This window comes from Sardina pilchardus, chromosome 11 (genome assembly GCF_963854185.1).
Source record: "Sardina pilchardus chromosome 11, fSarPil1.1, whole genome shotgun sequence".
Lineage (NCBI taxonomy): Eukaryota > Metazoa > Chordata > Actinopteri > Clupeiformes > Clupeidae > Sardina > Sardina pilchardus.
The window spans coordinates 25260411-25375410 of record NC_085004.1 but is presented as its reverse complement, the minus strand read 5'-3'; the positions used below and the strand labels follow the sequence as shown (position 1 = coordinate 25375410).

The 115000-nt window shown below is 46.1% G+C and overlaps 4 protein-coding genes across 8 annotated transcripts in view; 2 read left to right on the top strand and 2 right to left on the bottom strand.

Annotated features, from left to right (window-relative positions):
• lrrc28 (leucine rich repeat containing 28) overlaps nucleotides 1-7685 on the bottom strand; it is an 18181-nt gene extending 10496 nt beyond the window's left edge. Inside the window, exons 1-6 of one of the 2 annotated variants that reach the window (XM_062548881.1) lie at nucleotides 7442-7685; nucleotides 6260-6489; nucleotides 5806-5846; nucleotides 5330-5367; nucleotides 5039-5176; nucleotides 688-894 (exon numbers count right to left, since the gene is read on the bottom strand). In XM_062548881.1, coding sequence (XP_062404865.1) covers nucleotides 688-894; nucleotides 5039-5176; nucleotides 5330-5367; nucleotides 5806-5846; nucleotides 6260-6427 — 592 coding nt within the window. In that variant the 5' untranslated portion in view covers nucleotides 6428-6489; nucleotides 7442-7685. Of the gene's footprint in view, nucleotides 1-687; nucleotides 895-5038; nucleotides 5177-5329; nucleotides 5368-5805; nucleotides 5847-6259; nucleotides 6490-7095; nucleotides 7247-7441 lie in introns of those variants that run through there. The other variant, XM_062548882.1, reaches the window with a different exon arrangement.
• Nucleotides 7686-11052: 3367 nt separating this feature from the next.
• tent4b (terminal nucleotidyltransferase 4B) lies at nucleotides 11053-32703 on the top strand. The gene is made up of 12 exons (XM_062549874.1): nucleotides 11053-12032; nucleotides 23744-23867; nucleotides 26301-26347; nucleotides 27794-27914; nucleotides 28218-28325; nucleotides 28972-29100; nucleotides 29859-30072; nucleotides 30450-30576; nucleotides 30792-30895; nucleotides 31036-31223; nucleotides 31466-31621; nucleotides 31934-32703. The coding sequence occupies exons 1-12, from the start codon at nucleotides 11458-11460 to the stop codon at nucleotides 32087-32089; spliced, it is 2049 nt and encodes a 682-aa protein (XP_062405858.1). The 5' UTR covers nucleotides 11053-11457; the 3' UTR covers nucleotides 32090-32703.
• A 3569-nt stretch (nucleotides 32704-36272) lies between these two features.
• Nucleotides 36273-87032, top strand: adcy7 (adenylate cyclase 7). Of its 4 annotated transcripts, none has more exons than XM_062549870.1 (27): nucleotides 36273-36418; nucleotides 61009-61819; nucleotides 64611-64808; nucleotides 65646-65810; nucleotides 66559-66708; nucleotides 70158-70318; nucleotides 72752-72863; nucleotides 73126-73253; nucleotides 74074-74232; nucleotides 75007-75139; nucleotides 75614-75799; nucleotides 76898-76941; nucleotides 77355-77414; nucleotides 78639-78719; nucleotides 78988-79057; nucleotides 79617-79714; nucleotides 80017-80101; nucleotides 80485-80622; nucleotides 81013-81117; nucleotides 81310-81491; nucleotides 81714-81825; nucleotides 82000-82158; nucleotides 83308-83454; nucleotides 83619-83726; nucleotides 84102-84210; nucleotides 85144-85268; nucleotides 85507-87032. In XM_062549870.1, exons 2-27 carry the CDS (start codon nucleotides 61655-61657, stop codon nucleotides 85651-85653), a joined length of 3327 nt encoding a protein of 1108 aa, XP_062405854.1. In that variant the 5' UTR covers nucleotides 36273-36418; nucleotides 61009-61654; the 3' UTR covers nucleotides 85654-87032. The 4 variants fall into 4 exon arrangements, with proteins under 4 accessions (XP_062405854.1, XP_062405857.1, XP_062405855.1 ...); XM_062549871.1 differs by lacking the exon at nucleotides 36273-36418 and adding an exon at nucleotides 43803-43943; XM_062549872.1 differs by lacking the exon at nucleotides 36273-36418 and adding an exon at nucleotides 45672-45742.
• A 105-nt stretch (nucleotides 87033-87137) lies between these two features.
• On the bottom strand, nucleotides 87138-99863 carry brd7 (bromodomain containing 7). The gene is made up of 17 exons (XM_062549590.1): nucleotides 99735-99863; nucleotides 98827-99026; nucleotides 98595-98724; nucleotides 98436-98493; nucleotides 98100-98244; nucleotides 97204-97314; nucleotides 96832-97018; nucleotides 95963-96084; nucleotides 95066-95141; nucleotides 94807-94914; nucleotides 93752-93887; nucleotides 93004-93115; nucleotides 92740-92793; nucleotides 91889-91988; nucleotides 91422-91565; nucleotides 88329-88469; nucleotides 87138-87317 (listed from the first exon to the last, which is right to left on the bottom strand). The coding sequence occupies exons 1-17, from the start codon at nucleotides 99781-99783 to the stop codon at nucleotides 87247-87249; spliced, it is 1944 nt and encodes a 647-aa protein (XP_062405574.1). The 5' UTR covers nucleotides 99784-99863; the 3' UTR covers nucleotides 87138-87246.
• Between the last annotated feature and the right edge of the window lie 15137 nt (nucleotides 99864-115000).

The window sequence follows — 115000 nt, the reverse complement described above, 5'->3', positions numbered from 1 at the left end:
CCAAGAACTTGCGAAAGACTAGCGAAAGGCGCATGTACAGCACAGTTGAGATGTACAGTCACGAGACATAAGCAGCCCTTAGCAAACAGTTCCAAACAACTTCTCTGCAGGATAAATAGCCTTCTAGGAATCTTATTCAGCCATTCAAACATTATTGGAGTAAGTGTTGCTTTTATCAGGCCAAACTTTCGATTGTAAAGAGTGGTCAATCAATCTTGAAAATAAATGACTGTAGTACTGTTTTACCTAGGAGACCATGGTTATTATGATAGTTTCACTTTTCCTTTGATACAGTATAGACCAGCGCAGAATGCAGTCACAAACAGGTTTCAGGAAAGCAAGGTTTAATGGAATCTGTGTTCTATATCTATACACGGTCTCATATGCATGCAGGTTCCTTCAAAAGCACCACTGACAACATCGATGTGCTGTTTGAAGCTGCGCTGCTTGCTGTTAAAGGGAATGACCGATGCCACTCTCATTGGTTGAAAGGATGTTACGCCCAAAACACACCCCGAATGTGCGCTGGTCGCACCCTTAACTGCCATTTCAGCTTTTCGCCACTGACCACGCGTTTCTGATCGCCAAGATAAGAAAGAGCCCAGAGACATGGTTGACCCGACGACCGTAGAGCAGCCGACACAAGTCCCAGCATGCATCGGCGGCCGGCGGTGGGCGCGTACTCACCGAGGGGCAGCGAGGCCAGGCAGTTGGCGGCCATGGAGAGCTCGTTGAGGCTGTGCAGCTGGCACAGCTGGCGCGGGAAGCAGCGCAGGTTGTTGCGGTCGGCCGTCAGGCACTGCAGGGACAGGCACTGGTGGAGCCGCTCAGGCAGAGAGCTCAGCAGGTTCATGGACAAGTCCAGGGTCTCCAGCTCACGCAGCTCCCCGATCTCTGTGGGCATGCCATGGCAACAGCATGTCAGAAACATACACATACTGTACATACATACATACAAGCATGCATACACATACACAAACTTATGCAAATATGAAACATATAACATATATACCTATGTGTAAGCATATGTACACGCAGTACACACACTGACTCACACAAGTAACACACCAGGAATTATGTATATTAGGTGACTCAACACTGCCTTGGATATCCCTTCTCTGGCACTACTGTTCTCTCTGAAATCATGCTGTTGTTAAAATAAACTTCTGCCCCATAGAATAACAGTGCTCAGATGGCCGGGGCACCGCTAGTGTTCTGCCTGAGCAGTTGTGCTACTGTGGACAACAGCAACTGACATGTCTGAGAACAAACAGATATCATCACTTTGACACACAGTGTTTATGCAGCGGGACAGGGTGAGGTGCGTGCCCCCGTTCCACTGCTGAGCCGCGACGACGCACTCTCTCTGTGTGTGTGTGTGTGTGTGTGTGTGTGTGTGTGTGTGTGTGTGTGTGTGTGTGTGTGTGTGTGTGTGTGTGGTTTCCCCGGAGACAGGCCTGTGTGTCTACACAGAGTCCAGCTGATCCCCTGTTCATTACCGCTGCTAATGACAAGTGACATTAGCGGGCAGAACGAGAGAGTGGGCAGAACAGGACTGGGAGGAGGGGGTGGGGCTGCAAATGGGGAAGCCAGTCATTTACAGCTAGTGAAGCTCTTCAGCTTCTGGCCATGCCCTGAGCCACTGGAACAGCACTCTCTCTCTCTAGGCCAGTCAGTCTACCTGTCTGTCTGTCTACCTGTCTGTCTGTCTACCTGTCTGCCTTCATACCTGTCTGTCTGTCTGTCCGTCTGTCTGTCAAGGTCTTTACACTTTAACCAGAAGCTACACCCGTAGAGGGATGCACCACACAGGTAAGGGGGGGGGGGGGGGTGAGCCTGAGAGAGGACTGACAGCATGTGGTCTCAGGTGAAATGTGGGTGAAGGGACAGGCCTCAGCTTGGACGTCGGCCCTTTTTATGTTACAGGGCCTTGTCAGTCTCCAGGAGTCCAGTTCGGTGGCCACAGCTTATCGCCCCCTGTTGACCACAAGAGGGACCTGACGATAGAGGCAACGCGACCCAATAGCCCACACTATGATGTCTAATCTCATTTCTGCTCTGACTAAAACCAAATTTCATTGATGAGGACAAGGTCTTAGCGGCTTCATTTGTGCTGTCAAAATGAATACAATCTTGTGACTGGAAAGGGAGCTGCTACCCTTCGGCGAAGCAGGGCAGGACTGCTCGTCTCATAAACCCATATGGTTAATCAATTAGTGAACAATCAAAGTGGTTTTCCGACCACTGGAATGTCTGCACTGTTTCAGGGCCCTTTCAATCTATTGTATAATTGCGCTCAGGCAACCGACCACACCACTGTTGCATGCAATATCCAAGCCGCAGACACAGTTCAATGACACACTAGGAATTAATGACAAAGAAAAGGTTGTGTGGGGCAGAATATAGGTCAGTGGCGGAATAGCAAAAGCACACTGACTGAGCGAATGCTAAAAGAACACAGAAAATGTCCAAAGGGGAGACGCCGACGACGACGGAGGGGATTTCCAGACAAAACTGACAGATCATAAGCTTGTGCCGTAAACTTTAACAGGGTGTTAAAAGCACAGTTCTCATTCATGACAGAAGGCACAGGGGCACAGCCTCAATATTGCTGTCTGTCAAATAGATGTAATTGTTTCAAAACAAAAGGCTCATTACACAACAGGCGGAAAGACGCATTCCTAACATCTTGAAAATGAGAACAGCAGACGTGTAGACTTTTGTGTTTCTGTGCTAACGTGCTGGCGTTTGGCTCCCTTCGTTCATACAGCCTGACTATTCGCCTTCAGATTCACAACTGGTCTTCTGCATGACATGGCTTCACTCATCATCATCATGAATAGCATGCTAGAACAAAAGCCTCAATAAACTCAATAGATGACATACCTCATGATCAACGAGAAAATCACTGAATCAGACCGAGATGACAACTTGAATGAGATCAGTAATCAGAAGAGAGCCATGGAAGAGTGCTGTTCCCCAACTTACATGTCAGTACTTGCACCTGACTCAAGCACTAGAGCTACAGGGACCAAACATTGCAATATGACAGTTTTTGGCCTTGCGTCAGAAGACACCTCAACTGTGATGAAAAGTATTACAACTGTGATTTTTTTTAAAAAACTCTCTTAAAACCTGAAAGTGCTGTGTGTGGAGGAATAGTACAGTGACAAAAATGCAGGGAAGACTCTTTTTTTTCGTCCAAACTCTGCCTTCATTCTTTACACAAACTGTGATGCAACTGCTGCTAAAATACAGAAATGTGCATGGCCTTCCTCACAGACATTTCATGCTCCACTTCACGTGGTGGTGCTATAACAGTGCCATCTGAAATACAAGGACTCAGGAGTTGCAGAGAGAGAGAGAGAGAGCAGGAATAAGAAAGAGAAAGGTTTTTTTTTTAGGAATGTAATGTAAGTATCTTGTGCAAAAGGGCTTGTGTCATGAATCAAGGCTCACCGTCTTAAAAAGAGAGAGTGAGGGGGGAAAGAAAAATCCCCTTTGCTCCAAAAACAGTGGACTTCTTTTTGGGCGTCTGGCCTGACATACCAGACTTCATTTGTTATTGCATATTTTTACTCACCGTTACTAAATTAGGAAACCAGAAAGCAAGGCATTCCTCTGCCAAGAACAAGTGAGCGAGTGGTAATGGTGGCAACAGCAGGGTACTGGGGTGGAGGGGGGGGGGGGTGGAGTGCGGTTTGTGGAGGGGACGGTGCCAGCCCCAATCACACACACACAATACAGAATGGGAAGCAACCCTTTAGACAGGCCTCTGCACCCCCTCTGTGACCACTCCAATCCACAAACAAACACCATAGAGACACGGCTGGGGTTAATACGAGGCAACTGCCTTCCCAGAGCCCCAGGGCATCAGCACGAGGGGGTGGGGGTGGGGGGGTGGATGGGCACTGGTGACCACGACTCAGCACTGTCCAGTGTCCACATGTACATGTCTGACTTATGGCCACAGACATGCTTTGCAGAAAACCAGACCAAGAGCCAGCAGTTTCCATCAGACGGGTCACCACAGGTGGCAGTGGTGGTGATGGAAGCAGGAGGTGATACAAGAGGTCAGGGCCCGGTGTCTCCATAGCGATGGATCTATGCACTTACGTACGTACATGCTCGTAGGGTGAAGGTGCCTACACTGCTTTTAAGAAGTTCTTCTTGCCTATGACACACATCTCCTACGACTCCCAAGTCTCCCATGTTGACGCTGACACTATGACGACACGCGACGAGTATGATCTCGTAACGTGGCCAATCTTCCAACCAAGACGCAGCAAGAATTTATGGTTCTCTGATCGCCTAGTCGGAAATGGTCAATCATAAAATGACCACAGTAGAACACAAACACATTGTGCAATCTGCACAGGCCATTGGGGTGTCACAGAAGAAGAAATTTGAAGTGAGGAAATGTATTAAGAGTGTAGACTTATGACAGATTTCGATGCACCACAGGTCGTGAAGGTTCTTTATTCTGCCCTCACTTTTTTTATTTAAGAAAAATAGACTTGGACAAACAGAATAGCAAATTCATTACATTCAAATATAATAAAGAATTGGAACATGAGTGTGATAAAGACATGCTTAATTGTAAGTGTTTTCACAAAGTTCTTGGGGAAAACAACGGTTTCTGAAAATCATAAGACGATCGTAAGAGGGACTTAGAAGACTACTTAGGCTTAAAATGCTTTCTCTAAACTGGGCCCAGACGGACCACCAGCATTATTAAGACTCAGCCTCCCGTCATCGTGTGGAAGTGTAGTGGAAGTAGAGGAAACAAGTCCCTCTTGGTATGGTTCAAACTATACACAGAGGATGTGAGTAAGAGACAGGCAGAGAGTCTCCTGCAAAGTTGTACAGGAGATGACTCTAAGAGCATACTGCTGCCTTAACAAGCAAAGCTATAAGAGCAATACTAGAAGATGGATTTATTGCAAAAAGAAACGAATCATGCCAGTGCATTTCTGTACAATTCTTTGGGCAAGCGACTATGTTGAATGACTATGGGATAAAAATGAAGGTTGCATACCCTGAGGAAGGAACTTCAACTGGTTGTTGGCCAATCGCAAGTGGCGTAAAGACCTCAGCCGACCAATCTCAGGACAGATAACCTGCAGGGCATTGTCACTCAGATCCAGGGACTGTAGCTTGGCTAAATTGCCAATAGCTGCGGAGGAAAATTCCAAGGCATCATTTGAGAAACTGAAGAGCAGTAATTATCTCCAAAAATGATGTAGGCCTAATTTAGCACTTTCAAAGCAGGTCACATCTTACTGTCAATGTGCGCACATCAAAACATTGAGTGGTTGAGTATGCTTACCTTCAGGAATGATGGCAATATTGTTTGAGTGCAAATACCTGTAAAAAGACATCCAACATCACTAATACATACACCTCTTACTAAATCTACTCCAACATCAAATAACATCACATACACTGGGCCTTCAAGTAAAGCCGTTATGTTCACCCATCTATTTTCACACCTGGCCCACACCTGAAAAACTTTAAACCTTGCATGTTAATATTTTTGCTCTTTCACTGCCATCTACTGGACATTTGGTAAACGTGCAGTCAGGAAAACATGATGGTGCTAATACAACCTACTCCATTCATTCACTCTGATTATTGAGATGATTACAGACTACCTTTACATTTCTGAATATGCAGAATGAGCCATAGAATAAATGATGTTTCAAATAAGTTTAAGCAACCATAGATGTCTGTATATTCTATGGTGAGGACAAATATAACTGCATTCACACATGACTATCTATATGAAGTTGTGCAATTACTTACAGTTCGATCAAATTTGGAAGCTTTTGTGCAAGATTGTCAGGCTGTAAAAAGACAAAGAGTACAGATGACATCTACTTTTTGCAAAATATACTGACATCACTGAGAAATACACACTATACAGTGTATTTCACATAATACACTGACATGAGGAGAAATATAAAAATAGGGTTATAAAAAAATAGTGAGCTGTTTATGATTGACACATTTGCATGTGATATAGACCTAATCAATCTCCTGTTATAGGCCTATACACATAATGATGGCACCAATGAGGAAATCAGTTATCTTAACAGCTGCCAACATACAATATCTTCAATGACGAGATGGCATTTCAGAAAACGTCGATGATAAGTGCAACCACCAAAACATGCATTCAGGTAACTGACATTTTTCTTTTCAAGTTTGCTCTGGTTTCCTTTCACAAGAAGGACGGCGGTGTGGGTTTGATCCTTACCAAACTTGTAAGGGAATTCCTCTTCATGTAAAGTCTTTCCAAAAACTGCAGTCCCTCATCTTTCAAAAGTTCCACAGGAAAGTTGTTCAGATTCCTGTAATTGAGAAACAAATTCTTGTGGCGTTCCTGCTTTGCCATAAATATTGTCTCATGGAGTTCTGAGGCCATGGTAGAATGAGGGCCCCTATCCTCCGGGCTTGCTCCTTCTCTCAGTTAATCCATTGTAGCTCCTTGGAAAAAGAAGAGACTGATCTTATCAATTTGTTAAAATCATATCATTCATCATAAAATCATCATTAAATCATCATATGATCTATTACATTGTATACAATTGTGTATCTCGCGAAATTTCCAATAACTGCGCGATAAAATTAAGTTCTATGAATTTCCGTCTTCGAACATAAAAATGCCCAGAAACACCTACAGGCAAGTTAGTTTACAATGCACACAGAGGGCCTGGGAGAACGACTCAGCCAAAGCCATTTAGATATCGATGGCTTTGGACTCAGCCAAACTGCTGTAACGTTAGCTAACATTTGATTAGATAGTTTATGTTGGATGGTTGGACGGGAACTTGCATGTGTAAATAGCTAGTTCTATATCATATCGTATCTGTAGTTGCAAGACACCACAAGAAAATAACATTAGAAATAGGCGTGCCTCAAAATATGGTCAGAAAACCATAACTGCCTAATGTCAACATCGACACTTGCTAACACTAGATAGCTAACGTAGCTAACTTATCAAGTACATATCATAACCTAGTAGCAGCTACAGTACTACTTCATCCATCGATATCTAACATTGCAGCTCAAATTCGGACATTAAATACTCACCATTGCACCTAACGTTAGCCAAGAAACTACACGCAGTAAACAAGTTATAACGGAGAGGCGAAACATGGTGAAATATGTGATTAGGTAGGTAGTCACTCGTCTATGTTATGTAGCCAGGTAATCAGTAACAGCGGTGTCATTACCTGCTAACAAGCTAGCTGAACAATAATGAAAATGGCGTTGGATGGCTAGTCGGCTAATTACATAACTAGCGCTAGCTAGTGTTAGCTTCCTAGTTTGCTAACTTGCAAGTCGTAGCCATGCACGCTCTCAAATCATTCTTAACCACCCAACACATCATACATCAATACAATTACAGTTTATCATATCGAGGAGCATAACTCACGTTTCCCATGCCAATTCATGCAGCTTGCCATTATTGCAAGTTGAGTTCAGAGGTAACGTTGACGTTGAACCTGGTTGAATCGTTCCACAATATTACATGGAAAGGACGTGGTGGAATAAAATCAAATAAAAGTCGCTAAAGGCTGAAAGTAGTTTTTTTCTGTCAAGCATTCACCAGTGTTTTATAATGTTGAATTATTTCTGTTCTCTAATTAGCCCTCACAAATGCATTTGCCGGTTACAGTATCATAACTGGAATAAATTACATTACGATGCATAGACATGTTGACAATATTAATACTTCCTGTTTCAATGCCCCTTGTTGTGGCGTGATTCTGTGCTGCAGGCCTATCTGCATTAAAGGGACCCTTGTTTTCATCAAATGGAGACCAAATACTTGAAGTGAATCACAGTTACTTGAATTCAGTGGCATACTGTATAAAATATGGAACATTTCACATTCATTGTTGCAAATGGAAATCAGGGGAAAATCAGGGAAAATCAGGGAAAACGTGATAGATAATCATGTGACACAATGAAAGTATGCAAAACATACCATTTCCCACCAAAGTTTATTTATTTATGTATTTATTTTTTAAAAGACAGCACCTGAAAAATAAACCATTTAGTATTGATATCCAAGTCCCAGCTATTTCCATACAGGGGGCGCTGTTAACTTTCAGCCTATTCAATTTCACTATCAGGAACCTCAAGACAACTGCAACACTTAATATAAGACTGGCAGGTGGCTTGGGTATGTGGAAACTTAAAACTCTTTAATAACTGAATGTGAGGAGTAATGATAAAAAGAAGGCCTCATATTTTTATTATTATTATTATTATTATTATTATTATTATTATTATCATTATTATTATATTGTATTTTGTTTGTCTCAAAGATGGTGAAAAGGTGCTGAATGTGCTGAATGTGCTAAATTTGAATAGTTCTTATCTGTAGAGTCTGCAGACCTTGTCACATATATTCTGAAGTCAACCAGAACTTGTCTTGATGTAAATAGTTATGCATGTGTCGCCATTTGTTTACATCAAAATAGTTTGTAAAATATGTCAGTTCTTTTTTGTTATTATTTTGAGATAAAATATGCCAGGTTATTTTTATGAGAAAAAGTTTTGCTAGTAATTAATCACAGTTTAATTATGAATGTGTTGCCAGATGTGGCTTCGGTTGGGTACAGCCATAATGGATGGAGCAACCCCAAGAAGATGACTGGCTAATTCATTATGTAGTCATGTAATTTGAGAACAAATAGCAAGTTTCCAAGTTCCAATGGGTGAATAATTTGCCGTTTATTGCCTTTATTCCATTTCAGAATGTGGATAGCATTTTCATGTTGAGAGTGAATGGACTCTAAAAAATAGAGAGACAGTGTGGCTGACAATAACAATAAAACAAACTATTGTGATTTTAATCATCAGTCATTCTGATTTTGTGTTTATTTATTTTTTTGCCTTTTGTTATTGTATACATTAGACATTATAATAATTCATTGTTATCTATTTATGACCAGAGCCTGTGATACTGCCTAAATTAACATTCATGGGCAATTGGGCATACAAGATTGTATTATTACTGAACTATTGTAACCTTTACCTATCATTCTACTTGTCACCCTGGACTGTTTGTTGATCAAACACATGACAGTTGTGTCAACAACCTGAGATTTTCTGTCGTCACTTATTGTCAACCTGCATATGACTATGACAGCTTTGCAGTTGATTTGACTGCTTGTGTTGATAAACATCCAATGTTTTGCCTGATTCAACATACATGGGAAGCATGTATTTTCCTAACCAGTATAAGCTATTTTATTGTGAGTTTGGTAAGAATTGTGAGTTTGGCAAGCTCTGTGAATCACTTGGGGACAATGACAGTGGATCCTCTGCAGTTTAAAGACCTCTTTTCAAAATGGCCATTTGGAGCAAAGGGACACAGCACTGAGTTCTTCCATGCAGAATCTGTCCACAATGCCATAAGCACATGTTTTTCTACTGCATGGCCTTTTCAGATCTCTTCATCATCTAAAACATCGCCTTGTGAAAACATGGAGACTGTGCTGTTGTTTGCAGCTCCTTTTCAACAAGATGGGCCGAAGTATATTTATATATGCATAGTGATAATCTGTCTTGTTTAAAGCAGCAACAACGCTGCATACAGGACTCCAGTGTGAACTTAGTTCTTTTCAAGTAAAATGCAAGTGGATTGAAAATGACAGTTATTCGATGCTAACTAACTATACTGGCTGGAGTGGCATCAGTCATTGTTGTTTTACCATTCGTCTCACTCATTATTCATGTGGCTCACTTGGTGTGAATATAGGCCTAATACCAACATAACCATATCAGAGGTAGGCAAATTGGCAAGCTCCAAATTTGCACAAACATATTGTTTTGCATGCATATGAACAATTTGAATAGAAGGAGGGGGACGCCGATGCAGCTTAGATGTCTTCATACTAGTGAAAAACATTATTGACTAATGTTTCGATAGTCACATCTTCATCATGTCTTTGGAGGGAGGAATGTTTGGGTGGGCTAGGGATCATACCTTATCTGACACAAGACTCCACACAACTTACAGGTCATGGTCATCTCCAAACTGGACTGCTGTAGGCCTAATTCACTATTAGCTGGCCTGCCTGCTTGTGAGATTGTTACAACTGATTCAGAATGCTGCAGCACGCCGGGTCTTCAGTCAGTTGAAGAAGATACATGTAACTCCTCTAATTACTCTCGGCTCCATATAGTGGCCAGAATAAGATGTACAGTAGCCTATGTCTCACCTGTTTATTTTCATTAGGTTGATCATTGATATTGCATTGACATTATTGTTTATTATTGCTATTTCCTTTTACAGTCTGACCAACATTTTCAAACTGTTCACTGTTAATTTTAACTAGGCTATTGTATTATGTTTATGTGTAAGTCGCTTTGGACAAAAAAATCCCATAACACATCAGTCAACCATTGGTCTGGGTAGTAGGCATGAAGTAGCCTACATGGTTTAGTGACAAACCTGGGTAAAATAACTCAGAGTAGGCCTAAGTGATAAACCTTTAACAACAACAGCCCTATTGTGTTTTTGCATTGTTTTTTAGGAGAATGAAGCCATATACAGTTCTTCTATATTTGGAGCTTACCCTTTTTTTTTGTAGTAAATTTACAGGTTTGTCATAAAACCACTAGGCTACTCCACTGGTCAACATCTTTGAGGCTACATCAAGTTCACAAAACCTACACTAGGGCATGCTCTCTTCTAGGTAAACTTAACTTCGCAATCAGACCTCCCGCAGTCCAACCTTAGTTGTCAAATTTCAAATGGGGATACAGATTGATCAACTAACTACACCCACTACCCTAAACAGCTATATCTGTAGGCCTAGCCTATTTTTCGTTTTGTTTACATCTTTCAACGTATGTGCTGTTGACAGGAACTTTAGTCACTAAACTCCCTGCAAATGTTTTAAAATCACAATCATTCATCAATCCGTAATTGTTACGTAACAGAGGAACTGTTGTGCTCTTGCGTAACAACGCAACAACTTTCTTCGTGCAGTTTAAAATCCCCTTTCACTCCAGGCGAGTCTGCGCAGTGTCATCATCATGTAGTCCGCCATTGAGAGGACTCGCGATCAGTGAAAGGGTCAGAGTTGCTTCGACTGTCGATGGTTGCACGTTTCTCTCTGTCTATCTGCCCGTTTTCATTTTTTGAACTCTGATCATAGTTTTAATCATCTTCAAATCATCCATTGTGTGGAGGGAATACCAACTTTTCTCTGCTGTGAATGATTTTCCACTCTCAATTTAATGGAACCGGCTGTTAGTATTATAGGGATATATTTGTTGCGAGCAGGCTATCAGGCAAAGTAAGCTAGCTAGCTAGCTAGCCCTCAGCACAGAGCTTGTGAGGTAGCTAGCTGACTGACTGTGGTTGGCTAACTGGCTAACCGAGCACGAACTGAGCCTTGCTCGGGGGGCAGTGTGCCTGCAGTACAATTTATGGATCCTAGAATTGCCTGGTTTCAGCCAGAACAGCGCGGACCTGCTAATAGCTTGTGGATGCAGATTTGGGAGACAACGCAAGGTTTGGGAAATCTGTACTTCAATAACAACTATAGCACAGGAGCTAGCACGTCAAGCCTTAACGTTAGTCCTAAATTGAACAGTAACGGGGCTACGAGTAACGTGATCACGACCGAAAACGGGACTCCCAATACCACAATCGGCCCAGGCGTTAGTGGCAGCAGCGAGTCCAGGAATCAGGGGATGTCTACTTTAAGGGTCGATAGCGATATCGTGGAACAACGGGACTTCATTCCTTTGGAAACCAACAACAACCAAAACAACCGAGCTGTCGTGAGGGGTGGCGGACCAGGGGTGCTGCCCAGTGGGGTTGGGGTTTGGAGAGGGGATGTTGCGGGGCACCGTAACAAGAGGAAAAGAGATAACAAAGCAAGCACGTTTGGGTTCAATAGTAGTCTCTTGCTGAATGGATCTGGAGGAGACGATACTGATGGCTGTGTTTATACGGGTACGCCTTGGAAAACCAGGAACTACTCCGAGGGAATTATTGGGTGAGTTGTCGTGAGCTATCAAGCTAGCTCACATGCAGCCAACATAACAGCTAGCGCAGTTAATGTATCACGTTAGCTTAGCCTTCAAGCTAAGTATTCCTGAGAAGTGCATCAGGTAACTGGCACACACATTAGATTTCGATACTATTTGAGCATTAGCCCAAATACCACCAGTACATTAATCGACACATTTGGTGATCGTACATATGTCAGTGAAATGTCAATGAGCTGCTTAACACATTAACCTACCGTTATCTGCCAGTGAGCCTCAACCACCAGATGACGGGGCGACGGGGTATCCAGCTTTCGTAAACTACTCTACCTAACTTCAGGAGCTTCCCAATGATCTGTGTAGAACTAGCAAGGAGTAGAGCAGATTAATTCATTTATTTTTTGTCGTGACAGAGTTAAAGTTGATGGTGAAAACACTCCGCACACACATTTTGTGTAATGAAAGTAATTTGGATAGCTGCAATTCTGTGCAACATTAGAACAGTTTTCACAGATGTCAGCTGTTGCTCTGATGTTAAAACGAACTCATCACTTGCTGTGAAATATATCGTCATACGATTTTTAAAACGGTAACTAATACTCCTCTGTAGTATCATCCCTTCGTAGAGTTTGGGTACAGTCATGATTCTTAGTGAACGTTTTTTGGCTTGTATGTTGGAAATGTTAACGAATGGTCAGTGACTTCAACGTAGCTCACGAGCCAAGTACTGATTCGTTTTTTAACCATATTTGGCATGACATTGTAAAGACATAGGAATAGGAAATGTCTCTGGAGTGATTTGGGACCCGATAACACTGATTTCTTTCTTTATATAATAAGATAATCGAACTGTCAGAGTAGCAAAAAGGACGAGATGACATTTTAACTATTATAACGATAAATACTAATTTTCCCTTTCATCTTACGTAGCTTATGGTTTCTCTTACACCTTTATGAAGTTCTGGATGCCTTTGTAATTAAAACGTTTGTGGTGATGTCATCAAGCACAAATTAATAGTTGACAGTCTTATCAGTTAGGCACGCTGCTTCCCTGCCCTTTCAAACATGCTGTTCATACCCGTTAGCCTAAGTTGTGTACTGAGAAGTCTTGTTCATGTGGGTGGGGTGTTGGTTAAGTGAAGTTTGCTTGTAAGGGTTTAGATACTTTTTTGCTTGCTATTTGCAGTGGCTTGCACTGCCCTGAGCAAAGTCTTAAGGCTAGGGGCTGATCCTCATTTATAGAAAGATTCAAGCCCAGTGTTTATATAAGTGCATTCCTTTGTGATTACTGTTAATGCCTCCAACCCTGTGCTCCACAGCCCAGATCACCTTCACAACTAGGCTGTTGTCACTTTTGATGAATTAAGTTGGCCTAGCTGCATTTTAAACATGTGTGCTGTAACTGTGCAAATTTACATATAGATTTCTTCTGAGAACGAATTGGCATTCAGATGGCACATACAGTAGGCTACACCCCGCAGGTTTTTAAATCTTGAGCTGTTAGCCTACTATTCATCAGCTTCTCTTTTTTTTCTCCGTTTCCTTTATCAGAGCGCTTGAAATCAGGGGCTAATTTGCATTCTAATGCTCCCTTACTTGTCACACAAGGCTGTTTCTTCTTGTTGGCTCACATGTCATATCGAACACAGTCACCAAAGCATGATGTGCTAGGCAGACTGTAAAATTGGAAAATGTGATGAAAATGTCAAGGGTTGGCCGCCGTTCGCTGGCAGTGTATGTTCCTCTTTGTGTTTTTCTGAGTAGTTGTGTGTGTGTGTATGCGCGTGCGTGTGTGCTTGGTGCGCGCACATATCCATGTGTGTTCATCTTACTCTGCGACCAGCCCCCCTTGACGCTCGTGTGGGAGAAAGAAAGGCTGTTTACATGCTGCACACGCTGACAATGTCCCAGCCCTGTTCTCCCTCAAAACAAACCCAGCCTCGCTTTTCAGCCCGAGAAACCCGATCAGTGGCTTTGTGATGTCACGGGCCGTAGTAGCCAATCGGCTGCTGGGGGAGTGAGGGAGTTCTGCTTCAGCTGGCTTGCTCGTGCTTCTTCCACACTGTTGTGAAAGATGAGGGATTTCCTCTGTAGGATGGGGGGAAGGCTTGAGTTGGTTTTGTGGTGGTTCTACTCATTAAAGCACATGGCTGCCTCATGACTGTACTGAGACACAGTTTTTTTTTTTCAGTGCTTCACTCAGTACAAGGGCTTTTATAATGGAATCCCTAGTTTTAGTAGACTCACACTCTGGACCTTAAATTCCGTTGTCAGAATTGTTGACCGTTCTTGAACAAGTGTTCGTTTAGATTGTTCATTAGTAAGCCCCATATAACTAAGAGGTTTAATGTTAAGTCATGACCTATGAGCAGGGACATTGAGTTCAGTCTTCAGTTCCTGCTAAAGATTCCCCTTAGATTGGTTTTATCGGCAGCAGATCAGCAAGGCTGAATGAGTTTCTCTGAGTAGTCAGCTTCTGACTGTAGGTGAAGTTCATGGATCGATACTGTAGTGTCCATTGGCACAGAGATTTTCTGCGTGTGTGTGTCTCTGCCTGTGTTTTTGGCACACCTAGCCCAGTTGACTGGCAACAGTCCAGCAAGTGTGAGTGTATGAGATGTTAGGTGAGAGAGGCTGTAGAGGGAGGAAGCACATGGTAGTGAAACATAGGCCCCTCCTAGCGGCACGTGGTAGAAGGAAACCCACTGACACTTCAAACTCCTTGTTTGTGCACGTACATGGAGTTTTGCCATCCGTCTAACTTTTGCCTATCCTCCTCTTGTTCCCCCACCCCTGTCTTTTACATTAGGTCTCCTGATGTTGGTTGTTCTTTAGTCCCATCTTTCTTAATGGTGTGTGTGTGTGTGGTGTGTGTGGTGTGTGTGTGGTGTGTGTGGTGTGTGTGGTGTGTGTGGTGTGTGTGTGGTGTGTGTGTGTGTGTGTGTGGTGTGTGTGTGGTGTGTGTGTGTGTGTGTGTGGTGTGTGTGTGGTGTGTGTGTGTGTGTGTGGTGTGTGTGTGTGTGTGTGTGGTGTGTGTGGTGTGTGTGGTGTGTGTGGTGTGTGTGGTGTGTGTGGTGTGTGTGTGGTGTGTGTGGTGTGTGTGTGGTGTGTGTGTGTGTCTTTGTCTCTACATGTGTGAGAATGAATTGCCCTTTAGCATCAGTGTGACAGTCCTCTCCGCCCAGTCGGGTCCTGTCATTGTCCAGCATACTTTGCTCTGGTGGTGAGAAGGCTCTGCATGAGGACAGCCTGCCAGCATCCTTTATGCAGGAACATGAGCTGGGCGACACTAGCACTTAGAGCCAGTAACACACTCCGCACCAGGCTTTGGACACAGTGAACACTGGATAGGAACATGGAGAAGATTGAACTTCAGGTTACCCCCAAAGCATTCCTGTGGGATTTGTGTGTGTCTGTATGTTTCTGTGTGTGATGGAAGGAGGAGGACTAGACAGAGTCAAGTCAAGTGCGTGTTTATTTAGCCTCCCTCTACTGTATAATGAAGTCAGTCACTATTATCAGGTTATCTCAAACGGAGAACAGAACATAGAGAGCCTGCACATGTTCATTTGGTTAATGTTTGAACAGGTGTAAAGTGGCTGATAGATGCAAGTTTATTGCCAGCCGCTTAAAAGGCCCATCTATTATGATGAGGTAATGAGGCCTGGACAGAGATAATATCCTTTGAGAGACACACTACAGGCCAAAGTGTGTTTTATGTGTTTTCACATTCTTCCACTTATTGGTAATGTAGATGATCACCAAGAGGACTTGGGCCCAGTTTTCAAGTTCACGGCTGACATTTCCATACTTGACTTATGACCTGTTTGTAAATAGACTAGTATGAACAAACATTTTGAAAACGCTGTACAGCAAATCATTTAAGTGAGTTATTGGTGATTGAAATTCTCTGCTGTCGTAGACAAGCATTCTCCAGAACCATATTAGGTTATCCTTGTAGTGGTTATAACCGTGATTGACACACCCTGCCGTCTTCCTTTTCCTCAGAATGCGCTGTGCTGATGCATGTGTGTTCTGGGGCTTTAAAAAATAGAAAAAAAGAAAGGGAAAAAAACATGTCTTTTTCAGCCTGTGGAATGCTGGGAGCTTTTTTATTGCTGTGCTAAACACAAGGTTCAGACCTCAGCCTCAGGGAGCAGAGGAGGACCATGTGTGTGTGTGTGTGTGTGTATATGTGTGTTGGCAGATGTTTATGTCAAAGCTTTGGGTTAAGCGTCAAAAAACACTCGCTGGCTGACTGTGTGAGGAGGGCTGTGCGAGCGGTCCATTCACTGAGGACTGCCTCCACACGGAGATGGGGTGCACTGACGCGGAAGTAGCTCTCCTCGCCTCCCCCCGGACTCCCCCCCGCTCATGTGACTTTATGTTACCAGCACGCCATCCCTTCCTGTGCCTATTCCACTCAGATCTGCGCCTGCCCTGCCTTAGGTGGGTTTGTGGTTGCCACCGCCGCCACGTTCTAGTAAACAAACAAATAAAATAACAACAACAACCTGCCCTGCTGAATCTGGCCTGTTACTGACCATACATCATTTGTGAAGTGGTACCTTTTCCAGATTTGTTTTGTTTTTGTGTTTGTACGTGCCTGTGTGTGTCTGAGCTTGTTTGTGCGTTTGTGTGCCTGTGTGTGTCTGTGCTTGTTTGTGTGTGTGTCTACCTATGACGTGCATGTGTTTGTGTTGTCATGTATGTTGTGTCTGAGTGGATTGGCCGTGATGTCTGACTGCGGATTGGTGTGCCACATTTAAGCTCCTGACTGAAACTTGGGCACTGGGTTATTTTGGTCCCTGATCCTGCTGCAGTATTTATAGGCAGGTGGCGAGCATCCCGACTGGCCGAGATTGGGGATGGTGGGGTAGAGTGGGTTACATACAGGACTGCATAGTCCACTTTCCTAGAAGCACGCATCAACACAAACCCCTCCCTCTCCTGCCATTAGATAGTAATGAACCTAGAACTCTCTCTCTCTCTCTCACACACACACACACACACACACACACACACACACACACACACACACACACACACACACACACACACACACACACACACACACACACACACACACACACACACACACACACACATACAGACACCTTTGCCCACTTGAGCATATCTGCAGGCTTGATAAGCACAGCTCTGCCATTGGAAAACACCATCCTCCTGCTGACCTAGCAGATGGCTCTTGCGTGTTTGTTTTGTTTTCCTCTTTTTTTTTCTCCTCCTCCTCCTCCTCATCCTCCTCTTTTGGTATGGACAGATTTTTTTTTCTCTTGTTCTCTCCAACACCACACCCAGTCCTTCAAAACCACAGCGCTGTCCTGGTGTTTATTTAGCAGCTCCATGGGCTTCGCACCAGCAAAGTGTGTGTGTGTGTGTGTGTGTGTGTGTGTGTGTGTGTGTGTGTCTCTCTCTGTGTGTGTCTGTGTGTCTGTGTGTGTGTGTGTGTGTCTGTGTGTGTGTGTGTGTGTACGTACGCGTGCGTTTGTGTGTTTTGTTTTGTGAAAGCTGCCTGCTGCACGGCTCCAACCCGTTTTGTTCTCAGCCCCACACACACACACACACACACACAGAGGCTCCTCTCTGTGTGAGGATTGGCTACAGGCGTCCAGGCAGCCCGTGCTGTTCCGTGCAGCATTACATAATCTCCATATGAAGAAGGCGCAGGCGGATTATGTGATAAGGGAAGCCAGGGATCTGTATGTTCCTGTGCCTGAAGCCACGAGAGAGAGTGTGATAGTGGAAGAGAGAGGGAGAGAGGGAGGGAGCGAGAGAGAGAGCAAAACGAGAAGGAGAAAAAGGGAAAACAAGAGAGGCACAGGCGAGTGTGTGAAATGGTGAGGGAGGGATTTTGAGGCAGAGAGCAGGAATTTGTGTGTGTGTGTGTGTGTGTGTGTGCGCGTGTGTGCGCGTGCGTGTGTGTGCGTGCGTGTCTGGTCTCCATCCCCCTACCCACCCTGTGTGTGTGTGTGTCTGGTCTCCATCCCCCTGCCTACCGTGTGTGTGTGTGTGTGTGTGTGTGTGAGTGTGTGTGTGTCTGGGCTGGTGAGCGGGCCACTGGCCGGGCAGCGCAGCGCTGTGCTGGCGAGGCGAGTCGTGTCGTTTCCGGCGCGTGTTGTGTTAACCCAGAAACGAAACTGAGCCACTGTTGCACTGGGTCACGGGAGGCACCCAGCCCACTGCCAGAGCTGTGAATGGAAACCTATCCTCCTCTACCTACCGTCTCATCATTACCAACACAGACCTAGGGGCCTAATAAGGGTCTGTGTATGTGTGTATATAGGTGTGTGTAGGTGTGTGTGAATATTTTGCTTGTGCTTGCCTCCGTTTACGTTAGCGTTGTGTGTTTTTATTTGTCTCAGTCTTCTTGGCGTGGGTGTGTGGTGCGTGTGTTTGTCTGTTTAGCTGTTTGCGTGTGAGTACTACTGGAGCATTGAAATGAAGAAGTCGTTTGTTTTCCACCAGGGGATTCACTGACAGCTTTTATATTGCACCTTATCAGTGTTGCTTTGTGAGCACCTTGAGTGGTCTGTCTGTCTGTCTGTGTCTCTCTCTCTCTTCCCCCCCCCCCCCATGTTTCTCCCTGTGTCTCAGAAGAAATGAAACTCTCTCTCTCTTTCTCTCCTCTCCTCTCCTCTCTTTCTCTCTCTCTCTCTCTCTCCTCCCCCTCCTCCATCTCTCTGCCTGTGTCTCAGAAGAAATGAAACTGACAGTGCGCTGCGTTTCTCTGGAATGCTGCCTGCCTGAACTTTGAGCACCAGCCTGCTGACAGGCTGTCCTTTGTGCTTTGGGTTTAATGTGTACGGTGTGACTCATGAGAGCATGCACTAGGTGTTTGTGTGTGTGTGTGTGTGTGTGTGCGCACGTGAGTGTGTGTGTATGTATGTGTGTGTGTGTGTGAAAGAGAGAGAGAGAGATCCCAAGAGATCTCATCTCATCTCCAACACTTGTTAGGCTTGACCCCTGGTGTAATGTTACCCCTCACACAGACATTTTAGTGTGAGCCTCATGCAATTACAGTTCACCGGCAGTGGCCTTAATTGGCCGAAATGGTGCTTGTAGCAGCTTAAGCCAATAACTATGTTTTCCTTTCTTCGTGGCCCACTGAGGAATTAGTAGACTGTATTGATCAGAGTCGGGCTATAATTGGGAATGAAATTTGGTTATCTGAAAGCCTGTATTGCTGCCTGTATTGTGTTGAGTTGTGATCGCACTGTAGGCTGAGGAGCTAGCCCGCGTCCGTATACTATGTCTGTAATTGAGAGAGCGAGGCGAGATGCCAGGGCTCTAGTCCCTCAGGTTGTTTACATGTTGATGGTTTCTATCACACCCTCATTCTGTGCTCATACACACAAACACCTGTAAGAAGCTAGCTATCTTGTGTCACCTCCACATAGGCGTGTAGTCTTATTCAGTGAAGTCTGGGAGGCATGGTATGGCATGGTGTAACAGTGCAGTACAGGAGTCTTGGGAAAGGTAATAGGCTGCTTGAGAAAGGTGATTCAGTGGATGCGCCTTGTTAATAATTAATATGACGGGGTTGCTGTGTCTTATTGAGAAATGTGAGGTCACGGCAAATTTGCGCCCAGTTCTGAATGCTGATAAAGAAATGAGGATCTGTGTCTGATATATCGGTGGTAGAGGAAGAGTTACATTATCAGCCCACCACCACTGTGTAAGTGGGCTTGTAGAGGGACTGTAGAGATTGCACACCGTGTGCAAAGACTTCCATTGACTGCCCTGCAAGATTCTCAATAATTCATATTTTTCGATCAATGTATGAAGCTGATTATTTTTTTACCATGTGCTTATTTACTTGTGCAGTGAGATGACCGGAAAAGAAGATTGCCATGATTTGTTTGTGTGTATGTGTGTGTGTGTGTGTGTGTGAGAAAGGGTTAAGGTGTGCACCTGCCGCAGTCCTTGCTGTGTCTGTTGACTTTGCTGGGTGTGTTCGTGTTGCAGCCTTTTGTTGCAGTGGTGGCTGGGCGTGACGGAATACTGTCAACTTGCCACTGCAGAGCCTGCACTTGTGTGTGCGGGCGTGTGTGTGTGTGTGTGTGTGTGTGTGTGTGTGTGTGTGTGTGTGTGTGAGAGCGTGCACGCAATTGTGCACGTGTTTATGAGACACAGGAGCAGGCTGTTCTCTCTGCAGACTGCCATGTCTAGACCACCAACACAGAACACAGAACACAGAACGTGCACACGTGTCTTGACTCCCTTTCATTACAGATGCAGTTCTGCTGCACCGCTCCACTCCCAAAACTGCGTCTCCCTGGAATCCACGATCTGGGTCTAGAAAAGAGGAGACGAGAGACGAGGAGGAGGACAAGCGCCTCTCCCAACCCCCCGCACGCCTCTGCTGTGCAGTGCAGTCCCGTCCCAAACAAATAGCCTACATATCCATTACACGGCTATATTGTGTCTTGCGTCCGTCCGACCGCAGGCACCTGCCTGCCCGCCTGCCCGCCTGCAGTGTGCCACAGATGACCGTGGCTTACACGCAGAGCCCTTTGTTGGCCCTCTGTTGCCGTTGTAGCTCGGTCCTCTGATAATTGCCCATAAGTCTTCTCCTCTGACACACACAGGAGCCCCCCCCCCCCCCCCCCCCCCCCCTCCGTGCTGCAGCCCTCCTCCTGTGCACAGCCGCACCACGCATCATGGAACGCCAGGCTTATGCTTATGAATAGGGTTAGGGTATTCAGCCCACGGCCTTATCCAAAGCAGCCTACATCCATAACAATGACCGTAGTTGTAAGAATAACATGAATGCGAGTGTCAATTTTATAGTGAAGTGGCTTATTAGAATGATCGGCAAATAAAAGAAGGCAAATAGGCTTGTAGTAAGAGTTTGTTCTCTTCCCTTCCTGGCAGTGTAGCTGTAGTAGTAGGGTGGGTCGTGTGTGTTGTGGAATTCAGGTGAGCGGAGTTGAGAAGCTCATTAATCTTGGCGTTCTGCTCAGGGCAGGTGAGCCACTAGAAAGTGTGTGTGTGTGTGTGTGGGGGGGGGGGGGGGGGTTGTGTGTGACGCGCCCTGCGGGGCAGCCTGGGATCGATGCAGAAATGCATGAAATGTGCTCGCAGACACTCCTGTTACACCCAGCCAACTGTCTTGCTACCTCTCTGTGAAGGGAGCCAGGGAGTCGGGGTGGAAATAGCATTGGCTGGTTGCGCGTGTGTGTGTGTGTGTGTGTGTGTGTAGGAGCGCTCACGATTGGGATTTAAACACACTCTGCTGGTGTGCTGTGGCATGGTGATTGGGGGAATGGAGACGGTGGTAGAATGTACGGAGAAAGGTGCATTGAGCGGAGGACATGTTGGCAGGTAAATGAAGTCTGAATTGTTTTGTTGCTCTTGGGTCTGGGTTCATATTTGTAGTGGCACCTGTGTTGGTCTGTGCACATGTTTGGTGTTTGAGGGTCAGGGATAGGAGTGGGTGTGTGTGTCCGTCCAAGGTCCCAGTGACCAGGCAGGCAGGGCAAGGTGACCTGCCCCCCCCCCCCTCCCCTAGTGTGTCCAGCCTGGCTGCCTCATAGCAGAGGGCAGGCCTCCAGAGTACACACTGGGCACGTGCAGTAGCAGCAGTAGCAGCAGTAGCAGCCCTGCCTCTCACTCAGCACACAGTAGCCCCCTCTCCTCTCCCCTCTCTCTTATGCTCTCTCTCTCTCTCTCTCTCTCTCTCTTTCTCTCTCTTTCTCTCTCTCTCTCTCTCTCTCTCTCTCCCTCTCTTTCTCTCTCTCTCTCTCGCCTTCCCCTCTCTCTGTCTCTCTCTCTGTCCCTGTCTGCTCGTAGGTTGTTGGAGAATGCAGTGGCCTCAGTCTGTAACACGAGAGGGAGTTTCTGCTCTCCTGATATAGGCCCTAGTGTCAGAGATCGGCGGCGGTGGCGGTAGCGTTCCACGCGTCATTCTCTGGGTTTTTAAAAAAACACTCCTGTGAGTTCTGTCAGTCCAAGTCTGTCTCCGAGAGGTTGCAATGAAGCCACGTGTTTGGTCGATGACTGATAAGCATGTGGTTTAGGGCTGCTAGGTGTGCGCGTGTGTGTGTGTGTGTGTGTCTGCGCGTGTGTGTGTAAGGATTTCTATTAGCAGAAAGAGCTCATTTGACGTTAGATGCAGTGTATATATAGTACAGTACGAATTGAGTTGGTGTGAAGGCTTCAGTCCTGGTCGTAATTTTAGTACAGAAGTGGAATATGTGTGTGTGTGTGTGTGTCCGCGTCCGTGTGAATCATCCGGGGGAAGCCAAGTTGGCATGGCCACGCGGTCACCGAGGCCAGGCCTGGCACCAACCAGCCCGGGGGGTCTCGCCCAGCTTCAGCAGGCCCTAGTTGGCATCACTGCTCTGGGAAGAGGGTGAGGAAAACCAGGCCTGTGCCACATGGAGCGCAGCCCCATCCCAGCTGATCCTCCCCCCCCCCCCCCCCCCTCGCAGTGGCCTAGTGCCCCTTACGTACGAGGGGAAACAGCCATCACGTCTCCTCATTAGGTTATGGCATGTCTCCCTTACTTTTTTTTTCCATTGAGGGTGCAGGTATGCTCTGTGAAGGTTAAGTCTGGAAGTATGTAAATGCAGAAGGTCAAACCTTTAAGAGGGCACACTGAGCCCTCTGGCAGTTCTGAGGTTGATCAAAAACTCTCTCCTAAATACCACTGAAATGTCAACGAGGCTTACCGAAACGCAGCTCTTAATCCTATAACTGCTCGATTGTCGTTGGCATCCGCATAACTGCGAGAATTAGTTATTAAGTTATTGGGAGTTGTTAATGCTGCTACTTTAGCCGCGTGTGCTACTCTGGCTAGTGTGCAACTTTTAAAGGGTAAAGATTTGTGATTTATGATTAGCTCGAAGGACGCGCATGTCTAGACGCAGGTTGACCTTTTCCCTTTTCGCTGCCGTGCAGGAAACAAAGATTGTAATTGTTTTGCCAAGTCAAGAGAAGTGGCAGCTGGGTAGCAGCTATGAGAGCCATGCACTTTGCTTTGGCTCGAGGTGACGCGTGATCTGGGCACTGGGCACTCTTAGTCACTCATTGCAGTGCGCTGACGTCTCCGTGAAGATGAATGTTCTTCATCTTGTACGGTTACTAGTGCCGTTCAGACCTCCCCTTGCTACTCCATGCCTACCGGGCTGTCTGCTAGCTCTGTGGGCTGAGACTTGAACTTGAAGTGTCTCTCCTTCCTCTCTAAGAATTTAAATGCGCTCTTCCACATGATGTCGGTAGTTTTATGAACTTAAAAACTTCACGTGGTGCTGATGCATCTCCTGACTCACTTGATATCGGTACTTTTATGAACTAATAACTTCACATGGTTTTGATGTGTGTCCTACTAACTCTACATGTTTGATATGTCCTGAGATGAATGGTCCGATGAAGGGTTGTTCAACATATCTCTTTTCCTTCTCTCCCTCTCAATTCAATTCAATTAAATTCAATTCAATTCAATTCAATTCAAAGGGAGCTTTATTGGCATGACTTGTTGAAGCAGTGTTGGCAAAGCCGACATACAACAATACAAACAGACACAATATCTGCTTGGGAACAATACATAAAAATGAAGAAAGAAAAGAAACGAATAAAAGGAAACTTATTTAATACTACTTATTTAATGGTCTTTTCCTCTTTCTTTCCCCTCTCTCTCCCCCTCTCTCCCTCTCTCTCTCTCTCTCTCTCTCTCTCCCCCTCCCTCTCTCTGCAGGCTGCATGAGGAGATCCAGGACTTCTATGAGTACATGTCCCCACGGCCGGAGGAGGAGCGCATGAGGCTGGAGGTGGTGGATCGCATCAAGCGGGTCATCCAAGACCTGTGGCCGGCTGCTGACGTAAGACGCTTAGCAACGCCCACACACACACACACACACACACACCAACACACACACCCACTCTGCTTTCTCACCTCTCTTCACCTCACGCTGTGGCACGAGCACTTGTGTGCGTAATCTCCGTAATGCCCGGGACGGCATTAAAGCCATTCATAAATACGAGCTTGGCACTGCCAGCCCTGGGCACTAAACGCTGTCCTCAAGTGCCCCCCCTTTTCCTGGGAACGTTCGAGCCTTCGCCTTCGCCATCCCCAGCAGCACCGTCCCCAACACCACGCTAGGGGATGTGGCGCTGCTTTATCCTTCTACTCCCCAGCTGTTAACGCCGAGCAGATGGGACTGTGTGCTCACTGCAGCAGGAGAGAGAGAGAGAGAAAGAGAGAGAGAGAGAGAGAGAGAGGGCTCCTGTGTGCTCAGGCTGGCGTGAGGTGTGGGCGTGCGGTCACGGTGGCTGTTATCTGGGCAGGGCAGGGTTATATTTGGGTCTCTCCAGTCCAGTCCCAGCCGGCCCCTCCGGCCCCTCCAGGCCCTGCGGGACCCAGGTGGCCTTCTTCTCGCTGACTCGGAGGCTGCTGATAGCGTGGCTGCTTGCCCGGGGGCCTCTCGTGCTGCTGCTGTCCTTTTCTGCTGTTCACACAGTGCCCTCACCTGTCTCGCTCTCTCTCTCCTTCTCTCCTACCTGCTCCTGTTCTGTCGCTCACGCATGCTTGTTGTCTGTCTGTCTGTCTGTCTGTCTGATTCTCTTGCCCCAGTCTGCCTCTTTTTGGCTATCACCCGCCTGTCTTACTTTCTGTCTCGCCCCTGGAAATCCAGAGAGCCCTTTGGGTAATGGTCTCACCTCTGCATGATAGCCTAGTTTGTCATTGTCGTCGTCACAATGGAAGTCTGTCAGCCCTGCTACCGTTGCATCTTCTCTCTCTCTTTTCCCCCCCTCCCTCTCTCTTTCTTTCTCTCTCTCTGTCTCTCTCTCTCTCTCTCTCCCCCTCTCTCTCTTTCTCCCCCCCCTCTCTCTCTCTCTCTCCCCCCCTCTCTATCTCTCTATCTCTTTCTCTCTCTCTCTCTCTCTCTCTCTCTCTCTGCCCACCACCACCACTACTCTCTTCCTCGTCCCCTGAACGTCCCCGTCCCCTCATGTGTCCTCCATGACCCTGCTGCAGTGTCCAGCTCTTACCGGTGCAGCTAGCGCGCTGCTCCTCCAAGGCCTCCCATTCACGGGCGGGTCACATGCCCGCTGGCTCTAAGCCGATTTGGGGCTTTAACGGAGCGACTGGATGCACCTGGAGGTGGACGGGGCAGTGGAACTGGAGTGTAAATTGAGCAGTGGGGTTAAGGCTATTTTTGAGCCTTTGGGCTCAACTAGGTGTGTGTGTGTGTGTGTGTGTGTGTGTATGGGTGATGTTTAAGCCCATGGGGGGCTGGGCTGGGGTGGCTGTGTTTCTGTCGCAGAAAGAGAAAGGAAGAGATAATACAGGGAAAGTGAAGTGCTCTGTGGGGTGCCTGCTTAGCCCTATACACACACACACACACACACACACACACACACACAGACACACACGTACACAAACACCACAGCCCAGTTTAACACCTTCATTCAGGACCCTGTTCTAGGAACTAGCATCAACTTGCATCCCCTAACACACACACACACACACATACACACACACACACACACATACACACACACACACACCGACTCCGAGCTTTAACCTGATTGGACGTTCCTTCATCTAGGTGTCCATCATCAAGCTGACGGACTCGTACACCGAAGTCACACCCCTTCAGCCCAGTTTAACACCTTAACTCCTATTCATTCACGACCCTGTTCTAGGAACTAGCATCAACTTGCATCCCCTATATCTCTCTCACACACACACACACACACGCACACGCACACGCACACGCACACGCACACGCACACGCACACACGCACACACAGACACACCCTCCTGTGTTTTTAGCTTCTCTTCATTGCTGCTTGATGGCAACCTGTTGAGAGAATCTCTCACGTCTCGGCGGCACACAACAGACGCGAGTGAGTGAGTGAATGAGAGAGTGAATGAATGAGAGAGAGAGTGGTGAAGCTCTTTAAAGATGAAGCATCTGATCCAGGAATCCACCTGAGCTGGAAAGGCAGCGTGCTAAGACGAGCCCCAAAACCCCGGCAACAGCATCCCCCATGCCGTGGGAAAACGTCCGCGCTAAGCCACACAGTTTTTCGCCCCAAAGCCAGATCGGTTGGAATTCTGCACGCCGCGTAATCTTTCTCAATCATCTCTCCCCTATGTAGCGCAGCGTACTGTGATTTATCACCCTGCATTAAGGCCAGGCCCGCACCCTAGTTTGTTGTGTTGGCATACTGCTTTTGTTGTCTTAAACCTAGTCTGTATTCTGACAGTCTGTCAAAATTGTTTATTTTGATTTCTTCTCTGACAGGTTCAAGTGTTTGGCAGCTTCAGCACAGGACTGTATTTACCCACCAGGTGAGATTATGTTTATGTAATATTTATATAATCAACAGTGTGATAACGTTATATAAAGTGTGTTGTGTGTGTGTGTGTATATCTCCTAGGTTATCTCTATGTGATGTACAGGCAGTTCAGTGTTTTGTGTTGTGTGTGTGTGCTGGTCTGGCTCGGCTCTTGAGGTGAAATCATGGGAGAGCTGCTTAATCTGGAGCAGTTTGTGTGAGAGGCTGCGTGCGACCAGATGAAGTGGTTATGCCGCGAGATGATTGGCCTTTGTGTGTGGGATTAGGTCTCCAGTAATTTTAGCGGAGTTTATCCTCTGATCCTGAGTGATGTATTATTTTCTATGTGTGTGTGTGTGTTGAAGGAGGAGGTGGGGGGGGGGGGGGGGTCTCTTTTCCTTTTCCCTGCCCCCACTCTCCTCTCCTGGTTTAAATAGCAGCGTTTTACTCGTCTCACGTCACAGCAGTTGCCCAACAGACGCGTCACCTGGATTAGTGCACTGACACCGTGCTCTCTGGGATGTGGGCTGGATTACTGCCGTGTGTGTGTGTGTGTGTGTGTGTGTGTGTGTGTGTGTGTGTGTGTGTGTGTGTGTGTGTGTGTGTGTGTGTGTGTGTGTGTGTGTGTGTGTGTGTGTGTGTGTGTGTGTGTGTGTGTGTGTGTGTGTGTGTGTGTGTGTGTGTGTGTATGGTTGTAGGTAGCTCTTTACACTTCGGCTGCCGTGTGTGTGTGTGAGTGAGTGTGGGCGCGCTGAGCCGTGAATGTGTGAAGACTCATTATATTTGAGAGTGCGCCTTGAGCATATTGAGCCGATAACAGCCAAAACATTTTGTACTCAGCTCAGCAGCCTGGTGTTTTCATTGGCTGCTGTTCTAACAAAGCAGCTTTATATTAAAGAATAAGACATGTCTTCACCTGAATGCACAAGAACATTTGCATTCATGGAGACCCTGCGTTGTGCATGTTGACCCTGGTGCATAAGGTTTGGGGGGTGGGGGGAGAGTCCACCCTAAAGGCATTTATAGGAACGATGTGTGAACATGTCTTTAGGCACGTGATATGGGCTATATGGGACTTATATGTAGTGTGTGTGTGTATGAGAGAGAGAGAGAGAGAGAGAGAGTGTGGAGTGTGTGTGAGAGAGTGTGTGTGAAAGAGAGAGAGTGTGTGTGTGTGCAAGTGTGTATGAAAGAGAGAGAAAGAGAGAGAGAGAGTGAGTGTGTGTGTGAGAGTGAGAGAGAGAGAGAGAGTGTGTGTGTGTGTGTGTGTATGTATGAGAGAGAGAGAGAGAGAGAGAGAGTGTGTGTATGAGAGAGAATATGTATGAAAGAGAGAGAGAGATTTGTGGAGGGGGGGGGGGGGAGGTACAGAGGTGTGGGTGTTGTGGGTGTTGGAGTGGCGCAGGTGGCTGGGCTAGCATGCTGATCTGTGCTGTGCTGTGCTGTTCTGTGGCCTCAGTGACATTGATCTGGTGGTGTTTGGGAACTGGGACACACTCCCCCTGTGGACGCTGGAGGAGGCCCTGCGCAGGAAGAACGTGGCCGACGAGAACTCCGTCAAAGTGCTGGATAAGGCCACGGTATGTATGCCCCTGTGTGTGTGTGTGTGTGTGTGTGTGTGTGTGTGTGTGTGTGTGTGTGTGTGTGCTTGCCATTGTGGTGTATGTATATGTGTGCAATGCATTTTAGTATGGAGTGTGTTAATTGCTCATGTGAGAAGCATTCACTGTGTGTCTGAGTGTGTGAGTGAGAGAAAAAGAGAGACAACAATAACACAATATGAGACAACATGAATGCCAGCTGAGTCACAGCTAGACTGCTGGTCAAAGTTCCTGTCCGACTCCCGAGCTTTAACCTGATTGGACGTTCCTTCCTTCATCTAGGTGCCCATCATCAAGCTGACGGACTCGTACACCGAGGTCAAAGTGGACATCAGCTTTAACGTGCAAAACGGCGTCAAGGCCGCCTGCCTCATCAGAGACTTCAAGAAGGTGAGCAAGCGAGCGCACGTGTCCGGTCGCCGGTGCACAGTCCGGCATGACTGCAGTGCTCCCTGCTGGCCACTATCAGAGCTGTGGAACACTGTTCTAGCATTGGGGAACAGGAACCATAAGAGGGAACTCTTTCAAAGTTTAGAACACGGAGCAAATACACAAATGCACAAAAATCGACCTCTTACTGGTCTTGTGACCTAACTGGCAAAGCCACGTGGAAATGACATCACTATCATGTGTGTGATTCCCTAGGAGCACACACACACACACACACACACACAGACACACATATTAGATGTTTATTTAATTGTCTTTGTAAGACATGTTGACCTAATGATTGAGTGGGAATGCATGACCGAGGAATGCCCAGTATCCACCACACCCAGACTTGTCATCATTCCTGCGTGCCTTTCACTGTCACTGAACTGACACACCTCAGCAACCAGTAAACAAAGTGACGACAAACAACACTAACAAGACCAATAGCATCAACAACAACAAATATTTCCTTTTCCACACCGAAAAACGTCTCTCTCAGCACAACGTGATGCCCCACCTCGTCCACTAGAGGGAGCTGAAAGGAGACATGATAGTGCAGCGCTGATGTGTGTCTGTGTATGTATTTGTGTGTGTGTGTGTGCAGAAGTATCCGGTGCTTCCCAAGTTGGTTCTGGTGCTGAAGCAGTTCCTGCTGCAGCGGGACTTGAACGAGGTGTTCACCGGCGGCATCGGCTCCTACAGCCTCTTCCTCATGGCCGTGAGCTTCCTGCAGGTAGGCCTCACCTTTTGTACTTCACCTGCCTTAAGTGCAAGACTAAAGACTCTGCACTACCATGTTTTATATCCTATCCTATATATGGGCCAGAGGATCAAGGTGAGGTCAGGGGAGCAGTGGGATCAGTGGTTCTCAACCTTTTTTGATCAAAGGTCACCTATTACACTGAGTGTATTTTTCTCATGTGTTTTGTATAAAATGTGTCAGCTAAGTGAATAACTAAGAAGACAAAACATGCAGGGAAATCAACCCACATAACAGTTCTGCATAAACGAGGAATCACTGTATATTGTCCGAACGTAAAGAGTTTTACTGTGAACACACGGGGCATGAAGAGAGGACTTGTTTGTGACCATGAAAGGGAAGCGAGTGTCCCAGCATGATCTTTTTAGGATGAGGAATTCCAGGCACAAAAAAAAATGTCAGCCCTGTGACCTTTAATAAATCGGTTTTGGAGCAATCACAAGCTAATGTCTGCTTTGCACTTGCAATTAGGAGATTAAATCATTTTATCAAGCGCAGATGTCTCTGACTCTGTGTTTACGTTTGAATTTGAATGTTTGATCTAACTGCAGGGGTATGTGATCAGGTCTCAGATAAACTTGCGAACAGAAAATACAGCAGATAACCTTTTATATAGCAGTTTTTCATTTTTATAATTGCTATATTTTAGTATTGATGGAAATGATATGAGCAAAGCAATTAGTTTGAGACGGTTTTGAAAGTTGTTAACTGGGGGTCATTTCTTGCTGCAGATGCACTACAGGGAGGACGTGTCCAGCCCCAACACCAACATCGGCGTCCTGCTCATCGAGTTCTTCGAGCTCTACGGCCGGCATTTCAACTACCTGAAGACGGGCATCCGGATAAAGGACGGCGGCAGCTACGTGGCCAAAGACGACGTGCAGAAGAGCATGCTGGACGGCTACCGGCCCTCCATGCTCTACATCGAGGACCCCCTGCAGCCAGGTGAGAACAGCCAGGAGAGAAGGGATGAGCTCACTCTGGTGATTGATTGGTACTTGGTTAAAATAACAACATGTGACTATCCAAAATCGCTTATGTTACTTTTAAGTCTAAACCACCTCCACGGTTATACAGCTGAGTTACAGGTGTGAATTGGCTTGTAAGAAAAACAGATATACTAATGCTATCAACTATGTTTTTTTCTATTGAGAGATAAGAGTGATGTTTATTGTAGCCAATTTCACACAGCCCAAGTTCTTAATATTTCATCTACAGTATATCTGTAGGGGTTGACAGAAAGATGAACTTTGCTGGAAATTGTATGCTGGCTCTATCTAGTCTCTTCTCTAAGTCGTCTGACCCTCTTTTGTCCGACGCAGGTAACGACGTGGGCCGTAGTTCGTACGGAGCCATGCAGGTCAAGCAGGCGTTCGACTACGCTTACGTGGTGCTCAGCCACGCCGTCTCGCCCATCGCCAAGTATTACCCCAACAACGAGACCGAGAGGTGAGACCCCTAAACCTGTCTACTATCTACAGGTATATCCCTACGCGGAGCAGACCTAAACTCACAGCCAAATTCCAGCCTGCTCAGGCCTTTTTTTGGCCAGAACCTGTTTTTTTCTAATTTGTGTGCCTTTATCAAATGCAAAAGAGATAACTGCAGTAGAGGAAATCAAGAGTTTTTCATGTCGTAAAAGTCCTGATCTATCTCTTTGACAGCATACTGGGGAGAATAATCCGGGTGACCCAGGAAGTGGCTGAATACAGGGACTGGATAAGCAAGCAGTGGGGGGCCCAGTCTCAGAACGAATCCGTCATCAACGGTAAACCTCCAGCTCTGTGGATTTAAATAGGCAGAGCACAAGAAAGTCTTTGTATTAAACTGAACTGACTAATGTTACATGGTGTGATGGAGTATTTGGATCACAAAAAAAACCCTTCTTTTTGCCCTGGGCCATGACAGGAAATGATGTCACTCTGGAGCCCCAGCAGCTAGATGAGTGCAACAACAACGTGTCGGAGGAGCCAGCGGTGCCGCCCTCCATGTCCCGCAGCAAGAGCTCCTCCAACTCCTCCACCCCTCCCTCGTCCCCCTCCTCATCGCCCTCCACCTCGCCATCCTCCTCCACGGCCTCCAGCTCAAGTGATGGGGTGAGTTGAAACACACACACACACACACACACACACACACACACACACACACACACACACACACACACACACACACACACACACTATATTCAAAGATAGCACACATACACACACACACACACACACACACAGGGACACGCTCACATCTGTACACACATACATGTTGACTCATCAAGGAAGCAACATGAAATTTGATTGGCTGGGAGACGTGTTTTTGAGGGCTGTGATTGGCTGTTTTTCAGGACTCCGACGTGTCGCCCTGCAAGACGGTGAAGCAGCAGCAGCAGCCTGCGCGCGGCACCAGCACCCACCGGGAGAGCACGGAGAGAGCGCCGGCCAACCACCGGGCACAGAACCACTCCACTGCCAACCCCAGCGCCAACAGCAAACGCAACAAGGTAGGGCACCCGCAACAGTCTGCCAATGCGGCAGCTGCATTTCAGGAATATACTTCAGACTTCATTTTATCAAGACGAATTAAGACATTGCAAATGCAAACTTGTGGTGTGTGTGCCCCACCGTGAAGTCTACACTGATGTTGATTTCGTATATTCATTTCGTACTTTTTCTCTGAATACAGCTCTGCAGATCCGTCACGCACTATGCAAGCTCACAACAATTTGATGGTGTGTGTGTGTGTGCCAAATATTGATTGAACTGTGACAGCTGATCATGGTGTGTTGTCTTGTGTTTTGTTTGTGATTGTGCAGTCTAAACAGCACCACCAGAACAAGGGCCAGTCCCAAGGCCAGCAGAACTCCTCGTCCAGCAACAAGAGCCACCAAAGCAGCAAGCCACATCACCAGGGCAACAGCAAGAAGAGGAAACCACAGAGGGACGCTGCACATGAGGACCTGTGCAGATAGAGGGCGCTGTTTCCCACGCTCTCACTTGCTCTCTTCTTTCCTACAACCTCTCGCCTCGCAGACTGAGCAACTCCGTGCAGTTCCTCTGCCCTCCTCCTGTCTTGGGAGGGGCTGGGAAGGGAGTGTGTGTGGAGGGGATGGGGGAGGCGTCTCTCTAGTGCTACGGTCACTTTCCTTTTTCTTCCTCCCTCTTTGCCGAGGGAAGTGCGACTTTTTATAGCAGAGAAAAAAAAATATTAAAAAGAGGTAGAGTTCATGGGCGTGAACAGAAATCATGCAGGAGAGTCTCTTGTGTCCCTCACTGGCTTCTGTAGCACAGCTGTTGCCCTGACGAGGAGCTGGCCCCTCTCACTTTTCCTTGTATGGCTCCCCTCAGTGGACAAACAGAGCGCCGGCCGGAGGGTTTACCGGGACCCACAGGAGCAATAACTGGAGCTCTGAAGTCTCTGCCTGACTGAGAACCTTTTAGAAAAAAAAGGAAAAAAAGCAAATAAAAGATTTAAATAAGTTAAAAAAAGAATAAATGACAAAAAAAGTTTTAAAACTGCTAAAATGTTGAACATATACATGCAAGACTTTTTTTCTTAAAAAGAAAGACTGAGGAAAAGATGCAATCAATTAGATGGAAAACCTTAATTATGCATGAACATAGTTTTTTTGTCCTTTTTTGAAGAGTGGATACCTTTTTGTCATGTAAAAAAACAGGTTATACAAAGATTTGTACTTATGAAAATAGCAAAAATCTTGGAAAAAAAAATCTAAAAAAGTAACAAAAAGACAAGTTTCGTACGAATTTCTACTTGATTATATGGATGCAAACACACTGTTTAGATGTCCACACTTACTCTGTGACTTGACAAGCGAAAGCTTTGGATAAATTGCCAACTTGTTCATCATCAGCATGTTTCACCTCACCTGTTGGTAGTGTGTGTGTGTGTGTGTGTGTGTGTGTGCGTGTGTGTGCGTGTGAGCGGTTGACAAGTTTGTGTGTTCATGTGAAAGCAGGCAGTGGATATTCTGGCCAGGCCTGCATTCACATCGTCACTACTCTTCATAACTCACATGGTGAGAGCAGTATCTGTATAGTAACAGTTAAGGAAACAACAACGGTTCTTTTATGTGTTTTTAAGGGTTATGAAAGCTAGATCATTTCTCGTTTCAGAATACTCACCAGAACTGTTTGCAATGTGTGTGATTGGGTGCGTGCGTGCGTGCGTGTGTGTGTGTACGTCACGAGAGCGAGAGCGGTCATAGGAGTTGCTTGGTTATTTTTTTCCTCAGCAATTTACCATTTACATAAAGTGTTTGTAAATGTACTGGTATTTATTTAGTTGGAAATGAGAATGATTGATTGTTCGCAACTCTAAATGAACGTTTGAGTCCATGTGGCCCCTATGTGTTGTGTAGTTTGACAGGAAGTTGGATTGTTGGGGGATTTCTGGCAGTCAGGTGAAGTCGAAAGTGAGGCTGTGTCCAGGAAAGTCATGTGGGCGCTTTAAATGTTATTGGACAAGAATAGTTGGCGCTTGTGCACTGATCGGAAGTCTGTGCCGGCTGTGGAGCCTGTCTGATCCATAAGGTGACACACTCTCTTTCTGAGCAACTGCCCACCTTTGTGTTCATGTTTGGCCCCATTACTTCCCTGAGCGCAGTTGAAAAGAACTCCTCATGGACTCAAAGCTTACTATTTTTTTTTTCTTTTCAGTGACCAAGTTACGTTAAAAAAAAGAATGATAAACATGCGAATGAGACCATTTCTATGTTTTTAAAAAAATGGAAAGTGAGTTGTACACAACTTGTGGCTGGTCTACTTAAAAAGGGAGCTGTGTTTTTGGTTGATGCCATTTTTTTCTCTCTTTTTTTTATTATTTCATACAGACAAAAAAAAGAAATTGTCCTCTTCAAAGTGTAATGCCATTCATCAGTTGACCAGTAGGTGGTGGTGTAAGTGTAAAAGAGAAACTGAGAGGAAAAAGTTGATAGATATGACACTCATGATGCTCAACTTTGTGTTGACACGCAGGGTTTTTTTTTTCTGTTTGTCTTGACCATTTGCTAAATGATTCCTGCTTAAGCCTTACGCACATGTATACACCTTACACCGTCTGTTATGGTAGCTCAGAGAACAATCAATGGTATGCTGTGAGCAAAACCAAACTTGATAATCCTGTGATTACCAAAAAAGAAAAAAAAAAAAGTATTTCTCTAGTTTGGTCCCAAAGGAGTTTCACAACAGGTTGTCCCATCCCATCCTACCCCATCCCATCCCACTGCATCCCTGCCTCAGAAGGGTATCATGAGCACTTGGCCCATGCCACCAAGAGACTGTAGTTATCTCTGTGAGAACATAGTTAATCCGAACTGTATCTGTGACAAACTACTTAAATCCATGCAATAAAAATAACCACAGCACAATTATCAAACAGGTGATACATTTACTATCCTATGTATAATATTCAGGATTTTATGACAAAGGGTTGGCTTTTTTTATTCCATAGGCTACAGTGAAAAAAAAAACACATGTTATATACTCTTATCTACTACTAAGGTTTATACTTCATGTCAGTTAGCCTGTGGTTGCCTCTTAACATTATTTCAAGCATATATATTGAGTATGCTTCAAAAATCCCAAAGTTTAAGAGAGAATGGACCGCTCCATAGAAATGCCTCACACTTGACTTTGATGCCATTTTCTTTCTTAGAGGCACACATGACATAGGTAGCATTTTGCTGGCTAGCCTTCCAGCAGCTTTAGGCCGACTAGAGTGACTTTTCTAAACTACAAATGGTGTTTTACCATTTTCTCCTTTTGACAAGGATGCGTAGTTTAAAGCAGGTCTTTGTTACTATAAAGCTTCTGTCTCATTCCTGAGCATCTTCCCAACATGTTCATCACTTAAGTAGAGCCTACACTGGATCTCTGTGATGCTAGCTTTCTCAAGTCGACATACACATGTATGAGGAAAATCATCAGCAGGAGTTTCACAGTTCTGGCTCAATCAGCTGGTTAAGGCCTTTTGATAATTTGTGGTAAAGACCTGAGACTAGACCCCAACTGATTTCCATCAATTTCAATCAATTTTGCAGCCTTCAAGTACAAACCTAGTGATCCTAATCAATCTCACCCTTTTTTGCAGCTTTCATCTCATTTTACAGTGCAAAAATCTTTTTTCTTTTTTTTCCCCCCAAACCTCTTTTATCAGAGGTTGAGTCGTGACGAACCTTGCAGTGCACACTTGGTTTCTTTCAGTGCTAAGTCAAGCTACAGTGCTGTATATTCCCTTATTTGTCCCTGGATCTGAATGTAATGTGTTTGATCTGTTCTTCACGTAGGGACTTTTAATAGTATTATTGCTGCTAATAGATTTTGCCCTTGAACCAGAGTATAAAAAAGTGGTGCCTATGGGCACAATGAACATGATGAAATTGTGGTACAGTTAATGTGAATGTTAATGTCAAAATTACTTCTGTTGGTCACTGAACTGTATTGGCCCAAGGAAAATGCATTCTGTTGAAGATGACGTGAATACTTTTAGGTGTCTCTCAGTTTTGGCACAAGTCTGAATCCAAATTTATGGAATACTTTCCATTTATATTTTGACCCAGTCTAATTTACAATTCAAAGTATATTTATTAAATATTTGGGAACAGCTTAAATGCTCCTCTACTGCTACACTTTTTTTTGTTTTAGCCTATTTTTATTTTCAGACTTAATATTCCTGTTCAGATGTATCATTGTTCCTGTCGTATTTTTGAGGATACAGATATCTTTTGCATATACTATTTTTTGTGAGAATTTAAAACTAAAAAAAAGAGAAAAAAACTTCAGAAAAAAAAATAAAATAAAACATTTGATTTAAGTGTCCAGCCCTTTGGAATTGAGGGCTACAATCAGAAGGAAGGTGTATATTATACAACAATAAAATGCACTTTAATATCAAATGACTCATTGTCAAGTTTTTGCCTCCTTTATCTTTGAGAAATTATTTGGAATAGCATCTACCCATGTCATACATTTCCCGTGCTGTATGAATTGAACAGTATATAGCCCTCTGTTAAGATTGAGATCCTGTAATGATGTCAACTCCGTTGCACGAGGTGCGAAAAGAAGACTGAGGCGTGTCTGATTGGAACACATGAAGCAGCGGGTTGCACTCTGCCGTTTCCGCATTCAGGAGGAAATCAAAGCGGGGCCAGAACATGTTGCGAGTGGGACTGAAGAGGCAAACAGATCACTAGTGTAAGATAAACCAGGCTAACAGAGTTCCTAGAAGATCAACATTCGTTTAGCGGAATTTAACGCCAGCTTCTGTGCCCGGACTCTGCTGGGTAAGTTTGTATCCCTGTGAGGATGGGTAGGCTACTTTTAACATGCGTTGCCCCCAAAATCCAGGCTACCTGTTGAACAGATAGAGCGGTGAAATGTTGGTTGGTTAGACGAAATAGACAGTGGTAGGCTAGTTTCAGCGAAGAAACGATAACCACCTGAGCGGATCTGCTGTTTATTTTGATATTGTAACAAGTCCACACAAATGGTCACGTATGTGTTAAGATAGCTTGGACCACAACCGTTATTAATGTCGATATTAAGTTTACCACTAGCCTATATTTTTGTTTAAAAACAGAGATGCTATATTCTAATTTGAATTTCGTCAGAAATACCAACAGCCTACCTGTCCTGTCGCATGGGCAATTGCCTTGAACAAAACAGGCTATTTCTAACCCTCGGTTTATTCTACCAAAACGCGAAGAAGGTTGAGCCCACATTCTTTTTTCTTTCTTTATTCATTGTTTCCGATATTAGACTTGCTTCCGATTTTGTTAGCATATCAACTTTGTTAAAATAAGGATGAGTTTTGGGCTCGTATTTTTTTTGCAGAAAAAAATAGGGTAGCTACATCAAAAGGCTATCCGAGCAATGGAGACTTATAGATTAGTCTTCAGTTGCGTGCAACAAGCTCACCAAATGCCTTCTGAAATGCAGCAGGACATTTGCATCAGCATGGATGGATGGCTTCCCTCTATTTTCCCCCCAGACCATCAGTACAGACACTCTTGTGTGTGTGTAGTGTATTTCCTCAGTTTGCTTGCCTAATGGAATGGCTTTGCTGTGATGAATGCACTCGTATTAGGATGTGAATGAGTGTTATGAATCGCATTAGCCTACTCTATTGCGCTATAACGTGGGTGGGTGGGAGGGATAGAAACTTTTGCAACTAATTTTGTATCCAAATGATGGCCCTCTTATAGCGCAGGTAGGCCAGCCTACAGGTGAACTATTTGGTAAGTCGATAACAGCCTACTTTAATACTTATAGGGCCGAGATTCTAGATGAGACCTTCATTGCAAATTTCCTTTAGTGAAGTAGGACTATGACTATCTTCTAGTCTAGGAGAGGTACAGGTGCATTGCACCAGGTAATTGAAGAGACCACACTCCTTAGGTCATCTTAGTATGATGCTGCACAGTCATGCCACCTAGGCCGTCAGTATTGTAGAGTATTAGAGTATTGTATTGTAAAACAGACAACTCTGGAATTGGTGTTTTTCAAATCTCACGGTAACCTTGTCATTGGTCAATGTCAATTGGTCAATGTCAATGACAGTTGTCAATGTCATTGGTCCACACTTATTGCCCAGCATTTGTCTGGACGCCCTTTTGTCTTGTGTGGAAGGACAGCCTCGACCCTCTTCCCATGTGGCGACACCAGCAGCACAGCACAATGCTTTTACAATGCAAAACACAGCTGACACAATGTTCACATGTTCATCTTTACAAAGAGCATGTTTTGGCATGTGACATGATGATCTGTGATTGCACATTATGCTCTGAGCTGGTGGTTGGACTCTTGCAGTTATGGGAAGATTGCTGTCGTTATTATGTGTCATAATTGTGGAGGCAATCTTATTGATTTTACAGTTTGGTGAATCTAGACAGAGGTTCACTGTTTAGTTTGGCAGTTGCTGTGGAATTGCCAAAGACTCTGTTTGTACCCCTGAATGTCTGTTGTGTGTCTTTTCGTGTAGAACCAGAAAATGAGGCTAATGTGATACAAATTGGTTTGTGGTCACTCCCCGTGCCTACAATGGTGCGATGCACATCTCTGATTTGTTCCAAAAGTGACAACCTAATACACAGAGAGCCCTAATACACACCGTGTTGAGAACACTGACTGGAATAAGGTGGAAAAACCAACGACATTTTTAACAGTTGACTCAGCCTTGCTGAGGGAAAAGGAAGACACGTCCCAGTGTCTGCAACCGAAGTAAAAAATCTTTCCAAGTTAAGCCAGATGGATCACATAACAAAGGAGATCGCTGACTCGACTTGACATCTTAAAATCTGTGCCGCTGGTGCCACGGTTTACGGAGACCCCGGTCGGAACAGGCCATTTCGTCCAGAGCAAACCAGGGTGTGGGGATTCCCCTCTCTCTCTCTCTCCAGGCCAGACCAGATGATACATACATTACATACATTTTTCCAGCATCCTGCTTGGAGCCCTACCACCTCCGCAGCACCCTCCAGCTTTTCTGTCCGATAGATAGACCCTTATCTCCGGAGCCTGAGCTCAAATCCCCGCCCCTGCAGCTGCTTTGGTCCCCGGGAGTTCACACAGTCCTGGACCTCTCCTGCCCTTATCATGCTTGTAGGAAAGGCGGGTCTCGGCCATGTTTAAACTGCCCGTCTGGTCCAGATATGCTCGCGCAGATAGCTGAGGGAATGGGGTGCGATGTGGAGAGGTGGTGTGTGTGTGTGTGTGTGTGTGTGTGGGGTGGGGGGGGGGGGGGGGTTCTGTTTTTCAAACCTTGCGTCTCCTTTGGCCCCGTGTTAAAGACTTCCTTCCTCCCACTCCAGCGAGAGTGGAGTCCTGGATCGTTCACTGGTCTTCCCTAAAGAGGAATGTTGCTTACTTCTAGACAGTTTTCAGTTTTTGAACGCCTCCCCTGCTCAACCATAGCTTCTTGTTGATACTTATACTTGTTGATGACTGGTGTAACACACTGGTAACTAAGGTGTATGTAGTCTTAACAGGTGCTTAATGTCAAGCTTTTTGAATATGGCAAAAATCATAATCAGTCATTTTGGTCAATATTGAGATTGAAATGATTTAACACGATTACCCGTGCAGTGTTTCCATTCGTTTTTTTTTCCCCTCCCTCAGCGGCTGTGCAGTTGTGTGTGGCTGGACATGAGCCTGCGAGGTTGGACTCTCTGTGTTTTGATTAATGTGCAGTGGATTTTTGAGTCCAGTGAAGGGTGCTGCTGGATTAAGTGCCCTTACTTTCTAATCCTCTGACAATGCAGAGAAGCATGTGACACGACGCATCATGTGCTGTGTCCTGACTGTCGAGGCTCCCCACACACTGGCATCGGCTCTCTTCTGGTTTCCTTTCTCTTTTCTTTCGGTGACCTCTCTCTCTCTCTCTCTCTCTCTCACACACAGACACAGACACAGACACAGACACAGACACAGACACAGACACAGACACAGACACAGACACAGACACAGACACAGACACAGACACAGACACAGACACACACACACACACACACACACACACACACACACACATTCTCTTTCTTGTTTTTGCTCTCTCTGACTGACTGTCTCTCTTTCTGCCCGTCTCTGAGGTCCATGCGTAGGCTAACTGGGGGTTTAAAAACACAGATCTTGACAGATCTCATTTATTCAGAGTGCACGGAGTCCACAGCCTAATGTTTCAAAGAGACATTAGGGCCTAAATAACTGAAATGATCATGCTTCATATGCTTCAGTCAATTCACACTATCAAATGTCCAGTAAAAGGCAGCCTGATTTTATTCAAAGGCAGGTCTGTGCCCTTATGCCCTATGTATGAATCATGGATGGCTAGACATCATACAGTGTTGTTAGGTACTTTTGAGAAGTACAACGGTGAAGGGTCCTTTTGCTATTGATGGGCAAGGCACAGTTGGCACGTTTGATCAGTCTTTTGTCTTGCGTTGCTTATGCAATCTGTTTTGAATGTATCTCATGGCAAGCCCTTATCGCTGGACTTAACTAATAGAGGACAGGGCTCGGAGCTCTCAGGGTGGAGCTGAGGTCACCTTTTTTGGGTGAAGTCTTCGCCAAACCCTCCCGGATTTCCTCCCTCATTGTTTTGTGGTGGATGTGGGGAGTCTCCGACAAAAAGAAAAGGAATTGGGGGGGTAACTGTCAGTCAGATGCTCATCATGGGTGACAATGCACATGCTGATACACAATGGCAGACAATGTTGGCAGACGCACAGCTCAGGAGACCCTCTGAGACCGCTGCACATTGAATGAGTTAATGAGTCATATTCAAAATTAAGAGACCGCTGCAACTCATTCGATTGTCACTCAGCAACCGTATGGATGACATCAGAAAAAAACGTGCTGTGGTCTGTACATACTGTCCACTCCTCTTCATCAGGACTTCACACTGTGGCGATGGAGTAGTTCAGTGGTTGACATTCACACTATTCATTTGTTTCAGCCTGTGTATAGGTCAAACAGGCAGGAATGGAGCTCGCTCACAAAAAGTATAATCCAAAAAACCGAGAGTTCACATTAAAAAAGTGATTTATTGGCCCACCATGCTTATAAGAAAGACCTAAAGTGCAAATGTAGCGCAAACGTTTCGGGTGACCCCGGATGTCGCTTTTTGTGAGCGAGCTCCATTCCTGTTTTTTGATATAGTATTTGCTAGGAGCCTACGCACCTATAAGGACAACAGACACTTTTACAGGCACAGATCCTCTCTTTGAAAATTACTGAGCCTGTGTATAGGTAGCACAGCATAGGTGTTTAGCTTCTGTACGACGTTCTAAACCAGCGTTTCAGTTTGTTATGTTCACCCTTGTTCCTACTGCACTTGGTAGTGCTGCACTTAGTCCTGCTGCACTGTTTGCTTGTCATGATTTTAGCCTGCACCACAACAGCCATAGAATGCGCTAGAAACAGAGCGGAAGTTGCCACAGTATTTTTATATCTGGGTAGTCAAGTCCCACATCATCAAGGCTCACTTTCGTGTCTGTCTTACAGCACATTCTCTTTCCATTTGTGATGGTGGTTTTAAATGTGACTAAATGTGATTAATATAGCACCTGAGCTGGTGTAATTTGGTGATATTTGGTGGTAGTTTATTTAAAGACTAAGAAGGAACATGTGGTGCTAGCGTCAACTGCTAAACGCTCCTATGCACTGTCCCAAGCACGTGGTAGTATTTCACTGTGATATACTGACACAGTTCAAATAAAACAGGACACAAATTTATTTCCTCAGCTCTGCTCTGTTCTCGGTGCAGCGAACAGCTTGCTGGCTTGGAGCACTTGCACTCTAACAAATGCACAGCTCAGATGGCTAATTTCACTCTGTTTATTTAATGTCCCGCTCCACCGGTGCTGATGACAGCCTCAGTCTCTCAGCAGCATGAGAGAGACACAGACGAGCCCTTCACTGTGTGTGTGTGTGTGTGTGTGTGTGTGTGTGTGTGTGTGTGTGTGTGTGTGTGTGTGTGTGTGTGTGTGTGTGTGTGTGTGTGTGTGTGTGTGTGTGTGTGTGTGTGTGTGTGTGTGTGTGTGTGTGTGTGTGTGTGGACAGTGGAGAAGGCTTCGGCCGTTTCTCCGGGGCTGCTGATATATTAGCGGCTGCTGAGAGCTGTGATCTCTGCCTGTCTATTGGCCAGATGTCTGTCCACTTCTATGGGCTTTTTGTCTCGTCTTGGACTGCCGGACCAGAAGGTCTGCATGTGAAGTGATGAGACTGAGCTCAAGAGGGGGGATGTGAAGGTCAGGTGTGTGGACAAAATGACCCCTGAGAAATGCTTTTAAAGAGCCTAATGTTTTAGCTGTCAGTACAGCAACTGTCAGCTATCTGCTGCTACACATAGTTAGGAGATCTTAAGTAAACATTTTGAGCAACAGGTGGTCTGGAAAAGAATCTGTTCACAAGGGCATCAAAAGGTTCCAAATGTTGTCTTCTGTCTGTGGGTGTAATATTACAAACGATTTTGTATACGCCTGCATTGTCCCTTCAGTAGTCCTCTTTGCAGTGTAGGATATACAAAATCTGTATGAATATAAGCCTGTGTATAAAAACACTTGAGGTTTGTTTCCAGAAGAGGCTTTGGCAGTGAGTGAGTATGTGGAGGCTGTTCTCTCCTCTCCTCTCCTCTCTTCTCCTCATGTGATGAAGTGAGGAAGGCTGGACTGCAGTTTTCTGTGTTCGAGTGAGAGAGTTGTTATGTAAGGCGGCTTACATGCCTTTACATATTTTAAATGGAGGATTTGTCTTTTGACCCTTATGACTTTATTTTTTTTTTTTTTTCAAATTGTCCTGAGAGCTGAAGTCTAATCAGAGGAATGGTAGCTTTCGGGGAGTGTCCAAGTCACGGACGATAGAACACGGGTTGAACTTGTTTAGAGGACAAATTTCATGGACGTTTGTCTAAAGATTAACACAGGCTTTTGCATATATTGAAATAACATGTGTATCATTAACATCAAACTCCTTTCATTCTTGTTTTATAGAGAGATGTTTGTGTGTGTGTGGGGGGGGGGGGGGGGGGGGGTGCCATGAGGGAATAGAGAAGCATTAGCATATCTGTGAAAGCTCTCACTGGGGGCATAGGTGACAACCTGAACCTGTGTAGTAGAATAAACTCTTGTATACTTTACATTATTGCGTCATGTTTCTGTAGGCATGTCATTTGTTTTGTTCTGCCACATTATCTCATGTGTGCCAGAGGAATTTACTACACTTGTGTGGCGTTTCCAAAGGGGGTGATGACCTTCTACAGCAGTGCATAGCTGTTGCAGTCACACATTCCCATGGGAATGCTGCAAATAGTAAAGGTCTCCGGGAACTGTACTGTGTTGCGTCTTCTAAACACTAGATACAAGATTAAACGAGGGACGAGGAAAATAACAGGACATTTTACCATTCCCCATTACGTCGTTATTCCTTCAGCCAGCTTCATTTGATTATTTCCGTCCATTTTGGCAAAACGGCGAATCTCTCTCTGAATCTCTCACATGCCGATGAATGGTCTTCATTCCATGCATGTGGCACCATTGTTCTTCTGCAGTGGCTTTCAGGTGTGAGCTTGGAGTAGATTGGTGCATTGGTGATGTGCCGATCTGGTGCTCCACAGTACTCAGACCCTCGGCTGCAGAAGAGGCTCTTCACTTTATTGTGCGATTAATTGTTCTATTTCCAAGGTGCCATCCCCCTCCCACGGTCTTTTGTGGAAACCAATTGCCAGAATGTACCATTGCACGACGAGGCGAAAATCGCTTCTCTCCAGTCCGGTTGCACACATTCCACAACACACACACACACACACACACACACACGCACACAAAACTGGCACTCTCACACACACATTGTGCACTGAGAAATGGTATGTGCACTCGATGTGAATCTGATTTACGAATTTGTTTGTGTTCTGTTTGTCTGTGGAAGCCATAGAATGTATGAGTGTATGGTTCTACCATATGACTTTGTGTGTGTGTGTATGCGTGTTTTGTGCGAATCGGAGTAAGTATTCTTTGTCTCACTTTTTATGGCAGTTTTTTTTGTGTGTTTTGCAGTGCGAGGGCGTTGTGTAATGTCTGACAGCGCCCCAACTGGATAAGTGGTGTTGAGGATGTGAAGTGAACCTTGCTTTTTTTGTTTCCTTCCGAACCTTGCTGCTTTCGCTAGTCTACACTCCATGGCTTCCCCAACAAGGAGTGCTGTATGCGTTTGCTCGAACAAGGGATGCAGACACTTTTAGAGCTGTGTATGCAACGTCTTTCCTTCCAAATGGACATTAAGAGGCGAGTCTATTAGGAATCGGCAGTCATGATGGTGAGTATTGTCATGTGATTTCGCTCTGTTATCTTAATAACACTACTTAGAGTCTGTCTATTCAGGGCCCCCTTTATGGCATTGTGTTCTAGTGCATCTCGGGCTCTTGGATGATGTGAATGTGCAGTAGCTCTGTAGCGCATAAGAGGCTCTTGGTCATATAGTGCAAGACGGGCACATCTTCATGTTTATTTCAGTCATGCCCCATTTCTGCTAATGGAACCATATTTTATGGTGATGGGCGTTTTATTGGGTTAAGGTTTTAGTGGTTGGTGAAACACTAAGGTGGATAATGGAGGGGAGAGTGGAGGAAACGTTATCCTGACTCTCCGGTGTCTTGGGATCGCTGGCTCCACTGGGTTCTGCTGTAGGCAGTGCTACTGATGTTGCAGGGAATTTGGAGGATTACATGCGTCGGGTGAAGTGTGTGTGTGCGTGTGTGTGTGTGTGTGTGTGTGTGTTTGTGTGTGTGTGTGTGTGTCTCTCTGTGTGTGTGTGTGTGTGTGTGTGTGTGTGCGTGCGCACGCCTCTCCAGCTGGGCTGTGTCCTTGGTGCCTTGTAGAGCCATAGAGCTTTCTTTTGAACACAAGTCTTCAGTACCTCCATTGCTGCTGTAGTATTTGGTTTAAAATGGATTCAATCCACCCTTTTGTTATTGATGATGATGGGAATAGAATGGAAACATAACTGTGTGATCCATGGTTTTGTGCTTTGGTGCTCTGATGGTCGTCTAATTTGACAGTACAGCACAAAATTGAAATTATGTGGTGTAGTGGTAAACGACACAAGGCTTGGAATGTTTTTTTTTGTGGTTCCCATTCACCGGTCATTTTGCTCTGGGTAAGACGGGGCAGACCTTTCTGTGCAAACCAATGCTTTTGTCTGTTTTATTTTAGAATGTGGCTTGCAGTGACAGACAATATAATATGCAATGTCCAGTCAAAAGGAGAATGAATTATTTTTCCTTCTCCACAGTCAGTCATTGTGAAAATCAGAAAAAAAAAAGTTTTTTTTTTTACTCTTAAGAGTTGCCCTAGCAGTGTTGCTAAGGAAATGAGTCACAGTTGTCAAGGAAATGGACTGGTTTGTGGTTAGCTTGAGTAGATCTGTCACAGTCCAAGGTTGACTTTGATGCAAAGATACACAGACTGTGGTGGTAATGTTTGTCTCGAGTGAAAAACAGTCATCATCTCATAAACGTCTTTTTGATTTTTATGTGAGTTTGAAATGAATGGCCTCGTTGCACAACTCACAAGGCACACTTTCAGATGGAACAGTCTCTTAAAGAAACTAGCATCAAACGCACAATGTATATCATGGACTCTCTTAAAAGCGTATCCAAAGATTTACTCTTGTTGCAGTGCTCATTTGATGTGACTTTTCCCTCTTCCCTCTTCCCATTGTTTGAAAGAAAGAAAGAGCAAGGTGTGTATTATTAGCACACATTTTAAGACACACACCACTCTGTGTGTTTGTGTAATCTGTTCCCTTCTGGTAAGGCGGGTACACTGCTAGGCTCCGGCATCTCTGGCTCAACTCCAGACGTAGACAAGCTCAAGTCTAGACTTGCTCGGCTGAGTGATGCAAGCGCTTGTGGCGTTAGGCTTGTCCGAACCCTTTCATTGCGGGGCGTGAGGTGTTCAGTTAGAAAAAAGGTGTGTTTGCTGACGTGGGCTGATGTCATGTGCGGGCCGAGAGCACAGTTCTCCTGCCGTTGTTGTTGTCGGAGGAGGAGGCTGCGGCGCGAGGTTCCTCGGCGCACAGGATGTTGTAAATGTTGGGATTTTGGGAGCTACGAGGTGAGTCGGAACACTTGTTGGCATCCACAGGCTTCCGGCTGGCTGAGACTGTGCTGTGCCGACGCACAGGGACGTGCTTATGAGTGTGCGCCCCTCTGGTAATGTGTACATAAGGGAGCAAGACGGGGAGAGAGGGTGTGTGTGTGTGTGTGTGGGGTGGGGGGTGGGGGGGAGGAGTTGGTTCGGGTCAGGGAGTCCGGCGTATACTGTACCTCAAGACTCATGGCTTGTCTGTCTAATCTCATAAACACAGCTTGGAGCGTCAGGTGTCTACGTGATGCGGTGTGCTACCATGTGTCTCCTCAGTTCCTAGAGGAACTGAAACTGCATGCTGAACAGAGGGAAAGCAAGAGAGAGAGCAAGAAAGGATTATGGGGGGAGAAATTGACAAGTATCCTCCATAGGCAGATGATAGTCCTCTATGCACTCTCCTTCTCTCTCTGTTTTTCTCTCTCTCTCTCTCTCTCTCCCTCTCCCTCTCTCTCCCTCTCTCTCTCTCTCTCTCTGAAGCTCTCTCTTGTGCTGATGTCCTCACCTGCACAGTTGCTGTGTGTGGGAGAGAGAGTGTCCCTCTCAGTCCAGTGGAGCCCCGGACACAGAGGGGCTCTTTGTGATGGGGAACTGTGATGGATGGAGCAGCACAGCTCCATTTTGGCTAATGATCAACGGCAGCCCAGCGTCGGAGCTCAGGACCTGGGGTCCGCTGTTTGTGTACAGCAGGGGGATGTGTCTGTGAAAAGAGCCATTTATCTTGTTGGGAACTAAATAAATTGTGCTTCCTCTTTCTAGACCAAAAGACACAAAGTCCGTTTCTGTTTGACATGGCTTTTAAGATATGTTTTATGTTGATCCTGCCTGCGTGTCTTTGTAGTTGTGTAGCACCTGTGTTGAGCAAGGAAGTGGTGCCTTGGAGATTACTGTGGTCTGGGAGCCAACTTGAAAAGGAGATCCAGGTACCACTAATGGATCTCCCTATCCGTTAGCCATTCCTCCTGACCTCTCCCCTCTTTTTCACTCTTTCACTGGTTCCTTTTCTCTTTCTTTTTCTCTTCTCTGTCTTTCTGTAACAGAGACTACTCACAGGCTGTGACGGTAATGGAAATAGACTGACATTAGATTCAATGGCAGTAAGACGGTCTGACCCACACTCATTGGTCTGAGCTTTAGTTTTTTTTTTTTTTTTTTTTAAAGACCCTGTTGCATAATGCCTTTTGTAGAGGATACAGTAGGTATCTCTCTCTTTCTTTCTCTCTCACTCTCTCTTTGCCTATCTGTACTGTTATCTTTCTCATAGGGTACTCTTACTCCTTCTGAAATCTTACGTTTCTTTCCAGTAGAAAATGTACTCAATAAATAACAATAAGGTGCAAATCAGTCTTATAATCGGGTGTACTTGTTAAGGGATATGCTTACAGTATATCTCTCACTAATTGACATGTCTAACCAGCATGTCTGCCCAGCCTCTCTCAAGGGCACCCACCCCCCCCCCCCCCCCCCTTCCTCCCCCCATCTTACCCCAGGGGGCAACCAGGACAAGGGGGCTGTTCTGACTACTGGCTCCTTTGCCGTGACACAAAAGACACTCAGGAGTGGTGCCGCCGGCTCCCTCCAGACATTCCTGGCCGGGCGGTGGTGAGACTTGAGCCATTTTGGTTGCATTCCATGGCGCGCTGCAGCGGATGCTGGGGCGGCAAGCTCGGGAGAGCGGTGTAACCTTAGCCCCTGCGCAGATTTTCAGGGGGCTAAAGCCAGACAAGGGGCGCTTTCACAGAGCAGGGCAGGAGAGCTAGTGAACGGAAAGACAGACAGACCCAAGACCCAAGTGGAGCTCCGCTCTGCTCTCTCTGCAGCGTTTTTCGAGCGAGAGAGAGAGAGAGCTCGCAAAACAACAAGGACCAGCTAATTAGGCTCCGAAAGGAGGAAGGGATCAATACCTGTAATGCGGGGTGATGAGATTGAGATTGAAAGAGGCGGTCATTAGCTGAGAGAAGACCCATGCAGATCCAATGTGGAAATAATGGGTGAGTCACCTTAAAATTGACCATCTTGATAATAAGCCCTTAATGGCACAAGGTGCACCGTTGTCTGGCTGGGTGCTGTTATGCCATCAGGGCTTCCAGCCTCTCACTCTGCGCACTCCCTGTGGAGACATTTTGTGTAATGTGATCCCCCCCCATCCCCCCTCCAACCCCCCAACCCCCCCCCCCAACACATGGGGCAGTGCATGCGTCATCCTCTGTCTGGATCACTCTGTAATAAGCCACAACTATAATTGGGGGGGATGTGGAGGGCAAGGGAGGAGGAGGGGGGGGGCTAAACATTCTGCTCGGCTCAAATCATTTGGTCTCGACCTTGCGTGGGTGTAATTTTCGCTGCAATGGGCTGCCAGTAAAGAGGCTACGGCTGTTGTCATTTATTACATTTTTCAGCAGACTACACACCTCTTCAAAGTCATTGTCGGATTGTTACGGTGTGTAGACGAAGCGGAGCATTTACATGCAATGGTGGAGACTCCTCATATGCTGCCAGTAGCGGTCAGTAGCGGTCAGTAGCTGCAACTCATGGGGTGCCTCTAATTTGGTCTTTTATATATCCTCCCTTCCTTCCTCGATCCTCGTCCTCACTGATCTAGCTAAAGAATGATGGGGCGGCAACAATGGGATAGTCTATCCAGTGTTAATTATAGATCAGTGGGAACGAGCCTGGAGGACCGAGCATCGAGGATCGAGGAGGGATGTTGAGAGGCACTCATGGTGTCCAGGCTGGAGGAGGCCCTGGTGCGGCTCCACGCGTTCGCTAAGGTCATGTCTCCCAGGCCCTGCTTGGACCTCGCCGGGGGGTGCTGATGGAGCTGGTGGTGCTGGTGGTTGGGGGTGGAGGAGGATGAGGAGGGTGTAGTCTGTGGCCCCTGGGTGCCTGGGCAGCAGACCAAGCAGCTGCCGGTTCTGATGACTTACTCTGATGACGTTCTCTCTCTCTCTCTCTCTCTCTCTCTCTCTCTCTCTCTCCTCTGGTATGGTCTGTCACCATTCCCCCGGTCTCGACCCGGTCGTTTGTCACAGGGACAATGCCACCCCTGGGGAGGCCTGACAGGACCAGAGCTTCACATGCACAAGCACACGAGCTGGTGACTGACAGACAGCCGTGTGTGTGTGTGTGTGTGTGTGTGTGTGTGTGTGTGTTTGTGTCCATGTGCTTGCGCATACTTTTGTGTGTGTGTGTGTGTGTGTGTGTGTGTGTCTGTTTCAGGGAATTTGTCACATGTTTAGTTGGAGGCACATGTCATGTTCTTTCCAGAGCATGCTAGATATTGGAAAATGTGTATTTGTGTATCTGTCTTTGTCCCTTTCTCTTTTGTTCCACCTTCCTTTGCCTGTCTTGTCTGTTGCTCTTTCTATCTCTCTCTCCCTCTCTTTCTCTCTCTTTCTTTCTCTCTCTCTCTCTCTCTCTCTCTCTCTCTCTCTCTTTCTCTCTCTTTCTTTCTCTCTCTCTCTGTCTCTCTGTTTCTGTCTCTCTCTCTCTACCCAGCTGTAGGCACTCAAGGACACCCTTTGAGTCACCGGTAGATTGCTTTCGCATACTGTACATATTGCAGCATGCATGGCCTCCTTTTCCTTTATATAGTGGGCCATAAAATGTACACTTAGTGTAGTTATTATAGTCTCCTGTTTCCTATCTTCGCTCCCGTATCCCAGTGTATCCTATCCTCATATGATGTTGCTTAAAGGGACTTATAAAGTGGGCTGCTTGGCCAGTGATTAGTGAAACCTTTTTTGTGACATTGCCTGGGTATGATTGACTACAAATTTTCTGTCAAGCCCATTCAGAGCTTTGCTGAGGACATCCAGTCTGGTTCAGCGTTAGGTTTTCCTCCCAGAGTGGGATTGAGCTGGAGCTGGAGCCTTCCGAACGTTCCGATGGAATGCCACTCTCTCCAGCTACCCACCACTGTAGGAAACCAACAACATCCTAAATAAATTTAAAAAAAAAGTCCCTCAGGAGTTTCCAACTCGAGGCCACTGGTGTGGCTTTTGTGCCGCTGGCCTCTTTTTGGGCTTGTTGTGGGTTTTATTTTGAGTCCTCCATGCTGTCTAAATCCAGCCAGCTCGCGCAGGCTGCTGTTGCGCCCGGAGACCTAACCTGATAATGCGGCCGAATGAGGACAGATGTTGCTGATGGGCTGTGCGTTTGACCCATCTGGAGGCCGAATTACAGGGGGAATTATGGGATTGTTTTCCACCGCAGGAGTAATCCCGCTGGTCTCCCCCTGTCTTGAAGCTGGAGGCCAATCAGAACTTCCCGGAGACGAGACCCGTCTAGTGAGGAAATGCGGACCGAGAGACGGTATTACGGAGGATCAGATGACATTAAAGGGTTGCCCCCCCTGTGTCTATGCTTTCAAGGAAATTACGTGGAGGTTTCAGCTGCCGTGTGGTTGCGCTGGTTGGTTGGCGCCGTCTTCAGTCTGAGTGGCTTTTGACCCCCCCCCCCCCCCCCAGAACAGCTCTGTGTGCACTACTGCAGGCTGCTCCGGCCCACAGCAACGAGGCCTAGATTTAAACTATGGAATAATCCCCTGGTTCAGATATGAGGTAAAGGATTACGTTTTTTAATTTGTGTGGGTCATTTTTGATAAGGCCACATTTAATATGACAGCCCTGCCTCACCCTTATTTACAAAGCTGCCAGGAAAACGTTCGCTGTTTGCCCTTTCAGGCTTCCTGGATTTGTCAGATATTGACCTGGACTTTTTTTCTTCAGCGGTGAGCTTGTCTTCCTTACATACTCCCTGAACTAAAGGTGATAAGGTGACAAGGCAGGGCTACCGGGCAGTGTTCCTGAGCATTGATGTTCTCTAGCAAGTTCCCATTGATATCGGGCAAACAAAGAACTCTTGAGAACAAATGGTCATTATCATCCAATCATTGCACATGGAACTGGTTAAATGGCTTACTGTAAACGTTGCTCATAGAAAGCTGCCACATGTATCATCGACCTAAGGGTCTTCATGTCAGTTAATCAGTCATACGATCAAATAGGCTGATGGATATGACGAGGCTTTTAGTCATTTTAGCAACCTGGAGGAGGTGTTCACCTGGGGTTTTCCCTTACCTGTAAATCCTTCGAGTAAATAGCGGTATGTTGCTTGTTGCTTGACTTGAATTTAATTGTATTTCTCTGTGTAATTGAACTGACGTGTGTAAGCCTTGTGTGTAATACAGTGCCAATCCTCCTCCTACACCACACACACACACGCTCGCGTGCATACACACACACACACACACACACACACACACACACACACACACACACACACACACACACACAGATTTAGGGATAAAGAGAGGAGAGTATCTACTGGCTGCAGATCCACCTCCTCCTCTATAGCGGGGAGTTTCCGCATGGGAGCTGGTCATCACCCGCTGCGGCCCATTGTCTGGGTTTCCTAAAGATAATACCGCTCCGGCTTTATTAGGACGATCGCTGAATATGTTTCCTCCCGGAGAGAGTCTCTAGTGCACCGTGGGGAGACTGGTGCCCATGCGTTTTCATCTTTATCCAGGAGCCTCTCCCACAGGAAGACCTCTGTTGGCCTGGGCAGGGGTTGAGTCGAACCACCCAGTCGTGGCACATCATGGAAATGTTCACCTCATTGAAATGGCATCCCCGCTGCATCCTGTCTGAAAAACACAAGGCCTTTCATGTACCACTAATTATGTATTTTGTATTTTGAAAGTTTTGCGTTCCTTGTCTAATTAACGTCGGCTAAACCTGATAGAAAGTGGTTGGGTTTTCACTCAGCTATCACATGCATTTAATTCACATCGTGTGAGTGAACTCAATAAATCCTTTTTTTAAGGTTTTGTTTGCCATTTTCTGTCCAAGGTTGTCATGGTTCGCAGGCTCATGACTTGGAGAGCCCTTTCTAACTCGGCTGTTGTTCCGTGTGGTCTCTGCAAAGCTGCATTTGCTCCGGCCAAGGGGGCCAGCCAACTCGCTTATTGGTTATGAAACCTCCGAACGGGGATGTGTGGTCTGTTGCATTTAAGGGAAACTCGCTCGCATAGCTCCTTGGTTTCACATCTTATTGCCTTTTCTTGCTTTTGTTTCTTCTTTGTTTGATCTTATTTTTGCATGTGCGGTGTGAGACGTTGAGGTGGAAAATAGTTTTGTTCCATGGTAGTGTGTTGAGGTTATAGCGATGTGTACTGCAATTAGTGTGTGTGGTTTTCAAACGAATTGTGTGTCGCACGACCCTCTGATTGTATCGGTTGGTTGCGAAGAGCTTTTGAAGACTTCAGACAATCTCTTTATATTCAAATGACTTCTTGAGAAGTTTCATATATGAGATGGTGAAGAAACCCACTGTTGAGGTTTAGCCTGCGTATCACAATGCTTGCAGGCCTACGTGTGTTGTGGGAGTGACGGTGCACGGGCTTGCTCGTGCGCACGCGTGCGAGTGAATGTGAAACATGGTCGCCCGTTGTTTTGTGGAAGTGAATCTGAGCGAGCCGAGAGCAGGCCAGAGGGCCCGGGTGACTTCTGACGGAGCGCGCGCGCACACACGCGCCAATCTCACCCCGGCTTCCTGTGTTGATCATAAACAAGAGGGCAGATGAGCTGAAAACAGCCGCAGATAGCATCCTGCTAATCTCATTAGCTTTCAACAGCTTTCTCCGTGCGCTGTGCCTTTCCTTTCCTCGCCCCCCACCACCACCACCGCCACCATTTTTCTCCTCTGTGGAACAGGGTTAATTTAATACCAGCTGAGTCGACTCTGCCCAGAGGAGGAGGGTAGGAAAATGGAGAGGGGGCAAAGGGAGGGAGAGAGAGCGACAGAGGGTTTGTGGGTGGTTGAGTAGAAGGGGTTGATGTAGAAGCTAATTCAATTAGCTCGTACATTGCTGTACATATCTCTGGCAGCTATGTGGCGGGAAGCCAGACCCCTTTTGCTTGTCCAGCGGGGTCTCTTGCACTGTCTAGGGTTGCAGTTCGCCAAGGGCGTTGTCCTTCCAAACGGTGATCACATTACCAGGACGGGGCGACTTCAAAGACATCCCAATTAATTTAATATGCTGTGCATCGTTGTGGTGCTTGGCACAGTAGTGACGATAAGGGAATGTGAATGAGAGGCTGAGCTGAAAGTAAGCACGGCACTTAAGTCCAATTGGATCAGATGAAAGACTGAAGAGGCTAACTTAACAAACACGCCCTTATTGTTACTCTTCTTTTACGTGTTTAGTCCAATTACCCCGAGACCTGAGACCTTTTTTATGTTAAAAGAAAAAGCACTGTTGGATCGCAAATTCGAACGTGTCGGAGGTTGGCCGGGCAGTGCGGCATCACGCGGACTCCCAGGAGATGGAGATTTTACAGCTCGCTGAGAGGGTCAGCACACAGTCGGAACCTTGAAGCCTCGTATTGAAGAGTTCAGTCTCATTGGTCCCCTCAGGGACAGGTGATGGTTAGTCGTGGGCTGTGGCATGAGGCCAAATCAATCAATCTAGTGTGACATGAGCAACTCTTAACAGCTTCTCCTCCAGTGCATGTGTTGGCAAAGCGATGCACTTACCGACAAGCTCAGCTTTTCACATAGTCAAGATGAAACAATTATTTTTCCACAATCCATTTCACAGTTATAGATACAGTTATAAAGAGTTATAAAGACCACCCATTTGCTTTGCAGTGGTAGATGTTGTCGAATGAACTACATTGTTTAAAAAAAAAAAAAAAAAAGTCATTGCCCTTTAAAGGGACACTTCACCGATTAGCATTAAGCTTTGTATCTTTAGAAAACCAGTCAGTCATGTTTTTGAATGATTGTGCATCATTCCCTCAGTTTGCCTTGAGATGGGAGAAATACGGATTTCAATGTTGGACTTCCTGCTTTCAATTATGTAAAAATCATCATTTTACATAATTGAAAGCAGGAAGTCCTATTCATGGGTTTCATTGAAATCCGTATTTCCGTTTTCTAAAGATACAAAGCTTAAAGGAGTCATAGAACGCATTTTTTGACCATTACAAATTGATCTTTGAGCCTAAATAATGTCATATGTAAATTTGTGGGGCTGAAAACGCCCCAGGAGCACTGCTAGATCGCCTAATACAAGGTCATAAATAAGCCTTGCAATGAAACAGTTTGTTTTTCCCGCCCACTCAGCAAGTTCATGAATATTCAAATGAGATGCGCGCTGATTGGTCTATTGGCCGATATGTCCTGAAAGTTGATTGGCTCAATCCACCGGTCTGAAGCTAGAGCAAAGTGAAACTACGTTTACTGCTGGTAAATAAAGCCAAAGTCTTTGATAAAGCTATCAACAATGGATTTAAATAAGGAATACAGCCGTACATGTATAAACCGAGTCAGAAGAAGGTTCTGACGAAGATGAAGTGCAGCAGATTCCCCAACAGAATGAATGTGTTAGATTGGTAAATTTTATCAGTACATTTCTTAGTATAGTAACTCTCCAAAGTTAGCTGTAATAACGCTAGCATTACAACGTCTCTGCCATAGACCACATATCTAGATACTAGCATCGTAAGAGCAGTTTAACAAGAATTATTAATCGAAGGTATGCAAATGAGAGGGGCCGAGGGGTGTATCTAAAGGGGGATGGGCGCCTATTACGTGTTATCTGAGCTCTGTTCAGATTGGAGCATTTCAACACGGCTGTTTCTATTTCCCAATTTGCATACGAAAGCAGGCGGGGGACGCGGTAAAGTCTTTGGTGTTGTCCTTTGGACACTGCTCGCAGCCTAAATTCAACAGTAACAAGGTGAATGTGGTTTTGAATTCTAGGACTCCTTTAATGCTAATCGGTGAAGTGTCCCTTTGATCATATTAAATGATCACGATCTCAATATTGACCTAAATAGTCTTTGAGGGAGGTATCTTTGCCGTAATCAAAGAGCCCTACCATCCTCCAAACAAAACCCAGTGTGAGAGCAGGGCTTTAGGAAAGGCCTAACAGGTGTCCTCTGTATGCAGCAGCTTACGTGCCTCTGTCCTGCTCCATTCAGCCAGTATTCACCGCATCCACCTCCAGCAGATGGGTGGTGCTTAGCAGCAGTGTGTGAACGGTGGTGTTCCTCTCAGATGTTGGGAACAAGTTCATGGGAAGCGAACATCATCCATTATTCAGGTTCTCACTGGTGTGTTTGCATTTCCTTCACCAAAAGAGATTGCAGCTATATTTGCACTGTGGTTGGGTTGTACACAGATGACTATGCCGATAATCAGAACTTATTTGTCATCGGTTAGTATGTAGTGGTTTGAAGTGGTCTTTAGAGATAAGCCACTAGGTTGGTGCTGCCATTGTTTGGCACCCTAATTTAGTTGCTGAGCTCATGTTCAAGTAAAATAGTTGACCTTTGTACTCATAAGGTGTGTACACTTTGTATAAGAAATAATTGCACTCAGTTTGCTGCAATTGCTGCAGTTAAAATTTCACAACAAAACCCTCCATATCTCAGTAAACTAAATAAGATAAAAACACAGATAACAAGATATTTTAAGAAAGGCTGACATGTGTTATACTGTATGTTTGGTGGTGCAAGTGCAAATTGCTATGAAAGTGGCATGGGACTCTCCACCAACAATTTAATATGATTAGCGTTTAGGTAATGTTTGTCAGGTAAAGTATCAGTGGAAAGTTACTGCTCAACCAGAATGACCAATAATGAAACTGGTGCTGACTATGCATTAGGCCAGAGGCTGTTTCACTCCCTCCCGGCCCCCCCTTCACTGCACTTACATGTTGCACCGTTCTGGAATGACTTGTACGAGTGGTTGATCGTCACTCTTTGTTGCCCTGTCTTTTCTGTGATGCACTGCTGCCGAGAGGTAACACGTTGATCCGTGTCTCACCGGCAGACAGATAGCTGTCTGTGCTCCTCCAGCCCACGTTGCTGTGGTTTGGTGGCTGAGAGAGGTCATTGTCCTGTGAATCTAGCCCTCCAGGAAGAGCCGTCCCTGCACATCTGCACCTCGCGCTAGTAGACCTCTGTCGCCGCATTGTGCCACACTATTTCAGGAATTGTCGACGGCAGTTTTTTTTTGCGAGGCCGTTGTGAGTCTGCCCTCGATTGCTTGGCTTTCACTGCGAAAGGCCACTCAAACAATGGCCGGGCCGCTCACGGCTATTCATCGCGCCGCTGAGAGTGCGGGCTGCATTCAGCCCGGGGAGCCTCTCGCTCCGCTTGTTGCTGTGCTGCGCCTGCGATCGAGACGGGCTTCCACTCCGGCTCGGTCTTTTGCCATGGCAACTTTAGAATTGTGTTCTAAAGAGTTGTCAGGCTGGGAGCTCAACATCAGACCCAAGTCTCACAAAAAAAACATGTCCCCAATGAAAAGAGTCAAAGGGGCCAATTCAAGGGAAAAGACGACTGAAGGTGCCCAATATTTTGTTTTGTTGTCTGTTGAGCAGACTTTACTGTAATTCCTTAAAGGAATAGTTCGGAATTTTGGACATAGGACCTCATTTCCAACTTAGTCGGGGTGATATAGGTCGGTGAAGACCATTTTCAGTGAATTTCTGCCCTTCCTTGAGTTGCAGCGTTCATCTCGTCCTAACCTGGTGCCGAGATAACGCAAGTCAACGGTAACATCCAGCCTGCCACTGAAAACACTCTACAGAACACCCGAAACAAATAAATTATAACGTCAGACTATCGATGCACATGCCTTTGTTGATAGAACAATGTTAGAAATAAAGCCAACCTTGCATCGCATTGCAATAGCCTGCCCTACTTTGTTCCCTGTATGGCAGTGGCGGATTGATATTGAGAAACTAGTCCCTCAAAATGTAATAAATCATTGAGTTGCAAGGTTAGTTTTATTTCTAAAATTATTCTATCAACACGGACATGTATATCGATAGTCTGACGTTTTAAGTGACTTGTCACGAGTGTGCTGTGGAGTGAGTAAGACGGTTTTGGTAAGTTTTGGATGTTACCGTTGAAATACGTTAGCTCAGAACCAGCGTTAGCAAAGGGGAACGCTGCAACTGAAGGAAGGGGTTAAACGCGATAAAAATGGTCTCCACCGACCTATATCACCTCGGTAAAGTTGGAAATGAGGTCCTATGTCCAAAATTCCAAACTATTCCTTTAACACTGTTTCTGTTTAATGAGACCCAAATATTGGAATTCATCTGGAATGTGTTGTGGTGTTGTGTTTTGTTGTGTTGTGTATTGCTATCTTTTGTTCTCTCAGCTGCTTTGTAGCAGGACACCAATGGATTTTGTCTTATAAGAAATCTATGATAAGAATCAGTCATACGCTTCTAGAACAATTACATTTGCTCAAATAAAACCAGACATTGGTGTCAAATTTACAAAAGGGTGTGGAACAGCAGTGTCTTTCTTAAGAATTTGCTTGTGCAACGACAAAACAAACATCCCGTGTCTCAGCAAATCAGAGGCCTTCTCCTCACCCCCCCACCCCCAGCCGTCTCTCCCTGGCCTGAGGTCAGTCTGCAGGCTCTGCTCTATGCTCTACCCTGTAATAAGATCTCCAGCAAGTGATTTCACATCAATACCACACTCTCATCAGCGTCAGCTTGAGCAGCGTTGAGAAACCACAGATGCTGTTTGCCAAGGGAGGAGAGGGAGGGTGGAGCAGGAGAGAGAAGGAGGGGGCGAGGAGGATGGTGATGGAGGAAGGTTGGATGGCAGACCTTTGGACACCTGTGTTAATCTAAGCAGGTGCCCTCGCCAATCCAGCAAAAACCTGCCATGCCGCTGACCCCCCCCCCACCTCCACCTCCACCACCACCCATGCTGTTTACTTTCCCCTTCTGCATGAGTGGCCATCAAGTCCCATGATGAGGGGCTGGTGAGGTCATCCTAGCGTGGCCGAGCCACTGACGGTTTCCCTCGCTACCACGCGCTCAGCCAGGTGGACGGCGGTTAAGTTGTATATAAAACCGGAGAGGGCGAGTGTGTGTGTCTGACAGAGGCAGACATCCCGTTTCCAGAAAGTACAGTAAAAGTCCTTTCTACCTGTGCACTTAACACAGATGATACAACTGATTGTCTGACTTACCTGGCTGCTAATTAGGATGAGCTGGTCTACTAAATGGTTGGATCAAATAATTGACAGGACTTTTACTGTGTGTGTGTGTGTGTGTGTGTGTGTGTGTGTGTGTGTGTGTGTGTGTGTGTGTGTGTGTGTGTGTGTGTGTGTGTGTGTGTGTGTGTGTGTGTGTGTGTGTGTGTGTGTGTGTGTGTTGGATAAACATGAAAGACACACCCAGCGGAGTGCACCAGTCACTGCTGAACTGGGTGCTGAGGAGGAGGCAGCCACACACTGGATGTTGGCCCCAGTCTGCTGCTGCTGCTTTAATCAGCCACATACATCCACTCCAGCCCCAGCCTCCATCCACACCCCCATACCCACAACCCACAGAGCACTTTGGCAGCAGATGGGATGACTGGTGGAGGTGTGGCACTTGTGTGTGTGTGTGTGTGTGTGTGTGTGTCTGTGTGATGTGGCATTTGTGTTTGTGTTTCTGTTGAGTTTTTGTGTGCGTGTGTGCGTGCGTGCGTGCGTGCGTGCACATATCTGCGTTTTCAGTGGGTGTATGTGTGGGTGTTTTTTCCCCTTGTGGAATGATTAAATGGTTGGTGGAGGAATGGGATGTGTTTATTTCTGTGTTTTAGAGTTTGGGTGTGTTGTGTATACAACTGTTGATATTGTTGTGGATTGCGCGGATGTTTGTTTTGCAAGTGTATTTTAGTGTGTTTATGTCTTTGTGTGTGTGTGTGTCTGTTTGTGTGTGTAAAAGACAGCAAAATATAACTGGTGTCAAAGAAATGTCTGTGTAGGACAGTAAATGTTGGAGCAGAGTGACGTCAAAGAAATGTCTGTGTAGGACAGTAAATGTTGGAGCAGAGTGACGTCATAGTGTCCCTCTCTATCTGTGAGGGAGCAGCCCCCCACAACCCCCCCCCCCCATGCACCACCACCCCCCCCATGCCCACTTCCTCCCCCCTGCTATCCTATTCATGTCACTCAACAGGTGTCCATCCCCGGCTGCTGTCTCATCGCACACTCGTGCCTGTGTTGTTTTCTTTTTTTTTCTCCGCCGCTTCTTCCCCCCGTCGGCCCCTCTGTCTCCTTTATTTTTATTTTTATGGCCCTTTGCATCTGCTACAGTTGCCACGCCGAAAAGAACAAACAATGTACAATGGCGCTCCAGTCTCCCTCGGGGGGCCCTCGATAATTAGCAGCGGCCTGATACAGGCTTTCTATTTACAGTTCTTACGTGGAGGGGGAAGGCCGGGGGGCGGGTTGGGGGTGGTGGGGGGTGGTGGGGGTCGCCAAATAAACACTTGCCCTCCACCCTTTGAAGCTGCGCTGTGGTGGGGTGTGTACACCTCTGAACTGGAAACGGCGCTGGAGCACAGAGGCTGGCGAGCGGAGCGCACACATCTCCATTGTGGGCAGCATTGTGTGTGATGAGGTCGCAGGGAACACAGTGCGGCTCAATCCAGGGGCCTCATTAACCAGGGGAGGAGATAAGAGAGAGCTCCCGGCAGCCAGGGAGGATGAGGGGAAGCGACGCGCACTTACGCACGCACACACACACACATACACACACACACACTTACAGTATGCTAACACACACACACACACACACACATATATACATGCACACACACACACACACACTTATGCTCTCTCTCTCTCACACATATACACACAGACACACACACACACACACACACACACGCACACAGATACACAAATACACACATATACAGTAGATACGCAAACGCCCCCACTCCTCTGTCCTCTGCCGTCTCTGTGTGTGGTAAATAGAGCAGGGCCTCTCTGATTCACTGGGCAAACTTCCTGTGTGCCTGCCAGTTGGCCAGCACCCGCTCGTACAAGTCTACCTCGTTCGCTGGTGGTGGCGCACTGGGCATTTTAATGACCGCTCGCTTCAAGAAGAAGACAGATTCGAGAGAGAGAGAGGCCATTAAGGAGCTTATTGGAAGGCGTCCTTGGAGAATAGGAGGATGCACCGATCACAAGATGATCCTCATGTTTCTTTTATACGCGTGTTTGCGGCACGTTGGTTCAGCTAGTCAGCCGTGCGAGCTGTGGGGAAGAGGGCTTCATAAATAGCGCTGTCTGTGCTCCGAGGGCAGATGGCAGGAGGAATTCCCCCAGCTCATATCCTGTCCCATCTCATTAGGGGGAACAGAGGCCGAGGCGCCGCATCAGCCTCTAATGGCCACGCAGCCACCAATGGAACAGCGCTCATTTGTGTGTGTGTGTGTGTGTGTGTGTGTGTGTGTGTGTGTGTGTGTTTTGTGCTCCAGCAGCACGTCATCAAGTATTACGTATTCCTTCGGCCACCTGGATTCTCTAGCGTCGGCAGTTTTGCGCTAAGACCATCATCATCGCACTGGCACGACTACAGTCGCGGCGGAGTGAGAGGTTTTTTTTTTTTTTTTTAAAGACAAGGGTCCTCCATGGAGCAGATGACTCAAAAGTCACAACGTCACAGTAGTTCTCCCAGTTGTATGATGTCTGGCTGCTTGCTGGGCCTTGTGAATCTCCCACAATCCTCATCTCCCCCCCACCACCACCACCATGCTGATGATTAGAGGAGGGAGGTTGACCATGTTGGCCTCCGCTCTCGACCGTGGTGGCCCGAGCCCAAACCAAGCCGCAGCGCACGGAGGGTGAACGGAAAGAAGAAAAACAAAAAAGACGGCGATCGTTTCAGCGATCGTGGGAAATACAGCCGAGACGGGCCATTGTAAATTATACGAGGCGTTCTTTTTTAGAGTTGCAAAACATTGAAATTCAATAAGTGGCGATGGCTTGTGCACACAGTGGTGTGTGTGTGTGTGCCCTGGCCAAACACAAATGAATTGATCTAGATTAAAGAAGAGTGGGAATGAAAAGAAGTAGTGCTGCTGACATCAGACATGTTTTTTAGTCAAGTTGGGACAGTGTGTGTGTGTGTGTGTGTGTGTGTGTGTGTGTGTGTGCGTGCGTGCGTGTGTGCTCGTTTCAGTAACGGGGTCTGCAAGGGGGATAGTTTTACGACCGGTCAACAAAAGCGAGCACACAAAGCCAACGCAAAAAAAGAAAGTTCCACCCCTTTCCCTTACTGCCCCGACCGACCCCTCCTCCCCACCTGATGACCCATCCATTCTTCCCCTGCCACGGCGAGGTGGTGTGTCCGTCTGTACCCAGTTCCCGTAAAACAAGCTGACCCCTCGTTTCTCACCTTCCTCCGTCAGGTTTAACCTTCCAGTGTGACGGCATCCAGCGGAGTTGAGAGAGGAGCGAGAGGAGCCTCGTCGCCGGGACACGGGAAGATTTCCGAGGACTGCTGGGAAATCCTCAGCGCTGGTGGAAACCTTGACGACCAAACTGCCCTCTCTGTCTTTCTCTCCCCCCCTGTTCTCCTTCCCCTTCCCCCTTTCTCTCTCTCTCTCTCACACTCTCTCTCTTTCTCTCTCTCTCTCTCTCTCTCTCTCTCTTTCCCTATCCCCCACTCCGCTGCTTTCTCTCTCCACAATACCTCGGGAGGGAACTGATTTGCTGGCAGGAGAGGAGGACTGTTACTGCCGGCCAAGTGAAGGGAAAGGGAGAGAGAGAAGAACGACAGACAAAGAAAGAAAAGAAAGAAAAGAAAGAGAGAGAGGAATAAAGAGACAGCCAGATGGAAGAGTGACAACTGAAATTAAGGAGATGCTCCACAAACAGACTAAACTGAAGCTGAGCTAGAAAGCACTGGAATGACTCGGAAGTCCTAACAACCATCGCCATGGTGACGATGGAATAACCCTTAGATCTTTCTTTTTCACTGGAGGACTTTTTTTTTGTATTTTTTTGTTTGTTGTTTGTCTTTTTTTCACACTTGGGTGCGCATGACCTCTCACCATGCCGGCCAAAGGGAAGTACCTGCTGAACGACAAGGAGCTGAAACAGGAAGCGCTCTACAGGAAGTTCTCCTGCATCAGCCAATACCAGCCGCTGGTGCTGCTGCTGGGCCTCTCCATGCTGTCCTGCGCCGGCCTGCTCATCCTCTTCTTCTCCCTCAGCCTGGTGAGTAGCGGCCGCACACGCACACACACACTCCTCTTCCTCCTCCTCCTCCTCCTCCTCTTCCTCTCCCCTCTGCAGTCCTCCTTCATGTTGAATACTTTGTTTGTTTTGCTTTTTCATCTAAAGAAGGCACAGGTTCAGGTTACTTTTATTTGTACTCATGGATAAATTTGTTTTGCAGTTTAATGCAATTATGTTATTACTCATATCTTACTACTAGAATGATCACTAAATGAAGGGGAAGTTCCCAGATAAACCTTGGTTGGGGTTATTTGGAGGGCTATGCTTTTTGAAAGATAATGTGTTCTTGTATGAGAAGTATCCATTGCTTGCATTAAGCCTCTGAAATGAGGTTGCTTACCATGAAGGTTGAGCATCCTGTTCAGTTGCCAGGGGAGGTTCAGAAGTTCACTAGCAATAACTAGGCAGCTCAGTGGAGGAAGGGTGAGATGTAGGCACCCAGAGGTGACCAGGACACACGCTGTGAAGCAGAAGGTGCGTAATTGGATGTGAGAACACAGGAGGAGGGGGTGATGGCGTCTCATTCATGGAGGGGGGTTGGTGGCAGTGCTGGTTAATGATGGTGGTAGTACCGTAGTGTTTGGTGGTGGTGGTGGTTTTGTGCAGAGGAGAGTCAGAGGAGAGGGCAGTGTTGATGTTAATGCAGCCGTGTCTGAGAGGGCATTGCGTGATGCCATGGGGCGAGGAATGTTGTTGCACCACCCAAGGGAAGTGGCCGAGCTGCCGGGCGCAAGCTGGCGGAGGACAGGAGCGGCCTGTTGACGTTGGCAGAGACGGGTCGTGTTTTCCGTCAGTCAGGTGGTGGCCTGGCCAAGCGGCCTCATGACGTGCCCATCAGACGGCCCCCCTCTCCCCCCTCTCCCCCCTCTCCCCCCTCCCCCCCTCTCCCCCCTCTATCAGTGATCTCTCACGGAAAATGGAGCTTCACTTTCCTGCTATTGTGTGCCTGTGTCTGTCTGTCACTGACACACACACACACACGCACGCACACACTCACACACACACACACACACACACACACTCACACAGGCACACACACACACACATACATTCCTGTGTCCCATACATCCATCCACATCCTCCCACTGAACTCTAAACAGTGACGGTAACATACACACACACACACACACACACACACACACACACACACACACACACACACACACACACACATATATACATATATATATATATATATATATATATATACACACACACACACACACACACACACAGAGAGAATTGCATGTCTATTAGTGAGATGTTTCCCCTCTCAGCCAGTGCTGTTGCTAGGGATGATGCATCATCCTGAGAGAATGAGGATTGCACTGGGCTATTGTTGAAGACGGAAGCCTGCCAGTTCGATATAATGAAATCTCTGCAAACTTTCCACTCTCTCTTTCTCTCTTGACATCACACACACACACGCACGTAAGCACAAACACGCACACACGCACACACACGCACACACACACACTAGCTGTGGGAGGACTGCAGTCGAGCAGGGCAAGCACATGCAGACATCCATGTGTTAGCGAGGCACTTGAGCAGAGAGCAGTGCAGAGTTTGCTCAGGGTACAGGTTGAGAGGATCACGCGGGGTTTTGTGGATGCACGAAAAAGAAAAGGGAAAAAAAACAACAACATTGTGATTGGAGTGGAGAGAGATTTTTTTGCTTCTGGCGGTGGGTTTTGCATAAAATCTCCAGTAATCATCTCTGGCTGATTTGCAAATGTTAGGCTCATGCTGAGCAAGAGAGAGGGGTGTGTGTGTGTGTGTGCGGGGGGGGGGGGGGGGGGGGTGTCTTTCAAACGAGCTGTTTTATCTTCTTGGGCTGTTGTTGTGTTTGTTCTAGCATGTGAAAAAGGTTGCATGCAAATCCAGAGCAGTTTTATATGGGGTACGTACGAGGTGCACCACAAGCATGACTCTCCCTTCGCCGTGTTGACTTTAGTTGAAGAGCAGCGCTGGCTCTTGTTGTGCGTGCGCGCCGCTCGATGGGGACGCCACACTGAGCAGTCGAAGGAACACGGAATCTTGCCCTTTTCCGCTGCCATGGAAACCACCTTGCAGCGCGTATAATGCTGAATGCCTTTCCCCGGAAAGAGCAACGCTCCCTTCTCACACTGATACATTGGAGTGTACTCCTCTCCTCACCTTTCCTCTCCTTACCTATCCTCACTTCTCCTCTCCTCATTTCTCCTGTCCTCGCCTCACCTCTCTTCACTTCACTTCTCTCCTCTCCTCTCCTCTCCTCTCCTCTCCTCTCCTCCTCTCCTCCTCTCCTCTCCTCTCATCTTCACTCGTCTCCTCCTGAGAATGTCATAGGCAGGAAGTCATAAAGACATTGATTATTTTCCATCTTAGTTTATGAACGTAACATTCATCTCTGCCCACGTGTATGTTTATGCATTGAATGTCTTCCTTAAATCACTGGAAAGGAACATGTTGACAGGTAAGTATTGAATTGTATACAATCCATGAAAGTAAACGAAATATAGTATACATACATATATACTAGTATACTACGTTCTTTATATTTATATTGTTCAGTTGTATTGATTTTATTGATTTGGAAGCAACACCCTGAATGCAGGAAGAACATGAATGACTGACATGGGTTTCCATACATGTTTCCATGCCACTCCTTATTTGGATTGACAAAAAAAAACTAATGCCTATTGTTAATCAGTGCTAATTATTGATGTACATCGGTGCTAACTTGTGACGGATGACTGATGCCCGGCGGGCGGCTGTGTTGTGTTGGCAGAGTGCGCGGGAGCACACGGCGTTTGTGGCGGTGGTGAGCCTGGGGCTGTGTGTGTTCCTGGTGGTGTTCGTGCTGGTGTGTATGGAGGTGCTGTCGCAGCGCTGGCGGCGGCTGCTGGGCCTGCTGGTGTGGGCCACGCACCTCAGCATGGGCTTCACCTTCGTCTTCAGCGGAGAGCACATCTGGGCCTGGGACCAAGTACGCAAAATGCACACACACACACACACACTCTCTCACTCACTCACATACACAGACTCTCTCTCAGACTCTCTCTCTCTCTCTCTCTCTCACTCTCTCTTTCTCACACACACATTCTCTCTGTTGGTCTCTCTCTCTCTCACTCACTCACTCTCTCACATACACAGACTCTCTCTATCTCTCTCTCTCTCACACACACACACACACACACACACACACACACAAAATCTCTCCTTCTCTCTTTATCTCACTCTCTCACACACAGACTTTCACTCTCTCTCTTTCTTACTCTCTCACACACAGACACACACACACACACACACACACACACACACACAGACACTCTCTCTCTCTCTCTATCTCACTCTCTCACACACAGACTCTCTCACACACACACACACACACACACACACACACACACACACACACACACACACAGACTCTCTCCTCTCTCTTTCTCTCTCCCCCTCTCTCATCTCTTTTGTGTTTATCAGATTAGGTAATTGATGAGTGAAGTTTTGTCAATGCTTAGGCGTATGTTTCTCTTGGTGTGTTATATTTTGAAATTCTTTGCGCTTGAGTTATGTGAGATGTTTAAACAGAGAGAGCATTGCTTATTTTGCAGTAGTGATATTAATCTAAGGAGCAATATCTGTTACCCCGCTGCCATACATGAATCTCTCTCTCTTTTTTTCTCTCTCCGTCTCTCTCTCTCTGTGTTTCTCTCTGTTTCTCTCTCTCTTTCTTTTTTCTCTCTCTTTCTTTTTCTCTCTCTCCGTCTCTCTCTCTCTCTGTTTCTCTCTCTATCTCTCTCTCTCTTTCTCTCTCTCCCTCCAGGTGCCATTCTTTCTCTTCATTATCTTCACCGTTTACACCATGCTGCCATTCCAGATGGCCTATGCGGTCATCCTCAGTATCATCTCCTCCTTGTCCCATATCATTGTTCTGAGTCTACGGCTGGCCGTCTTCGACTCCAAAGACACTCCTCACTTAGCCAAGCAGGTACGCCACATGCAATCCTTAAGCCCAATTCACACCAAAGATTCCCGACGAGACGAGACTGAGTTGCAGCGGTGTGAATTAGAAGTTGCACGTAGTTGCAAGCCGTTGCAAGCCGTCGCAGAGCATTAAACATGTTGAGTCGCAGTCGCAAGGTTTTAGAACGTTGCGGCTCGTCTCATCTGGAATCTTTGGTCTGAACCCTACTTTAGAATTAGATTAAATTAGATACCAGCAGCCTTTGGAAGGGTCTTATTTAAAGTGGAAGGTGAGCACATACATTTAGTTGTTTCACAACCATGTGGTTGAGCTAAAAATGACAATCCCTGTCTGTCTGTAAATAACAGGTGGTTCCTCTTATATTTCTTCTTTCTTTTCTTTGGGAATGCATATTATAGATTTATGTAGTTCTCTTTCAAAGCACAGATCCAATGAGACTACATTCCCTGTTGTGATCATCTACTGCCTTGCACTCTCCCTCAGAGAGAACTGAGGTTACAGCTTTAGATATTGTCCACGTGATGGCATGGACCGTATAGCTTGGCCTTGGCTCACACAAAGATGTCTAGATATTTCAATGCAGCCGTCTGTCTTAAGTTTCAATCATTCCTGAATTGAATGTCTTGATGCTGTGTGTGTGTGTGTGTGTGTGTGTGTGTGTGTGTGTGTGTGTGTGTGTGTGTGTGTGTGTGTGTGTGTGTGTGTGTGTGTGTGTGTGTGTGTGTGTGTGTGTGTGTGTGTGTGTGTGTAGATATTGTCCAACGCGGTGGTGTTCCTGTGTGGGAGTGTGGTGGGAGCCTTCCATAAGGTCCTGATGGAGAGGGCTCTGTGGCAGACCTTCAAGGACACCCTCAGCTGCCTGAGCATCCGCATGAAGCTGGAGATCGAGAAAAGACAGCAGGTACAGAGAGCACTCTCAGCCAGTCTCACGCTCACACACAGACATTAGAACTAGAATCGGTTTTCACTCTCACACAGACAGTCATTAGAACAAGAATCAGTTCTCACTCACGCACAGACAGTCATTAGAACTAGAATCGGTTCTTACTCTCACACACATAGGCCTTTTCCACCGACAGAGAACTGGCTCCGTTCCCGTTCGCGAACCAACATTTGAACCGTTCATCGCGTTTCCACCAAACAAAAGCCAGTTCGGAACGTGGCACCTTGGTTCAGAAGTCGAACCAAAAAATAGTAGGTTTTTCTTGCGAATCCGGAGTGGGCGTGTCATTGCGCCATTCAGAGGGGAGAAGCTAAAAGCATGAGCTAGTTTCTGCCGTTTTTATGGGACAACTGGTCATATCATTCTCCCGCGGCTTATGCATCATTTGCTTTTGCATGCAACACCCATTGTTGATGACGCTTCCTTGGTTCCGTTCAGAACTGGTGGGAATGCGGGCTGGTTCACTAGAGAGCACCACGCTTCGAAGAATTCTGAACGGCACCAGTTCAACACCGGGTTCGCTGTCGGTAGAAAACCGCCTACAGACAGTCATTAGAACAAAAATCGGTTCTCGCTCTCACACACAGACAGTCATTAGAGCTAGAATCGGTTCTCACTCATGCACAGACATTAGAAATAAAATTAGAATCAGTTCTCACTCTCACACACCAGAGCCCTATGAAGATAGAGTTGTGTCTATCTATAAGGCTCTGTCACACACAGACACACACACACTTGGAAAAGTGTGCTGTACAATTAGTGCACACACATAGAAGAAGTGGTGTGTGGAAGTGAGTGTGTGTGCTCACACCTGGAGTAGTGCATTACTTCTATTTAGTTAGTGCTTAAGGAAGCCTGGGGAGCTGATGGCGTGCTTATGGTTTAATTTGATTTGGACCAGCCTACTGCATGAGTACACGCAGAGGCGTATACCTTCTCTTGTACTCATTACTTATTTACAACAACACGGGCATTTGTTTAGGGTTCACACATTCTGGCAACTGAACCACTGTTTTTACAGCTGCTATACTCTGCTGTAAAATAATTAACAAATGAAAGGAACAGGCAAATGATAGCAGCCATAAAATAACAAATAAAGACATGATTACAAACATCAATATATGCCCTCCTATTTTACACCTCTAAAGGACTTATGAAGATTGTGGCAGGTTGTTATCTTTTTATTATGTTCGTAAACATTTAAAAACTCATTCTTTTGAGATAATGTGTAATATTTGCCTGTGTGTGTTATTTAGAAGTGTGATTGCCAATGTGTTATGGTCACTGGCTTCCAATATTAAAAGGGTACATCATGGATGCTTTGGATACTGTGTGTGTGTGTGTGTGTGTGTGTGTGTGTGTGTGTGTGTGTGTGTGTGTGTGTGTGTGTGTGTGTGTGTGGTGTGGAGAGACTGATGTGGCACATGCCCATTTTCTCCTGCCATTAATATAACTGCAGTCTAGGGTTGAACATTACATTGCGGGCACACCTAAGAGCTTTGAACTGTTATGTGCACACAAATTGTTGTTGGGTGCAGGCTGAGGCATTTACAGTACAACATTGATCGAATCTCCTGATTTGAGTCCTACTCCTCTACAGTATAACTAATGTAAACATGGACATAAAGATATGTTTAGACATTTTTGCTTCACCAGATGTATAGTGTCAGAGACAGCAATGCTTTTTGAAGACTTGTTTCGAAGACAAATCTTTTGCTTTTTTGCTAGTTAGCTCTCTGAATTTAAACTCTGAGTTTAAACTCAGCCTGACTGACACCAGATGAATTCTCAATTGAAATCTCGGTCTGAGCACTCTCGGTTCACTTTCGATATCTTAGGGGCATAACCAGTGGTAAAATTAGACTTAATCTATACATCAAACTCTTACCAAATCCTATAAAATAATGATGCCATCAGCTCGGGTTTTGTTTGTGTACAAAGCGGTACCAACTGATGCCAATCCTCATCATCATATAAAGCCCGCCTTATGCCGAATAAGCAATTGTGATTGGTTCCTGGGGTTTTGGTAAATGGGAAATAGGCCTGGATGTGAATGGCCAGACGGATCTGCCAGTGGAAATTTAAATTTGCTGTAAGATTCATCTGGTCTCCAAGCTACAGTAGTAATTGCTACTTTAAGGTCAGCGAATGTTTAGAACGGATGCTCCAAACTCAATTTTGCATGGCGGTGTCTTCACTGTGTCTCCCAGCAATGCAGGACACAGTCATGCCCCCCCCAAGGCTGTAGAGAATACCATGAGCAGGCATACTGAACTGATTTGTGGTGTCAGACGGAGTGCACAGCCCAATATGAGTGTGAAAAAGTCAGCCACCCCTCACACGCACCAGAGCCCTGATCTCCTCAAGGCTTTCAGCCTCTGACCGGAGAGAGTGGCCTCTTGTTTACCTCTCCGATAAGGATCTGAGGAATCAATTAGTGCGGTCAGGACTCCGGAGCGCCCTGCGCGAATGGCTTTTCCGACTTCACGGTCAGCAAAAGACATGAAAGAGAAAAGGCAAGAGAAAGGGGAAAGGAGGCGAAAGAGAAAGAGATGGCGTCTGAGAGTCATAAGGCGAAAGATATAAAGTGCAAAAGGAAGATGGATTCACTAAGAAAATGAAATGTAGGCACGGGAAACGAGATCGCCCCGGTCTGCCTACAAGCTGGAGCCTAGGAGAAAGAGAGAGAGAAGGGGATAGTTGTAGAGCCAGAGGCAGAAAAGGAGAGTCTGAGTGGACAGGAGTCCTAACGAGAGCCAGGTATGTAAAGTGGCGCGGGAGGCCTGCAGTAATTCAGGAGGAGGAGGAGACGGCCACGGCGGTGTTTACAGCGGCCGCGTCAGGCCTGGCCAGTGGCCAGCAGCTCCTCTCTAATGACCCTCACGCCGGAATGCCGGGGAATTGGGCTGACGAGACTCCGGCCGGACTCCCCAAGAGAGCAGACGGCGTCGTGTCCTTACATGTTCTCTCACGGTGGAACTCCTTATCCGATGTCTGGTTTCTGTTCCTCCCTCCCTCTCTCTCTCTGTCTTTCTCTGTCTCTCTCTCTCTCTCTCTCTTGCGCAGAGAGTCCCTCTCTTCCCCACTCTTCTCCGTCCCCTCGACAACAAGCGCATAAAATCACCTTGATTTAAAGGTCTGAGTAAGGAAGAGACTTGGTGATGCTTTTATTAGTGTAGAGACAAGAACGCCATCTGTGATGGCTCACAAACTTCATAACAAAAGGCAGCCGGCACACACCGTACAAGCTCAAATACTGCAGGTTTGAGTGTTAGTGTGTGTGTGTGTTTTGGCCGTGCGTCTGTGTGTTTTCATCTGAGACAGGGAAAAGGAGTGTCCAAATATTTATTTCTGCTGTGTGACTGTAAAAAAAAAAAAAAGCCCCGATTGTTTGTGGCTCTCTTCAGGAGAACCTCCTGCAGTCGGTGCTGCCCGTCTACATCTCCATGAAGATGAAGCTGGCCATCATGGAGCGGCTGCGGGAGTGCAAGGACAAGGAGGAGCAGCAGCGGCTGGTCAAAGACAACAACTTCCACAGCCTCTACGTCAAGAGACACGAGAACGTCAGGTACGGCAAGACACGTCGCCATCAGGCCTCACCCTGCAGCTGGGACCCTGTTGAACACCACAAGTGCATACCGTATGATACACCTAATAGGGATATCTTTTTGGAATGTAGAAAAGAATATCCTTATAAGACAATAAAGACTATCAATCTATCTAATACTAAGCCTAATATAGTGAATATTTCATTGACGTTTCATACAGTAACTGGTGAAAGTCAAACGTAGCTTTATTGACAAATGGAGATGTTATCTCATGATGTCAGAAATGCCCTTCGGTTGCGCTTCTGTGATCTTGTGACTCAGGGTGGGTCAGTTCCTTAAAGGACTGCGGAAGTGCTCGTCTGCTTAGTTTTACTTCCTAATAATCATCTCACTGTAGCGCATGCCCCTCCCCCCATTTCAGAGCACTCTAAAATGCTTAACATGACCATAGTTAACAGACAGTGATTTGATTAATTCAATTTCCCCCCCTGCCATGTCCTCTGGGATTATTCTATTTATATGTGGAGGGTCCACCAGATCCTCACAATGTCCAGTTCTCATGGAGCTGTTTCAAATTTAGACACGGTCTTGCTCGCCACATTTTCTGTCCGAAACTAAAAAAAAGTCCCTGCTCAGAATAGCTCGCCACTCTCCTCAACAGTCGTTCACCTGCGCCGGGCGCGACAACAGTGGGCCGTTGTTCGCCCGGTCAGCCAGGCGGCCGGCCTCGGGAAGCAGTGACCCTGTAATGGCGTCTCAGAGGTCTCATTGAGCAGTGTTCATTACGAGAGCGATGAAAGGGCATCCTGCTCTGGTTCTTTTACAGACCATAAAAAAAGGAACTAAAGAACTCTTTTTTTGGCTCTTTTCCTTCTCGCGAGCAGAAAGGGCATCCAGAGGTCTTTGTTTTGAGGACTGACCATATTAAAGTTTTTTTTTTATGGTGTACTTGCTCTATCTCTTTCTCTCGTCAAGGCATAGTTTCACAGTCAGGTCACCCTGTGCTTCTCTCTCTCTCTCTCTCGTCGCCCTTAAAAAGACATTCCTTCCTTCGGCGTTTCCATGTTGCGTGTCATTCCTCGCATTTCCCTCGGAGGAGCACCTGGCTACGGATGACCATTCACGGGCCATTAGCATGGCGTTGGTGTCGGTGTTAGCATTCCTCTAATGAACTGAGGCGTTGGCAGCTGTGTGGAAAGACACAAGGCCTGCCAAGCCAGGGAACACGTCCCTGATTAGCCTTCCCAGTGTGTGTGAGTGTGAGTATGTGCGTGTGTGTGTGTGCATGCATGTGTATGTGTGTGTGTGTGTGTGTGTGTGTGTGTGTGTGTGTGTGTGTGTGTGTGTGTGTGTGCGCGCACGCCGCGTGTACAGTATGTATCTGGTCAGGTGATTCATAGACCAGGGGTCGGCTGAATGTTCCCTCGAGTGCTGCGGATGAGCCAGACGAGAGCGTGGAGTCACTCCAGGACAGCGGAGGACCTCTGCTCCTCTCCCATGATCCCTCTCTGCAGCGCTAGGATGAGACGGAGCTCTAGAGCGCCTAGTCATTAGAGGGCCACCGTGTCAAATCACTTGTAGCTCCTCAGGGATCAGTACTGAGTGTTGTGTAGGAGCTCATGTGCCAGTTTGCAGGTTATTTAAAGGGGCTATAGGCAGTGTTGGTTTTACAAAAGAAGCTATGAAAATCAGATAGACTATGAACAATTTAGTATCGTCCGTCTGTTTGGATAGTGTGTGTACTGTAAATGCAGAAGTTGTCTGAATTTGGATTTCGCCGGGCAGCTCAGGCTGGAAACCTGCACATCTATTTCCTCTGTTCCCTGCCAGAACCTTGCGCTCCAATCACAAACTAGCTTATCCAAAAGATGCGCTGGTTTGAATGATGCCAATTGAGCTCGACAGTCCGCCCCTCCTCCGAGAGAGCACGCCTCTTGTCCAGTAGAAATAAAGAGCAGATTCCCCATACTAATGTTCAATCTTAAAAGATTGAGCTTAGTATGGTGATAGCCAGACTAACGAAACCTGCTATACCCTAAATTTAAAATGATCATAATATATGCACAAATATCATCATAATATATGATCATAATAACACACATCAGAATATATGCACAAACTAAAATGTATGAAAGGTAATTGTGCGTTCACTCGCATTGGAAAAACATTTTTCTTCCATGTAAATCCCAACGTCCCTCTTGCAGAAGTGTCCCACACCCCACTTTTAAACAAATACAGCTGTTTATTTAAGATTAATGAGTGTATGTTTAACCTTTGTTGTGCTGTCTACTTTCCATGCATTCCAACGGCAAACCACATGAACGCTCGCAGTTGGGGGGGGGAAATCACCATGGCTGTCCTTGATATTCACAGATGTAATGAACACACCATAAGTGATGGAGCCTATCATAGTCCAGTGTGGTTGATGTTGACATTGGTTTATCTTCTTGCAGTATTCTCTATGCTGATATTGTGGGCTTCACACAACTGGCTAGTGACTGCTCTCCCAAAGAACTGGTGATCATGCTGAACGAGCTCTTTGGGAAGTTTGACCAGATCGCCAAAGTAAGTTTAAATCAGAGGTCATCAAGATCTGCCATACCTACAGTATTACATTTATTTAATCTGAAACGATACAGTTTTACATTTCAGATATACTACAGACTAGTTGTGTTTTGTTATTGAACATCCCTAATGTGTGTGTGTGTGTGTGTGTGTGTGTGTGTGTGTGTGTGTGTGTGTGTGTGTGTGTGTGTGTGTGTGTGTGTGTGTGTGTGTGTGTGTGTGTGTGTGTGTGTGTGTGTGTGTGTGTGTTTTCTCAACCCAGGAAAACGACTGCATGAGGATAAAGATTCTGGGAGACTGTTATTACTGTGTGTCTGGTCTGCCTGTGTCACTGTCCAAACATGCCAAGAACTGTGTCAAGATGGGCCTGGACATGTGCGAGGCTATCAAGTAAGTACACACACACAGCCACACACACATTCTTATACTGTCACTGACCCTTCGTGGGTGTGCAACTCATCAGGGCAACCTCTGTCCCTCCAAGCCATTCCACAACTTGAAATGCCTCTTTCTACTGAAACAGTGTGTTGTTAGTGAGTGCAGCACATTCATAATGTTGAAATTACCAATGAGGTTATTTAAATGACCACTGAAATCTTGAACTCAGACAGTGCTACATTAGAGAGATGAGATGACCACCCAACCGTGAGATTTTTTTTTTTTAAAAGGGATTACGGTGTTCATGAGTCAGTGTTCTGAACGTAACAACAAATCAGTGTGCTAACTGGAGAGGATTGGCCAAAGGTGTGCTTAAGGATTTCTGTGCTGTAATGATCTTATGAGAGCTTTTACTGTCAGGGGTCAACGCCCGTTTTTATCTCTCGGGCCTTTGATGGCCGGCCAAAACCAAGAGTGGACACAGATCACTCTTGTCAAGTGTAAAAGTTTAAGCCAGAGTTTTGGCCAGGGCCATGCTCATACACTGGGGCCCTGGACACAGAGTATTCACTCCTTCTCCTTCTTCTCCTCTGTTGCTCTCTCTCTTTCTCTCTTTTCGCTGTGTGTCTCTTTGTATCCCTCTCTCCCGCCCTCTGCCACTCTCTTTCCATCTCTTTTTCTCTCTTCTTTGTCTGTGTATCTTTGTCCCTTCTCTCTCTCCCTCCCTCTGCCACTCTCTTTCCATCTCTTTTTTCCTTTTCTCTGTCTGTCTCTGTCTCCCTCTCTCCTTCCCTCTCTCCCTCTCTCCCTCCCTCCCTCTCTCCCTCTCCAGACAGGTACGTGAGGCCACTGGCGTGGACATCAACATGCGCGTGGGCGTGCACTCTGGGAATGTCCTGTGCGGAGTCATCGGCCTGCGCAAGTGGCAGTTTGACGTGTGGTCTCATGACGTCACCCTGGCTAATCACATGGAGTCGGGAGGTCTGCCCGGGTACGTCTGGCCATGTGCACTACTGACGCCTTTACTCCTGTTGTAAAACCAGTGTACCCGCACGAGTGATGCCACTGACAATTTGGTTAGAAGTCCTTCAAAAATAATGGGTTCCTGTTTGTATGCTGTGATATTGGTGTGTCGGATTTTAAGATGATGTACAAATTCTGTGGACCACATCCTGTGAAGAATACCATTGTGTGGAATACTCTTGATCGTAATCCTTTGACATCAGACAGGATGAGTAATTATGCATCTTTGTGACATGGATACATAATTAATTACTCATCCTGTCAGACCCCAGCAGAGCTTTGTTAGTAACCTACGCACATTCTTAAGAGACAGTGCGTCCCAGGCAATGCCAAGGGAGCATAACATAACTCTCTTAGCTGTAATATCCTGTGACTCAAGTGGCACAGTGTCTGGAAGGGAAAGGCACGAACAGCTCCAAGATGAATAAGTGTATCTGCTAAGTGAACACATTTAATTGTCCATGTAATGCTCCCCTGGAATATTCCTTGAAATGAACCATTACGACATCCGGTGTCTAAAAACGGAGACGGTAGCTATCATTCTGGGAGTCTATTTCCCGCCAGCATTGTTGAACAACTGCCATAGCTGATAGTGATAGTGCTCATCTCTGCTCTCTGGAATCTCAGCCCTGAATAGTGAAATCAGCATGGTGTTCAGGCGCTTGCGGTGCCTTGATGACGCGCTAAATCTAATCTAAATGCAACTTGTTGTTGCTGTTGTTGTTATTGTTGTTGTCTGCAGGCGAGTGCACATCACGGAGTCCACCCTGAAGCACCTGAACAAGGCCTACGAGGTGGAGGAGGGCAACGGCCACGAGCGCGACCCCTACCTGAAGGAGATGAAGTTGCACACCTACCTGGTCATCGACCCTCGGGTGAGTTGCTCGCGCCGCTCGCCTCCAAGACATCTCCGCTTCAGGGTCCCCCCCTAGAACACCGTCTTTGTGTGTGTGTGTGTGTCTCCTGATGTGAAAATGTAAAAAGTACCCGCACACTGTTGCTGCTGCTCCACAACGTTCTTCAGCCAAAGCTGGTCTTCGTCAGGTTGTTTTTCAATATTTACGCTTCTATTTTACCCTGCACCTCTGAAAAGTTGGATGTGCGTGCCGTGCACTCTCTGCAACTTTGCCTCCTGAAGTAAGTCAGGGATGGACAGAAGCTGAAGTAGAGTGGGAACAAAATAACACAGTGTGACGGTGTTATGCTTTGGGACTTGTTCATTCTTACAGTTTGGCATTATTTACGGTCTGCCGTATGAGTGCTTCTTTTGCATGTGTCAACATATGTTTGTTTTGTAACATACGTGTCCGATGTGCTTCCTCCCCACACACACACACACACACACACAGTCCAAGGACCAGGCGCAGAACAAGAGCACAAAGCCGCGCGTGAACGACGGGCTGAAGATGCGGGCGTCGGTGCGCATGACGCGCTACCTGGAGTCCTGGGGCGCGGTCAAGCCCTTCGCACACCTGCAGAGCCGAGCCGAGGGCTTCCCCACCGACGCCATGGGCAACGGCAAGGCCCGCAACAAGGTACCTCATCACCGCGCCGTACTACGGCTACTATATGTGACCCATCAAAGCGAAATCAGTCGCTTTGCGCACAACGTTAATTTGAGAAAATCCACAATAAGCAAACATAAACATGTTGAATTTCACGTTTTCGCATAATTCGACAGTACACAGTCTACCGTTTCATATCGTGAACTCACGATATGAGCATACGTTTTGACTGTTAAACCCGGTTTCATATCGTGATAGAAGAACCATGTCAACTTTGGATGTGGTTATCTTATCTCTTCTTATCTTATCTCTCTTATCTTATCTTATACGCGTCGATATACATATCGTTGGAAAGCTTAATTTATGGTCGTTCATGTGAGCACAATAACTTAATTTCGTAAATTTTACCGAAGCGACTGGTTTCGCTTTGCAGGGTCACATATGTGTATGCTAGAGTTATGGCCTCACTCTATCTCCCTACTGCTACACCCTGCAGCCTGTTTGTATGACTGATGGACTTCTGTCCCATGTACTGTATGCCAATACGACGCAGGTAACTTGCTTGATTCTGTGTATGAATTGTGCCTGCTTGTCCTTTTCTCCCATTTTTTGTCGAGGAATTGTAAGGGGAGGGGGGGGCTCTGTCTGTATCTCACTGGGCAAGGCCTTAGCCCCCCGGATGGGTTTTTCCTGGTAAAAGGAAGCTTTCCTTTACCACCAGTCTTTTGTACTTACTCTGGGGGGGTGTAGGTCTTGAGCTCTGTAAGACATCTTGAGACGTTGTGTATTGTTATTGGCATTACATGGATATAACGTGGAATTCGTTTTGAACACAGAGCCAAGCGCAATTCAATTGATTCAAGTCCAATCGAATGAAGTTGATTGGAGGTGAACTGAAATGGAGACTTCAGTGGTTCTTGCGTTTGCCATCAGTGTAGTCACCCCGTGAACGCTGAAGAGAGAATGTTTTTCCTACAGCGGGATGCCTCTCAAAATACATGTGTTCAGTGTTTTTGAAAGGGTCATGTGTCTGTTTGCTTTCCAGTAAAACTTGTAGGCATGTAGTGCACACCACGTGTTTTTCTTGGGTTGTGTTACTGATTGTCTTTTTTTAAAAATCATGTTTAGGACATTCCATTGAGAACACCACAGTGCCCTAAAATCACAGAAAGGTAAGAATGACTACACAAAATCACAACACACAGTCACACACACACACACACACGCACACACACAGACACACACAGAAACACACACACACACACACACACACACACACACACACGGAAACACATGCACACGCGCACACGGAACCATGCTCCCAAAATGTCACAGGCTTAGAATACACACACACACATACACAACACACTCTGGAATGAACGTAGACGAGGTGGCACCCTTGTGCACAGCTGCCCCGTGCTGTGTGGTGCCATGCCTTGCCGTGCTGTGCTGTGCTGTGCTGTGCAGAACGCTTACGCTCCAGGTCGACCTCGTTCAACTTGTGTGTGTGTGTGTCTGTGTGTCTGTGTGCGCGTGTCTGCTGTGTATGTGTGTGTGTGTCTCTCTCACTGTTGGTCTCCGACAGCTTTGATGAGCCTCACGAGGAGTCCTTCCCCTTGCCTGCCCCTCCGAACAGCACCTCTAAGTGAGTGCGGCCATTTTGGCTCCGCAGCTCTCCCCCCATGTGGGGGCGAAGGAGCTGCAGTTTCACCACTAACCCAACCCAACCCAACCCAACCCAACCCAACCCAACCCAACCCACCCCTCCCTCTCCCTCACACCCTGGGGCTATCACTCACTTGCTGCACTGTTTGCCTCTGTGCCAAGATGACACAGGCAACCCTCAGTATTCACTCAGCAAGCATGGCCAGTGGTATCCTCTCCCCTTCTCCCCTACTTACACACACACACACACACACACACACACACACACACTGCACTCCCCCCCCCTTCCAAACATGTGTTTGTTCTATGGCTCTCACTAGCTTTTGAGTGGGGCACTGTCAAGATAGGCAGGAAATGACTGTGCGTGTGTGCACGCGTGTGTGCGTGTGCGAGACAGAGAGAGAGAGTGAGAGAGGGTGTGTGTGTGTGTGTGTGTGAGTGTGTGCGTGTTTGAGAGAGAGGAAGCGAGACGTTTCCTTCCTGGTGGTGCTGACTCTGGACACAGTGCACAGGGATTCCTGTCTTCCCCCATGGGGTTCCTCTAACACCGAATCCTTCAGTACACACAGCGGGGGCACACACACACACACACACACACGCACACACACGCACGCACACACACACACACACACACACACACACACACACACACACACACACACACACTCACACACACTCTCACTCACACACACACACTCACACACTCTCACACACACACACACACACACACACACACACACACAGACACACACACACACTCTCTCACACACACACATACACACACACACACACACACACTCTCTCTCTCTCACACACACACACACACACACACACACACACACACACACACACACCTACCTCTCTCTCTCTCTCCCTTACTCTCTGTCTCTGTCCAGCGGTGCCAGATGGGAGATGACCATAGCTGTGTCCACTCTCCCCACCCTCTCTTATCCCCCAGACTCACTGTACCGTGTGGCCTCCTCTCCTCCCCCCCACTCTCACTAATGCTTCCACTGGACCCTCCCACTCTCTCCTCCTGCACAGCTAACAGGGGCCGGGTAACCCGCATGATGCTAGCTGGTTGTCATCACTACCCTGCCCTGTGTGTGTGTGTGTGTGTGTGTGTGTGTGTGCGCGCGTCGGTGTGCGTGTGTGTGTGTGTGTGTGTGTGTCTTGATTTTTTACATGTTTTTATTGCCTACAGATGCAAATCTCAGAAGAGCAAGTTTGATGAGGAGCTTCACAATGAGATGATCACCACCATTGATGAACTGAGCTCCAGCAAGTAGGTTTACACACACACACGCACACACACACACACACACACACACACACACACACACACACACACACACACACACACACACACACGCAAACACACAGAGATAGACTCACACGCACACTGTGCATGCACTGACAATTAAACATGCAAACAAGTAGAAGACACGCACACACACACACACACACACGCACACGCACACGATTCCTGTATGCTACCTGTTGCATAGCTTAGTGTCCCGGCCCTTAAAGATTGCTTTGTGTGTGTGCCCCAGGCAGTGGGTTAAATCGGAGGAGATCCGCAGCCTGACCATGTGGTTCACTAAGAAGGAGCTGGAGAAACAGGTTAGTCGTTAGTCGTTTGTCGTTTAGCCAAAAAACTGTCCCTATGGTGCCCCTGTGGCCTAATTTCCATCAAGATGATGATAAAAATACATGGGAGATGTGGACTTGTCAGACAGTATTGGTTTGTGTTTTAACATGCAGGAAATATAAGTGGGTGGCCATTAGAAGTGTGTGAACATACAGGAAATAGACGTGGGTGGCACTACTGAGTTGAAAGGAAAGATATGAGTATTGTGGTAGAATATTGTGGAATACATTCAGTCATTTCAGCTTCACCCAAAATTCTGTAGTGTCAGTTTCTTAGATCAAGAAAAAAGCAGGATCATTGCATTTGAACCTTGACAGTGTGGTGTCATATAGTTTATGTTTTACACATTCAATTATGCCCCCAGCCCCAAAAATGTTTTTGTGTTCATTTGAGTTAACAATGAAGAATCCACGTGGAAAGATCTGTCCTTAGATCTGTCTACAGTCTTCGGACCGATTGTCGCAGCACTTCTATAATTTGGTTTCCCCTTGTCAGATGCTTAATCTCTGTTTTCCGTCTCTCTCTCTGCAGTACAGAGCCATTGACCTGCCCATCTTTAAGTACTACGTAGGATGCGCCACGTTCATCTTCTTCTGCATCTTTTTGGTTCAGATGTTTGTCACCAGGGAGTAAGTACCTGTTGCTCTTTAAAGGTCCTTTAATATGGTACAGAAGTACAAGTCTCGGTTGGTGCACTTGATCTCATCCCAGAAAACACGCTGAATCTATATCCACATATTGAATCACAGACAAAGAGCAGGAGTCTTATTGAGTTGACTCTTCACCATGATATCAGTCCCCGGCAGGAAATTGATTCAATAATGCAGTCCTGTGTTTGCTTTTAGAATTACATTGGCTTGATGCAGTAGAATGGGGAGAATGACCTGTGTCATAACGTCGTTGTTTTTGTTGTCTTGTGTGCGTGCCACAGGCCGGGCAGTCTGGCCATCGGGTTTGGGGTGCTGGTGTCTGTCCTCCTGCTGACCCTAGGCATCTGCTTCTCTGGACAGATACAGGTGAGTACGGGGGCACTGCATTTCTCATCACAAATGGGAGATTAGTTTATGTATGATCATGAGTGGTGTGTGTGTGTGTGTGTGTGTGTGTACTGTATATGTGCGTGTGTTGCAGTTTCTGTACCAATTGTTTTTTTTCCTGGGGCCTTATGCCCCAACCGGGACGAAGAGAGAAAGTAAGTGTGTGTGTGTGTGTGCATGTGTGTGTGATAGACAGACAGACAGACAGACAGACAGACAGAGATATGAGCTTGTCCTCTGGTGTGTAGGCCTCGTCTCTGACAAACTAACTGTGCGGTCCCAGCTTAAGGTGCAGATATGGGAAGGTGTCCTTTGTTAGATCTGCCTGACTGCCGGCTGAACGTGTTGTCTTCCCTCCTCAGCGTCTGTTCCCTGACAAGCTGGCCTCCTGCCAGTGTCTACCTGCCATCTCCGAGGCGGTGGTGAAGAGGCCTTTTGTACGCCTGCCGCTGGCGACCATCATCACGGCAGTCATCATCATCATGGCTGTTTTTAACCTGGTAATGGAGTATTTCTTACAGGCTTTAGATGTAGAGTCCTAGACTGACTTTATTTTACTAGAGTACTAGACTTTATTTTTTCATGTTTTATCACATGTCTATGTAGTGACTTTAAGATGACTCTGTAATGACATGGGAGATTGACTATTCCTACTCATTACATTGGCATTATGTTTAATTGATTAGAATAACCCTTAGACTAGGAAGTATTAATTAAATAAGTAAGTAAGTAATTATTTGAATTAAATAATTGTTAAGATTTTTTAGAGGACCAAAGACTACAGCTTTGTGTTTAGCCTCCTTTTTCACTTCTGTTCAGTCCTAAGGACACTTCATGCTCCCGTACAACCATGTAAACCCAATCAACCTCTGTTTTGTTCTCTGTCCCAGTGTTTTCTGGAGTCTCCTCTTCCATCCCAGTCTGACACTCCTTCTGACCGCACTTGTCCCAACACCTCTCATCTGATCACAGAGGGCGACCTAGACTACCTCCCAGTGAGCTTTCTTGTTTTGTCTGCTGTTATTTGTGTTATGATGTTCTTGTGCTTTCAAATTCATCTCCTTGACATTATATTTAATGTCTCTCTCTCTCTCTATCCCTCCTCTCTCTCTCTCTCACTCTCCCTCTCTCTCACTCTCCCTCTCTCTCTTGCTCTCTCTCTCTGCCTCCCTCTCTCCCTACGCCAGTACTCGGTGTACAGCTGCATCCTGGCACTGATAGCCTGTGGGGTGTTTCTGCGGATGAGCTTTGAGCTGAAAGTGCTGTTCCTGTCTGTGGCCTCGGCGGCCTACTACATCATCATCTTCTACTCGCAGCAGTGTCTGTTCATCTCCTACGGCGAGATCCTCTACGCCGCCACTAACGGCAGGTACAGGACCGGCCACACTGTGGATGCTTGTGTGTGTGTGTGTGTGTGTGTGTGTGTGTGTGTGTCTGTCAGTGTCAGTAATGAATGGAAGTGTGTGAATAATATTTACTCATGTGTTTAGCATGTGTTCTTATGCGTATGTGCTTGTGTGTGTGCTTATGTGTGTGTGTGTGTGTGTGTGTGTGTGTGTGTGTGTGTGTGTGTGTGTGTGTGTGTTTTCAGTGATGATGACTTGTTTGTCCTGAAGAAGGCAGGACTCATCAAACATCCTCAGCTGATGAGCTGCATCTACGTCACCCTTTTCCTAGTGACCATGCTCCTCATCTCTCGACATGTAAGTACACACACACACACACACACACACACACACACACACACACACACACACACACACACACACACAGTCATGTCCATATGGAGATTCAACACACAGGAAACACACAGCACAAGATCAAAAACATCTTTTTAATGCATCAACTTTCTGCTCCTTTGGTTGTCCTCCTCATAGAACGAGCATTGCTGCCGTCAAGACTTCCTTCTCAAGAACAAGAACCGCACGGAACAGGACGAGATCATGACTCGGGAGAACCTGAACCGGCTGCTCCTGGAGAACGTTCTGCCAGCTCACGTGGCCGCACGCTTCATCGGCGAGAACAAAAAGAACGAGGTGAGTGTGTGTAACGGCAGACGCAGGTAAACTAACCGCGGCGTTTTTTTGAACCTGCCACTTCCAGATTGACGTTCCGTGGCATTTAAATCAAGTTATTCACAGGAATGCACCACGGCGTACAGAGAAGAAAGGTCAGGTCATTCCAGCGATAGACATTCTTTTCTTAAAAGCACACTTTAATGTAATGCTAGGTATTTTGATGATTCCATTTCTTCCCTTTGACAGTTCCAGAGCAGTAAAGGCCTACATTTTCATTAGCGCTCTGCGCTACATAGCAATCACGCGCGGTGACCTTGGGTTCTGCGCGCTCCGCGCTCTCGTAATTAAGCTTCCCTTCTCTCGGCTTGACACCCACGCCGCTGGCTGCGTTAAACGCATAGAGTGGGTTGAGAGTGGCTGCGCTGAGGTGCGCTTCTGCCAAAAACGGAGCAGAGGATCACAGCGCAGATGACTGCAACTTCCCCGTTGTGGAGAGCCTAACCCTGTGGAACACGCCCTAGTTGGCGTCATTATTGAGTGTTAACTTCATGCTGCGGTCTAAGGATTAGGGCCTAATGTGAAATCCAGGCCACTTCATTTATATGCTTACAGTTTCAGCTAAACTGCCCTCATGACCTCATTCGTGTGTGTGTGTGTGTTTTTTTACGTTGATGTTTTTACCAGTCGGGGGGTGGGGGGGTGGGGGGGGGGGGTTTTGGTAGTGCTGCTCAGCAACAAGATTTCAAGACTTTCAAGTTCACTCATGAGCCATTAGGAGCCAGGCACAGCTTGGCGTTTACAGTGTCTTATAAAAAATAGGAGCGCAGACCAAGAGTACTCTAAAACTAGGCCATGCATTCTCCAGTCCCCAGACCAATGGCACGTCAGGGTGTGTTTAACTACTGAGGGTCAAGGCAGGGTGTGTTTAACTACTGAGGGTCAAGGCACCGTCCAAGCTGTGGACACTCAGGCAACCATGGAAATAAGCAGCGTGTATTGAGGTACACCACAGTAGCACTCGAGCGAAGTGAAGTTTCAAACCATCGCCTGAGAGTTTTTATGCGGCAGGCTGGACTGGATCAGGATCTATACCGAGTTGCATGCAGTTCTGAATGTGGCCTGTGGCCGGCCTGTAAATAAACTTGTTGTGACTTGGTTTCTCTCCAGGACCTTTACTACCAGTCTTATGACTGCGTGTGTGTGATGTTCGCCTCTGTCCCGGATTTCAAAGAGTTCTACACGGAGTGTGACATCAACAAGGAAGGCCTGGAGTGTCTGAGGCTTCTGAATGAGATCATCGCCGACTTTGATGAGGTCAGAGCTGTAGGCTTTTTTTTTCCTGTTTCGTGCCTGTAAATGACACACACAGCCTTTTACTAAGTTCACTGGACTCAGACTTAGTCGCGTGCTACTCCTTGTCCTCCAGTGCCCTCCCGTCTCAGTGTGTGTGTGTGTCTGTCTCCATGTCACGTCCACAGGTGTTGTCGAAGCCGAAGTTCAGCGGCGTGGAGAAGATCAAGACGATCGGAAGCACGTACATGGCTGCCGCGGGCCTCAGTGCAAGTTCAGGCCAGGAAAATAATCAGGTAGCCCTGATTGTGTGACACAGCCCTTTCAGTGAGGGATGGAGGCATTCTGTAGTTACCTCAATACGCTGATAATGTGGCCTTCAATATAACGACACCTGAAAAACTCTTAGAAACACTGAGTATTAGAATGAACTTTGTTTACAGCTGACTGCTGCAGCTACAGCTGCATCTACTTTACTTGAACTTTCAATGATCTTTAAGTGTGAAGTCATCATTAGATTCACATATGTAACAGTCAGTCAGCCACACACACACACACACACACACACACACACACACACACACACCCCTGATTATAAGGCCTTAGTTAGAAGTAGCACTACAGTTCTGTCATTTGCCACTTGCCAACTTGATTGTGTGGTGGTGTTTCAGGAGAGGCAACAGGCCCAGATTGGGAACATGGTTGAGTTTGCCATTGCGCTGATGGGAAAGCTGGATGGCATCAACAGGCACTCCTTCAACAGTTTCCGGCTACGTGTGGGTGAGTACAGCCGAAGAGCTACACCAGGTCTCCTCTGCATCTGCGTCCATGAGCCCTCAGGGACACAAGCAGTCCATTACCAAGTGACCTAATCCCTCTTGGGCATCATCATCACTTGGGCACAATGTTCTGTCCATTTCCAAGACACATCTCTAGGGTCGTTATTTTGTACCTCTGACTTCTGATTGCCAAAGCAACACGTGGTGAATCTGCTTCACAGTCGTACCCAATTCAGTTCTATAGGCCTCTGTCTTCACATAGGCCGTTTTTTTTTTTTTCAGCACAGTGACCAGGGCCAGTGGGCTCACGCACCGGAGAGCCTGTCTGCCTGCTGTTCAAAGGAAAACATTTGAAATGCTTTGGGGATGATGAGCGCACATTACTGTTTTTGACCGGTATTAAACAAAAGACCTCAGTGGGAATGAATTGTAAGCTTGGCTTTTAGAAGAATATCCCTTTCACCTCTACTGCCTTTTCACCGCCACTCTTTTTCTCTCCAGGAAGGGGGCGAAGGGGGGGGGGGGGGGGGGCGTGGGGGTGGAGGGTCAGTGGGATTGGAATAACTAATGAAATCCTCCTTTCTCCTGGAGAGATGTTTTATTAAAAAACCTGGCATTCCAGACGTCCGCTCTCCAGTCTGGCGAATGCTTTCGCGCTGATGGCGTAGGCCTCGCTCGCGAGCCACCTCCCTCTCCCCGAGCGGATGCGCTAATTGCATCTGGGATATGCGTTAAAGCCCCGCGGGGCAGGTGATCTGAGGATACGAAGCAGCTGGGGCCTCCTGGAAATAAATACACACGGCCCATGTGACGTGTTTTATGGCCCCCGGACATTTCCAAAACGCTGCCTCCGTCAAGAAATATGAACAGGATAGAATTGTGTGTTGAGCAAAAATGCTAATAACCCGGGTTGTGTCTTTTCATGTTGTTGTAGGTATTAATCACGGGCCTGTGATCGCCGGAGTCATCGGGGCCAGGAAGCCTCAGTACGACATCTGGGGAAACACTGTAAACGTAGCCAGCAGGATGGAGAGCACTGGAGAGTTGGGCAAAATCCAGGTATCCATCACCATCCCTCATCCCTGTCACTGTCTAGCTCGTGGTGGCAGTCTGCCATGCACGTCACAACACCTCCACTCCACTCCACCCTCCCCCACCCCCTCTGCCTCCCACCCCCCCCCCAGTTTATACACTCTTAAGTGATTGCATGTCATGGTGCATTGGCGTCGTGCTGTGGTCTAATTCCGATGGCATTTAAGCACACAGAGGCCTCTCTGTTCTCTCTCTCTGCTCGCAGGTGACGGAGGAGACGTCGGACGTCCTGCACAAGCTGGGCTACTCGTGCGAGTGCCGGGGCCTCATCAACGTCAAGGGGAAGGGCGAGCTCAGGACCTTCTTTGTGTGCACGGACATGAGCAAGCAGCAGGGCATGGGGCTCAGCTGAGCCCGGCTGGCTGTCTGCCGCCCACCCGCGCGAACAGCAAGCCAAGCTGCCGCAAAACAAAAAAACAACAAAAACAAACAATCAGGTGGCTCCGGAAGTCTATTGACAATATATCCGCGTCGACACAAACAGACTGTTATTCCAGACCAGGGCTGAACATTTTTTTTGGCCACGGCGATCCCTAGTGCTTACAAAAAAAGAAATGTTCTTCATGCTAACTCTGGAGTGGGATATAAAGATGGAGAAGATAATGGCTTTAACATAGCTGGCTGCTGTTTTAGCCTGCTGTTTGTTTGGCCTGAGAGTACAGCTGCATCTCAAGGCCGTTTCAAGGATGGATGCACCACCACGACTCCATCTTGGACTTACAGTCAGCAGGTGAAATGTCGGGACTCTTAAGAGGATGCCACTGAGATGCCTCTGTATTTTTACTCCCCTTAATAATGACTGGGATCCAATTGGTCTGAGCACTGTTCAACTGCTGTTTGTGTCAAGATACTGAAGTTCGTTTTGATGCCAGAAAAAAAACATGACTGTGTCCTGTTACAAGTGGTCCTTTTCAGTCTGGCGCTTGTATTTGTCTCTTCATTTGTGGCCCAATTTGCTCTTACCAGCCATGATGTGTTGAGACATATACTTATGGCAACTATACGTAAATGCTTAAGGATGGCCACTGCTATGGAACAGTGGCTTGATTTGGAAGTTACTTTGTAACGTAAAACTGCAGTGCAAGAGCTCATCTGAAAGAAACCTTTTCAGCCACCTTTTCTGGGGGATTTGGGACAAGGAAATAAATGGCCCTTTGACTTCAACCATAGATGGAGCAGAGCATGATCATCTCAAAGATTAATCAAGATGAGGGAAACCCCGCCTAGCTGTCCTGCTATTGTCAGCATGTGAAGCATCACTTCTAATGACTCTCCATTACGTTTACTTGTCTGACTCAATTTTTTGAATTGCCTCTCTTAAAGCTGCTCATGTGTCTTGTGTTGCACTGGACCTCTGCTTTTTAACTTGTCGGTGTTGACGACTCCTGTCCATCGCTGCCTTGTCTTTGAGACGTGGACTCAAGTGCTGGTCTCGGCGTCCTCTCGGAGGGAATTGCTGGTCAATAAGAAAATATATTGCTTTTTGGCTCTTTCCAGGAGGCATTTATTGCTATGGACATTAGCTGAGTCAGGGACCAAGAAGAAACTTTCATGTGCCTCTAGGGGGGAAATGGTCTTGTGTACTTTGGCTATATAACATTCGAGTGCAAAACTTTCTTACTGTGTCAATCCTGTGCTGCCTTTTGTGATTTATAAGCAGTAGCTTTGAGGAACATCGTGTGCATTTCCCCAACATTTTTGTATAGTATAAATGTATAATAAATAATTTCTCATGTACATGTTTATTGCCGTTACTTTTGGAATGGATGTGCTAACTTGTAAACCCTCTTGTCAAATAGTAACCAGATGTAGACAGCTGAGAAATGAAACCAATGATTACTACAAAAGAGGTTTATTGATACAAACATCACACAAAAAAAACAGCACCGACTGTACAAAGAGGGTTCTTGGCAACGGGACTGGCCTAGAAGCCGGGAGGACGCTGCTAGACGGTAATGACCGGGATGTCGCCCTGTCCTGCTGATAGACACTCCATTGGTTCTGACATTTCTCGCACTGTAACACAATGGACAGGCTAGTATTACTGACAGGCTTTTATAGGATCATGCTGAGGTCTCGCCTCACAAAGGCTGTTAACAGTTCAAGCAATGACAGTGAAACACAATGGTCTTTCAACCACTGGACTGGATCTCACCTCTCCAGCATTACAAAACATGTACATATATGGGAGATTATTTTGGTTATTTTACAATGCATGAACACAAAATACTTTGGAAACACACTGAACCAATAAGGAAGATTAAAAAAAAGCCTTGTTCAAAATATAAATGTTTATAAACTATATTTTCTATAAAAAAAGTGTCTTTTGTTTAAAAGACTAACAGCCTTGTTGAATTTGTAGCGCTCGCACTCCTATCTAGATTTTATCTTTACTAACACATTAGAGTTGTATGTGAGTGATAAATATTTAAAACGTATTTGTAAATGTATTATTGTTCAAGCTCATTTTATTTCACATGAAATACAGAGGACAATCTCTAGTGTGAATGTGGTATAATAATAGCTCAATGGTGTTTTGAGCCCCCAACGTTGTCTTTCAGGCAGCGCTGCCACTGTTGACTTAAAGGCACTTAATCCTAACCCTAACCTTAAAGGGCCGTTCACACCAAGAACGATAACGATAACGATAACTATAACCATAACTATAAAAGCGTACACACTGGCCAACGATAAGAAAAGTCTCTCCTCATGTTAATTAATGTGATGGCTAGAATATTATGGGTTCTGATTGGCTGTTGGCTTTTTATCGTTCTCAAAATCGCTCTGAAAGTGATCAGCAACGATATCTTTCTTCATGTCGTTATCGTTATAGTTTATGTGTGAACGTTGTCATTCATATCAACGAGAGCGATATTTATTTATAGTTATCGTTATCGTTCTCGTTCTTGGTGTGAACGGCCCTTAACCCATGCCTAACTCTAGCGCCTTCCAGGCAGAGCTGCCTTGAAGACAACGTTGGGGGCTCAAAACACCAAGGAACATAATGCGGGGACTCTTTATTCCTACCTGTGGTGAGGTCGATGAGCGGCTCGTCGGGGCCGATGGGCACCGCGACGCCCATGGCCTTCCTGATGCCGTACACGCTGCTCACGTCACCTGGGGTCACCTGGCTGGTCAGCAGAGCCAGGTTTCCAGTCACCTTCTCAGCTGTGGAAAGAGGAACAACAGAGATTTAGGATGAGGAGGGGGAAAAGAATGGATGTGGATGTGTTTTCAGTAGGACAGATGTGACTAAAATAAGTGTGGAAAAAGGGAGAAAATAAAACCACTGATTAGGTGAAGGGGAAAGAAGAACTAGTCTGATTGAAGAGAGGAAAACAAACATTTAAAATGAACTATTGCCACCCATTTTTCCTTGATGCACTATTCACGTGAAAAAAACGTTTGGAACAGAGACAATTGCATGACACAAAACCTCAACTGCCACTGCCTACCGGTATTTATCCATTCATACATAACTGTTCAGAGCAACCAAATACTGAATGTTGACATGTCAAATTCCCATGTTTTCAAGTATTGGTATTTTAGTGACATTCCACTACTATGTGTATAAACACCCTCCAAAAATAACCCAGGCGGATGGGAGGAGGGTCAGAAAATGAGCTGTAATTGGACAAATGGAATAAATCCACCACATTATCTCTGAGCAGCTCAGTGATGACCCCTCCAGCAGCAACCCATCTTCAGACTGACCCTTTGCGCCAAAGATTCTAGAACAAAGCTCTGTTCTAGAATCTTTGCTTTACACTGGAGTAGGATGGCCTCAACACAATCCACCTGAGGGAAATGATGTTTGCAGGAGCACGGAAATTTGAGGTACGTACATTATATCCTGTTTCCCCTATGGCATCAGAAGCCATTTGCTTCAGTTACCAGTTATAACAAAAAACATCCCAAATAAACCATCAAAACCATGATTTGTGTGTGGATGAATTTACCAAAATATCTGTAGTCAAAATAAGATCGTCCAATTATCTCTTAAAATCTTCATGATGGTCTAATCATTCATTTTGAGTGCATTTCACAATGTAACATTCAGTACATAATGAGGAGAAATAAAAGTTGAAAGATTCTGGAAGTTGGACAACCACAACACCAGCACTGGGAGCTTGACCAGCATTCCTGCCGAACACCCTCCCCGTGTGATTATGTGTGAAAAAGTATGAGCACTGACCACTGTGACAAGAGAGGCCCGTCCAGCCCCTCCTCAAAAGCCAAGGGGCCTTTTCTGCTACAGTAGTATAAAAGAAAAAAAAAACTGGCTCTGGATGTTCGTCTGTGAGTTCCAGGGAAAAATGGCCTCCTTGGCTCCATGGAAAATTAAGATCTTATGATCCATCTACACTACATCCGAAAAAGAAAAAAAAGAAGCATATTTCATTTCAACACACATTGGTGTTGAGGCTTTACAGATGTTTTGCATCACACTTGATTCCAGCAATCATGTCGTAAGTACAACCAAAAGTACTTGCTAATGCTGTGGGGTAACTCTGGCTAACAATATTAACGGTGGCCTTGGGCTGGGCTGGGCCCGCCTCCTGGTGATAGCCGGTCAAGTCCAGCTTTTTTACACCAAGATCTGCACAGATGACCCTGGGAGACTACCAATGACCTGGTATCACCAAAGATCCGCTTTAACCCTCCCTGGTACCACTATAATATGTTTGTTCACCTGATCTTATTTGCTAAACCACTGGAAATCAATGGAGTGAAAGTGATGAAAAATGAAATACCCAAAGGCTGAGCACTGGCAACAGGAGCGATGGACAAATGTGATATGTTAAGCATGGATCTACACCAAACTTCAGAACACATAGAGCATCACATTCTAGAGACTTCGGTTTTAAGGAGCCCCCCTGTTATGAAAGTCTTTGTGATGGCTTGGGATTTCACACTATATCTGCAAAAACATCATGCTTAATCTACGACATGGGAGAAACGGGACGGAGAAAATAGCCTTCACAGAAACTGGCTTTGAAGAATTCTTAGCATCCAGCCAGAAACATTCTGGCTCAGGGAAAGTGTTGCGCACACACACACACACGCACACACACACACACACCACAGAGAGTGATTCAAACTGCCAGGGAAAGAATGCATCAGAATGCAGCTAACGATCCAATAGGATATGTCTAAAAACAAAGGAATAATGGGTTTTGCACAGGCTCTTCTTATTCACCGGGGGTAAGCGCTGTTCATGGAAAACGTCTCATCACCAAAAGCCCTTCATTCTTTCCCTCCCTCTGTTTGGCTCTCCAGTTCAAATTTCAGATGGATTAATGATTCATATTCAAATACTGACAATGTCACGCAAACAGGCCACTGAAGGATCTCAAATGAATAGCTGACCCGGTCATGTAACCGTATACATGGACCACAGGAATAAAGACAAAGACCGCCTTTCTCTTGGTCTGACGAGCTGAAACCCACCATCACTCTGACAATAGGGGCATCTGGTGTATTTTTCAGCAATATTACCATTTCAAAAGCTGGAGTTAGAATTTTGACTGGCAAAAAAAAAAAAAATAGCTGCAACTCGGTCTCATTGCGTCAGGAATCTTTGGTGTGAATTGTGCCCAACACCAGCAACACTGTTAGCACTGCTAGAAAGTTTGAGTTTGCTGGCATGTCGTCCAGTCTCCATGGGTGATATAGCTTGTGATGTTGTGAAAGCATTTTTTTCTTATATTTTTCCGGGGCGCACCGAGCTGGACCACAGGACTGCACTGTGCACAGTGGAGGCCGTTAGCAGGAATGGCAAGTTTGTTTAGCGGTCCTTCACGTGACCGTATACCACGGAAAGCCAATTAAAAGGTGATCCTGCTAACATTACTCGTTGAAAAAACATCCTTCCAAACGTGGCAAGTTTACAACCATTCTGATTATCTGTGACACCCATTTCCTTTTCATCAAATGTGTCAGAGAAAAAGAAAATTAACAGGTGGCTGTTTGGCAGCATATATTAAACATGTGGAGATGGTGTGTGTATGTGTGTGTGTGTGTGTGTGTGTGTGTGTGTGTGTGTGTGTGTGTGTGTGTGTGTGTGTGTGTGTGTGTGTGTGTGTGTGTGTGTGTTTGCATGCAGCGGTATGGGCGTACCCAGCTGTGCTTCCTTGGCTGTGGGGGCGAGGAGGCAGATGATGTTGGGGGGCTGGGGTGTGCTGAGCCGCTCCTTCTGGGCCTCGTTCAGCTCGTTGATGAGCTGCGTGGTTTCGTCCAGCTTCTCCTGGAACTCCCGGGCCTCTGAGATGAAAGAAGAGAACACAAAGACCGGGGGGGGGGGGGTTTACCACCATAATACTCCACCACTCCGACTCATCCGCGCACTAAAGCTGGTATGCCGTTCACTGAATCACTCGCGCAGTGGAAGCCATTTAAAACCATTTGGGCTCACAGCTTGCTTGGGAACGAACAGATGGAAGGGCAGTAAAAGTGTTAGCTCTGCTACCGCAATGAAACAGTCGGAAAAGAGAAGATATTCATGCTCCACCATTTAAATGTCTTGTTAGATCAGAATAAACGCGGAGATAAGGGACAGAGATGTTACTACACAAATGTGAGGATACCTTTCGAGTCGAGTTTGGGTATGAGGAAGTCCAGGCCCAGGGCTTTGAGTGTACTTAGGGTGTCCATGCCACTGACTGGACGGGGTTGAGATGCTACCACCTGAAGCAGAAAAGAAGGGGGTGTAAGTTGGACATCGTGCACGTTGCTGCTAATGACACATTGCCTTTTTGGAGACGGAAAGTAAAAGTCCACAGGCCATATTTAAAAAAAATATTGTATATTTTGAGTTATGTAACTTAAATTCATTTCAAGCAGTGGTATAAAAAAAAAAGGGTGACTCCACCCATAAGGGGAATGTGAGTGAGAACTGGAGGCCTGCCAACCACAGCAAGCAGCCAGCACAGGGGCTGCAGTGTGCTCAGGGAGCTGCTGGCACTCCAATGAAAGCCCATTCAGATGGCCAGCCAGCCATCACACACACACACACACACACATACACACACACACACACACACGCAGCCGCAGGGACACTCACGCAGCTGCACACACACACACACACGAGCACACCTACACACATGTGAATACGAGGGCACTAAGGAACGGAGAAGGAAGGCGTCATAAGAAGTATTAAAAGAGAAAGGAAAAAAAACAAAACAATTTCCCGATTCACATGGGCCGGTGGACAGTCTATCCAATCAGGCTAGGTATGGCTGTTTGCACAGCTGCATGACAGCCAACAGCATACAGGCCCTCCACAGCCGGCCAGATGGCACAGGGATAATCTATAGCAAGCCAATCGTCGGGCAACTGTGGATCCTGGGTAAAGCATATACCCAGAGCCCATCGTTCATTGCCGAACTGAACTATAACCTACTTTGGGTTCAGGGTTTTGATCACCAGTAAATAGTACCTCATCATCCACTGCACCAGAGCCAGTAACTGGTGTCTCCACGACCGGATTGTCCTGAGGGAAAAAAATGTCAAATGTCATTACAAAACGTACATCATCACCAACAACAACAACAACAACAGTGTCTCAGAGTCATAGACGGGCAATGATCTTGCAAGACGTCACCCAGCTCTTAACAGCCTCACAGTTCTGCATATGCTGGCGTGGGATGGACAACAAGCTTGAGTAACGTGCTTAACATGAGTAAGCGCTTTTGGCCCTCACCGCCTCCATCTCCTTGAGCGTCTTCGAGTGCTGGCCGTTAGTCAGAGCGTCAAGCATGTTGTCCCCTAGGCGGCTCATGTGCTCCTCAGACTTGGACAGGAAGTTAGCCATACTGCTGGGTGGAAGGGATAGAGAGAGGCAGAGAGAGAGAGAGACAGAGAGAGAGAGAACTTATAAATGTATATTACAATCAATAAAACGTACAAACACACAAAGGCCACACTAAATAAATCGAACTAATAAATAAATCTAACTAAGTCCTCTCACAAAACAAAAGGGTTTGTGTTCAAGAAGTTCATGACCGCGGTGGCGGACAGAGGGCAAGAGTTTATTTGTGCTTGTTATTATTAGTGAGTGGCCGGTCGAGGAACCCTTTTGTGTTTATGTTAGCAAATGACGAGACAAGTGTGCATGAATGAGTCAGCGTGTTTACATTGACAGAGGAAGTTAGCTCTCCATTGCCAGGAGAAAGGACCTGGGCCTACCGCCCGAATCAGACACACACACACACACACACACACACACACACGCACGCGCACACACACACACACAATCTCGACATGCAGGCAAATTAAAATGGCTACTCTTCCAGCGCATCATTTGCCAAACATCTGGATGACCAAAAACAACAGGTTAGCCTTTGATGTCCGAGCCCTCGCTAATAACCTCCCAAAGCCGGCGAGTATTGCTCTGTAATCCACGGACTACGGCCGCTAGACCCACGGCTGCGTCCCTTAGCCACACATACCTGTCAGAGCCCCGCGAGTTGGATTCCTCTCCATAGAAGGAGTACATGAGGTCGGAGTCCTCCTTGGAGACGTTGGCGAAGCTGGAGTCGTAAGCCGGAGCGTAGGAGCTAAAGGGCCCATAATTCAGGTAAGCCACTGTGGGGAAGGAGAGTTGGGAGAGGGGTGAGCGCTGGAGGGGTGTAGCAGCTGCAGCGCGAAACCTCAAAGGCGGACGGAGCGCAAGGCATTTCGGACGGACTACGTCGGTCACATTTTTCAAGCTTTTCAAGTACTGATGGATGTTGAGCACTACTACGTCATATTGCTGCTTAGCCGTAAAATTACTGTTTGACTGTTTGAGTCCGAACAAGCAATCACACTCTTCAGTGACAGTGCACAGAACTTTCAATGAATATGTATCTCCAGTGACTTTAGGTGAAGCCATTTACATCGCATTCAAGCCAAGATTTCATTGACATTTTCCTTTCCATATAGTATTTGTCCGACTCCCATTTTCTTCTTATGCAATACCGGTCACTATAAATGTCTTTAGCATGGAATGACTAATAAGTCTCTTCTCAGGCACAACTGCAGCTAAATAAGGTGTGCAGACTAGTGCGCGCCTGCAAGCTCTTCACTCATGGATTAAACCAGACCATGTTTGGCTCAAGAGGTAGTCAGTGGCCCTGTGAGAATTCAAATTCTTCAATGCTTCTTCATTTGAGTCACTTTTGGAGCCGGCACATCTAAAGTGTTCCTCAAGGTTTTAAAAGGTAATGAACTGCCCTCTGGGGAGAACCAGAGAGTTCCAGATCGGCTTTTATCTATTTCTTCTAGCAGGCTTCAACACACAGGCCAAGGCAGCTGTGCGCAATTCATCTGTGGAGAGAACACCACACTCTGGCCAGTGCACATATTTACCAGGCACTGTGTCAACAGGGGATGTACAAACACCCTGCAACAAAGCAATGTGCATCTTTCCACAGTAAACTCATCAGTCATTGTTAATGGCTCTCCTCACCAGGGCAGAGACCAAACACAGTGACGACAGCACACTCTCAGCAGACTGCTTTACCTGGAGAGATCCTGTTTCTCTTGTCCTCCTTAAAACCCTGGAGTGTGTTGACCCCGCTTTGCAGCCTCCCGGACATCATGCCGAGTTTGACCGGGCAGTACCCTGGATCTGGAGAGCACACACACACACACAAACAGAACTGAGCATGTGCTCACAGCAGCTTACACACATCATCATTAACAGACCTCTCAACAACAAAACAAGCATTACAAAAACAAGCGAATGAATGACCACACAGAGCGGTACAAGCGCTACGTACCACCAGCGCTCAAGTCAACAGGGTTGAGGATGGCCAGGGATGTGGATCCATCCTGCTTTCGCCTCTCAAACTCCAGCTGTGAAGGGTGGACATGGAAGACAATGACACACTATAACGAACCAACCACATAGTGACGACACGCAACAACTAGCAAGTATTTTACCATCACGCTGTCAGCCAATGATTAGCAGAAGCACTGAGTAGCTAAAGAACATTTTGGGTATAATGCACTTGTGCTACCATACCAAGAGAAAACCTGAAATTATTATTACCTGATTATTTTACATCATCTTCACACAAATAAAACCTCAAAGCATGCACAAGAAGGCACACCACCAGTCACACCATGCAACTAATTTGCAAGGCCCTGTAGTGTTAACTGCAGTTAACTCTGTTGGAGATAATGAAGTCGGCCTGCAGCAGGTAATTCAGTCTTGAAAATACATACATTTATTTCTCATCCTGCTGCCGTGATGTCATTTAGATTGTTTCTTACATGTCATTGCCCTGATAGTGTTGGCAACTTTCCAACTAAACATGCAAACCCAGGTTATGTAGCCAGCAACATATTAACACCACTTAAGGCCTACCTCTTGGGATATTTCTGGAAAATTCTCCAAATATGGATGCCAAGAATTTGTTCTACTGACACAATATGCTATTGATGTTGATACTGATATAGGTAACATGACAATAATAATAATAAAAAATAATACATTTAAATAATGTATATTCACCTAATATGACAAACAAAAACACATCTACAGTATATGCACACTATTCACAGTTGTGTGATTCACACTAAGGCCACTCATGTCCCCAACTACCCCTTAGGAAATCCAAGGAAATTTGTGCAAGACCAAATTCTACGGAATTGAGGCAGGTTACACTACCTACCGCACACTGGAGTTCACGGTTGGAGAGCTTGTTGTCAGACTCCTCTATGATCTTCCGGATCTCCTCCAGGTCCTTCTCCGCTTGACTGACAGTCTTCTGCACCTCATCCTTTGAATCTCTGTCTTGTCTGAAGATGGTTTGACAAAAGAAAAGATGCAGAGACAAAACATGATTAAGGTTCAATGACAGTGGTCAAAGGCATTAGAACTCCTCTCTCTCTCTCTCGCTCTCTCTCTCTCTCTCTCTCTCTCTCTCTCTCTCTCTCTCTCTCTCTCTCTCTCTCTCTCTCTCTCTCTCTCTCTCTCTCTCTCTCTCTCTCTCTCTCTCTCTCTCTCTCTCTCATCTCTCTCTCTCTCTCCTCTCTCTCTCTCTCTCTCTCTCTCTCTCTCTCTCTCTCAACACATTACAACACACATTCTTCAAACTTCCCCCATTCATTTCGTAAAACAAGGTTGCCCAAGGACAGACACTTTAAAAGAAGAGGCTCTCATAGCAAAGCAACTTTCAAAGACACTATTCAGTGTTTTCAGTGTTCGGTTCGGTGCAGTGCAGACAATGCACAAGGCCCAATATGCTCATAGCTTTCTTGCGCTCACTCTCTAGTGGCAACTGCAGATGCCTTATTCAACAGTGAAAAGAGTGGAAAGCAAGCTGGTGGCAGTTAGCCCAGCCTTCACAGCTACTAATTTCTCATCCGCAAGAGCCATTAAATCACAGACTGATTGCCTGTCATAATTTCACTTCACACTGTATGTCACACAGGTCAAGCCTGTCCTGGCAGAGGCTCTTGTTTAAGGCACTGTGGGCTTGACGCATAGTGACCGTTGATTGATTGGATTGGATGGGGTGAGTGGGAGTGCGAGTCACACCTGGAAGCATCTTTGTTGGGTCCGCAGGGTGACTGGTGGAGTCGCTGGTCTCCATGGGAGTGGAGCGACCTTTGCTCTGGTCTGGGCCCGAGCCTCCCTCCCCATCCCCTGCCTCTCCTGGCCGGCTGGTGGAGCTGTCCAGGTCGGCCATGAACTCGATACTTTGCTTCAGGCTATCAAGCCTTTCCTGCAAGACCATTCATCTGGTTGTCAGAAAGCTTCCTCAAGTCTGCACCTCTAATTGTCAAGTAAAATACAACTACACCCTCTGCTGATTTAGAAATGCAACTGCAGGTTGTAAATCCATTTCTCGTTCAGAATTATGTTTCAATGACAAACGGTTGACTTTTCCACTGTGTGCACTCTCCTTACCGGACTTAGAATCTTAAGGCCAGAATGAAGCAGCTTCTTCGCTGCTTTATAGTAGATGGTGTCAGGTTTGTTGTAGCTCATGGCATTCTCACACATTATCTTGAAATCAGTCTGTGTAGTCAAACAGATAACAACGTTTCAGACATTAAAATGACATAAAAGACAAAACATAATTAAGTAAGTCACAGGGTGTTGCAGCCTGCAAGATTCTTACACTGCACATTAATTCAAATAAAGCACTTTATTATAATATTGATACGTGTTTCTGGGACAATCTTTTGCTATCCATGACTAAAGCTAAGTTAAAGAGACCCTATGCAACTTTTTCATAGTCATAAAATCGCTCAGAAATCGTTGTTTTGCTTGACTGACCAGTTTCATCGAAAACAGTAATACTTCCTCCCACCCCCAGTGTCCCTATCCGCTATTGCAACCTTGCAGTTTCTGCAGGAGACGATCGTTCCTTGTTTACATCTGGAAGTCTGAGACGCGTAAGGAACAAGAAGAACGACGCTTGCAATTTATATATTTATATGTAGCCTATATATGTATAAATATACACGCTAAAGCTGTCGGGGAAGCTCTGCAGAGAAATATGCAAGCATAAAACGAGCGAAAATGAAAAACGAAACCGAAACTTAAGATGAAATTGCCAATCCTGCATAGTTTCTCTTTAAGTGGAATAAACCGCTGCATAATCATACATGAGCATGGATTTCAGTTTGAACCCCTACCTTTCACTTGAGACTTAATTGGTAATTTAAATATCTGCTACATGTATTAGCCATCCATAGCAATTTAAATATGATTGACATTTCTATAGATTTTTGTGTTGATTGAACACTTGCTATTACAAATGTGCAAAAAAAAAATCACTGTGGGCTAGACTGACGTACCTTCATCTCTAGTAAAGACTGATAACATTCCTTCTTGACTTTATCCTTCATGGTGCTGAAATCCATGGGCCGTCTGATGATCATAGAGTAGCCAGGAGCAATGAGATCAGTCACAGGGAAAGAGAAAAATGCAGTGGGGTCTTTCCTATGATGGAAAATACAAAAATGAATGTCAATTCACAAAAAGAACCAACAGAAGGCAAACCAACACAACACATTTAATTAATGGCAATACTCAAAGGTGATTATTAGATACACTGAAAAAAATGATTATACAGATTTCTTACAACTATGACAACCACTAAAAACAAACAAGCACAAGAAACAGATCCAAACCTTTGGAGCTGCCTGATGAGTTGACTAAGGGCTTCCTGTAAAGGAGTCTGCACTTTATCTGTGTGATTGAATGAACAAAATAATGTTTATACTGCTGATGTACAAGAACATGGGCAATATTATTAAAGTGATGACAGACAGCTAAGTGGCTTTAATCACCTTCCATCTTTGCCATGGAGGAGTGCATCGGTTTGTCCTGCGACATATCTGATCGCATAGAAGCTCTACTCAGGTCTCCGTCCCCCCAGTCAGAATATACTGGGTCTTGGCCTTTCCTCTTTTTCGTCATCTATACAGCAAAAACCGAGGTAAACAAATTAGCAATTTGATCAACAAGAGACACTGACCAACTTATCCAAACAGGGTACGATCGGGGTCAGTCAATTAATACCTTCTTCCTTCTTTTTTCGTCAATAGGTGAACCCGGGTTACTTCGGTCTCTATCTTCCTTCTTTTTCTTTTTCTTCTTCTTATCTTTATGTTTATCGTAATCCACCGACTCTTCGTAGACGTTTTCCAGACTAGTACTTCCTGTAGTCACCTCATTACCCGCCACCTTCAAAACAAGTTTCAATGGTCTCTCCACGTATTCTGAGGACAGAGGGAAGATTTAGACGGGTAACATTATGCTAAAAGAAAATGTACAGATGGTAATTCTGTATTAAGCAATCATATAAGCAATGTATATTATTTACGATGTAGCTAGCTAACAGGCGACAGCAGAACTTACCATCTTTCCCACTACAAAAACTACAAAGTAACGTTATTAAAAATAAACGTTAGCTGTCCATTTCGTGAAGTTTACATAGTATGCTAACATATTATGTAGCCAACTGATTAGTAACGTTAACGTTAGTAAGGTAGTGCTAGCTAGCGTTAAGGGTACTAGTTATATTCCAAGTGTAACTTACATACTACATGTGACGGTCTGAATCATTATACGATGTGCACAATGTAAAATCAGCGTTATCCAACACTGTGAAACAGCTGTGCGTTAATGTTTTCTAGCTAGCCATCGAAAATGCAGATACCATGAGATAACCTGCTAACTAATAACTTCATTGGAACATGACAGATGGCTCGCCCTCGCGCCCAACGCCCGCGCCAAGCGCACAATGGTCACACTCTCAAGTGTTACTTATAATTAATCCTTGCTTGAAAATCCTGAGTTATATTTCGGTCAATGGATGTCGCGCTTTCTGACGACCGCATGTTAGCTGGCTAATACTACATGTATGTATGTAAATAAGCGCGAAAAGCGTACCGCAAACAATGTCAAAGCATTCTGCACGACCTTACCGTCGTATGCGCGTTTCTCTGATTTGTGCTTTTTGTGCTTCTTGCCCATACTTTATACTGTTATCGTCAGGACAGGACAGTCGGGATGGACTGGTCTGTTCTTTGTTTTGTTGTAGGAAGGACAATAGATTCACATTACATCCTTCGAGGAAATGCCATGGATTTCCCTACAGCGTCCCTGGTGGCTGGAGTTTGAAACACTTTTTTTGATAAGCTTGCGTTGCGTTTTTTCAAGCTTTTTGTTTGTAATAGGCCCCTAAAGGGATATTTGTTGCTACGTCGTGGTTTTGCTTGGGTCACAGACTCAAATGATAACTTATTGTTCATGCTTGAATGTAAAACATATTTTACCTTCTAATTTAAAGAATATAGCATTCATATATGTGCAGGCATGGGCAGTATATTTATGATAGACTATAAAAAATAGAATGTTATAATTGGGATTTTATTGTGTAGAAGAAAATGGGTTCCTATTTTGTATCAAAATATTTATAGGTCTGATTTTTGTAGTTTACTAAAATCAATAGCCTACTTTTGGTCAATGATGACATCATAAAAACAAATTTAATGTCGCCTCTGACGATGCTGAATTTTAACAGACTTGTGATCAGAATATTGAGATTCAGGAAGTTGATCCAGTGCAAGTAACATGAAGGTTGCTCTCATACACAATACCCTCTCTCACACACCAACCTCAAGTTTCTTGAGAACTTCAGAATCAGAATCATATTTTTTTTTTTCTTGAGAACTGTAATCATCACCAGAACACATGGAATCGGTGTGGTTCCCACGCATCTTTGCTCAAAATGTTGCCTCATTCATCAGGTAAAGCAGCAACTCCATATGTAAGCCCCTTGGCATCAATATGACCCCATTTAGTGCTTACACGGTATCCAGTTAAAAAACAACTAAAAGGGTCATGGTCCTATCTGATCAACAGCTTTACACAGTGCAATATCAAGCATTGGCTTACACAATCCCAGAGATTTCGTTCTCCGTATTATATGTCAGTGTACCACGATTTTGAAGCCGTTAATTTAAGCTAATAGAACTACAGTGGGTTGCTTTAAGCCCACGTTCTGTGGCTCTCAATAAGTTCAGTGTTTAGTTTGTACCACTTGACAAGTTCAGTTGTGACTCTGGTAGGCTACAGTAGGCTATGAGATGTAACAGGCAGGCCAGCATACTTGACTGTTGACTGTTTGCAGATATGGCATGTCTCGTAGGCAGAGAAAAGCTTCTGCTCTCAAACATTGTCCATTTTGTCAACAGAGCCAGTGTAGTGATGACGGAATAGATTATATAGAAAGATATGAGAGCTTTGCAAAACTCCCTTGAAAGAGTATTTTTAATATGTTCAAAACACAAGAATACAGGATGCACAGTATGGCTGCTGTATTTTGTAGTTTATTTTGATACACTTTATATTAGGGTATATTTTTATTTGATAATACATGTTGATGCATTTTTGCTCATATCTTTGTATTTCTACTGTTCATTTAATCTGTGTTTCTCCTTTGTGCAACCAATAGGGGGCATAATGGCACTGTTTTTTAAATGTGCCAACATCATGTCTGTCTCTTGTCTATGTTAGGCCTATATAAAATATTCAGATTTTTTTTCATCAGACAATGTCTAGTAATTCCTATTTGATGTCCTACAAGAGGTGTGTTAACATTATATGACACTGCAGAGGATTATACGCCAAGCATAGTTAAATTGATAGGCCTGTTTTATTTCCAAAGACTTTTTATTATTATTATTTGTTCGTTTTTTCCCCTTTCCCCAGGCATGCTTTTGGAGAAATCTGTGATAAATCCTTGTCATTTAAGGTCACCAAATGGCACTCTATTCTCTCTGGACACCAGAACAGCTCACTGTCCATGAGGGATAACAGAAAACCCTGGCTCAGACACTGCATGGATTTCTGCCTCTGTCCTCCTCAAACCTGATATGCTCTGTTAAATCGGTACACATTGTTGAGTTCGATGAATGACAGATGTTTTATTCATGCACAAAAGATAGTGAGCATTCTTTGAAGCGCATTCCAGGTTTTATGAAGAGGCGAGGGATGTGGGGCCATGGATCCAGCGCTCATATTCCAAATTTTTTGGAACAAAAAGAGACGGATTTTGCCATTCCTGCCATACCTCCTCTCATGCACCGAGATGTTTCCAGCGGAATGATAGCTCTGTTTAATGTATCACATTTCGTCCATGCCAAGAATCATCCATCTGGATTCCAGCGCCACCACATTCTCTTGCATAATTTTTCAGGCCTTAAAATGGGAACAAAATATAATCCTCACCCAAATATCTCTGCATACCTCGACTTTAAGTAATCACGTTACCTTTTGTAGCCATATTCAAACACGGTATATTTTAGTGAGGCACTTCAGTAAACAGCACAAACAGCAAAAAAAAAAAAAAACATTTCTTCCCTCCCCTGTTGGATTTCAGGCAGAGTTAGAGTGATTTACTTTCCTGTCATATGGCAAAGCTTCAGATCTGGTTCTGCTCAAACCTGTAACAGTCTCTGTCTGGTACTCTGAAGATACACATAGACAGTGCCTTTCATCAGTTAAAATGAGGAATGTGTTATCTGTCACTGGCTGGTACTGTATGCCATGAAGCCGCAAAGCTGCATCCAAATGTACTCTATCCCCAGTATAGACTTTTAAAATCCACTCTCATAGAGTTGGGAGGGTTTTATCCTAGCACTCATCACCCAACAGCCTAAAGATAACAATACAATATGTTAGATGGCGTCTAACTGTTAGGGATTTTCTACAATCAAATATTAATTTGATTTCAGTTCCTTTGAGTCAGTTCAAGGGGCCTAATCAAGATTTACAATATGCATTGTGCCAAAGTATCTGATGAATGATTTATAAGGAACTTAAATGTCTGAAGAGCATAAAAGTGGTCTTTGTCATCATTTGTAAGTTTGAGTTACCCACATTTTATCTTTGACCAAGGGATTCCCTGGGGCAAGACTAGTAAAGAAATGGACTGGGAGAGTAAAAGTTTAATTCTGGTATTTGGTATAGTCATACCATTTATTATCCCTAACCATAGGGTCTCAATTTGTTTTCATTTGAATGAACCAGATCTCAGGGCGAACCTCTGTCCAGTCCATGAGAGTACAGTAACCTTGCTCCCAGTCCCAATGAGGCTATGGGATCCATCTGTTTCATTTCAGCAGAGGCTCAGCACACGCTTTGGAAGTCCATGGACATCTCAGGATTAAAAGGAGATCAGTTACACCAAACAGGGCTAACAAATGGCAGATGTTGTGAAATTCATTATCCCCTGTCACAACAGAGGGGTTGAAGGGACCCAGAGACGAGTTTTTTTTCCACATGAAAGACGCATCCCAACGGAACCATGGGAAACCGCTTCCCTCTTTGTGGTCTGTGTGGAATTCGAATTTTCGGTCTGCATACAAGGAGAACAAAACACTAACATGCACTCCAGAGGAAGCTGTTACCATTCTATCTGTCCAACACATGGGCTGTCCAAACGCGCACAACTCTGATTGGTCCTCTTAAAGCAGCATTGTTGTGAAGGACAGTCACTCCTTTGAAATGTATTAACAGTTACCAGAACAAAGTGAATTGAACTGATTCATTTGAGTCATTAATGCTCACACAAGTGTGTGCGTGACTGCCATATTGTTCTATGCTGCCAGCCTTAAAAATCTTTTTAGTGTAATCCTGTTATTTTCACTCTTTTTATGAGTAAGGATAGCATTGGGCAGAGAGCTCTGGCGTCTCTTGGCATACTATCTTGAGTGCTGCCAATCACCGGGGTACTTCCTCTTAAGTGACAAATGAGGAAGAAATCCTTTTCAAACCCCTTTTGAAGACGTGTGCATGTTTAGCCGGCTACCAGAAAAATCATCAAAGGGCTGATGGAGAGCAGCCAGTCATTCTGTGGCATGATGCCTCAGGGCTGTCAGCCTGTCATCCTGATATCTCAGTCTCCCCATGAGAGAGAGAGAGAGAGAGAGAGAGATAGAGAGAGAACTGCTGAGGGACTGTCTCACACCCACAGTCCGACACCCAGCTCTCATGCCTGTCTTATATCCAGTGACATGCCCACGTTGTTTCGAAACACAATTCCCATAGTGCTAGTGTTACCGCGGGGCCACTTAAGCTCAAAGGCTATCAATAGAGCGCTACGACACACACCCTGGTTGCCGGCCAGCACACCTGTTTGTGTGGCTCAGGGGGCTTCCTGTGCCTGACGGGGTGGTTATTTGTGAAAGATGCAAACTGCCCTCGGCAGCGCGGGGCGGGCGTCACTCACGCCCCTCTGTACGCAAGAAAAGGCAGGAGCGAGACGGCGAGAGCAGTGCCTGCAGTTTGAAGTGACATATGAAGGCATTTGAAGTGCAGCCATTAGCTACTGCCATTTCCGATAGTCAACCGAGCCACGCTCTGATTCAATTACTGTAATGTATATTTCATAAGGCTTTACTTATTGTTTTTGTAGTTCAGCGTCACCCCCCCAGTGTCTTGTGTCCTCTGCTTTAAGGTGCTTTAATGTATTATTCTGTTTTTAAGAGCTCTATTACAATAGATGTGGAAGTTTTTTTTATTATTATTCCTTTCCTTTTTTTCTTCTCAGAGCACTGTGATGTCTGACTCTGCAGGGGAGACTTGCTGGGGGTTGATGTGGGATGTGGCTTTGTGTGTGTATGTGTGTGTGTGTGTGTGTGTGTGTGTGATGCTGAAATGAGGCAGCGCGGTGGGGTGTGTGCGTGTGTGTGTGCGCGCGTGTGTGTGTATGCGTTGTGGCTGGGTACTGATATCTGTCGCTTGAGGCCTTTCTTCTCAATAAGCCTCAGAAGACAGTGGTCCTGGGGTAGGGAGAATTCACAGGAGACCACACGTTCAAAGCCGGCGCGCTTGGTGACGGTCCTCAGTCAGATTTCAAAGCTGTTTGAAAAGTTCACAAACTGTGACGCTGGCATAGGGAAATGATCTTTGCACAGATAGAAGTGTGACAAGATGCAGAGTTTGGCTCTTCGACTTTACTATCTGCAGAGCGAGAAGCGGGTTACCAATCAGACGGATCATGGGGATGCACATGATCACAGTGACCTCACCGGCATGCTGTCGGCCTGTGGAACATCTCCGTTACAAAACTGTTTAAACCCAAACAAACCAGATGTCCTTATGAAAGAAACTCCCAGTGACATGAGATCTATAAGCAATGTTGTGCTTATATGTCTCAGACTTATTAAATATTTACCACAAAACTTGAATTCAAAAATCAAAAATCCACACAAAAAACTCAAGAACACCAAAAAATCAGATGTTGGGGAGTCATGATCCTTTTTTTTCTGGAGAGAGACAAGTGTATGAGAAATGCATCAGATTCAGCATAAATACTTTGATGAAAGTTGAGCACACACTCCCTAGCGGTACATCAACCCTCAAACCCTCTCTCTGCATTTGGCATAGACTAGAGCTTTAGCTCTAAGTGTTTGCATGCATATAACATCCACACTGAGGGCATGAGGGTACCAGCAGCAACCTCCACCACAGCAGTGCAGACTGATGGCAGGACGGCCTTCCTTCGGTCCTCCCTTCCTGGGTGGGGCGGGCTGGCTGGCTGGCTGGCTGGCTGGGCGCAGATGGAGGCCATCATGGGAATGTCTGGAGAGATGAAACGGGGGGAGCTGGCTTGTGCAGTGTCACCTGACAGTGAACAGACACCACTCCTTTATTCTTTTGAAGTGCGACATCCGCCGATAAAATAAGCATCTGCTGCCAGCCAGGCAGGTTAAACATTGTGCTCTGCTCTCTCTCTCTCTCTCTCGCACACACACACACACAGACACACAAACACACTTTCTCTCTCTCTCTCTCTTTCATACACACACACTGTCTCTCTTATATACACACACGCACACATACACTTTCTCTCTCTATCACACACACACACACACACACACACACTCGCACACTTTCTCTCTCACACACACACACACACACACACACACAGTTTCCTCTCGCTCTCTGTATCTCAATGTTTGCCTGCGCTGCACATTCAAAGGGAAATACACTGATAGAGAAAACTCATCCGCAAGTCCCTCCTTCCTGTGTCTGTTTCTTGTCTGTTTGGATTGTGCTGTGGAGGGTCCTGGAAAGCTCTGCAGAAAACCAGCGGAAATCTGTAAATCAGTTATGGCCAGAGTCAGGACCTATTCTGAACTCTTGTATAAGGCAGTAAGGATTTATTCCCTGCAAATGGCTCCATCCCACTCCCTTTTTTCCCCCATCTCCTAGCTTTATTGATCATGTGACGATGTTTGACTCTTTTGATGATATATCTTAACACTCCGTTTCACATTCCACTTCTCCTTTTCTACTTCAGCAAAGTCTGGATCGTCTGACCGCCTCTCGGTCTGCTTTTAATCTGTGCTCCGAGTCCTGATATTTGATCTGCAGAGGGCTGGAAGCCCAGGGTCCTCTGAAAATGATATGTATGTTCCGTCCTTCATTATCAGTGATGGCGTGGCTCCAATTAGTCCATTCTGGTGAGCCGGGGCTGCGGTGGGAATTGACTGTGCCAGCGCTGGGGCTCCCTGCCCGACAGTGTGTAGCAGTCTGCCCCGAATGAGCTTGCATGAAATCGAACCTAATCCGCCGTCCGCTGAAATGAAAGATGCATATGGGCTGTGATCTGTCATAGCAATGGCAGTTTAGGGGAGTGGTGTGAGGACTCGGTGGGAGGGGTGGCACGATAATTATCTCCGTCTCATGCAGCAGTTGCCTGGAGGTGCACATAATTACAGACAGCCATCGCACCCTGTGGCCCCGGCACGCTCGGCCCGCCGTAATGTGATGGATCTGCGTCGGGGCGTCTCTGTTGGAGATTGCATAGGTGTGGATACATTATTATATTTTTGTCTTTTTTTGTGTCTCTCTGTGTGTGTGCGTGTGTGTGTGTGTGTGTGTGTGTGTGTGTGTGTGTGTGTGTGACTTCCGATCGTTGCGGCACATGAAAAGGCGTGAGTGCGCGCGGGACAGCGAGAGGCCATCTCATCCTCCCGCGCGCCCCAATCCCGTCGCTCCCCTCTCCTCCGCCCGTCCCGTCTCCTGCATCAATCTGGCAAACAGCGAGCGCGGATCTGCAAAGGCCCGGCAACGACGAGGGGAGCAGCAGCTTCAAAGCGACTCTGTAATCTGCAGGAACATCACAGGCTCTGAGAAAGTGACTGTCTCCCAGACACCCGCCCCACTAAGAGGGCGAGAGACACACTAATGAAAGGGAGATAAAGGGGTTTGCTGGTGCAGGCAGTACTGTGTGTGTGTGTGTGTGTGTGTGTGTGTGTTTGTGTGAAAAAAGAGAATGAAAGAAAGCAAGAAAGAAAGAGAGAGAGAGAGAGAGAGAGAGAGAAAGAACATCAGTAAGGTTATTCCTCTTTTCTGTCTTTATTCTTGTCTGGTCGCCTGTTCTTTTAAGAATCTGTAGATAAATTGTCCATCTAGTTCTTTTGTGGCGGAATAATCTTTAAAGCTAAAGCCCCAACAAAAGGCCATGCAATTCAGTTCTGTCAAAAAGGGTTGTGTCAGGTATGTGATAAAACTCAGTCTGAAATATCACTGTTATATTGGAGTTGGTCTGAGCCACATCAATTTAAAGCCTTTTTGATCTCTCTGCTGAAAATGGCTGCCTGGTGAATAAGCGCTAATAATCTACACTGTGGTCAGTTGTAGTCATCTTGCAAATACAAAGAATCACCTCATTCATGGTCAACAGTCTGTTTAAAAGTCTTGTTACTTCATCTGTTCAAGATATATGTGATAACCTTTCAATTTTCTGCTCCGAAAAAAAAAACGTAATTGAGTCTCAATTACCAAAGCTGGTTAAGACTTCAAATGTACTTGTGTTTTGTATTTTGAATGTGACCTTATAAATGATTAAAGTCCAAGTCAAAAGTTGGGTATTTAATGCACAGTTCTACTCCAAAGCTGCAATTGTGCCACTCTTACATATTCATGAAAAGCCAGAGTGACATAGAAAATGGTTTGAATTAAAGTGTCCGTGTGGTGGTTCTGGCAGACACTGTGGACAATGCTAATTTAGGCACCTACACTCCCAAGCATGTCTTGTAGCCAATACTTTACTTTAACTGAGGTCAGCTTAAATATAAAACAAAGCGAAAGATGAAATTACATGTTGTCTGTGCACAGCACACAGCATACATTAAGCCTCAGCAAGCCCATAAATATATATATAAATGAATCATGCAAATGAAGCTGGCAAACTACAAAACAAAAATACTATTTCACAATAGTGATATGTTTAGTAATAATGAATAAAATGTCTACCCATCCATTCACTGGTGGGACATTTCTACTGACGAGACCCAGTAAAGTTCTGCATCCGTCCTGACTGGAACACAGAGGATTGAGGATGGACAGAAGAACGGAGAACGCTGACTGGTGATGCGTTGCAGGGAAAGTGCCAACTCCACACACCACACTTGACCAGAGCCAGGGGACTTGTTAGCAGCCCAACCAGGCCGTGTTTCACTGCTTTTTTTTGGTAAAGCAGAACAAATTTCCCTGGAGGGCTCTGACAAGTATCTGGACTATGCACACTTGTCAGACCTTATAATGGCTTGCCGTGGCACTTTGCAGAGGGTAAAGCCACTATTGCATGAGTGGGTTTGTCCTGTGTCCAGGTCCCTGCTCAATATGAGGGGAGGTCTGTGGTTAATTAGTGATGAAAGGGTCACAGCAGCTCAGCTCAACACCGTCTGGATGAATTATTAAAGTTTCTGGCCACTATCTTGCCAATTAATGGAGGTCAGTTATGGTTTGAGTCTGGTCCAGTTGCTCCCTCTCAATGGAGAGGATTTTGGATGGAAGATTTGAAGCTGTCATCCTTGTCAGGGATCAAAGATAAAAAAAATCCTTTATTTTAACTCAAGTGTGAATGATTTTCCTTCAAAACCCACAGGCACATGAATCTATTTGTCATGATAAGTCATGTTGGAAAACCTCAGCACAAATTGTGTTTTATGTCTGCACCTGCACTTCTTCTCCCTCCCCTGTGTTTACAGTTTTCCATCTGTTCCTACATTACAGTGAGTATGAGTCCCGCCAACAACACCTCGCAAACAGATGATTCACTTCCATTTTATGGCATTTGAGCCTTTACCCGTCGCATCAGAGTCTTTTCTGTAATACCATCCCTCTGAAACACTGTTTTTAAGCCAAGTCTGCGAGGAAAATAAACAAGCGACGTAAACTATCTGGGTGTCAGCTGGTATTTCACTTTTAGCAACTACAGACATAGCCCTGCATTCATGCTCGCGAAGATTTAAGAACCATTCTAGAGTAGTGTAATTACCCTCCAGTTTAATTAAAGACCAATTTGGAATGGGTAGACTGAGAGGCAAATTAAAGAGGCTTATAAAAGAGAAATGAAATGCTTAACAAGCCCAATATTGGCCTTCAAGGACATGATTTAAATGGCAAAGTTTTACGGTTTGCATGTTTACAGCATTGCGGCTTCCATCTTACTGCTTTCGTGATGAATATGCTACTCTATTTGAAATATGACCGATCAAATATTTTACTGCATGAGCGAAATAACATTTCTGTTGGGAATGAAGTAATGCTTTTCTAAATGAAAGAGCACATCAATGGAACATTATTGAAATATAGAGAACTGTACACAAGACCTAATGTCTTAACATTTATTATGTTTTTATGAAGATATAATATGTCTCATTGGGAGATTCTGTGTTCACACACACAATATGAATTCAGACAGACAATTATACACCAATAATCAGTTAATTCCAATTTTGCACGAAAAAGTATTTTGTATTTGTAGATGAATTGTAAAGTCATACAATACTTTGGCTTTGTTCCATGATTCTTTCCTTCGGGTTATTATGTGGATTCTCCTTTTCATGTTCATCTATGACTGCATACATACTGGCTGGCTCTCCACGCATAAGATGTCTCTTAGGGCAGTATAGAAATCTTAATGAGCTTTGGAGACGAGACTATTTACTCTTTCAAAACCCAGTAGTGCAACGCACTGTGTGTTCCGATGTCACGCGTGATAATTTCATAATTGCTCTGTGTACATTAAAAGTGGTAATTGAAGGTCAGGATTTAGTCTTCTGGATTTAGATATGTTGGGAAAACAACCACATCAGAACTACAGTACCCACGAGACCACTGCAATTGTGTGCTCTGCCATCTCCTACAGAAATAGAGGCTCTTTGAGAAGAGGAGGGCAGGTGGTTGCACCACAGCACATGGGCTGCAGATCTCTACCCCCCCCCCCCCCCACACACACCTCCCCACACCCCCATGGGATAGGGGGGATTCCATTGCAAAGTTTTAGAGCAGTCTCACACACGCACTCACACACACACACACACACACATAGACAGACACACAGACGCACCATGTTGTCCAGATCAAACGAGCCGGTGCTGAACTTGAGCGTGCGATACGCTCGCTGGCCCTGGCGCTCGCTGGCCTTGAGAGAGGCCAGCTGACCACAGCCAGCCAGTGCCGCGTCAAATGAAGTGCTCCTGTCATCACCGTCTCCGAGCGGGCATCTGTGGGCACCAGTGGTTGTATTTTAAGGACCATCTCAGCGGGCACTCCTCTGGCCCCGCTCATTATGTCCACTAGCTGTGGTCAGCGCAGTGCCAACTTTATTCTCATTTCACTCCATGGATATGTATTTTTTTTAGGGTACATGGACATCAAATTTTATGATCACTAAGAAATTGAGAAAAGGCTAACCCCCCCCCCCCTCATCTCCTAGAAGCAGTGCACACCAGCTGAGAGCACATGGTTGGAAGATCCAAGACGGCTTGATCAATACTGGCCATTGACACATGTACTATTGTTAGCCCCATAGTCAATAACTGCCTGTCTCATGGGACTCGGTGAGCACTTTGAAATAGCCTCAAATGAATAATTTAGCCAAACCCACACATAGGTATGTATTCAGCACTGAATTTGATTCAAATGGGTCCTGACGCCAAGCTTATAGCGGATGTCGTCTCCTATAGACAACACGTTCTGAATCTCTTAGTCTGTCTCAGCTTGTCAACCTCCCAGATTTAGCTCTTAACATATTACTATGCTTTCATCTAAAGACATTACAGTAAAGAACAGAACATATGAGACAGCCATGCCTTGCGTCAACATGTGGTGTCATATCATATTTGCTCAACACAGGATTCTGAAGCAATGAGCACATATTGGCTGGGGTTTGCCAAGTGCTGGAATGTGGCGAAAGCTAGGGATGAGAGAATAAAAGAGAAAGAGAGAGGGAGAGAGAGAGAGAGGGAAGGAGAGAGAAGAAGAGAGGGGATAAAAACAAAGTGACTGAGTGAACGTGTTGTGCCTAATTAAATGAATTTACAGTATCAAAACCCTCAGCAAATGATACAACCCCAGTTAACATCTTTCTCTGAGGATTTGCTCGCGAGTCTTTTGATGAGGAAGCTGAGCTGTTTTGATTGCTGCAGCAGATGCTTTGCCATTGAGCCTGGTGGACTGTTGCGAAAGCAGTATAAAGGCAATTTCTTGCTGTCAACATTTGATTTCCCCCAGATGGCATTTTAACTCATACGCATTATGCAAAACTATCAAGTTAGCTTTCTTGTTCATCCAGACCTTGACTCTTTAGTTCACACACAGGGTATATAAATATGAAACAGTAGTGCAGGGCCAGTATACTTGAGGTCAAGTAGTTTATTGTTGGGGGAAAGAACACGTGCTGGACTGAAACAAATATCAGGGACATTAAATGCTTTTGCATGAATCTTAGCAGCAACATTTCCATACCTGACTGGTAGGCAATCACACTATCCACCTCAACAGAATCATTTGATCTCTTTATGGTCTATTGCAGCATATCTCTTTGTTGAACCTACGTGTCCAAACCATTGATATCCATTGTCATAATGTATAGACAGGGTATGACCAAATTCTGGAATGTCCTTTGGTATATACTGAATGAATGGAAGAGCACGGAAGATTATTGCTACTTTGCAAACTCTGCATCGAAACACTAATGTCTCTTTTGTGCCCTTTCTGACCAGCCGTGTTACGCACACTCAAAAATTTGCGGGTCTAACACAATTTGCACAACCCCTTTAAACAAAGACATACAAAAGTGGACCAAAGTTTCTCCTCCACTTCTGAACAACCACCCCCCCCCCCCCCCCCCCCCCGATCCTCACATCTCTGATGGGAGTTGGGTACGAAACATGTTCTCTTTAATTGAAGTCGAGCGAACAAGACCATGTGCTCATCCACTAAAGAGCGGAGTGGGAGCAGGATAATGGTTAAAGAGCTGCCGAGCTCTTTCAAAGGAGCCCCTTCTCCAGAGGAACTGGCACGACCTTGTTTCCTTGGAGTAAAAAACAGAGAGGCAGACAGGAGGGAGGAGGTAAGGGTGGGGTACGATGGGTGGGGTTGGGGAGGGGGGAGTTAGTGAGGGGGGGGTGTTCTGTGGGGGAGTGAGGAGGAGGATGGGGTTGGCAGTGTGGGGGTGAGGGGGGTGAGGGTAGTGGGGAGGTGGGGGGTGGCTGGTTGGTAGGGTAACTTCAAAACCCACATCAAAAGGAATAAATAATTGTTTCTGCTGGTTTTGTTGTTGTGATACGGATCGGCAAAGCAGCAAGTGGCGAGCAGGAAGCTTTGATTTGCGGCAGCCTTCCTGGAGAGGGCTCCTTCTGTCGGCGGCTCAGAGCAGAGGAGCCGGGCCCACTGATTAAACCCCTGTTTGTTTTAATCTCCCCCCTGCCCCAGGGGAACCCAACCGAGGGAGATAGAGAGAGAGAGCGAGGGAGGGGAGAGAGAGAGAGAGAGAGAGAGAGAGAGAGAGAGAGAGAGAGAGAGAGAGGAGAGAGAGAAAGAGAGAGGGAGAGAGAGGGAGAGGGCAAGAGATAGGGGGTGCCTGTGGGAGGCATGGTCTTCTCCAGAGGCCAACGCCCTCTTCTCATCTTTGTGTGAGTGTGCCCTAATGTTGAATGCAAGTGTGTTTTGTTTCTGTGTGTATGTCTCTGTGTGTGTGTGTGTGTGTGTGTGTGTGTGTGCCCTCTCAAATGACTTTTGTGGGTGAGGCTGGATAAAAAAATAAAAAACTGAAGATTAAGAGAATTCTCATCAGCAGTTGTGCTCAGGAAAGCCCTTTGATTATGTCTCTGCCTCTCTGGTATTTATGGCATCCATTAAATATTCTTGTTGTGAACTTAAACGGTTTAGATAATTGGCTAGCTGACTGATATTATTTCCCATGATGAGCTGTGAATACGATATAGTCTGTATGAAGCCTCTTTATCAATGTACTGGCTCGTACAGCCTAATAGATATGTATGCATTTGTCTGTGCTTCTGCACTGCACAAGGTTGATTCCACACATTCCTCAAGGCACCACTTGTCATATGGTGAAGAATTCTTGGCGGCTACACATCTGATGATCACATTCACTCTCTTTCTCTCTCTCTCTCTCTGTATCCCTCGCTTCCCTCTCTCTGTGTGTCTCGTTTCCTCCCTCCCTCCCTCCCTCCCTCCCTCCGTCTCTTTCCCTTCATGCTCTGCCACCCACACGGCTGCTGACCGAGCGCAGGGGATGATGGCGGCCCCCCCCTGTTGGCCCTCGCTGTGGAAAATGGCAGTTTTTTAAGGGGAGACTTGACAGAGGTCAGAGGGTGAGCGCCGTAAGACAGCCCAGCGAGGTTGGGGGTGGGAGATGACGGTGGGCTGGAACAGGAGGGTGGGGGTGGGGGTGGGGGTGCTAGGCGGAGGTGGCGTTGGTGGGGCTGAGGGTGGTGGAGGAACTTTCTCTGGACTGGATGGGGGGGTGGGGGGTGGGGTGGGGGGGGGGTCTGCAGGGGTAGCAGCGCACGTACTGAGTGTGAGCATCAGGGGGAAGCACAGTTCTCACATGCTAATCCCATCAGTGGGCCCCAGTGCACGCACGCACACAGACACATGCAGCCCCCCCCCCTCCAACCCTCCCCCAACCCCCAGCATATACACACACACACACACACACACACATACATACACACACACACACACCCACACACCATCTCCACATGTTTAAGTCGGCTGCTCTCACACATACCCTCTCCAGCAGTTGTTATTCACATAAACATGATTGACTGTGACTGCCAGGCCTGTAGAGACAGAGAGACAGTTCTCAGATGCACCAGACCAGTCGTAAAAGACTTTAGGTAGCTTAAACGCTGACACACACTTCGGGCACAGTGCAGAGTGAGAGAGAGAGAGAGAGAGAAAAAAAAGCATTAACAAGTGTTCGCCCATAAGATGACTTACTGTACCGGGGAACAGTATTAAGTTTCGCTGAGGATGGCTCTGTTGATGGGACACCTCCCTAACTTGAACATGTCAGTGCGTTTTGTTCTCTCAGCAGCCTGCGCGTAGCACACGTACTGTAGGCTCACAGTCTTTACGCTCATGAATGAAGCTGATTGGGCCTCGGCGTAAACTACAGTGTGTCTTCTCCGTTGCCACGCTAGTCCCGCGTTTGACGTTCCCATGAAAGGGAAAACCAGCGGCAGCCCGTGCGGAGAAGAGCCTCGCCGTCAGCGCGCGAGCGAGCGAGAGAGAGAGAGCGAACGAACGCTGAGTGCGGCGCTCCGCTTGAAACCGTTTTTCCGCGGCGGTTCAATCATTACCGGCGCCTCTCATCACGCTGGCGTGCCGACAGATAACGCCAGGCAGTGTTTTCTCTCCTGTCAACGTAAACACTTTCGTCCAGCACCCCTCTCTTTCTTTCTTTCTTTCTTTCTCCCTCTCTCTCTCTCTATCTCTCTCTCTCAGCATGAACAACACTTCTTGTTAGGGCCCTCTCTTCCTGTAGTAACGAGCGCGGCAGCTGACGTCTTGAAATATTGAATAAATAGCCGAGAAAACTGGCAGCGGCAGCGGCACTGAGTGTGAGGAGGGAGCTGTGCTGTGCGCCGACGCCGAGACAGATGTATATTTTAACAGCCATTTCCCCGCTAAACTGCCTAATGGTTTACGGGATGAGAGGGAAGGCTGGGGATGAATGGCATCGAGAACCTGCCGGGGCGGGGGTCTCTGGGGCTGAGGATGGGAGCCTGGCAGATGCCCTCGCTGCTCGTCTACACCCCCTTCCCACGCACGCACACACACTCACACAGACACACACATACACACACCTATACACGTGTGCACACGCACACTCACACACATTCACACATATTCA

Excerpts from the sequence above, each read along its gene's own strand:
- adcy7 (XM_062549870.1), top strand. The coding sequence starts at position 61,655 with ATGCCGGCCAAAGGGAAGTACCTGCTGAACGACAAGGAGCTGAAACAG. Across the intron at positions 81,118-81,309 it reads GCGACCTAGACTACCTCCCA|TACTCGGTGTACAGCTGCAT; the intron begins GTGAGCTTTCTT and ends TCCCTACGCCAG. Across the intron at positions 82,159-83,307 it reads GCGAGAACAAAAAGAACGAG|GACCTTTACTACCAGTCTTA; the intron begins GTGAGTGTGTGT and ends GTTTCTCTCCAG.
- tent4b (XM_062549874.1), top strand. The coding sequence starts at position 11,458 with ATGGATCCTAGAATTGCCTGGTTTCAGCCAGAACAGCGCGGACCTGCT. Across the intron at positions 26,348-27,793 it reads GGACTGTATTTACCCACCAG|TGACATTGATCTGGTGGTGT; the intron begins GTGAGATTATGT and ends CTGTGGCCTCAG. Across the intron at positions 28,326-28,971 it reads TCATCAGAGACTTCAAGAAG|AAGTATCCGGTGCTTCCCAA; the intron begins GTGAGCAAGCGA and ends GTGTGTGTGCAG.
- brd7 (XM_062549590.1), bottom strand. The coding sequence starts at position 99,783 with ATGGGCAAGAAGCACAAAAAGCACAAATCAGAGAAACGCGCATACGAC. Across the intron at positions 92,794-93,003 it reads CGCTCAAGGAGATGGAGGCG|GACAATCCGGTCGTGGAGAC; the intron begins GTGAGGGCCAAA and ends TTTTTCCCTCAG. Across the intron at positions 91,566-91,888 it reads ACCCAAACTCGACTCGAAAG|AGGCCCGGGAGTTCCAGGAG; the intron begins GTATCCTCACAT and ends CTTTCATCTCAG.